This window comes from Salmo salar, chromosome ssa13, assembly GCF_905237065.1.
Source record: "Salmo salar chromosome ssa13, Ssal_v3.1, whole genome shotgun sequence".
NCBI classification, from domain to species: domain Eukaryota; kingdom Metazoa; phylum Chordata; class Actinopteri; order Salmoniformes; family Salmonidae; genus Salmo; species Salmo salar.
The window spans coordinates 102958814-103102992 of record NC_059454.1 but is presented as its reverse complement, the minus strand read 5'-3'; the positions used below and the strand labels follow the sequence as shown (position 1 = coordinate 103102992).

At 42.8% G+C, this 144179-nt stretch overlaps 1 protein-coding gene and 1 non-coding gene across 2 annotated transcripts; one reads left to right on the top strand and one right to left on the bottom strand.

The window, feature by feature from the left end:
• Nucleotides 1-45521: 45521 nt before the first annotated feature.
• LOC106568460 (zinc finger protein 462-like) lies at nucleotides 45522-121556 on the bottom strand. Its single transcript, XM_014138829.2, is given in 14 exon segments — nucleotides 45522-45895; nucleotides 52501-52630; nucleotides 52863-53064; nucleotides 54097-54320; nucleotides 54746-54882; nucleotides 55171-55429; nucleotides 63861-64061; nucleotides 67955-68073; nucleotides 68956-69217; nucleotides 69220-69334; nucleotides 72895-73032; nucleotides 73382-78708; nucleotides 78940-79196; nucleotides 121200-121556. Coding segments are annotated over 13 exon segments (7569 nt in total). The 5' UTR covers nucleotides 79166-79196; nucleotides 121200-121556; the 3' UTR covers nucleotides 45522-45666.
• Nucleotides 67491-67543, top strand: LOC123726251 (U7 small nuclear RNA). Its single transcript, XR_006758643.1, has one exon. It is a non-coding gene; the product is annotated as a U7 small nuclear RNA (small nuclear RNA).
• Nucleotides 121557-144179: the final 22623 nt, after the last annotated feature.

Here is a 144179-nt window from a genome sequence, read left to right as displayed (position 1 = left end):
AATACTTACAGATTGCACTTTATGTGCTGGTTTAAGTTCATTTGTATAAAACCAAACTGGTCAGGCTATATACATTTACAAAATAGCCTCCAATACCCTACTCAACAAACTGGATGCAGTCTATCACAGTGCCATCCGTCTTGTCACCAAAACCCCATATACTACCCACCACTGCGACCTGTACGCTCTCGTTGGCTGGCCTTCGCTTCATAATCGTCGCCAAACCCACTGGCTCCAGGTCATCTACAAGACCCTGCTAGGTAAAGTCCCCCCTTATCTCCGCTCACTGGTCACCATAGCAGCACCCACCTGTAGCATGCGCTCCAGCAGGTACATCTCTCTGGTCACCCCCAAAGCCAATTCCTCCTTTGGCTGTCTCTCTTTCCAGTTCTCTGCTGCCAATGACTGGAACGAACTACAAAAATCTCTAAAACTGGAAACACTTATCTCCCTCACTAGCTTTTAAGCACCAGCTGTCAGAGCAGCTCACAGATCACTACACCTGTACATAGCCCATCTATAATTTAGCCCAAACAACTACCTCTTCCCCTACTGTATTTATTTATTTTATTTTGCTCCTTTGCACCCCATTATCTCTATTTCTACTTTGCACTTTCTTCTACTACAAATCTACCATTCCAGTGTTTTACTTGCTATATTGTATTTACTTTGCCACCATGGACTTTTTTTGCCTTTACCTCCCTTATTTCACCTCATTTGCTCACATTGTACACAGACTTATTTTTCTACTGTATTATTGACTATATTTGTTTTACTCCATGGGTAACTCTGTGTTGTTGTATGTTGTTGAACTGCTTTGCTTTATCTTGGCCAGGTCGCAATTGTAAATGAGAACTTGTTCTCAACTTGCCTACCTGGTTAAATAAAGGTGAAATAAATAAAATAAAAATAAAATATACATTTTCCCAGATTGATGCAATCATTTTGTCCACGGAGGAAACATCCATTAAAGATGACAAACTACAATATGCTCACTTCTGTAACCACAAACAAACAAACCAAGGAACTATCAAACACCTCTTCAACTTGCAAGCAAGCAAAGATATCTGAAATGATGGCAGTGGGAGGAGCCAGGTGCGTCTCACAGGTAACCGTTGACAGGCTTGTCATTAATCTGATCTGTGAGGGCCAACAGCCATTCTCTGTGGTCATACAACCAGCTTTTAAAGAGTTGGTAACTACCCTGCATCCTCATTGCAAAGTCATCTCCAGACCTACTGTTAGTTCAAGAATACATGAAGCTGCCAATCACATGAAGAAGACAGTTATGGCATACCATGGCAAGGTAAATTATGTTGCCACCACCACTGAATGTTGGACAGCTCATCAAAGGAGTTACTTCGGGGTCACATGTCACTGGATAGATGAAGAAACTCTGGTGAGACATTCCGCTGCACTCGCAAGAGATTGAGAGGTTCCCACACATTTGATGTGCTTGCAGGTGCCCTCGATGACATCCATTGTGCATACAGGATCAGGGGGAAAGTGGTAAGAACCACAACAGACAGTGGATCAAACTTCATCAAAGCATTCAATGTTTTTGGTGAGCAGAGCCAGGCAGTCGAGTCAGCAGACCGAGACTCAGATGCTAAAGAGCCAGCAGAGCAGGTTGAATATCAAGACACCTATTCCATCCTGGAAAATGACAGTGGCCTAGAATATCAACTCCCTCAGCGATGATCAACGGTGTGAATGTCACCTACTGAACCTGATTGCAACAACAGATTCTGCCTTAGCAGAAACAAATAGTGATAGCTACAAAAGTTTGTCCAGGTTGTCTTTTGCCAAATGCCAAGCCATGTGGAATAAAACTGGGCGGTCAGCCTTAGCTGCTGAAGTTGTAGAGAATGAGTGCAAACTGCAGTTGATCCGTCCAAATGAAACACGTTGGAACTCAACTTACCTGGCTGTGGAGAGGATCACACATATCATACAAGAGAAGGGGGAGGATGCCATAAGAAATGTGTGTGTGAAGAATTAAAAGGGAAAATGTGAGTAGCAGTTCTTTGAATTAATGTAATGTTTTCCTATTACAGTAATATTTATTGTCCATGAAATGTTAGAATTCTAAGAGGTATTAAATTTACTTTACCTTTCAGGCTGAGCCCGGCAGAAATGTCCTTCTTGAATGTGTACTGCAAAGTGATGAAGCCTTTGGTGTCACCTTTGAACATTCTACAATCTGAGACCAACACGAAGTGTGGTGTCAGGAAAATAACCTCAACCTCACAACGTCAACAAAACAAAGGAGATGATCATGGACTTCAGGAAACAGCAGAGGGAGCACCCCCCTATCCACATCGACGGGACAGTAGTGGAGAAGGTGGAAAGTTTTAAGTTCCTCGGCGTACACATCACAAACAAACTGAAATGGTCCACCCACACAGACAGCGTGGCGCCTCTTCAACCTCAGGAGGCTGAAGAAATTTGGCTTGTCACCAAAAACACTCACAAACTTTTACAGATGCACAATCGAGAGCATCCTGTCGGGCTGTATCACCGCCTGGTACGGAAACTGCTCCGCCCATAACCGTAAGGCTCTCGAGAGGGTAGTGCGGTCTGCACACGCATCACCGGGGGCAAACTACCTGCTCTCCAGGACACCAACACTACCCGATGTCACAGGAAGGCCAAAAGGATCATCAAGGACAACAACCACCCGAGCCACTGCCTGTTCACCCCGCTATCACCCAGAAGGCGAGGTCAGTACAGGTGCATCAAAGCTGGGACCGAGAGACTGAAAAACAGCTTCTATCTCAAGGCCATCAGACTGTTAAACAGCCATCACTAACATTGAGTGGCTGCTGCCAACATACAGACTCATCTCTAGCCACTTTAATAATAAAAAATTGGATGTAATAAATGTATCACTAGTCACTTAAACAATGCCACTTTATATAATGTTTACATTACTCATCTCATATGTATATACTGTACTCTATACCATCTACTGCATCTTGCCTATGCCGTTCGGCCATCGCTCATCCATATATATTTATATGTACATATTCTTAATCATTCCTTTACACTTGTGTGTATAAGGTAGTTGTTGTGAAATTGTTAGTTTACTTGTTAGATATTACTGCACGGTCGGAACTAGAAGCACAAGCATTTCACTACACTCGCATTAACATCTGCTAACCATGTGTATGTGACCAATACGATTTGATTTGATTTGACACGCATATGGGGTGGCTGCTGCCAGTGATCTTCTTACTAAAAAAAAACTTCAAAGGCTGGAAGCATCTTGCCAAATGTGCCTACCACAGCTTATTGCTGCTGCAACCCTTCTGCCAAAGTTCAAGACGTCTTGGACTGACAAAGCTGATGTCATCACAGCTGGTATGATTTCTTTACTCCAAAAGGTTTTAACCTCATTGTCCATATGATGCTATATTTTGGTCTTTGAGTCTTTTCTTTAATAGTTTTTTGTGATGTTTTTATTTTTTTTCATTATTTAAGTTGCATTACAGGTGCTGGACAATAACATTTCCATATGACTAAACTCAGCAAAAAAAGAAACGCCCTCTTATTGTCAACTGCGTTTATTTTCAGCAAACTTAACGTGTAAATATTTGTACAAACATAACAAGATTCAACAACTGAGACATAAACTGAACAAGTTCCACAGACATGTGACTGACAGAAATAGAATAATGTGTCCCTGAACAAAGGGGGGGGGGGTCAAAATCAAAAGTAACATTCAGTATCTGGTGTGGCCACCAGCTGCATTAAGTACTGCAGTGCATCTCCTCATGGACTGCACCAGATTTGCCAGTTCTTGCTGTGAGATGTTACCCCACTCTTCCACCAAGGCACCTGTAAGTTCCTGGACATTTCTGTGGGGAATGGCCCTAGCCCTCACCCTCCGATCCAACAGGTCCCAGACGTGCTCAATGGGATTGAGATCCGGGCTCTTCGCTGGCCATGGCAGAACACTGACATTCCGGTCTTGCAGGAAATCACGCACAGAAGGAGCAGTATGGCTGGTGGCATTGACATACTGGGAGGGTCATGTTAGCATGAGCCTGCAGGAAGGGTACCACATGAGGGAGGAGGATGTCTTCCCTGTAACGCACAGCGTTGAGTTTGCCTGCAATAACAACAAGCTCAGTCTGATGATGCTGTGACACACCGCCCCAGTCCATGACGGACCCTCCACCTACAAATCGATCCCGCTCCAGAGTACAGGCCTCGATGTAACGCTCATTCCTTCGACGATAAACACGAATCCGACCATCACCCCTGGTGAGACAAAACCACAATTCGTCAGTGAAGAGCACTTTTTGCCAGTCCTGTCTGGTCCAGCGAAGGTGGGTTTGTGCCCATGGTCGACGTTGTTGTCGGTGATGTCTGGTGAGGACCTCTCTTACAACAGGCCTACAAGCCCTCAGTGCAGCCTCTCTCAGCCTATTGCGGACAGTCTGAGCAATGATGGAGGGATTGTGCGTTCCTGGTGTAACTTGGGCAGTTGTTATTGCCATCCTGAACCTGTCCCGCAGGTGTGATGTTCGGATGTACCGATCCTGTGCAGGTGTTGTTACACGTGGTCTGCCACTGCGAGGACGATCAGCTCTCCGTCCTATCTCCCTGTAGCGCTGTCTTAGGCGTCTCACAGTGTGGACATTGCAATTTATTTCCCTGGCCGCATCTGCAGTCCTCTTGCCTCCTTGCAGCATTCCTAACATGCTGACCAGACCGGACACGTCGCGTGCGCGAGCGTTGCAAAATAAATTTAGAAATCCATGTTATTCAATTGTTGCACCCACACTGCTCACGCGCGCCAACTAGCGTCTGCGTTGCCAAGGGCTAAAATAGAAGTCATTCCTATTTCTGACGCAGATCCCGCTGCAAGTCCTGCCTCTCCTATCTCCTCATTGGTTTATAGAAGCAGTTACCCACGTGCCATCTCCTCATTAGTTATACCCACGTGGGTGATTGAAAGACGAACTGTTTTGCCGGTCGTCGTGGTAATGCTATGAAAGTTTAGATGCCAATCACCATATAAGTTCAAAGATGAAAAAGCCTGGAAGGAGGAGAGATAACTAGAAATGATTCGGTTGACCGTTTTATGTGTGGATTAATTGTCGGAGTAGAGGACCTTGTGCATTTCAGGTAAAATAACAACTCAATGTTTATATCCCAGGACAAATTAGCTAGCAACAGCAAGCTAGCTAAATAGGACAAATTAGCTAGCATGTGCAAGCTAGCTAGCTAAATTGCCACACGTGTTTAATGCTTTTCGACCTGTCCCCAAATTAATGTAATTGGTTCAGAGTTTGTTTTGATATTTTAACCTGCGTGTCGTAATCGCGTTTGGTGTGGGGGACAAAATAAATGTATGCACGATGGCGCACGTGCGCAGCCGGTTTGGGTTCCGTGTAAGTAATGTTCACGCAGATGAGTAGGGACCCTGGGCATCTTTCTTTTGGAGTTTTTCAGAGTCAGTAGAAAGGCCTCTTTAGTGTCTTAAGTTATCATAACTGTGACTTTATTTGCCTGCCGTCTGTAAGCTGTTAGTGTCTTAATGACCGTTCCACGGTGCATGTTCATTAATTGTTGTGTGTTTCCAAGATGGCGTAGCAGTCAGACGTCTTTGTCCTGTCGTGTCCCTTGTATATATCTTTTTATATCTTTTTCTTCGCATATCTTTTGTAAATATTTTCCTAAACCTCAACTTCTAAATACTCTCCTGCAACCCACCTCACCCAATGTGGCGTGGATCAGTTTTTTTGTAAAGTATTTCTATTTACTTCGGATCTGGAATCCCTCAACTGAAGCTAGCCAGCTAACTAACTGCCATCAGTCAGCAAACCACTGCTAGCGGTCATCAGCTAACCTTTAGCTCGGAAAGCTCTCGCCAGTTCGTACAACGTGACTCAAACCAGAGGATAACGGATCTATTTTTCTCTCCATATCCCCGGATTCCTACCGCGAACTCTGAACCTTTTCATCTGGATCTTTGCAACTAGCTAACCGCAATCCCGGGTGACTACTCCTAGCTTGCGTTTCCATCCCGGAGCAAGCACCAATTAGCCTGAAGCTAGCCCGGCTAGGGCTCCTGGGCTACCACCGAAGCCCACTCCTGGGCTACAATATCCGGGCACCTTCTACTGCCGGTACGGGGCACGGACCCGATCCTCTACGACTGGAATACCGACATAATCTGCCCGAGGATTCCAACAGGCCCCTCAGGCGCGACGTCCGCTGAAGGCCCATTCTGCTAACCGCGGCCTGCTAGCTATCTAGAGCTACTTGGAACCCTGCTAATCCACGACTGGTCTATCGACGTCACGGCACGAGGAGGCAAAAACAGGCTTACCTCCATCGCGACGACCCCAAGGGTCCTTCTGCTAACTTGCTAGCCCCGGTCTGCTAACTGCTAGCTTGCTAGCACCGGGCTGCTAATTGCTAGCTTGCTAGCCCCGGTCTGCTAACTACTTGCTTGCTAACCCCGGTCTGCTAACTGCTAGCTTGTTAGCCCCGGCCTACTAACTGCTTGCTTGTTAGCCCCGGCTTGCTAACTGTCTGAATCGCTGTGTCCCCAGCCAGCCCAACCACTCACTGGACCCATATGATCACTTGGCTACGCATGCCCCTCTCTAATATCAATATGCCTTGTCCATTACTGTCCTGGTTAGTGATCACTGTCTTATTTCACTGTAGAGCCTCTAGCCCTGCTCAATATGCCTTAACCAACCATGTTGTTCCACCTCCTACATATGCGATGACATCACCTTTAAACATCTCTAGAGACTATATCTCTCTCATCATCACTCAATGCCCAGTTTTACCTCCAATGTACTCACATCCTACCTTACTTTTGTCTGTACACTATGCCTTGAATCTATGCTATCGTGCCCAGACACCTGCTCCTTTTACTCTCTGTTCCCGAACGTGCTAGACGGCCAGTTCGTAAAGCCTTTAGCCGTACCCTTATCCTACTTCTCCTCTGTTCCTCTGGTGATGTAGAGGCTAATCCAGGTCCTGCAGTGCCTAACTCCCACTCCCCAGGTGCTCTCATTTGTTGACTTCTGTAACGGTAAAAGCTTTGGTTTCATGCATGTTAACATTAGAAGCCTACTCCTTAAATTTGTTTTACTCACTGCTTTAGCACACTCTGCCAACCCGGATGTCTTAGCCGGGTTGGCATACCTAACTATAACATTTTCCGCCAAGATAGAACTGCCAAAGGGGGCAATGTTGCAATCTACTGCAAAGATAGCCTGCAGAGTTCTGTCTTACTATCCAGGTCTGTACCCAAACAATTCGAGCTTCTACTTCTAAAAATTCACCTTTCCAGAAACAAGTCTCTCACCGTTGCGGCTTGCTATAGTCCACCCTCTACCCCCAGCTGTGCCCTCGACACCATATGTGAATTGATTGCCCCCCATCTATCTTCTGAGCTCGTGCTACTAGGTGACCTAAACTGGGACATGCTTAACACCCCGGCCATCCTACAATCTAAGCTTGATGCCCTCAATCTCACACAAATTATCAATGAACCTACCAGGTACAACCCCAAATCCATAAACACGGGAACCCTCATAGATTCCATCCTAACTAACTCGCCCTCCAAATACACCTCTGCTGTTTTCAATCAAGATATCAGCGACCACTGCCTCATTGCCTGCATCCATAATGGTTCTGCGATCAAACGACCACCCCTCATCACTGTCAAACGCTCCCTAAAATACTTCTGCGAGCAGGCCTTTCTAATCAACCTGGCCAGGGTATCCTGGAATGACATTGACCTCATCCCGTCAGTAGAGGATGCCTGGTTATTCTTTAAAAGTGCCTTCCTTACTATCTTAAATAAGCATGCTCCATTCAAAAAATGTAGAACTAGGAATAGATATAGTCCTTGGTTCACTCCAGACCTGTCTGCCCTTGACCAGCACAAAAACATCCTGTGGCGTTCTGCATTAGCATCGAATAGCCCCCGTGATATGCAACTTTTCAGGGAAGTTAGGAACAAATATACACAGGCAGTTAGGAAAGCTAAGGCTAGCTTTTTCAAACAGAAATTTGCATTCTGTAGTACAAACTCAAGTTCTGGGACACTGTAAAATCCATGGAGAATAAGAGCACCTCCTCCCAGCTGCCCACTGCTCTGAGGCTAGGAAACACTGTTACCACCGATAAATTCACTATAATTGAGAATTTCAATAAGCATTTCTCTACGGCTGGCCATGCTTTCCACCTGGCTACCCCTACCTCAGTCAACTGCCCGGCACCCTCCACAGCAACCCACCCAAGCCCCCACCATTTCTCCTTCACCCAAATCCAGACAGCTGATGTTTTGAAAGAGCTGCAAAATCTGGACCCCTAGAAAATCAGCCGGGCTAGACAATCTGGACCCTCTCTTTCTAAAATTATCTGCCAAAATTGTTGCAACCCCTATTACTATTCTGTTCAACCTCTTTCGTATCGTCTGAGATTCCCAAAGATTGGACAGCTGCCGCGGTCATTCCCCTCTTCAAAGGGAGTGACAGTCTAGACCCAAACTGCTACAGACCTATATCTATCCTACCCTGTCTTTCTAAGGTCTTCGAAAGCCAAGTTAACAAACAGATTACCGACCATTTCGAATCCCACCGTACCTTCTCCGCTATGCAATCCGGTTTCAGAGCTGGTCATGGGTGCACCTCAGCCACGCTCAAGGTCCTAAACGACATCATAGCCGCCATCGATAAGAGACATTACTGTGCAGCCGTATTCATCGACCTGGCCAAGGCTTTCGACTCTGTCAATCACCACATTCTTATTGGCAGACTCGACAGCCTTGGTTTCACAAATGATTGCCTCTCCTGGTTTACCAACTACTTCTCTGATAGAGTTAGGTGTGTCAAATCGGAGGGCCTGTTGTCCGGACCTCTGGCAGTCTCTATGGGTGTGCCATAGGGTTCAATTCTTGGGCCGACTCTCTTCTCTGTATACATCAATGATGTCGCTCTTGCTGCTGGTGATTCTCTGATCCAACTCTACGCAGACGACACCATTCTGTATACTTCTGGCCCCTCTTTGGACACTGTGTTAACTAACCTCCAGACGAGCTTCAATGCCATACAACTCTCCTTCCGTGGCCTCCAACTGCTCTTAAATACAAGTAAAACTAAATGCATGCTATTCAATCGATCACTGCCCGCACCTGCTCGCCCGTCCAGCATCACTACTCTGGACGGCTCTGACTTAGAATACGTGGACAACTACAAATACCTAGGTGTCTGGTTAGACTAAACTCTCCTTCCAGACTCACATTAAGCATCTCCAATCCAAAATTAAATCTAGAATCGGCTTCCTATATCTCAACAAAGCATCCTTCACTCATGCTGCCAAACATACCCTCGTAAAACTGACCATCCTACCGATCTTCGACCTCTCCGATGTCATCTATAAAATAGCCTCCAACACTCTACTCAACAAATTGGATGCAGTCTATCACAGTGCCATCCGTTTTGTCACCAAAGCCCCATACACTACTCACCACTGCGACCTGTACGCTCTCGTTGGTTGGCCCTCGCTTCATACTCGTCACCAAACCCACTGGCTACAGGTTATCTACAAGTCTCTGCTAGGTAAAGCCCCGCCTTATCTCAGCTCACTGGTCACCATAGCAGCACCCACTCGTAGCACGCGCTCCAGCAGGTATATCTCACTGGTCACCCCCAAAGCCAATTCCTCCTTTGGTTGCCTTTCCTTCCAGTTCTCTGCTGCCCAGTGACTGGAACGAACTGCAAAAATCACTGAAGCTGGAGACCCATATCTCTCTCACTAGCTTGAAGCACCAGCTGTCAGAGCAGCTCACAGATCACTGCACCTGTACGTAGCCCATCTGTAAACAGCCCATCTATCTACCTCATCCCCATACTGTATTTGTTAATTTATCTTGCTCCTTTGCACCCCAGTATCTCTACTTGCATATTCATCTTCTGCACATCTACTATTCCAGTGTTTAATTGCTATATTGTAATTACTTTGCCACCATGGCCTATTTATTGCCTTAACTCCCTTATTTTACCTCATTTGCACTCACTGTATATAGACTTTTTGTTTTCTTTTTTCTACTATATTATTGGCTGTATGTTTTGTTTATTCCATGTGTAACTCTGTGTTGTTGTATGTGTCGAATTGCTCTGCTTTATCTTGGCCAGGTCGCAGTTGCAAATGAGAACTTGTTCTCAACTAGCCTACCTGGTTTAATAAAGGTGAAATAAATAAAATAAATAAAAAATATTTATGGTTCATTGAACAAGCATGGGAAACAGTGTTTAAACCCTTTACAATGAAGATCTGTGAAATTTTGATTTTTTACGAATTATTTTTGAAAGACAGGGTCCTGAAAAAGGGACTTTTCTTTTTTTTAGCTGAGTTTATGTTTGGGTACAGCCAGACGTGGACTCACCTCAACATTAGAGAATTTGTTAGGTATGAATGTATTTGAACAACTCAAATCAATCTCAGTATTTGAGAATAACAACTGTGGAAATCTGTGTTAGAGCTATTGCAATGCCAATAATGTGATTGTGTTGCCAGCCACATAGAGTTTGCTGAAGCACTGAATATGTGAATGTTGTGTTGTTTCTAATGTACATGCATGGTGTACCTGAAGAATCATCTTGACACAATCACACAGGACAAGACTGAGCATCTAAGGCAACATTCATCTGATGAAGAGGATTAGAAGGTACCGGGGGAAACGGTCAGAAGGTACAGGGGAGCTGGATTGCTATCTTGCTAGTCTATTGGACAAAATGGATTTACTTCATTTGTTTCCGTAAATAAAGAAGTTGTCCCTCAAACTCAACACAGACCTGCCTGCATCTGCCGCCTGTGAGTGTCTTTTTAGCTGTGCTGGACTACTCTTCACTGCTAAGCGAGCCTGGATAGACTCAATTAACTGTCACGCTGGTATAAAGGATTTTGGAGACAGGCGCAGGAATACACAATAGGGGTTTTTAATACACCCAAAACAAACACGTATACAAAACACTGGGCTGTACCCAAACAAAAGAGCGAGGGTAAACCTCGTTGAACGACACGGGACGATACCCGTAATACACAACATAAATTCAGCAAAAAAAGAAACATCCCTTTTTCAGGACCCTGTCTTTCAAAGATAATTTGTAAAAATCCAAATAACTTCACAGATCTTCATTGTAAAGGGTTTAAACACTGTTTCCATTGCTTGTTCAATGAACCATAAACAATTAATGAACATGCACCTGTGGAACGGTCGTTAAGACACTAACAGCTTACACATGGTAGGCAATTAAGGTCACAGTTATGAAAACTTAGGACACTAAAGAGGCCTTTCTACTGATTCTGAAAAACTCCAAAAGAAAGATGCCCAGGGTCCCTGCTCATCTGCGTGAACGTGCCTTAGGCATGCTGGAAGGAGGCATGAGGACTGCAGATGTGGCCAGAGCAATAAATTGCAATGTCCATACTGTGAGACACCTTAGACAGCGCTACAGGGTGACAGGACGACAGCTGATCGTCCTCGCAGTGGCAGACCACGTGTAACAACACCTACACAAGATCGGTACATCCGAACATCACACCTGTGGAACAGGTACAGGATGGCAACAACAACTGCCAGAGTTACACCTGCAACGCACAATCCCTCCATCAGTGCTCAGACTGTCCGCAATAGGCTGAGAGAGGCTGGACTGAGGGCTTGTAGGACTGTTGTAAGGCAGGTCCTCAACAGACATCACCGGCAACAACGTCACCTATGGGCACAAACCCACCATCGCTGGACCAGACAGGACTGGCAAGAAGTGCACTTCATTGACGAGTCGCGGTTTTGTCTCACCAGGGGTTATGGTCAGATTCGCGTTTATCGTCGAAGGAATGAGCGTTACACCGATGCCTGTACTCTGGAGCGGGATCGATTTGGAGGTGGATGGTCCATCATGGTCTGGGGCGGTGTGTCACAGCATCATTGTACTGAGCTTGTTGTCATTGCAGGCAATCTCAATGCTGACCGTTATAGGGAAGACATCCTCCTCCCTCATGTGGTACCCTTCCTGCAGGCTCATCCTGACATGACCCTCCAGCATGACAATGCCACCAGCTATACTGTTCCTTCTGTGCATGATTTCCTGCAAGACCCGAATATCAGTTCTGCCATGGCCAGCGAAGAGCCCGGATCTCAATCCCATTGAGCACGTCTGGGACCTGTTGGATCGGAGGGTGAGGGCAAGGGCCATTCTCCCCAGAAATGTCCAGGAACTTGCAGGTGCCTTGGTGGAAGAGTGGGGTAACATCTCACAGCAAGTACTGGCAAATCTGGTGCAGTCCATGAGGAGGAGATGCACTGCAGTACTTGATGCAGCTGGTGGCCACACCAGATACTGACTGTTACTTTTGATTTGGATCCCCCCTTTGTTCAGGGACACATTATTCCATTTCTGTTAGTCACATGTCTGTGGAACTTGTTCAGTTTATGTCTCAGTTGTTGAATCTTGTTTTGTTCATACAAATATTTACATGTTAAGTTTGCTGAAAATAATCGCAGTTGACAGTGAGAGGATGTTTCTTTTTTTGCTGAGTTTATATAACACGCAGCATAACAGCTGCACAAACACATAGGTACTCACACCACCAACGGACATGGGAACAGTGATCGACAAGACCATGGAAATCAAAGGGCACATACAGTTGAAGTCGGAAGTTTACATACACTTAAGTTGGAATCATTAAAACTTGTTTTTCAACCACTCCTCAAATTTCTTGTTAACAAACTATAGTTTTGGCAAGTCGGTTAGGACATCTACTTTGTGCATGACTCAAGTAATTTTTCCAAGAATTGTTTACAGACAGATTATTTCACTTATAATTCACTGTATCACAATTCCAGTGGTTCGGAAGTTTACATACACTAAGTTGACTGTGCCTTTAAACAGCTTGGAAAACTCCAGAAAATGATGTCATGGATTTAGATGTCATGGCTGTTCAAAGGATCGGACCAAGGGGCAGAGTGTTTGTAGTTCCACATCTTTATTAATCCGTGAAACGTAATGCAATACACCAAATACTTGAAATAACAAAACAACAAACCGTGACGCAGAGAGAAAACACACTACTCAAAATATACAACCCACAAAACCAAATGGCAAAACCCCTTACATAAATATGATCTCCAATTAGAGACAACGAGAACATGCTGCCTCTAATTGGAGATCATCCCAACAACCCCAACATAGAACTAGAAACCTAGAAAAACAACAGAAACACAAAACAAGAAAACCACCCAAAAACAACCCTGTCACGCCCTGACCACTCTACTATAGAAAATGACTGCTTACAAGGGTCAGGACGTGACAGTACACCCCCCCCCCCCAAAGGTGCAGACTCCAACTGCAAAAAAAAAAAAACACAAAATACAAATGGAGGGTAGGGAGGGTGACAAATGTCTATGGCGGCTCTAGTGCTAAACCCAGAACCTTACTATCCCTCCGATCCTCCAGCAACGGAGGTGGCTCCGGTTCAGGGCGTAACCCCCGTTCTGCCCGCAGATCCCTCCGCTTCTGTAACACCGGCCCGTTGATCGTTATCGGACGAATCGGACTGTAGATCATTACTGGAAGCTCTGTGCTGCAGACCACCGCTGGAGGTTCTGTGCTACAGGCCGCCACTGGAGGCTCCGGACTGGAGAGCGTCTCTGTAGGTTCCGGACCAGGGACCGTCGCTGCAGGCTCCGCGCCATGGATCATCACTACGTGTTCCGCGCCATGGATCATCACTACGTGTTCCGCGCCATGGATCATCACTACGTGTTCCGCGCCATGGATCATCACTACGTGTTCCGCGCCATGGATCATCACTACGTGTTCCGCGCCATGGATCATCACTACGTGTTCCGCGCCATGGATCGTCACTGGAGGCTTTGTGCCATGGATCATCCCTACAGGCTCCGGGCCATGGATCATCACTGGAGGCTTCGTGCCATGGATTATCACTGGAGGTTTCGGACCATTGATCATCACTGGAGGCTTCCTACGTGGAGCTGGAACCGGTCTCACAGGACTGGGGAGAAGCACAGGAGACTGGGTGCGCAGAGCAGGCACAGGGCACACTGGGCCGTGGAGGCGCACCGAAGGTCTGGAGCTCAGGGCTGGCACACCCCGCCCTGGCTGGCTGGTCACTGTAGCCCAGCAAGGGCGGGGTGCTGGTACAGGACGAACTGTGCTGCGCTGCGCTGGTGGGTGAACGGGGGGTACCGTGCGTAGAGCAGGCGCTGGATAACCTGGGCCGTAGAGACGCACTGGAGACCAGATACACTGAGCCGGCGCACTTCTTCCTGGCTGACGGCCAACTCTAGCACGGCAACGGTGAGGAGCTTGTACCGAGCGCACCGGGCTGTGAGTGCGCATGGGCGACACAGTGCGCATCACTGCATACCACGGTGCTTGTTCAGTCACTCGCTCCCCACGGTAAGCACAGGGAGTTGGCTCAGGTCCTAAAACCGCCTTAGCCAATCTACCCGTGTGCCCCCCCCCAATTTTGGGGGGGAGCTGCCTCTCGGGCCTCCATTGTTGCCTTGTCTGTCGATCTCGTCGCTGTGCCTCCCTCGCTGCCTCCACCTGTTCCCATGGGAGGCGATCCCTTCCGGCCTGGATCTCTTCCCACGTCCAGGATCCCTTGCCATCCAGGATATCCTCCCATGTCCAGTCCATCGGACGACGCTGCTTGGTCCTTTGGTGGTGGGTTGTTCTGTCAGGGCTTTTCAAAGGATCAGACCAAGGCGCAGCGTGTTTGTAGTTCTACATCTTTATTAATCTGTGAAACGTAATGCAATACACCAAATACTTGAAATAACAAAACAACAAACCGTGACTCAGAGAGAAAACACACTACTCAAAATATACAACCCACAAAACCAAATGGCAAAACCCCTTACATAAATATGATCTCCAATTAGAGACAACGAGAACCGGCTGCCTCTAATTGGAGATCATCCCAACAGCCCCAACATAGAACTAGAAACCTAGAAAAACAACATAGAAACAGAAAACAAGAAAACCACCCAAAAACACCCCCTGTCACGCCCTGAACACTCTACTATAGAAATCTTACAAGGGTCAGGACGTGACATTAGAAGCTTCTGATTGTCACGTCTTGACCAGCAGAGGGAGTAGTGGTGTAGTATTTTGGTCAGGACGTGGCAGAAGAAGTCTGTATGTGTTGTCTAGTATGTCTGTTTCTGTGTTAGTCTTGTGGCTCCTGATCAGGAACAGCTGGGGATTGTTGTTCCTGATTGGGAGTCATATATTTAGGAGGATGTTTGTCACTTGGGTTTGTGGGTGGTTGTGCTAACACTGCTAGTCTTTTTTGTTTGTAGTAAGCCTGTTAGCCTGTCGTGAGTTCCGTGTTTATTGTTTTCCTGTGTACACTTTGCTTTATTTATTATTCTTTACATTAAAAGATGAGTATCCACATTTTGCCTGCAGTTTGGTCCATTCAACACGGCTTCAACATTTATGACACTGATAGGCTAATTGACATCATTTCAGTCAATTGGAGGTGTACCTGTGGATGTATTTCAAGGCCTACCGTTAAATTCAGTGCCTCTTTGCTTGACATCATGGGAAAATCAAAAGAAATCAGCCAAGACAAGAACTCAGAAAAAAATTGTAGACCTTCACAAGTCTGGTTCATCCTTAGGAGCAATTTCCAAACGCCTAAATGTACCACGTTCATCTGTACAAACAATAGTACGAACGTATAAACACCATGGGACCATGCAGCCGTCATACCGCTCAGGAAGGATACGCATTCTGTCTCCTAGAGATGAACGTACTTTGGTGCGAAAAGTGCAAATCAATCCCAGAACAACAGCAAAGGACCCTGTGAAGATGCATGAGGAAACGGGTACAAAAGTATCTATATCCACAGTAAAATGAGACGACATAAACTGAAAGGCCGCTCAGCAAGGAAGAAGCCACTGCTCCAAAACCGCCATAAAAAAGCCAGACTACGGTTTGCAACTGCACATGGGGACAAAGATCGTACTTTTTGGAGAAATGTCCTCTGGTCTGATGAAACAGAAATAGAACTGTTTGGCCATAATGACCATCGTTATGTTTGGAGGAAAAAGGGGGAGGCTTGCAAGCCGAAGAACACCATCCCAACCGTGAAGCACGAGGGTGGCAGCATCATGTTGTGGGGGTGCTTTGCTGCAGGAGGGACTGGTGCACTTCACAAAATAGATGGCATCATGAGGTAGGAAAATTTGGTGGATATATTGAAGCAACAGCTCAAGACATCAGTCAGGAAGTTAAAGCTTGGTCGCAAAAGGGTCTTCCAAATGGACAATGACCCAAGCATACTTCCAAAGTTGTGGCAAAATGGCTTAAGGACAAAAAACTCAAGGTATTGGAGTGGCCATCACAAAGCCCTGACCTCAACCCTATAGAACATTTGTGGGCAGAACTGAAAAAGCTTGTGTGAGCAAGGAGGCCTACAAACCTGACTCAGTTACACCAGCTCTATCAGGAGGAATGGGCCAAAATTCACCCAACTTATTGTGGGAAGCTTGTATAAGGCTACCCGAAACATTTGACCCAAGTTAAACAATTTTAAAGGCACAGCTACCATATACTAATTGAGTGTATGTAAACTTCTGACCCACTGGGAATGTGATGAAAGAAATAAAAGCTGAAATAAATCATTCTATCTACTATTATTCTGACATTTCACATTCTTAAAATAAAGTGGTGATCCTAACTGACCTAAGACAGGGAATTGTTACTGAGATTAAATGTCAGGAATTGTGAAAAATTGAGTTTAAATGTATTTGGCTAAGGTGTATGTAAACTTCCGACTTCAACTGTTTACAGTACATGTTGAAGTGGCTGGGGCTCAAGCTGCATCCCTGTCTCACCCCACAGCCCTGTGTAAAGAAATGTGTGTTTTTTACCAATTTTAACTGCACACTTGTTGTTTGTGTAAATGGATTTTATAATGTCTTATGTTTTTCCCCCATCACCGCTTTCCATCAATTTGTATAGCAGACCCTCATGCCAAATTGAGTCAAAAGCTTTTTTGAAATCAACAAAGCATGAGATGACTTTGTTTTGTTTTGTTTGTTTGTCCGTTAGGGTGTACAAGTGAATATGTGTTCTGTTGTACGGTAAGTTGGTAAAAAGCCAATTTGACATTTGTTCAGTACATTGTTTTCACTGAGGAAATGTACGAGTCTGCTGTTAATGATAATGCAATGGAATTTTCCCAAGGCTGCTGTTGACGCATATCCCACGGTAGTTATTGGGGTCAAATTTGTCTCCACTTTTGTGGATTTGGGTGATCAGTCCTTGGTTCCAAATATTGGGGAAGAGTCAGAGCTGAGGATGATGTTCAAGAGTTTAAGTATTGTCAATTGTAATTTGTGGTCTGTATATTTTATAATTTCATTGAGGATACCATCAACATCACAGGCCTTTTTGGGTTGGAGGGTTTGTATTTTGTCCTGTAGCTCATTCAATGTAATTTGAGAATCCAGTGGGTTCTGGTAGTCTTTAATTGCGGATTCTAAGATTTGTAATTGATCACATATATGTTTTTGCTGTTTGTTATTTTAATAATAGAGCCAAAAAGATATGAGAAGTGGTTTATCCATACATCTCTGTTTTGATTCGTTAACGCCTGTTGTTTGTTTAGTGTGTTCCAAGTGGTTAGATTCTATGGATTCTTCAATGACATTGAGCTGATTTCTGACATTCTGTTCCTTCTTTTTCCGTAGTGTATTTCTGTATTGTTTTAGTGATTCACCAAAGTGAAGGTGTAGACTCAGGTTTTCTGGGTCTCTATATTTTTGGTTGGATAGGTTTCTCAATTTATTTCTTAGATTTTTGTGTTCTTGTATTCTTCATCAATCCATTTGTCATTGTTTTTAATTTTCTGATGTTGTCTGCTTCACATTTTTAGATTTGATAGGGAAGCTTAAAGGTCAAATATACTGTTAATATTTTCTTCTGCCCTCACTATTGCAATGAAATGTTTTGTCCAAAAGGGATAGGATTTGTTGCTGCCTATTGCATTGTTGTTGCTTTCCTTCCATCTATAGCATTTCTTAATATAGTGCAGTTCCTTTGGCTTTGATGCCTGTCGTGTCTTTGGGGTACCATTAACCTGTTAGGGCTAGGGGGCAGCATTTGCACGTCTGGATAAAAAAAATGTACCCGATTTAATCTGGTTACTAATCCTACCCAGTAACTAGAATATGCATATACTTATTATATATGGATAGAAAACACTCTAAAGTTTCTAAAACTGTTTGAATGGTGTCTGTGAGTATAACAGAACTCATTTGGCAGGCAAAACCCTGAGACATTTTCTGACAGGAAGTGGATACCTGATGTGTTGTATTGACTTTAAACCTATCCCATTGAAAAACACAAGGGCTGAGGAATATTTTGGCACTTCCTATTGCTTCCACTAGATGTCACCAGCCTTTACAAAGTGTTTTGAGTCTTCTGGAGGGAGATCTGACCGAACAAGAGCCATGGAACGATGATGTCCCATTAGACACCTGGCGTGCGAGTTCATGTTGGGTACCCTCGTTCCAATACGTTATAAAAGAGTATGCATTCGTCCACCTTGAATATTATTCATGTTCTGGTTAAAAAAGGCCCTAATGATTTATGCTATACAACGTTTGACATGTTTGAACGAACGGAAATATATTTTTTCCCCTCGTTCATGACGAGAAGTCCGGCTGGCTTAGATCATGTGCTAACAAGATGGAGATTTTTGGACATAAATGATGAGCTTTTTTGAACAAAACTACATTCGTTATGGACCTGTGATACCTGGAAGTGACATCTGATGAAGAGAATCAAAGGTAATGGATTATTTACATAGTATTTTCGATTTTAGATCTCCCCAACATGACGTCTAGTCTGTATCGCAACGCGTATTTTTCTGGGCGCAGTGCTCAGATTATTGCAAAGTGTGATTTCCCAGTAAGGTTATTTTTAAATCTGGCAAGTTGATTGCGTTCAAGAGATGTAAATCTATAATTCTTTAAATGACAATATAATATTTTACCAATGTTTTCTAATTTTAATTATTTAATTTGTGACGCTGACTTGACTGCCGGTTATTGGAGGGAAACGATTTCCTCAACATCAATGCCATAGTAAAACGCTGTTTTTGGATATAAATATGAACTTGATAGAACTAAAAATGCATGCATTGTCTAACATAATGTCCTAGGAGTGTCATCTGATGGAGATTGTAAAAGGTTAGTGCATCATTTTAGCTGGTTTTATGGTTTTGGTGACCCTGTCTTTGACTTGACAAAACATTACACACAACTCTTGTAAATGTACTGTCCTAACATACTCTAAATTTATGCTTTCGCCGTAAAACCTTTTTGAAATCGTAAAACGTGGTTAGATTAAGGAGATGTTTATCTTTCAAATGGTGTAAAATAGTTGTATTTTTGAAAAATTTGAATTTTGACATTTATTTGGATTCAAATTTGCTGCTCTTGAAATGCACCTGCTGTTGATGGAGTGCACCACGGGTGGCACGCTAGCGTCCCACCTAGCCCATAGAGGTTAAACTGAAGACATGTTTATCAATTAACTCCCTGTAATTATTATCACGCGATCAAACTGATTCATCGTTTAATTGTAATTAACTAGGAGATCGGGGCACCAAGGAAAATATTCAGATTACAAAGTTATAATTTTCCTAATATAACTTTCCTATATTATAACATTATATATTATATTCTATTATAGTATAGGCCGATTATCTTCTGGTTTAAATGGTGTATTTTACCTCGCGTCCAGTCTCATTCCAAACGTCGTAAATTGTTGTATCTGCACGAACCCAGCCTTTACTAAGAGTCATCCATACATCAATTGTCTTAAAATCATTTATTTACTAAACTAAGTAATTCACAGCAAGTATACAAACAGTAATTATCGTCACAAAGAATTGGTAGAGTAATGTGCCCTAGTGGGCTAACACAGGCATGGCTGGTGTCTTAGACAATGGGTCATAAACGGTCAGCTGAGGAGACACACAGAGTTCATTAATATTAACAATTGACATGCTAATCCTTTGCACATGAACGCTCACTCATTAGGGAACAATTGCAATCAATATATATTTACGCTCAGTGTGTCGTCGGGATCCTTGTTGGAGCGTCGTTCTGTTGGAGAGTTTTGTCTCTCTCTCTCTCTCTCTCTCTTTCTCTCTCTCTCTCTCTCTCTCTCTCTCGGTTAGAATGGATCTTTCAAAGCGACATTCATTAATGTCGTTATAGAATGGATGTTTCGTTGGTCTTCGCGTTCAATGATATAATTTGTAGCTGCAGACTATTAATTAATATCAAAGACTTGTTCTTATTCTGTCGGTATCAATAGTCTAAAAGTTAACCACGTGGTATGGTTCACTTTCAGTAGAGTACTTGGATGGTCAAACCTATTGACCAACTCACAATGGAGTGGAGACCTGGTCTGTTAGAAATGTAAATCAGGGTGGGTTTTATAGTGAACATAGAACAGGCTTGTCACATGATGCCTGGTCCTGTCTGTGTCCCTGGGGGCGTGCCGATGACTGAGTTAGGCTTGGTACAGAAATACAATTCTATCACATTAACATCAGTACATAGCATCTCAATGTATTACAAATAGCTTTATCCTTATTAATACATTTTATACAACCATGTGGATGCAAGTCTCAAGGCTGAGGCTATTATATAAACCGTTTTATGGTAATATGGCTATATTGTCTCTGAGAATCACAAAATTGTACCAAGCGGACCAGTTCGTAGCTGGATTCTTCACCAATCTTCCATACCTTCTCCAGAACACAAATGTCGCTTGGCTCCCCAATTCTGTGAGTTGGAAGAATTTCCTGTGTCTCTCTATGGGCCATGTGGCAAGAGATTCTCCTCTTAGAGTTTTACAACCCTTTCACACAGGGCCTGGGTGGGGGGAGGTAGGTTGGGGGATGGTGCAAGGGGGGAGGGGGTCAACTGTCCTCCCTGTACTCAAAGAGGCCAACGTCATGACATACCCCCCCCTGGTGGTTTGGATCTTGTTTATCCTGCAAGTTACAAATCAACATAAAATCATGACCACGTGATGTCCCGTTGGTAGATCATCGTTGCAGTCCCCTCTGGTGGTTGAACTGTTATAGGCTCTCTGGAAGCGGAGCAGTCCACCACAAGGATGAGCAGTTGATGTCCGGTTGGTGATCGCCGTTGCGGTCTCCTCTAGTGGTGTACCTTGGTAGGTTCCCTGGAAGCTGCAAAGTACCCCAGGAAGGGCCAGGGGATGTCCTGGTTGGTGATCGCCGTTCAGTCCCCCCCTCTGGTGGTTTACCTTGGTAGGCTCTCTGACAGCGGGCATGCCGCCACAAGGATAGGCCGTGGGTGTCCGGATTTGGGGTCGCCGTTCCGGACCCGTCGTCCAGACTGGAAGATCTGGGCAGTAACTTAGGCAGATGTTAACAACGCACACACACTCATGAAATATATATAATTACATTCATTCCCCAATGAGCGGCGTTGTGGCACTAAGTGATGGTTGTATGGGGACTTTGTTTATGGCTCTATCACTTCCTAAGTGTCAAAGGAACTGAACCGAAAAGGAATGAAAGCATAAACAAAACCAAAAATATACAAAATATAGTTCTCACAGAAAAAAAATCATCTAATTGGACTGTATTCTATATACGTCCAATGTTCTGGCAAAATGATTATGATGGCATTGTCTCTAATGCCATATCTAGGGTTTTTCCTACTTGGTGTGTTGGTTAGGCGCTATACTAAGTTGATAACTATATGATAAGTCTACAGCTGTAATACACTAGTTTTGGGCAGTCTACAGGGATGACCTATGGACTTCTGGGAAGAAAACTGGTGAGTGCTGTAGAGTCAAAGGCCTAGAAGTAAATGTTCAACTTTACTAAGGCTGGTATATTGCTTGGTCCCTTAAGTGGTCCTAGCATAAATCCTAATTGGATGTTCCGTTGTGCATGTGCGCATATGCTTACACAAGTGCGCATGTCAAGGGAAGAAAACCAAGTATCCGGGCAGATTACAACTTGTTCAGAATGAGTCTGACGTAGTCAGGTAATTTTCAGGTCAATGCCTTGAGGTCAGTCAGAATTGGTGTCAGGGGAGTCTGTAGTGGTTTTACTACCAGTCACTGTCTTCCACTATTGTAGTGGCGATAGGTATGAAGTCTATTTCATAGCTATGTTATCCACGGAGGAGCTAACCTCACGACGGAAGTACTCTTTAAGTATTGGACCAGTTATACGTGGTGTGATCATGGTTCATGACTTCTAATAATTTTCCTCCTGAATGGAGGGTCCTATTTATTAGTGACGTGTGTTAACCATTGGAAGAGTGCACTGGAGATTCCCCTCCACGTGTTGCACTCTGAGTGACTCCTATGTCGCTGTTGTCAATGGTAATTTGATTGGTTAAATCTCTAACCTTCTTACTGATTGTAGCTGGACTGACTGTTGCTAGTATTGGTACTGGTACTCAAGGGGACCAGTTATCCTACCGATTTATTCTGAAATATTATCTACCGGAACACATGATTGGAGCATATTACTAGTTGTATTGTAGTTGAACCTACACATGGCAAAGAATGGTTTATTGATGCCATTTGTTTTGGAGGTGGACAAGTCCACTGGACTTCCTTTACGACCAGTGTGGTACACCTCAGTACTATCTTAGATGTCTTCTAAGATAATCCCCGTCTAGGGGCCTGTCTGCTCCTCACTGTTCTCATAGGGGAGTTTACAACTAGATTTGATTTATGCTCTGGCGGCCTCGTACGGTGTTGTCCGTAGTCTTGACCCCCCCACCGGCCTCGATGAGGCTCATCATGGGTCTGGGCTACTATTCCCCCCCTTTGTGCCTCGGGACCCCCCCACCAGCGGGTGGTGTTGGTGTCCGATGCGCAAACGAGAAGATCGGACCCTACGATCGGACCCTCCTGGTGTTTGTGCTTCAAAACGCTCAGTGGCTGTCTTGGCCTGTCAGTCACCACCGCGTCCGCGTGTGGCAACCTCTTCATTACCTGCGAACTGAGACGAGGATATCGGTCTGTGATATCGCAAAGTGTTTCACCAGTGGGAGTCATCGGGTCAGTTGCTGGACTGACGCCATTAGTGTCATTGTAAGGGGTGACAGTCCCCAACAAAGCAGAAGGTGTATCATCGGAAACAGAGTATACTCTGCACATCAATGTTTTTCTTGCTGAGACGGCCACAGTACTTGCGGAAGTGTCCAAAGGGCAAGAGTTCATCTCAACTATCGTATTGCACGACTGCAAGGAGGAGGGAAGTTGCTTATTCACAGAGACAGCTGGCTCGAAATCATGAAAAGAATGGTCAATCAGATTGGATGATGGAATGTGTCGAGATATCGTAATATCTCCGTGGATCGGATTCTGTACCAAGAGGTTTCTAAACGTCTTTTTCCCAAGGGGTGCTTTCGACAGATACCCCTCGTGAAGGACTGTGTTGCAGCTAGCGTTAGGGGGAGACAGTGTGGTCAGTGGAGAAGGCACTGTGGCCTGTGACCATACCTGGTTGGTTTTCCAATCCATCAATGCGAGTAACCGATCCATCAAGTCTGCTCCAAGTAGCAGGGGTACAGTTTCGAGGCTGGTAACATACACAGGGTGAACAAGCGATACGTCCTGGAAGTGTAGTTTCAGCATGACTCTCAATGTGAGAGGCGAGGTAGTCTGAGTGACCCCTCGAAGTTTAGTGTCGCATCGTTCCACTTTTAACCAACGTTTAGTTGGCTTCAAAGCCCTTTTTAGATCATCAAACAATGTTTGAGAGATGAGAGATATTGTAGCACCCGAATCAATTAGCGCATGACAAGCTAAGCAGTCCTCCAGGACTGTTTCCAGGTATGGCCGTTTAGATTCGTGGTTAGTGGACATATTCCCCACAAAGTGGAGTGGTCGTTCGCAACGACGTGATGTGCCATGTCTGTTCAAGATGGAAGTAGATTGACTTTTCCGATTTTGAGTGGGCTTGGCTTTAACGAAGCGTTTTAACTTTTTCTTCGCAACTTTTGTATCAGAGTCTATAGACAAAGCCCGGGGGCTTGTTTCTTGATCAAGCGGGCCCTGGATAGGGTCTTGAATGAGAGCGGGAGAAATTTGAACTTTAACGTCCTTGCTATGGGTGTTAATTCCTGCGGACCTGGTGTCCGGTAATTCCCCGTCTAGTCCTTGTGACTTATCTTTTACCCTTTTCTCAAATTGTTCTCGCTTAAGTTCTTCCCGTAGTGGGACTTCTGGAGAACATTGGTCTACGTTTTGATCGTCCTTCAACCCTTTGTTACCCTTGTGCTCTGACATTTTTTGTAGGTTGGGTGCAGGAACTTAGCGAACGGGTCGATTGTAGCGGTAGTCATGTTGATGGCTATGTACTTTACAGTTATTTCGACCGCGGAGGTTATTGGAACCATGGTTTCGTGGTAGAAACTGTTGTGGTGCGTCATCTCTCGACGCTCCAATACCTGATAATGCACCCTCTAACTGGAGTGAGTGCTCCTGGTCAAACTTCAAAACCGAGTGGTCAGGGCTCTTAGCGTTGTGAACTTTTGATACCTCAAAAGCTGTGCTTGCAAGCTCTCTGAGTTGTAAGATAGGCAAGCCAACGTGGGCGGCAGGGCCCAAGTAGGTAATGAAGGTGGAATACATGTTTGACAGAAACATTTGTTTGAATGGTAACAGCTCTTCCATTCCTGTTTCAGTGAGTAGGCCAAAGTAAGCTGAACGAAGCCTATGATAGTAAGCTTGTTGGTGTTCGTTCCGAGCTTGTTTGACGGTGTTAGCCAGTGAGCTATCATGTTTGCGAGTCGCAGAACCACTGAATTCTAATTTCAAAGCTGTGGCAAGTTTAGCATAGTCATTTAGCACGTGTTGCTGTTGTAGACGAATGAACCTCGTCACATGTCTATTCGACGTTCGCTTCAACAGGTAAACCCTGTCAGAACCCGTAGCGTTCGGGTAGCCATCCAACGCGTCCTCTATGTCAGCTAGGAACGTCTCAGTATCGTTTGGCTGACCTGGAACGGGGTCAAAGGTGGGGAAATTCTTGACGAGTTTGTCAAGGTATTCCGCGCCAAGCGGGCGGAGAGGGTTGGCTTCATCCTGTGGAGAAATTGGGGCCGAAAGGCCAAGAGAAGAAGCCAAGCCTTGTTGTTGTTGACCAAGAGGCGCCATATTACTCAGTGCCGAAGGGCCAAGAGGAGAAGACTGAGGGACACATGAGGGAGGCAAGGTCTGAAACCTATTGTCTTCACTCCTGTGAGTACAGGGCTCCGGTTGCTTGGATGGGTAGTCGCGCTGTAGAGCGTGACCATTCTGGATTTCCTCCAGATGGTACCTAAGGGTGGAATTCTGCTGCATTGCAGAGTCCACTTGAGCGCTTAGAGTACTGATTTTGGACACGTGAGTGTCACACCTGCTCCTTTCGGTCTCAAACTTATCTGTCATGGTTTGCAGATAGAGGTCTTGAGTACGGAGCGAGAGATTCAGTGATGAGATTTCCTCTGCTTGCTTAGAAATCAATATTTCCATCCTCATCACCTTAATTCTCTCATCATTCATTTGGTCAGCGACTTCAATAAGTTCTGCTGATTTATCATCCAACTTTGTCACTGTGTTCATTAACTGATCGTCTTTGGTCTGCAGCGCTTTGAGGAGAACCGTGTTATTTTGAGTAACATTCAACAAAACAGCATGCATGTTGTCAAGTTGAGCGCTCCTGTTTGTAGATAACTCTTCAGATTTATCTAGTTTGGCGTGGACATCTTCGTATTTAGTTTTGGCTAAATCGAGTTGTTCCTGTAGCATATGATTTTGTTCCTGTAGAAAACGATTTTGTTGAAGAGCTTGTGCTTGTTCATCGTCATACGTTTTTGCAATTACATTTAATTGTTCAGTTTTCGAACGCAGTTCCATAGCTAGCAGAATTTTTCCCTTGTCTGCATTGGTCATTGATTTCCCGGTTCTCTCCACCTGTCCCTTTATGTCTACCGTTACCTGCTCGTGCTTCAGCTGTGCACTGCGGTATTGGACAGATGGCAATCTCGGATGGCAAGACATCAGAGCTAGACTGGAGAGAACCTTTACGAGGCCTGCGCCCGATGGTTGATTTTGGAAAACATTGTTGTCTGCTTTTCCACTAATGGCATAATTAGGGTTGTTATCGCTGCTGAGGTCAGAGATCAATCCATTTACGGGTGGAGGTTCACTAATTAGCGGGCGAGTGGGGACCACCCCCTCTGATAGCTTGCACATTATTAGAACATTTGAAAGGAAAAAATGTTTTTCCTAATTTTCCAAAATTTGGTTTTGGAATGTGGGGAGCTGCAAAGACGATTTTAATCTATTTATAGACGTTAATGAACCATCAGTACTGTACAGTACTGTGGAAGTTGGACGTGAATGAATTTGCAAAAGCAAATTGAATTAATCAATGCCAATGATTAGTCCTACCTGGGTAGGCTATCTGGGTATTAAACTTGAATTACCTGAGAGGTTGCTTCATCCAGGTTAATATGCAAAGTTTAAGTTCTCTCATTTAATTGGAAGAACCTAGAAAGGTATGTTCGACAATTTAACTTATTAAATTGAATGAGACGATAATCCATACAATCTCCATTGATTGGATATCATAAGTGTAAACCGTAGGTCAAATGTTGGGACCCTTCACCACTAGGGTACGCTCCTCCCTGGGGCTGAAGCCACATGGGATTCACTCCCGTCAGTAATGGGTTTTACTGAATGTGCTTTGCTAAAGCAGATTTGACTGATTAATCTATTTATGATATATCAAACCTGTATAGGCTATCTGGGAATTAACTTTGAATTACCTGAGAGGTTGCTTCATCAAGGTTAATATGCAAAGTTTAAGTTGTCTCATTTAGTTGGAAGAACCTAGAAAGGTATGTTCGACAATTTAACTAAATAAATTGAATGAGGCCATGATACCCAAGCAATTCAGATTGCGGGGTTATCATAACAGTAATGTAGTTTAAATGTTTAGGGTACATTCACCACTATACTTTCCCTTAAGGCCGAAGCCACATGGGATTCACTCACGTCAGTAATGGGTTTTACTGAATGTGCTTTGCTAAAGCAGATTTGACTGATTATTCTATTTATGATAAATCAAACCCGTATAGGCTATCTGGGAATTAACTTTCAATTAACCTGAGAGCATTGCTTCATCTAAGTTAAGTTTGGAAAAAGTTAATCATGTCTCATTGTAGACGCTCAATCAATTTTGGATATTATTTAAAAGATCCACTTGAAAAGGTAAATCTGGCAATTTCACTTGTTAGTTAAATTGAATGAGACGTCATATCCAGTCAATTGCGATTGTCTGGATATCTTACCGTGATCCACGCTTGGATTTCCCCTAGAGATGTACTGGCAATTCTTCACCACCAGGGTATAGAATGCTGGAATTAAACGGGAGTACAAAGGTCGGGACTTCCGTCGCGCTAGCAGAGGAATTTTAAACGTGGTACGGGGAGGGTAAAATGTTCCCTCTCTGTTAGCTTGCAGTAATGCTAAGCTCTTCCTAACTTTGTTCAGGAGTATCACTTCCAAGCACCAAAATAGGGTCCTTTCACTATGGAAAGGGTGGGTTTTCTAGTGACGTCTCACCTTACCCCATTCAGCATATTCTGCTAGCGTTTATGCTGACCGGAGCGACATGGTACTTAAATACAGATACGCATACGGTCTGCCCACACTGTCTTAGTGTCACCGGACAGTTAACTTCTAATTTCTAACCTTACTCTAGAAGTTAATATTGACCGACAGAAATAGTACCGTTTGGCCTAACGGACTAAATCTGGAATTTATCCCTCACTGCTATCGACTTACGACCGGAGCCACTCTAAATAGCTTCTCCCAATGGAAAATACACAATCACTTTGTTTAGATAGCAGGCTGTTTGTACAATTCTGTTTGCACAATTGATATATAGAATTTCACAGCAAAGTCCAATTCTATCTTAGATTCCTCGCACGTGGGCACCATAAATGTATTATCAAAATGACCCAACGTGCGTTTTAGTTGTAGAGTCCTCACACGGGGCACCATATATGTCGTGTCTTTGGGGTACCATTAAACTGAAGACATGTTTATCAATTAACTCCCTGTAATTATTATCAATCGATCAAACTGATTCATCGTTTAAACTCTATGGGCTATGTGGGACGCAAGCGTCCCACCCCTGGTACACCCAATCAACAACAGGTGAAATATCAAGACCGCCAAATTTGAAAACAATTAAAAGTCATAATTCAAATTTCTCAAACATACAACTGTCTTACACCCTTTGAAAGATAAACATCTCCTTAATCTAACCACGTTGTCCGATTTCAAAAAGGCTTTACGGCAAAAGCATAAAGTTAGATTATGTTAGGAGAGTACATTGACAATAGCTGTGTGTAATGTTTTGTCAATTCAAAGAAAGGCGTCACCAAAAGCAGAAAACCAGCTAAAATGATGCACTAACCTTTGACAATCTCCATCAGATGACACTCCTAGGACATTATGTTAGACAATGCATGCATTTTTTGTTCTATCAAGTTCATATTTATATCCAAAAACAGCGTTTTACTATGGCGTTGATGTTGAGGAAATCGTTTCCCTCCAATAACCGCCAGTCAAGCAGCACAACAAATTAAATAATTACTATTCGAAAACATTGGTAAAATATTATATTGTCATTCAAAGAATTATAGATTTACATCTCTTGAACGCAACCGGATTGCCAGATTTAAAAATAACCTTACTGGGAAATCACACTTTGCAATAATCTGAGCACTGCGCCCAGAAAAATACGCTTTGCGATACAGACTAACCGCCATGTTGGAGAGATCGAAAATACTATGTAAATAATCCATTACCTTTGATTCTCTTCATCAGATGTCACTTCCAGGAATCCCAGGTCCATAACGAATGTAGTTTTGTTCGAAAAAGCTCATAATTTATGTCCAAAAAGCTCCGTGTTGTTAGCACATGATCTATGCCAGCCGGACTTCTCGTCATGAACGAGGGGGAAAAAAATATTTACGTTCGTTCAAACATGTCAAACGTTGTATAGCATAAATCATTAGTGCCTTTTTTAACCAGAACATGAATAATATTCAAGGCGGACGTTTGCATTCTCTTTTAAAACGTTTTGGAACGAGAGTACCCAACATGAACTCGCGCGCAAGAGTCTAATCGGCCATCACCGTTCCAAGGCTCTTGTTCGTTCAGTTCTCACACTATAAGACTCAAAACACTTTCTAAAGACTGGTGACATCTAGTGGAAGCCATAGGAAGTGCTCAAAGATTAATAAGCCCCTGTGTGTTTCAATGGCATAGGCTTAAAGGTAATTCAACACATCAGGTATCCACTTCCTGTCAGAATTTGTCTCAGGGTTTTGACTGCCATATGAGTTCTGTTATACTTACAGACACCATTCAAACAGTTTTAGAAAATTCAGAGTGTTTTCTATCCAAACCTGAACAATAATATGCATATTCTAGCTTCTGAGTTGGTGTAGGAGGCAGTTAAAAATGGGCACATATTTTTTCAAAATTCTCAATACTGCCCCCTAGCCCCAAGAGGTAATTAAAACTAGGGATCGGGGCACCAGGAAAATATCAGCTTACAAAGTTATAATTTTCCTATATAATTTCTATATTATAACATTATATATTATATTTAATAGATAGGCCGATTATCTTCTGGTAGTTATTCCAAACGTGTATGAGAACAGCCTTAAAGAGTCATCCATAATAATGTTAAAATATTAATAAAAATAATTAAGAAAGTATAAAACAGTAATTATCGTCACAAAGAATTGGTAGAGTAATGTGCCCTAGTGGGCTAACACAGGCATGGCTGGTGTCTTAGACAATGGGTCTTAACCTCTTGGGGCTAGGTGGGACGCTAGCGTGCCACCCGTGGTGCACTCCATCAACAGCAGGTGCATTTCAAGAGCGGCAAATTTGAATCCAAATAAATGTCAAAATTCAAATTTTTCAAATATACAACTATTTTACACCATTTGAAAGATAAACATCTCCTTAATCTAACCACGTTTTACGATTTCAAAAAGGTTTTACAGCGAAAGCATAAATTTAGAGTATGTTAGGACAGTACATTTACAAGAGTTGTGTGTAATGTTTTGTCAAGTCAAAGACAGGGTCACCAAAACCATAAAACCAGCTAAAATGATGCACTAACCTTTTACAATCTCCATCAGATGACACTCCTAGGACATTATGTTAGACAATGCATGCATTTTTAGTTCTATCAAGTTCATATTTATATCCAAAAACAGCGTTTTACTATGGCATTGATGTTGAGGAAATCGTTTCCCTCCAATAACCGGCAGTCAAGTCAGCGTAACAAATTAAATAATTAAAATTAGAAAACATTGGTAAAATATTATATTGTCATTTAAAGAATTATAGATTTACATCTCTTGAACGCAATCAACTTGCCAGATTTAAAAATAACCTTACTGGGAAATCACACTTTGCAATAATCTGAGCACTGCGCCCAGAAAAATACGCGTTGCGATACAGACTAGACGTCATGTTGGGGAGATCTAAAATCGAAAATACTATGTAAATAATCCATTACCTTTGATTCTCTTCATCAGATGTCACTTCCAGGTATCACAGGTCCATAACGAATGTAGTTTTGTTCAAAAAAGCTCATCATTTATGTCCAAAAATCTCCGTCTCGTTAGCACATGATGTAAGCCAGCCGGACTTCTCGTCATGGACGAGGGGGAAAAAATATATTTCCGTTCGTTCAAACATGTCAAACGTTGTATAGCATAAATCATTAGGGCCTTTTTTAACCAGAACATGAATAATATTCAAGGTGGACGAATGCATACTCTTTTATAACGTATTGGAACGAGGGTACCCAACATGAACTAGCGCCCAGGTGTCTAATGGGACATCAACGTTCCATGGCTCTTGTTCGGTCAGATCTCCCTCCAGAAGACTCAAAACACTTTGTAAAGGCTGGTGACATCTAGTGGAAGCAATAGGAAGTGCCAAAATATTCCTAAACCCCTGTGTTTTTCAATGGGATAGGTTTAAAGTCAATACAACACATCAGGTATCCACTTCCTGTCAGAAAATGTCTCAGGGTTTTGCCTGCCAAATGAGTTCTGTTATACTCACAGACACCATTCAAACAGTTTTGGAAACTTTAGAGTGTTTTCTATCCATATATAATAAGTATATGCATATTCTAGTTACTGGGTAGGATTAGTAACCAGATTAAATCGGGTACATTTTTTTTATCCAGACGTGCAAATGCTGCCCCCTAGACCCAACAGGATAAACGGTCAGCTGAGGAGACACACAGAGTTCATTAATATTAACAATTGACATGCTAATCCTTTGCACATGAACGCTCACTCATTAGGGAACAATTGCAATCAATATATATTTACGCTCAGTGTGTCGTCGGGATCCTTGTTGGAGCGTCGTTCTGTTGGAGAGTTTTGTCTCTCTCTCTCTCTCTCGGTTAGAATGGATCTTTCAAAGCGTCATTCATTAATGTCGTTATAGAATGGATGTTTCGTTGGTCTTCGCGTTCAATGATATAATTTCTAGCTGCAGACTATTAATTAATATCAAAGACTTGTTCTTATTCTGTCGGTATCAATAGTCTAAAAGTTAACCACGTGGTATGGTTCACTTTCAGTAGAGTACTTGGATGGTCAAACCTATTGGCCAACTCGCAATGGAGTGGAGGCCTGGTCTGTTAGAAATGTAAATCAGGGTGGGTTTTATAGTGAACATAGAACAGGCTTGTCACATGACGCCTGGTCCTGTCTGTGTCCCTGGGGGCGTGCCGATGACTGAGTTAGGCTTGGTACAGAAATACAATTCTATCACATTAACATCAGTACATAGCATCTCAATGTATTACAAATAGCTTTATCCTTATTAATACATTTTATACAATCATGTGGATGCAAGTCTCAAGGCTGAGGCTATTATATAAACCGTTTTATGGTAATATGGCTATATTGTCTCTTCTGAGTATCACAAAATTGTACCAAGCGGACCAGTTCGTAGCTGGATTCTTCACCAATCTTCCATACCTTCTCCAGAACACAAATGTTGCTTGGCTCCCCAATTCTGTGAGTTGGAAGAATTTCCTGTGTCTCTCTATGGGCCATGTGGCAAGAGATTCTCCTCTTAGAGTTTTACAACCCTTTCACACAGGGCCTGGGTGGGGGGAGGTAGGTTGGGGGATGGTGCAAGGGGGAGGGGGTCAACTGTCCTCCCTGTACTCAAAGAGGCCAACGTCATGACATGCCTCATGATTGAGTATTGCTCTGTTCAGGTAGACTGTGATTTTGCTGTGATCTGATAAGGATGTCATTGGGCTGACTGTGATCGCTCTGAGTAACTCTAGGTTGAGGTCAGTGATAAAGTAATCCACAGTACTACTGCCAAGGGATGAGCTATAGGTGTACCTACCATAGGAGTCTCATCGAAGTCTACCATTGACTATGTACAGACCCAGTGTGTGACAGAGCTGCAGGAGTTGTGAACCATTTTTTGTTGGTTGTTTTGTCGTATTTGTGTCTAGGGAGGCATATTTGAGAGGGAATACTGTCACTTCCAGGTAGGTGTTTGTCCCCCAGTGTGCTGAGGTTGTCAGGTTCTTGTCCAGTTCTGGCATTCAGGTCGTCCCAGACTAGTACATGTCCCTGGGCCTGGAAATGGTTGATCTCCCCCTCTAGGATGGAGATGCTGTCATTGTTAAAGTATGGGAATTCTATTGGGGGGATATAGGTAGCACACATCAGATAATTTCCTTATTCATTTCTAGCCAGGTGTTTTGACTAATTGAATAGAGTGGGTTAGGTCTGCTCTATACCAAATTAACAAACACCCTGAGTCTCTTCCCTGTTTCACACCTGGTAGTTTGGTGGATGGGACAACCAGCTCTCTGTAACCTAGAGAGCAACCAGTGGGTCCATCTCCTCTATACCATGTTTCTTGTAGGATGAGAATGTCTGTATTTCCAATGTCTTTAGGCCAAAGGCAGATGACCTCAGACCTTGCATATTCCAGGATGAGATAGTAAAAGCTTTGTGTTCCATAGTGTCTAGTGTTGCTATTTGTGTGGTTTAGGCTCAGACCATTAGATGTGAGCAGAGCATGCTAAGCTTCTGGTGCATGCCTCTTAGGTCGCAGGATGGGGCTTGGGCAGGTGTATTAGTGGAGGTTGGACCTGTTGCTCTATTCAAGGCCTGGGCATGTGAGGCTGCCATGTTGAGGTCCTTGCTGCAGGGGCGGGGAACATGGGCGGGGGCAGAAGGGCAATAGGTCTGATCTGGGGGGGCCTATATAGGGTGTGGCCAGGGTCTCAGCTCACACACATTCTGTATTTTCCTTTCTCTCTCCCTCTCTCTCTCTCTGACACACACACACAAACACACACACACACACACACAGTTATGTTCTTCTATCCTTGTGGGGACCTAAAATGTATTTCTTTAACCCCTAACCCTATCCTTAACACTTACCATAACCCTTGCCTTTACCTTTACCATAACCCTAACTTAAAAAAAAACAACTACTAGACAGTATAGACCTACAAGGGACACAGTATAGACCTACTAGAGAGACAGTATAGACCTACTAGAGACTATAGACCTACTAGAGAGAAGTATAGACCTACTAGAGACACAGTATAGACCTACTAGAGACACAGTATAGACCTACTAGAGAGTATAGACCTACTAGAGAGACAGTATAGACCTACTAGAGAGTATAGACCTACTAGAGAGACAGTATAGACCTACTAGAGACACAGTATAGACCTACTAGAGAGTATAGACCTACTAGAGAGACAGTATAGACCTACTAGAGAGTATAGACCTACTAGAGAGACAGTATAGACCTACTAGAGACACAGTATATACCTACTAGAGAGTATAGACCTACTAGAGAGTATAGACCTACTAGAGACACAGTATAGACCTACTAGAGAGACAGTATAGACCTACTAGAGAGTATAGACCTACTAGAGAGTATAGACCTACTAGAGACACAGTATAGACCTACTAGAGACACAGTATAGACCTACTAGAGAGTATAGACCTACTAGAGAGACAGTATAGACCTACTAGAGAGACAGTATAGACCTACTAGAGACACAGTATAGACCTACTAGAGAGTATAGACCTACTAGAGAGACAGTATAGACCTACTAGAGACACAGTATAGACCTACTAGAGAGTATAGACCTATTAGAGACACAGTATAGACCTATTAGAGACACAGTATAGACCTATTAGAGACACAGTATAGACCTACTAGAGACACAGTATAGACCTACTAGAGACACAGTATAGACCTACTAGAGAGTATAGACCTACTAGAGACACAGTATAGACCTACTAGAGAGTATAGACCTACTAGAGAGACAATATAGACCTACTAGAGACACAGTATAGACTTACTAGAGAGTATAGACCTACTAGAGAGACAGTATAGACCTACTAGAGAGTATAGACCTACTAGAGAGACAGTATAGACCTACTAGAGAGACAGTATAGACCTACTAGAGAGACAGTATAGACCTACTAGAGAGACAGTATAGACCTACTAGAGACAGTATAGACCTACTAGAGAGTATAGACCTACTAGAGAATATAGACCTACTAGAGAGACAGTATAGACCTACTAGAGACTATAGACCTACTAGAGACACAGTATAGACCTACTAGAGAGACAATATAGACCTACTAGAGAGACGGTATAGACCTACTAGAGAGTATAGACCTACTAGAGACACAGTATAGACCTACTAGAGAGTATAGACCTACTAGAGAGACAGTATAGACCTACTAGAGTCACAGTATAGACCTACTAGAGAGACAGTATAGACCTACTAGAGACACAGTATAGACCTACTAGAGAGTATAGACCTACTAGAGAGTATAGACCTACTAGAGACAGTATAGACCTACTAAAGACAGTGTAGACCTACTAGAGAGTATAGACCTACTAGAGACAGAAAAATCTATCCCCTTTTTTCTCCCCAATTTCGTGATTACGATCTTGTCTCATTGCTGCAACAGCACAACGGGCTCGGGAGAGGCGAAGGTCGAGTCATGCATCCTCTGAAACATGACTCGCCAAACTGTGCTCCTTAACACCCGCCCGCTTAAACCGGAAGCCAGCTGCACCAATGTGTCGGAGGAAACACCTTTCAACTGACGACCAAAGTCAGCCTGCGTGCGCCCAGCCCACCACAAGGCGTCGTTAGAGCGTGATGAGCCAAGTAAAGCCCCCCCGGCCAAACCCTCCCCTAAACCGGACGATGCTGGGTCAATTGTGTGCCGGCCTATGGGACTCCTGGTCACGGGCGGTTGTGACACAGCCTGGGTTCGATCCCAGGCTGTTGTGACACCACAACACTTAGATGCAGTGCCTTAGGCATCCTGAGTGGTGCAGCGGTCTATCATAACCCTAACCTTAAACCAATTCTAACCCTAATTGTAACGGGGGAAATGTCCCCACGAGGGAAAATTTTTTCTTGTTTTACTATCCTTGGATAGAAGAACCCCCCCCCCCCCCACACACACACACACTCCCTCTTACTTCCTCTCTCTCCCCACTCCCCTGTTTCTTTCTGGTCCAGTCATTGGATAGCGGTGCCTTAAAGCATCAGGATTCCTTCTATCTCTCTCTGTCTGTCTCTAGGGGTCGTCAGTCTGCTGTCGGCCCCTCAGAAGTGGTGAGCTTCAGAGATTACTACTCCTGATCCCCCATGGCTTGGAGATATTTTTAAAGATGATGTTAGACCTGTGAAATACTAAGCTGAGAGTAAGACTTTGATTTGGATGTAGTAAGAAAAGAAACCCAACGCTTAAACGAGGTGGTGTGACGAGCGACTCATTGACGAATAACAGCTGTCTTTTAACACTACAAGTATATCATATTCTAAAATGCCAAAGGCTACTTTTTAATGAGTAATTGACAATTTATTATTATTATTATTATTATATATATTTTTTATACATAGGCCTACATTTCCCCACTGTTTCTGTGTCCCAAATGTATCCGCTGTCGATTATCATGTACACGACTAGCAGTCTTGTGTTCCTCTGGGATTGTGGTTTGGATCAGTTGAACTCAGTTCCACAGAGTTGATGAGCGAGATGTGAGTGAGTGAGAGAGAGAGAGAAGCCATGATCATGTAATGGGTGGAAGGGTGGAACACAGAGCTGCAGACCACTGGGATGTCGCCTCACTCCAGAGCTATTTCCTGTGGACAAGCTGTTTTGACAAATATGGGCTGCTCTGAGTGAAGACTCTCCATGGCAACCATCCAAGAGGACAGCCTACGTAGAGGATGGTAAAATCAAATGCATTTTGAGTAAAACTATGATAGATATTGACATCAACAAGAGGCAGAGCAGAAGTTGTCAACATGGGGTAGAGACTGGCATATGTAGTATTGGTATTTGGTTCATCAAAATATTAGAAGGGTTCAATGAAAATCCTGTATTTACAGTTGATATATACTTCAAAGTGCCCAAGACTTCACACTCATATCTGTTGATAAGGTCATGTCAGTTGATGTGATCAGGTTGCAGTAAAAAAATGTGACAGTGGTGTTTTCACCAAAGAAGAGTAGTAAACAATGGCTGTTTAATACAAACAGATAGTTCTAAGAACTCTCGCCTGCCCTAGAACAGCTCATCTTTCTGGTAGCTACAGTACTGGCTGTTGTCTTTGTCCTTTCTCTCTTCTCTGGCCACTCTCTCAGACAGATAAAGAGGGAGCCCCAGCCTGGCTTTGTACGTTGGTTTCAAAGCCTAAACGACTGTCTGTCACATTCTTTTATCTGAGACTGAGGTGAGAGATTCAGGCTTGCGTAACAAAATGGCACTTTATTCCCTACATAGTGCACTACTTTTGACCAGAGCACCTATGTACCCTGGCCAAAAGTAGTGCACTATATAGGGAATAGGGTGCCATTTTAGATGCATCCTCACTATGGCTTCTCCTGTCAACCTTCTCTTTGTCCTCTGCTGCCCAGGGGTGGCTGCATCCCTCCACTAACAGAAGATTGAAGATGCATAAAGACATTTGATCTAACAAAAGATTGCCACCGTCTCTGACAGACACATTCAAACAAGCCACATGTACTACCACAACTACAGCAAATAAAAGGTATTTTGGTATTATTATCCATGTCTCGGCAATCATCCAAAAACAATAATTACACTCAAAAATGATGAGAACTCATGAGGGTTGGGATGAGTAAATACTATGTAAATAATGAATGATCAGTGCAAGGAATTAAAATGTAATGGCTGGCATAGCCGTGATTGTGAAACACTTAAGTATTATTTTATCTCACTGAATCGCATCTGTTCTGCCCTTGAAAGCCAAGGATTCATGTTTGCAAATTGCTTTCCTGGGAGCTTGCTTACCTCATTATTTTTTATTTTACCTTTATTTGAATAGGCAAGTCAGTTAAGAACAAATTCTTATTTACAATGACGGCCTACCCCGGCCAAACCCTAACCCGGATGACGCTGGGGACTCCCTATGGGACATCCAATCATGGCCGGTTGTGATACAGCCTGGAATTGAACCAGGGTCTGTAGTGACGCCTCTAGCACTGAGATGCAGTGCCTTAGACAGCTGCACCACTCGGGAGCCCCTTAGAGCTTATTAATTTACAATTCATGACATCTGTCGTGATAAGCATACTAATAGATACGCCTGTACAAAGAGCTGTTTTGGGAGTGTCAATAACCTGAAACAATGGTATGGTGTCCTATTCAAAGTATTGGGTGGATTGACCTGTGATTTCTTGTGACAATGGAGAACATACTGATCCTGTGGTGTCAAGAGACACTAGATATATCTGATTGGAAACAACAGATGCACAAAGTGGATCTATGATCCATGACAACAAACACAATATACCGTTATCTGATAACTTTATTAACAAGTTAAAAAAAGACAATGAATTACAATATTTACAGAATATCCAGAGATCAAATGGAATACAATTGTAAACAATCATTCTAGGCCCACCTTTAGGAATCAGATTTTCACAGGAGAAAAGGCAAAATGGAGAATCTAAAGTAGTAAAACTATAGAGAACAGTCTGAAGAGAGGAGAGAAACATAATGAAGACAAACTATATATATATATATATATATATATATATATATATATTATATATATATATATATATATATATATATACATATATAAATACATATATATATACACATATATATATATACACATATATATACACATAATATATATATATACACATATATATATACACATACAAGTATCCAGTGTGTTATGACGAGCAGGGATTAAATTGGGAGGTGGGAGGAAGGGGTGTGACCAACAACCAACAGAGTCCCACCACCTCCAGGGTACAGTGAGACACTGTATACAGTGACAGTTCAATAGATTCATATGAAAAATTTACCAATTTTGGGGGACAGAGAGACAGGACAGTTTCATCACCTTACAAAATCCATATTTAACCCCTGGTTTTAAGTGGAGCGGCTGCCACTTTAAAAGCTTGTTTCCTCAAACAAACATTTCTCTAATGGGTTAATGTTTAAAAAGCTAGGCTAGTCCTTTAAAAGGAAAAGAGGACAAGGGGTAAAAGACTCAGCACCCCCCCCCCCACGTTGTTTTTAAGGTACAAAAAAATAAGCGATATTTCTTATCAACCAGACGTTGTACAACAGCTTGTTATTAACATTTTGATTTGGGAGTCTGAAAAACACTCCAAAGGTTTTTATTTTTAGATTTTTTGTTTTGTTTATTTGTTTAATTTGAGACCAACACCTAAAGGAAAAAGGTTAAAGTATCCTTTCTGAAACACCACAGTTTCAAACACTTAACAAGCAGTTTGTTTTCTCTATACACGGCTGCATGTCACATACGTACATGCAGGACACCCTATAGGGGAACTGGATTCTATCAGAGCCATATATACATTAATACTGTATTATATATATATATGTCTCTGGGTTCTTCCCCCTATGCAACAATGGTTCTTTACCCAGGAAAGACATTTGTAGCAAACATAGCCAGCTAAATATTTTGGTAGCAAGAAAACATATTTTTTTTCTGTCATTTTGATGGCTCAAATGAGTTATACCAATAACTGTCAATCACTTTGTATTGTATTGTTTTTTTTGTATTGGTTCCAACCAACCACTGTTGGAAAGAAAACATTTGTTTTGATGAAGCTTGAAATAATTGCTATTCATAATTCTAATAAGGCTTTGGGGTATTTGAGCAGCAACTTCTAACATATACAATCTCTGCCTTGTTTGTCAAAACAGCCTAGTCTAAAAAGAAGCATACAGAAGAGCAGGCTCTCCTAGTTATCTCCATAAACAATGATAGAATCATAGAATACAGCATAAATGCACTGGAGAACATTAGTTAAACACCCCAGTGTTCTACTTTCACATTGCTGGTCAGTCACATTTAAAATCCTTTTTCTTTAGCATACAAGTTGGTTGTCTTTCAAATGCTGTCACAATTCTCTATTGATGAGGTGAATTAGCTGCTTATGTCATGCATTATTCCCTCTATTTTCTTCTGACGTTGAAGATATATATAATATATATATATATATATATATATATATATATAATATCACCAGAGTACAGTGTAGCTCGCTATCGATAGAGAAAATAGCAAGGGAACTTAACCAATTAAGTCAAGCTGCTGGTTATCATGTTGTAGGAACACGGTTGTGTCAGTTCACTTTCAAATGTCAAAATCTCAACTGTCAGAAGTTGGACTATAGACAATAAATGCAGTTATAAAGAGTGGAAGTGATGGGAATGCCTAAGGCTGAAGGCATCACGTCATATTCAAGGGAACCATATTAGGTCAAAAGTCAAGTCAATATTCTAAAAGTTGGATATATACTATAGATAAATAAGGTGCAACTATTCCTCAAGGAATTATTCTACTTGATTAACACAATGCTAAAAAAAAAACTACTGTAAAGTAATCATTCGGGTCAAATCACAGAAATGTCCTACTGTGTTTTACAGCAAGTATGGATGGGTGGAGAGTGACAAGTTGAGAAGGCAGATCTAGGATCAGGTCCACAATGTCCATATAATCTTCTTCATTATGATCTAAAAGGCAAAACTGACCCTAGATCAGCACTCCTACTCAGAGACACAAGAATACAGGCACAGGTCAAGAAGAGTCATCTCTCATATACTGTGTCTCTCACATCATGAAACCGACGGCAGTGAGCTGCTCACAGTATATTTTCCTCCACAGTATATCTTCCTCCACAGTATATTGTCCTCCACTGTCCGTGTCCCCATAACGGGCTCGAACCAGTGACCATCCTCGTTGACAAAGTACCGACCGATTGAGCTATACAAAAGGATCCAATTGGATGGCTCCATCGACGACATTTCAAGCTAGCTGTGGAGTGACCTTACGGCACGTTCTTAACTCTGTTACAACGACAACACTAGATGATGGGAGTATTAGGATAAGGAAATGAGGATCTGGATGGTAGCAGTGAGGTTGAAGGTGGGTCAGGGATTAAATGGGGGTCAGTGAGCTGAATGTGTTACCCCATACAGTAGGAGGTTAAAGGGGGTGAGTTAAATGTGTTACCCCATACAGTAGGAGGTTAAATGGGGGTTGAGGTGGAGGGGGGTCAGGGAGCAGTAGCAGGTTAAAGGGGGATCAGGGAGCAGTAGGAGGTTAAAGGGGGATCAGGGAGCAGGAGGTTAAAGGGGGATCAGGGAGCAGTAGGAGGTTAAAGGGGGATCAGGGAGCAGTAGGAGGTTAAAGGGGGATCAGGGAGCAGTAGGAGGTTAAAGGGGGATCAGGGAGCAGTAGGAGGTTAAAGGGGGGATCAGGGAGCAGTAGGAGGTTAAAGGGGGATCAGGGAGCAGTAGGAGGTTAAAGGGGGATCAGGGAGCAGTAGGAGGTTAAAGGGTGATCAGGGAGCAGTAGGAGGTTAAAGGGGGATCAGGGAGCAGTAGGAGGTTAAAGGGGGATCAGGGAGCAGTAGAAGGTTAAAGGGGGATCAGGGAGCAGGAGGTTAAAGGGGGATCAGGGAGCAGTAGTATGTTAAAGGGGGATCAGGGAGCAGTAGGAGGTTAAAGGGGGATCAGGGAGCAGGAGGTTAAAGGGGGATCAGGGAGCAGTAGGAGGTTAAAGGGGGATCAGGGAGCAGGAGGTTAAAGGGGGATCAGGGAGCAGTAGTATGTTAAAGGGGGATCAGGGAGCAGTAGGAGGTTAAAAGTGGGGACATAGAGTAGGTTATATATCTTTAAAGAACCCCTCGTTTGGAACTTCCATGAGGTCAAAGGTGCTTTGATACATACAGTGCCTTCAGAAAGTATTCACACCTCTTGACTATTTCCCACATCTTGTTGTGTTACAGCCTGAATTTAAAATGGATTAAATGTAGATTTTTGTTTGTCAATTGCCGACACACAATACCGCATAATGTCAAAATGGAATTACAGTACTAGTCAAAAGTTTGGACACACCTACTCATTCAAGGGTTTTTCTTTATTTTTACTATTTTCTACATTGTAGAATAATAGTGAAGACATCAAAACTATGGAAATTACACATATGGAATCATGTAACCAAAAAAGTGTTAAACAATTCAAAATATATTTTATATTTGAGATTCTTCAAAGTAGCCACCATTTGCCTTGAAGACAGCTTTGCACACTCTTGGCATTCTCTCAACTAGCTTCATGAGGTAGTCACCTGGAATGCAATTCAATTAACAGGTGTGCCTTGTTAAAAGTGAATTTGTGGAATTTCATTCCTTAATGCGTTTGAACCAATCAGTTGTGTTGTGACAAGGTAGGGGTGGTATACAGAAGATATCCCATTTTGGTAAAAGGCCAAGTCCATATTATGGCAAGAACACCTCAAATAAGCAAAGAGAAATGAGAGTCCATCTTTACTTTAAGACATGAAGGTCAGTCATTTCAGAAAATTTCAAGAACTTTGAAAGTTTCTTCAAGTGCAGTCGCAAAAACCATCAAGCGCTATGATGAAACTGGCTCTCATGAGGACCGCCACAGGAATGGACCCAGAGTTACCCAGAGTTACCTCTGCTGCAGAAGATAAGTTCATTTGAGTTACCAGCCTCAGAAATTGCAGCCCAAATATATGCGCTTAGTGGGACTATCATTTGTTTTTCAACAGGACAATGACCCAAAACACACCTCCAAGATGTGTAATGGCTATTTGACCAAGAAGGAGAGTGATGGAGTGCTGCATCAGATGACGTGGCCTCCACAATCACCCGACCTCAACTCAATTGAGATGGTTTGAGATGAGTTGGACCACAGAGTGAAGTAAAAGCAGCCAACGAGTGCTCAGTATGTGTGGGAACTCCTTCAAGACTGTTGGAAAAGCATTCCAGGTGAAGCTGGTTGAGAGAATGCCAAGAGTGTGCAAAGCTGTCATCAATGCAAAGGGTGGCTTTGAAGAATCTAAAATATATTTTGATTTGATTAACAGTTTTCTGGTTACTACATGATTCCATATGTGTTATTTCCATAGTTTTGATGTCTTCACTGTTATTCTACAATGTAGAAAATAGTAAAATAAAGAAAAACCCTTGAATGAGTATGTGTGTTCAAACTTTTGTCTGGTACTGTATGTTTTTAGAAATTATTTGAAATTAATAAAAAATGTAAAGCTGAAATGTCTTGAGTCAACAACTATTCAACCCATTTGTTATGGCAAGCATAAATAGGTTCATGTTACATAAAACGTTGCATGGACTCACTCTGTGTGCAATAATAGTGATTCATAGTAATAAACATGATTTTTGAATGACTACCTCATCTATGTACCCCACACATACAATTATCTGTAAGGTCCCTCAGTTGAGCAGTGAATTTCAAACACAGATTCAACCAATGCCTCGCATAAAAGGGCACCCATTAGTAGATGGGTAAAAAAAAGCAGACATTGAATATCCCTTTGAGCATGGTGAAGTTATTAATTACACTAATTACACCCAGTCACTACAAAGATAGAAGCGTCCTTCCTAACTCAGTTGCCAGAGAGGAAGGAAATCGCTCAGGGATTTCACCATGAGGCCAATGGTGACTTTAAAACAGTTACAGTGTTTAATGGCTGTGATAGGAGAAAACTGAGGATGGATCAACAACATTGTAGTTACTCCACAATATTAACATAATTACAGAGGGCAAAGAAGGAAGCCTGTACAGAATAAAAATTATCCAAAACATGCATCCTGTTTGCAATAAGGCACTAAAGTAAAAAAGCAAAAAATGTGGCAAAACAATTACCTTTTTTGTCCTAAATACAAAGTGTTATGTTTGAGGCAAATCCAATACAACACATTACTGAGTACCACTCTCCATATTTTCAAGCATAGTGGTGGCTGCATCATGCTCTGGGTATGCTTGTAATCGTTAAGGACTGGGGAGTTTTTCAGGATAAAAAATAAATGGAATGGTGCTAAGCACAGGCAAAACCTTGTTCAGTCTGCATTCCACCAGATACTGGGAGATTAATTCACCTTTCAGCAGGACAATAACCTAAAACAAAAGGCCCCATCTAGACTGGAGTTTCTTACCGAGAAGTCTGTGAATGTTCCCGAGTGGCCGAGTTACAGTTTCGACTTAAATCTACCTAAAACTTTATGGAAAGACCTGAAAAGGGTTGTTTAGCAATGACCAACAACCAATTTGACAGAGCTTGAATGATTTTGAAAATAATAATGGGCAGATGTTGTACAATCCAGGTGTGCAAAGCTCTTAGAGACTTACCCAGAAAGACTGACAGCTGTACTCGCTGCCAAAGGTGCTTGCATCTACAACAAATTGACTCAGGGGTGTAAATACTTACGGAAATGAGATATTTCTGTATTTAATTTTCAATAAATGTGCAACAAAAAAAAATCTAAAAACATGTTTTCACTTTCTCATTATTGGGTATTGTGTGTAGATGGATGAGAAAAAATATATAATTAATACATTTTGAATTCAGGATGTAACACAACCAAATGTGGAATAAATCAAAGGGTATAAATACTTTCTGAAGGCACTGTATAGGCTTAAAAATGTAATTCTCCAATTTCAAACATGTTTTGGGGAAATGTCACCCACTCTTTCTTTAAACAAAATAAATATCTTAGTTCACTAGACGTGAACTAGGACTTAAGCTGTGGAAACTGACGATTTGACCTGAATGTATACTTTACAGTACCATTCACTATTGGTTACCAATATATTAACATCTATTCTATGGGACCAGTGACTAATTTTAAAGTTCAGCCATTTACATTTTTTGGGATGTAACACAAACGGTGATGTATATAAACCCTGGATTGCTGATGCTATGTATATTTTTTCAATGTTTATTTTTATGTTTAGCTCACATAATATAATAACAAAAATATGCATTAACATGTCTGTAATATACTGAACAAAAACATAAATGCAACATGTAAAGTGTTGGTCCCATGTTTCATGAACTGATATAAATGATATGTTCCAAATGCACAAAAGCTTCTTTTTCTCAGATTTTTTTTTACATCCGTTAGTGAGCATTTCTCCTTTGCCAAGATAAACCATCCACTTGACAGGTGTGGCATATCAAGAAGCTGATTAAACAGCATGATCATTACACAGGTGCACCTTGTACTGGGGACAATAAAAGGCCACTCTAAAATGTGCAGTGTTGTCACACAACACAATGCCACAGGTGTCTCAAGTTTTGAGGGAGCCTGCAATTGGCATGCTGACTGCAGGAATGTCCACCAGAGCTGTTGCCAGAGAATGTTATGTTCATTTCTCTACCATAAGACGCCTACAAGGTTATTTTATAGAATTTGGCAGTACGTCCAACCAGTCTCACAACCGCAGACCACGTGTAACCACGCCAGCCCAGGACCTCCACATCCGGCTTCTTTACCTGCGGGAGCATCTGAGACCAGCCAACTGGACAGCTAATGAAGCTGAGGAGTATTTCTGTCTGTAATAAAGACCTTTTGTTGTGAAAAACTAATTCTGATTGGCTGGGCCTGGCTCGCAAGTGGGGCCTAATTTATTTATTTAAAATGACTGATTTCCTTATATGAAGTGTAACTCAGTACAATCGTTGAAATTGTTGCATGTTGCATTTATATTTTTGTTCAGTATAGAATAAACGTGGCAAAAACAAATGTAGACTTTATAAATGCATTTCTATAGCTTCCAAAATATTTTTTTTCAACGGTGGGGGAGTTCCAAGATGGAGGTACGGCGGCTTCAAAACAGCGCTCCCTGTCAGTCATCTAGTGTATATATAAATCATTGAACACAACCTATTGTTTCCAATATGTTACACTTAAAAGCTAACAATGCTCCAAAAGGTGACAATTCCTTTGACTTTGTTTTTTATGTTTACATCTTTTTTTTTTTGCAGCCTATTTTTGATACCCAACCCAACATCAATATCCATACAACCTAATGTTATGGTCTCTAGCACAGTGACTACAATGTTAGGCCACAGTTCTCTTCTCTTCCATCTCTTCCTATAGGTCATTTTTGGTCTCAAGTATTTCTTTGTCTTCCTCATTCTGATTTTTACTACTCTGTGATAGGTCAGAGGCATATCCTCTCTCCACCTCCATGCCGTTGCTGGATAGGTCCATCCCTCTATCGGTCATTGTCACGTCATCCAACGAGCCAATAAGCAGCTGAGCTGAGGTGTCTATTGCTGGAGTGGTGCTAGTGTCTGTTGTTCTGCTGTTGGTAACAGTCCTGCATGGGGATGAGAGGGTGAAAGGTCAGTGTCCATCACCATAGGAACATACTGGGGGAAAACATGCCGAAGGAAGAGGCTGAGAGGGAGGGAAAGAAGTAGGAATGGAGAGAGAGATGGGACAGGGAAAGGAGAAGAGAGGGATGCAAGATCCCAGTAAACACAATTACGTTGAAAATATGTCTTTTAGACATCTAGTTGCTGAATCAAAGTTGAAAATATGTATTTTCCGGACGTTGAAAATACATATTCAACAGGGCATTGAAATTGGGTGCATTTCAGGTGCGGAATGAAAGGTGAAAATACATATTCTACAGGGCATTGAAAAGACTTCAATTACAGACATTGAAAATATGTTAATAACAGATGTTGAATACTTATTTTTTCAGTCATTGATTCTATGGCCAACTTTCATATGCATATACACTACCGTTCAAACATTTGGGGTCACTTAGAAATGTCCTTGTTTTTGAAAGAAAAGCACCTTTTTTGTCCATGAAATTAACATCAAATTGATCTGAAATACAGTGTAGACATTGTTAATGTTGTAAATGACTATTGTAGCTGTAAACGGCTGATTTGTAATGGAATATATACATAGGCGTACAGAGCCCATTATAAGCAACCATCACTCCTGTGTTCCAATGGTAATCCAAGTTTATCATTTTTAAAAGGCTAATTGATCATTAGAAAACCCTTTTGCAATTATGTTAGCACAGCTGAAAACTGTTGTTCTGTTTAAAGAAGCAATAAAACAAACCTTCTTTAGACTAGTTGAGTATCTGGAGCATCAGCAAGCTCAAAATGGCCAGAAACAAAGAACTTTCTTCTGAAACTCATCAGTCTATTCTTGTTCTGAGAAATTAAGGCTATTCCATGTGAAAAATTGCCAAGAAACTGAAGATCTCGTACAACGCTGTGTACTACTCCCTTCACAGAACAGCACAAACTGTCTCTAACCAGAATAGAAAGAGGATTGGGAGGTCCCGGTGCACAACTGAGCAAGAGGACAAGTACGTTAGTGTCTAGTTTGAGAAACAGGCAGCTTCATTAAATATTACCCGCAAAACACCAGTCTCAAAGTCAAGAGTGAAGAGGCAACGCCGGGATTTTTGCTTTTCTTTCAAAAACAAGGACATTTCTAAGTGACCCCAAACGTTTGAACGGTAGTGTACATTCTCAATGAAATATGCATTATATCACAACATTTTTCAAGCCTCTTTATTATATGAAAAAGGAACTCAAGATTGCAACAGAATATTTATTCTGTCACATGGACTTATTTATGTGAGCTTTTTCAAAAGCTTTAAAATGTGCTATTCTTGCTATGACTGTGATATTTTGTGGTTTATCTACTTAAGTTGAATGCACTGACTGTAAGTCGCTCTGGATAAGAGCGTCTGCTGAATGACCAAAATGTAAATGTAAAAACAAACACTTGCAAAGCATGCCGGGTATTATTCCCCGCCCCGCCCCAAACAAGTACATATTTGGTCGGTATGGACCAGATCCAAATCTGAACAAATCATAGACGTCTATGCTATGTTTCATCAATTTGAACATCGCTGTACAGTACAGCACAGTTTAGCACAGTAGAGCACAGTACAGTATGGTACAGTACAGTAAACTTTAATTCAGAAGAGTACAGTACAGTAGAGTTTAATTCGATAGAGTAGAGTACATTAAGAGTAAAGTAGGGTACAATACAGTAGAGAGGGTGGGGTAAGCTGAACCAAAGGGGTAAGTTGAGTAACCCTTGTTTCTAGGAAACCATACATAAAATGAATAAGGTCATCCTTTCATTTAGTCTGTGAAGGAAGAAACCACATGGAAAAAGTGGTAAGCAAGTTGCGTAAAAGAAAAAAAGGTTTTATGATGCTTGTATCTAAACCAAATTAGATAATGTAAAGATTGTTCTATACATCAGTTGGGATCTCTATAAGCTTCAATATAAGGTCATAAAACTGGCATGAAAGTGCTTCATTGTACCTGTGTGGGCTAATAGTCAAAATATTTGCCTTGGGGTAAGTTGAGCCAATGGCCATGGGGTAAGTTGAGCCAATGGCCATGGGGTAAGTTGAGCCAAATGGTTGAGCCAATGGCAAGTTGAGCAAATTCAAGTGTTTTCTTCCCAAGCGTAATGCAAGGCATTATCACTGGGATATATTGGCCAATGTTGTGTTTACAAAAGTACAAGTGTAAGTACAAGTACAAGTGTTTGTTATTTGTTCAAAGATGCTTAAAATGATTAAAACACCAGAAAAGTGATTGTGTTGAATTGTGTTTGGGAAAAAATATAGACATTGTTTTAACCTGTTATGGATAGGGGGCAGTATTTTCACGGCCGGATAAAAAACGTACCCGATTTAATCTGATTATTACTCCTGCCCAGAAACTAGAATATGCATATCATTATTAGCTTTGGATAGAACACACTCCCAACTTTCTAAAACTGTTTGAATGGTGTCTGTGAGTATAACAGAACTCATTTGGCAGGCCAAAACCTGAGAAGATTCTGTACAGGAAGTACCCTGTATGACCATTTCTTGGCCTTCTTGATCATCTCTATCCAAAACAGGGGATCTCTGCTGTTACGTGACACTTCCTACGGCTCCCATAGGCTCTCAGAAGGCGGCAAAAAGCTGAATGGTGGCTTTGCAGGCCCTGGCTGAAAAACATTAGCGCATTTTGATAGTGGTCGATCAGAGAACAGAGACCTGAGGCGCGTGCACGAGGCGACCCCATGTTTTTATTCTTTCGTCTTTGAACAAAAACAACGACTCCCGGTCGGAATATTATCGCTTTTTTACGAGAAAAATAGCATAAAAATTGATTTTAAACAGCGGTTGACATGCTTCGAAGTACGCTAATGTAATATTTAGACATTTTTTGTCACGAAACGCGTCGGGCGCGTAACCCTTCGTCACCCTTGGATAGTGTCTTGAACGCACGAACAAAACGCCGCTATTTGGATATAACTATGGATTATTTTGAACCAAACCAACATTTGTTATTGAAGTAGAAGCCCTGGGAGTGCATTCTGACGAAGAACAGTAAAGGTAATCACATTTTTCTTATAGTAAATCTGAGTTTGGTGAGGGTCAAACTTGGTGGGTGTCAAAATAGCTAGCCTGTGATGGCGTGCTATCTACTCAGAATATTGCAAAATGTGCTTTCACCGAAAAGCTATTTTAAAATCGGACACCTCGATTGCATAAAGGAGTTCTGTATCTATAATTCTTAAAATAATTGTTATGTTTTTTGTGAACGTTTATCGTGAGTAATTTAGTAAATTCACCGGAAGTGTTCGGTGGGAATGCTAGTTCTGAACGTCACATGCTAATGTAAAAAGCTGTTTTTTGATATAAATATGAACTTGATTGAACAAAACATGCATGTAGAGGAGTTCTGTATCTATAATTCTATATAATCTATAATAACATAATGTCCTAGGCGTGTCATCTGATGAAGATCATCAAAGGTTAGTGCTGCATTTAGCTGTGGTTTTGTTTTTTGTGACATTATATGCTAGCTTGAAAAATGGGTGTCTGATTATTTCTGGCTGGGTACTCTGCTGACATAATCTAATGTTTTGCTTTCGCTGTAAAGCCTTTTTGAAATCGGACAGTGTGGTTAGATAAAGGAGAGTCTTGTCTTTAAAATGGTGTAAAATAGTCATATGTTTGAAAAATTTAAGTTTTTGGATTTTTGAGGAATTTGTATTTCGCGCCACGCCTATCATTGGATATTGGAGCAGGTGTTCCGCTAGCGGAACGTCTAGATGTAAGATTAACAAGGTAGTGGTAATATTTCATTCAGTACATAAATGAGTAGGCGCCTTAACTTACCCTGTCCTGCGACTCAACTTAACCCATACCCCTTTTTTTTTTTACAAACTATGTTCTCAAAACAGTAATGTTTACAACATCCTGAAATATGTGTAGATATCTTTATTAGAAAGAATACTATATTTCCCTTGATGAAGTGATGCTGAATGTAAAAAATGGCTCAACCTACCCCACTCTCCCCTTCACTCTATTGTACTGTACTATACTATACTTTTCTGTACTGTACTGTGTACTGTATTGTACTATACTTTTCTATACTGTACTGTGTACTGTACTAAGCTGTGCCATACTGTACTGTACTTTACGCTGCTGTGCTCTACTGTACTGTGTACTGCACTGTAATGTACTGTACTCTGCTGTGCTCTACTGTACTGTGTACTGTATTGTACTGTACTCTGCTGTGCTCTACTGTACTGTGTACTGTAATGTACTGTACTCTGCTGTGCTCTACTCTGCTGTGCTCTACTGTACTGTGTACTGTACTGTAATGTACTGTACTCTGCTGTGCTCTACTGTACTGTGTACTGTACTGTGTGCTGTGCTCTACTGTACTGTGTACTGTACTCTGCTGTGCTCTACTGTACTGTATACTGTACTCTGCTGTGCTCTACTGTACTGTGTACTGTACTCTGCTGTGCTCTACTGTACTGTGTACTGCACTATATTTTTCTTTACTGTACTGTGTACCTAATGCTAGGTAAAGCTCCGCCTTATCTCAGCTCACTGGTCACCATAGCAGCACCCACTCGTAGCACGCGCTCCAGCAGGTATATCTCACTGGTCACCCCCAAAGCCAATTCCTCCTTTGGTCGTCTTTCCTTCCAGTTCTCTGCTGCCCAATGACTGGAACGAACTGCAAAAATCACTGAAGCTGGAGATTCCCATCTCCCTCACTAGCTTTAAGCACCAGCTGTCAGAGCAGCTCACAGATCACCGCACCTGTACATAGCCCATCTGTAAACAGCCCATCTATCTACCTCATCCCCACACTGTATATATTTATTTATCTTGCTCCTTTGCACCCCTGTATCTCTACTTGCACATTCATCTTCTGCACATCTTCCATTCCAGTGTTTAATTGCTATATTGTAATTACTTCGCCACCATGGCCTATTTATTGCCTTACGTCATTTGCACTCACTGTATATAGACTTTTTGTTTTCTTTTGTTCTACTGTATTATTGACTGTATGTTTGTTTTACTCCATGTGTAACTCTGTGTTGTTGTATGTGTCGAATTGCTATGCTTTATCTTGGCCAGGTCACAGTTGTAAATGAGAACTTGTTCTCAACTAGCCTACCTGGTTTAATAAAGGTGAAAAATCAAGAAAGAAAAAAAAGTACTGTACTAAGCTGTGCCATACTGTACTGTATTGTACTCTGCTGTGCTCTACTGTACTGTATTGTACTCTACTCTGCTGTGCTCTACTGTGTACTGTACTGTGTTGTACTATACTCTGCTGTGCTCTACTGTACTGTGTACTGTACTGTATTGTACTGTACTCTACTGTGCTTTACTGTATTGTACGCCACTGTGCTTTACTGTACTGTGAACTGTACTGGACTCTGCTGTGCTCTACTGTACTGTGTACTGCACTCTATTGTACTCTACTCTGCTGTACTCTACTGTACTATACTGTACTATATTGTACTGTACGCTGCTGTACTGTACTCTGCTGTGCTCTACTGTACACTGTACTGTACTGTACTCTGCTGTGCTATACTGTACTACATTTACATTTACATTTAAGTCATTTAGCAGACGCTCTTATCCAGAGCGACTTACAAAATGGTGCATTCACCTTATGATATCCAGTGGAACAACCACTTTACAATAGTGCATCTAAATCTTTTAAGGGGGGGGTTAGAAGGATTACTTTATCCTATCCTAGGTATTCCTTAAAGAGGTGGGGTTTCAGGTGTCTCCGGAAGGTGGTGATTGACTCCGCTGTCCTGGCGTCGTGAGGGAGCTTGTTCCACCATTGGGGTGCCAGAGAAGCGAACACTGTGTAATGTACTCTGCTGTGCTCTACTGTACTGTGTACTGTACTCTACTGTACTGTGTACTGTACTGTAATGTAATGTACTGTACTCTACTCTGCTGTACTCTACTGTACTGTGTAATGTACTCTGCTGTGCTCTACTGTACTATATTGTACTGTACTCTGCTGTGCTCTACTGTACTGTGTACTGCAATGTATTGTACTCTACTCTGCTGTACTCTACTGTACTGTGTACTGTACTATATTGTACTGTACTCTGCTGTGCTCTACTGTACTGTGTACTGTACTCTACTCTACTGTGTACTGTACTATATTGTACTCTGCTGTGCTCTACTGTACTGTGTACTGTACTCTACTGTGTACTGTACTATATTGTACTGTACTCTGCTGTATTGTACTGTACTCTGCTGTGCTTTACTCTACTATATTGTACTGTACTCTCCAAACTTATGAAACATAGATGTCTATGATTGCTTTTTTGGTCAGGACCAAATCTGAACCAATTATAGACGTCTACGTTTGGGCCAAATAAAGGCCAGACCGGACCAGCTCTGAATCAAACATAGACGCCTATGATTGGTTCAGATTTGGTCTGGTCCGGACTAAAAATCTACATCCTTGGACATTAAAATCAAGGCCAGGCCAGACTGCACCAAAAAAAGACGTTGCTGTCGGTAAATGCTTAGCTGGGGGGGAGGGGGGCACAGAACTAAATACTAATATAAGATATTATCATGTATCTCTATGGACTCACATTCCGTGTCGGAGGACGTGGCGTTCCCACTCTATGTTGTTGGTGAAGCAACGACCACAGAACTCACAGGGGAAACGCTTCTCAGCGGAGGCAGACACACTGCTGCTGCTAGGGGAAACCACAGGGACATCTGGGAGACAGACAGCGATCAGCACGATGAGGGGTTAATATCAGACATACAGCAAAGACAGATATAACATGCCCCCAGTCAAATCACATTACTGATCAGTGACAGGGCCAGTAACAGGGTTGTGTTCATTAGGGCACATGTAACAAAACGTTTTGAAACAGTCCCTCCCTGATTCAGTCAGTTTTCTTCTGTTTTGGTGCCTGATGAACACAGCTCAAAGATTCTTGTTTACCTTTAGGAAAAGGCTTTTCTGCCACTCCCCCTTCCTCTTCCTCCTCTAGCTCTTCATCTCTACTCTCCTCTATCATCTCTTCTTCCATGACCGTTCCATCCTCCTCTCTCTCCTCTTCCTCCTCGGCGCTACCACGAATCTCCTTTAAAGCATCCAGCTGATCCAGATTGACCCGCCCCATCGACTCAAAGTTACGGATCACCTGATCAACAAGAGAAAGACAGAGGTATCATCAGTATGTTCTTACTGCTGTCAAGTTGTTGTTTACTTGTCTCCTCGTAAAACCCAGAAAAATGTCCCCTCTGGGAGGAATTCAGCTTATTGGATTGACTTTATTACAATTAAATGTGACGTTTTTTGTTGTTGCATCTATTCATGTTTAACGATACTGTATAACACCATGATTCAACATGAAGCACAATTTCTATAATTGACGAGCACTACAAACCATGATTGATAGGTATCATGTCAGAAAATAATGATATAATTGGCTTTTAAACAATGAGTTGACGGAACAGAAGCTTCTTAGTCTTTCCTTGAAAAACAGCTAGCGTCGCTCTGAGCCCTTTCAATGTCCCTTCAAACTCATGAAAGGCCACCTGCACTCGTTCAGCATCTCATGCATTATCTCCATTTAGGGACTATGGGAAATGAAACCTATTCTTTGTGATATGCACTCAGAATAGATAGCAGGATGTATATGTGTGGGATGTGAATCATCTTGCTTGGTTTACTTTGTGTAACTTCAGATCCTTTTTACCGATAAGCACATTTTATGTGATGGAGGTATAATAAATTCTATGATAAAGTACTGAAATAACTCAGAACTTATTAGTCACTGATATAAAATGCACTGAGACCTCTTGATGCCAAAACAGAATTGTATACAAGCACGATCTTGTATACGATGGCACGATCTTGTGATTTTCTCAGGATAACATCCTTAGAGAACTGCCTATTTTAAAAAGTAAGTAGTTAATTTTGGATTTTTTAAAGATTGATGCGTAGGCTACCCCAAAGTTTAAAAAAGATAAACAGGAAGAGCATGTGTCGAGGCAGGGCATGCTGAGAGTTGAAGTTCAGACCACATCGTGGAGGGGTGTGTGCTACAGAGTGAAAACAATACTATAGTATAATATCAACACACTTCCCATATTGACAGGATGAAGTCCCTTGCATATGTGCCAGCCAGACAGGCTGCATGATGGGAGTTGTAGTTCTGAGTCTGACTTACCTTGTGCTGGTCTCGGAGGTGTTCCTCCAGCTGGTAGCGCTGCCTGCTGTCGTAGTAACACAGCTGGCACTGATAGGGTTTCATCTCGTTATGCTTGGTGATGTGCAGCTGCAGGCTCTGGTCGCTGGAGCAGGTGAAGGTGCACTTGTGGCAGCGAAACACCACACCCGCCAGGTGGCGAGACAGCTTGGAGCGGGACACCTCCAGGGGTACCACGCGCTCCTCTGTGGGGGTGAGGGAGAGGGGGGAGAGAGAAAGAAAGAGATAATGACTACTGTGTAAACATCATAACACTTACAACTGTGAAGTCATATCTTAGCACAGGAGGATGGTGGGACCTGGAGAGGATGGGCTCCTGGTAATGACTGGGGCGGAATCAGTGGAATGCTATCAAATACATTAACCACATAGTTTCCATGTGTTTGATGCCATTCCATTTGCTCCATTCCAGCCATTATTATGAGCCGTCCTGTATCTTAGTAAGTGTAGCTAATCACTTTGGTTTTGCGACAATACAGTGTAATGTCCCGGGACTCCGAGACTAGTACAGCTGTGACTTTAAGCTCAATAAGATCATAACACCTGGCACTAAGAGCTATTTCCCCCTGAATTGTCTTATTAATATTTGAGCAGATAAACTATGGCTTACCCCTGTGCAGGACGATGTGGTCGATCATACTGCTCTTGTATTTGGTGTGGTAGAGACAGAGTGGACAGCGCAGGTCTTTGTGACCCTCCTCAAGAACCACAGTGTGTCCTGCTTCCACATGCATGGTGAATGCTGACCTGACAGGAACCGAACAGATGCAGTGAGGCCCAACGGACAGAAGAAAACAACCAGCACAATCAGTTGCCAAGCAACCATCATAAAACTCCCCCCAAAAGAAGAAAAATAAGACAATTTGTCTTTCCTTGATTCCTCATGTCCACTCTCCTCTCCATTTTGTCAACATGTATTTGAGAGGGTTCCGAGGCAAGGGACCTTGGATGCTCTCCTCCAATGCGGTTTAAGGAGTAAAGAGGACGTGAGGAGGAAAGACAAATTTGTTGTCACAGTATCATTCATTTGCTTACTTGGAGCAGGTGAAGAAGGAGCAGTCCTTGCACTTGAACAGCTTCTTCCCTCCGTGTCTGTCTCTGTAGTGGCGGCGCAGGCTCTGCATGTACCCCGAACTGAACTCACAGAACTCACAGGTCAGGATGCCATCCGGACGCGTGTCGGAGGTCGCGCCCTGGCCCGGGGCGGTGGGAGAGGTCACATGACTACGAGACGCTAGCTGATAGTGACTGAGCTGCTGCCGTACGTCCGCCGTCTCATGCAGGTACCCAGCGTCTAGAGTGCAGGAAGACACAGTGGGGGCTGAGTGTGTATATCGTATAATACACTACCATTCAGCAGACACTTTTATCCAAAATGACTCACAGCACAGTTACAGTACAATTAGTGATTTTATTTGTGTGTGATCCCTCCGGGAATTGAACCCACAATCTTGGCATTGCTAGTTTAACGCTAATGCAAACTAAGCCACACAGGATCACATGGATAAAAATCATGAAGAAATACTGCCTTACAGTAACTTCCTTTTTTATACTGTAGTAATCATCGACTAGTTATTAACAGAGAAAACAGCCTGTCAGGAACTCAAACAGGCTGTAAGGATTCACCCAAAGAGCTATAAAAGTAAACATTGCTTCAGAATCTGAATGGATCTGGAATGTGTTGGGTTTTACCTCTAGAATGCCAAAGGAACCCGGAATGGAAATCAAACCCACCACGGCTCTACACACTAAGAATGGGTTCCTCAAGGGTTCTTTGGGAAGAGTGATGGTTCTATGTGGAACCATAATGACTCAAAGAACACTTTGCGCCCTTCAATGGTTCCTTACAGTTCACAAAAGGGTTCTTTGCTCTTTTAGTGCTAATTAAAATGCAGGGAAAGTGGCTCAATATAATATTTTGGTGCATGGTTTACGCACAGCTCTTTTTGTGCAACCATGAGTGAGAGTGTCATTCCAGTGTATCTAATCTGTTGCGTTATGCCATAACATGTTATACATGACAGGTGCCAGTAACCGTGTTTTGTGAAAGAATCAAGTAAGGCCTTGTGTCAATTGAGAACTGTTGACTAAATCAGTGGTTCTCAATTCTCTCCTCAGCGACCCCCAGCTGTTACAGAGCTAGTACAGCTGATTCAACTTGTCAATTAACACAATAATGACACCCATGACATTTTAACAATATGGCTAACCAGAATAAAAAACCCTGTATGATTCTTCAAAATGATCAATAAAGAACCTTTGAGATTGAGGAACTCTCCATAAAGGTTCTGTAAATAACTATTAAAAAGTGTTCTGTGTTCTATATAGGTGCTATAGTGGCAAGAAAAAGTATGTGAACCCTTTGGAATTACCTGGACTTCTGCATCAACTGGTCATACAATTTGATCTGATCTTCATCTAAGTCACAACAATAGACAAACACAGTCTGCCTAAACTAATAACACACAAACAATAATACGTTTTCATGTCTTTATTGAACACACAGTGTAAACATTCACAGTGCAGGGTGTGAACCCTTGGATTTAATAACTGGTTGACCCTCCTTTGGCAGCAATAACCTCAACCAAACGTTTTCTGTAGTTGAGGATCAGACCTGCACAACGGTCAGGAGGAATTTTGGACCATTCCTCTTTACAAAACTATTTCAGTTCAGCAATATTCTTGGGATGTCTGGTGTGAACCACTCTCAAGGTCATGCCACAGCATCTCAATTGGGTTGAGGTCAGGACTCTGACTGGGCCACTCCAGAAGGCGTATTTTCTTCTGTTGAAGCCATTCTGTTGTTGATTTACTTCTGTGTTTTGGGTCGTTGTCCTGTTGCATCACCCAACATCTGTTGAGCTTTAGATTGGTGGACAGATAGCCTTAAATTCTCCTGCAAAATGTGTTGATAAACTTGGGAATTCATTTTTCCGTCGATGATAGCAAGCTGTCCAGGCCCTGAGGCAGCAAAGCAGCTCCAAACCATGACGCTCCCTCCACCATACTTTACAGTTGGGATGAGGTTTTGATGTTGTTGTGCTGTGCCTTTTTTTCTCCAAACATAGTGTTGTGTGTTCCTTCCAAACAACTCAACTGTAGTTTCATCTGTCCACAGAATATTTTGCCAGTAGCGCTGTGGAACATCCAATGCTCTTTTGTGAACTTCTGACGTGAACACCATTCTTGTTTAGTGTTTTACGGATCGTAGACTCGTCAACAGAGATGTTAGCATGGTCTAGAGAGTTCTGTAAGTCTTTAGCTGACACTCTAGGATTCTAGGACTGCTCTTGCAGTCATCTTTGCAGGACGGCCACTCCTAGGGAGTGTAGCAACAGTGCTGAACTTTCTCCATTTATAGACAATTTGTCTTATCGTGGACTGATGAACATCAAGGCTTTTAGAGATACTTTTGTAACCCTATCCAGCTTTATGCAAGTCAACAATTGGGTCTTCTGAGATCTCTTTTGTTCGGGGCATGGTTCACATCAGGCAATGCTTCTTGTGAATAGCAAACTCAAATGAGTGTTTTTTATAGGGCAGGGCAGCTCTAACCAACATCCCCAATCTCATCTCAATGATTATACTCCAGGTTAGCTGACTCCTGACTCCAATTACGTTTTGGAGAAGTCATTAGCCTAGGGGTTCACATACTATTTCCAACCTACACTGTGAATGTTTAAATGATGTATTCAATATTGACAAGAAAAATACAATAATTTGTGTGTTATTAGTTTAAGCAGACTGTGTTTGTCTGTTGTTGTGACTTTGATGAATATCAGATCTAATTTTATGACCAATTTATGCAGAAATCCAGATAATTCCAAAGGGTTCACATACTTTTTCTTGCCACTGTATATAGAACTTTTTAATAATAGTTCTTTATAGAACCTTAGGAAAGGGTTCCATTTAGAACCTCATGAGCATGTTTCTTTACAGAATCTTCAAAAAAGGTTCTATATAGCACCAAAAAGGGATCCTCTGTGGTAACAAGCCAAATAACCCTTATTTGGCACTATACAGAACCATTTGTTTTAGTGTGTACTGTAACATCCCAGAACTGTGCATGTGATTGCCACCACAACCACGGTGGATGTCTGCATGTGAAAAATGCCTCATTCAGCACAGTAGCAAGACGAAGCCAGTGAATATGTAGATGAGATGGCAGGTACAGTCAAATCCTTTGAGAAAGTAGTAATCTGTCTTCTTAAATGGTAGTAACAGAAGCCAATAGTTCTGCCCAAGAGCTGTTGAACCGTGCTGAACCACTGTGAAGCAGGAAGGAAGCAGTAGACTCCTTGGGGACTTTAGGAGATCAGCCAAGTGAAATATTTTTACACTAGTATCATGACGACCACAGATATTCAACAGTCAATAACTTTCATAGGAAAACCCTGAACCTAACTACAAGACAGCACAAACACTAGTTGTAAAAATCTACTAGTTGTAACGTTTAGAACTGCTAAGGTTCTGCTCCGTTCCCCCTCAATGGTCTGCTGTAGCCTACGGTGACATGGCAGTTGCATTCCACAGTGCTTCTCTGCTCTCGGTGTTCCACTTCCACCTAGAGGGAAAATTCCATTGTGCCCGCAGCTAGATGACACCTGCCAAGAACATTCTAGAACAGAGCGGGGCGGTTGGTTGGAGGGCCAGGCACCTGACAAGCTAGTTTAACACCTTCTGGAACCAGTCATGGGCACAAAAAGAAAGGTGGATTCTGTTTGATCAGGTCTAACAATGTGAATCCTGGGATTTCAGAGGGAGACCATATGTTAGCTCCTATCCCAGTGTTTCCCCTAGCGGTGAGAAGGGCTGCCCTGCTGAGTTCTGATGCTCTCCAGCCTTGAAATGAATGAGGCTTGTACTGGTTGTAATTGAAAATGTGTATTTGTGTCAACAGTACCCAACCCCAAATATTGTCTTTGTAGTATTATTGTTCTGTATACACTGCTCAAAAAAATAAAGGGAACACTTAAACAACAAAATGTAACTCCAAGTCAATCACACTTTTGTGAAATCAAACTGTCCACTTACGAAGCAACACTGATTGACAATACATTTCACATGCTGTTGTGCAAATGGAATAGACAACAGGTGGAAATTATAGGTCATTAGCAAGACACCCCCAATAAAGGAGTGGTTCTGCAGGTGGTGACCACAGACCACTTCTCAGTTCCTATGCTTCCTGGCTGATGTTTTGGTCACTTTTGAATGCTGGCGGTGCTTTCACTCTAGTGGTAGCATGAGACGGAGTCTACAACCCACACAAGTGGCTCAGGTAGTGCAGCTCATCCAGGATGGCACATCAATGCGAGCTGTGGCAAGGTTTGCTGTGTCTGTCAGCGTAGTATCCAGAGCATGGAGGCGCTACCAGGAGACAGGCCAGTACATCAGGAGACGTGGAGGAGGCCGTAGGAGGGCAACAACCCAGCAGCAGGACCGCTACCGCCGCCTTTGTGCAAGGAGGAGCAGAAGGAGCACTGCCAGAGCCCTGCAAAATGACCTCCAGCAGGCCAGAAATGTGCATGTGTCTCCTCAAACGGTCAGAAACAGACTCCATGAGGGTGGTATGAGGGCCCGACGTCCACAGGTGGGGGTTGTGCTTACAGCCCAACACCGTGCAGGACGTTTGGCATTTGCCAGAGAACACCAAGATTGGCAAATTTGCCACTGGCGCCCTGTGCACTTCACAGATGAAAGCAGGTTCACACTGAGCACCTGACAAACGTGACAGAGTCTGGAGACGCCGTGGAGAACGTTCTGCTGCCTGCAACATCCTCCAGCATGACCGGTTTGGCGGTGGGTCAGTCATGGTGTGGGGTGGCATTTCTTTGGGGGGCCGCACAGCCCTCCATGTGCTTGCCAGAGGTAGCCTGACTGCCATTAGGTACAGAGATGAGATCCTCAGACCCCTTGTGAGACCATATGCTGGTGCGGTTGGCCCTGGGTTCCTCCTAATGCAAGACAATGCTAGAACTCATGTGGCTGGAGTGTGTCAGCAGTTCCTGCAAGAGGAAGGCATTGATGCTATGGACTGGCCCGCCCGTTCCCCAGACCTGAATCCAATTGAGCACATCTGGGACATCATGTCTTGCTCCATCCACCAACACCACGTTGCACCACAGACTGTCCAGGAGTTGGCGGATGCTTTAGTCCAGGTCTGGGAGGAGATCCCTCAGGAGACCATCCGCCACCTCATCAGGAGCATGCCCAGGCATTGTAGGGAGGTCATACAGGCACGTGGAGGCCACACACACTACTGAGACTCATTTTGACTTGTTTTAAGGACATTACATCAAAGTTGGATCAGCCTGTAGTGTGGTTTTCCACTTTAATTTTGAGTGTGACTCCAAATCCAGACCTCCATGGGTTGATAAATTGGATTTCCATTGATTATTTTTGTGTGATTTTGTTGTCAGCACATTCAACTATGTAAAGAAAAAAGTATTTAATAAGATTATTTCATTCATTCAGATCTAGGATGTGTTATTTTAGTGTTCCCTTTATTTTTTGGGGCAGTGTATATTGTGTTTGTTTAGGATTTTACTATTTGATGTTAACTGTGTTGTACATTTGTGTACAATTCAGTCCATGATTGCAATAAACCAATGAAACCTATTAATACTACTACTTGGGGCCTTTTGTAAAGGGTGTTTTCACACTTGGTCCTTTTCAGACAATGTTTGTGAATTCAGTGCGGTTCGCTTAATTTTTTGTGCAGTGTGAACATTCCTACAGAACTCAGACCCCTCAAAAGAGCCCCCGAAGTGAACCAAACTGAGACCATCTCGAGAGGTGGTCTGAGTTCGGCTAGCTTGAATTCCACAGTCCTGTTCCCTTTTTTTGTGAGCAATGTGAACACAAAGCTGGCCAGGTTCTCCTGTCATTATTCCAGAACCACGCACTAGACTACTGCAACACCGTTTCCCCGGACATAACCCCTCACATTAGTGGCACAAAAGAAACGTATGCTCTTTTTGGATATTGATTAGAGATTGTCAAGGATGCAAAGAAATTCCAAAATATGTGTAGAGTTTTGTACTGACACAATGTTCAGATTATTTGTTTTCAATATGTGATCTACAGTATAGGCTAAGAGAGCTTCATAAGCTGTTCGTTCCATTCGATTACAGGCTCAAAATGGCCAGAAACAAATAACTTATTTCTGAAACTTGTCAGTCTATTCCTGTTCTGAGAAATGAAGGCTATTCCTTGCGAGAAATTGCCAAGAAACTGAAGATCTTGTACAACGCTGTGTACTACTCCCTTCACAGAACAGTGCAATCGCGCTCTAACCAGAATAGAAAGAGGAGTGGGAGGCCCCGGTGCACAACTGAGCAAGAAGACAAGTACATTAGTGTCTAGTTTGAGAAACAGATGCCTCACAAGTCCTCAAATGGCAGCTTCATTAAATAGTACCCGCAAAACATCAATCTCAACGTCAACAGTGAAGAGGTGACTCCGGGATGCTGGCCTTCTAGGCAGAGTTCCTCTGTCCAGTGTCTGTATTCTAGGCAGTTGCAAAGAAAAAGCCATCCTCCACCAAACTTTACAGTTGGCACTACACACTGGGGCAGGTAGCGTTCTCTAGGCATCCACCAAACCCAGATTCGTCCGTCATACTGCCACTCCTGTGGTGGGCCGGACGCATACACGCTCACGCGGTCAACAGTTGTACGGTGTTTCCTTCGACACATTGGTGCGGCTGGCTTCTGGGTTAAGCGAGCAGTGTGTTAAGAAGCAGTGCGGCTTGGCAGAGTCGTTGTTTCGGAGGATGCATGGCTCTTGACCTTCGCCTCTCCTCATTCATAGGGGAGTGTTCTTCCGTTTTTTTTTTTTTTTTACCCCAGAGTTCACTTTAAACAGGACTGAGATCATTTATTTTAAAAGAGGAGTTCTCCTGTACAGTGCCTTGCAAAAGTATTCACCACCTTGGCGCTTTTCCTATTTTGTTGCATTACAACCTGTAATTTAAATGGATTTTTATTTGGATTTCATGTAATGGACATACACAAAATAGTCCAAATTGGTGAAGTGAAATGAACAAAAATGACTTGTTAAAAAAATTCTAAAGAATGTCAAACTGAAAAGTGGTGGGTGCATATATATTCACCCCTTTGCTATGAAGCTCCTAAATAAGATATTGTGCAACCAATTACCTTCAGAAGTCACATAATTAGTTAAATAAAGTCCACCTGTGTGCAATCTAAGTGTCACATGATCTGTCACATGATCTCAGTATATATACACTTCTTCTGAAAGAGTCTGTAACACCACTAAGCAAAGGGCACCACCAAACAAGCGGCACTATGAAGACCCAGGAGCTTTCCAAACAGGTCAGGGACAAAGTTATGGAGAAGTATTGATCAGGGTTGGGTTCTAAAAAAAATATCCTAAACTTTGAACATACCAAGAAGCACCACATTATAAAAAATGGAAAGAATATGGCACCACAACAAACCTGCCAAGAGAGGGCCGTCCACCAAAACTCATGGACCAGGCAAGGAGGGCATTAATCAGAGAGGCAACAAAGAGACCAAAGATAACCCTGAAGGAGCTGCAAAGCTCCACAGCGGAGATTGGAGTATCTGTCCATCGGACCACTTTAAGCCATACATTCCACAGAGCTGGGCTTTACAGAAGAGTGACCAGAAAAAAAGCCATTGCTTAAAGGAAAAAATAAGCAAACACGTTTGGTGTTCGCCAAAAGGCATGTGGGAGTCTCCCCAAACATATGGAAGAAGGTACTCTGGTCAGATGAGACTAAAATTGAGCTTTTTGGCCATCAAGGAAAACGCTATGTCTGGCGCAAACCAAACACCTCTCATTACCCGAGAACACCATCCCCACAGTGAATCATGGTGGTGGCAGCATCATGCTGTGGGGATGTTTTTCATTGGCAGGGACTGGGAAACTGGTCAGAATTGAAAGAATGAAGGATGGTGCTAAATACAGGGAAATTATTGAGGGAAACCTCTTTCAGTCTTCAGAGATTTGAGACTGGGACGGAGGTTCACCTTCCAGCAGGACAACGACCCTAAGCATACTGCTAAAGCAACACTCGAGTGGTTTAAGGGGAAACATTTAAATGTCTTGGAATGGCCTAGGTCAAAGCCCAGACTCAATCCAATTGAGAATCTGTGGTATGACTTAAAGATTGCTGTACACCAGCGGAACCCATCCAACTTGAAGGAGCTGGAGCAGTTTTGCCTTGAAGAATGGGCAAAAATCCCAGTGGCTAGATGTGCCAAGCTTATAGAGACATACTCCAAGAGACTTGCAGCTGTAATTAAAAAAAGGTGGCTCTACAAAGTATTGACTTTGGGGGGGATGATTAGTTATGCACGCTCAAGTTTTCTGTTTTTTTGTGTTATTTCTTGTTTGTTTCACAAGAAAAAATATTTTGCGGCTTCAAAGTGGTAGGCATGTTGTGTAAATCAAATGATACAAACCCCCCAAAAATCCATTTTAATTCCAGGTTGTAAGGCAACAAACTAGGAAAAATTCCAAGGGGGTGAATACTTTCGCAAGCCAGTCTATATATGAAAACACCCTAAAATAAACGGCATATCAGCGAATAAATTAGGGCTCATTTGAATAAGATATGTTAATCGCAATTACCTTCCTGGTTAATTTTTTAAAATAAAATATCAAACTAAAAACAATCTACGATCAATAAAAGTCTCCCATCTCAGTCTGCTTGGTAATACAGATGGAGCTCTTACCGTCAAGGTGAGAGGTCAGGGGTGTCTGGTGGGGGTCTGAGCCCAGCCTGAGGGGCCTGGTCTGGGGGCCCTGGGTGGTAGCGCCAGCACGAAGCCTGGGGAGGGTCAGGGCCTCCCCATGGTCCCTCAGAGAGTGCTCCTTCAGCTGGCTGATAGTCATTGAGGAGAAGGGGCAGGACAAGCACTTATAGGTGTTCTCGCCTGTAAAATAGTAATAATAATAATAATAATAGCAAGTAAAGTAACCCAGAGTCAGAATGGCTCATAATAAAACATGGGTTTTATGTAACCGTTAGAGATTCTCAAGGACCCAAAGACACCTGTATGTGTCAAGAATAAATAAAGATCATATCAATATTTCATTAATCTTTTACAGTTTGATGATAATATAGCACTAAATATAATTTTATTAAAGCCCAAGTCACAGTAAAAAAACGACTAAAAAGAAAAATACTATGATAGTGTAAAATAAATTACTCTCTCTCTTTGGCATAGTAGCAGAAATGTTGGTCAGAGAGAGACTCTTTTGAGAGCGGCTTTGTCCAACTTAGTATGGAGTCGAACATGCCAGTCAGTTTTCAGACTCCGAGTCGCTCAAGACACGACAATCTGCCGCTCGTCTGACAATTTTCTTTTTTTGACACTTTTTATGATGAGAACCCCGACTCCATTCAAGGGCAAATCGATTGGCTTGATACTATATTGTAAGGCCAAAAGCTTTCAGCTAGACTGACAGAGCCAGTGCCTTTGGCAGCCAACGGATCTGAAAAGAGGGGTGCTGACACTCATTTTCTACTGCTCTACCCTTCAATGACTTTTGCACCTTATCGAGAGAACCAGCATTCACATGCCACAAGCTATGGATTCCACCGCATACACATGATCCATTACCAAAGCAGCAATCCAAACCCAATCTTTTTCAACTGTCCCGTAATCTGGTTTTAATATCCATTCTAGAATGCTCTTCCAACAAATCAGAAAGTAGTTTTCAACAATGCTGTGGTATAATATACTGTATACAACAGAAGAAGTTTGGGAAAAGAAACACCACCAATAGACTATGTTAGAACACTTTCAACATGTAATCACATGTTAAATGGCTCTGGTTTAGAGTCGATTATCTGAAGCAATTGTTGATTGTTGTTGACTCATCTTTCTGTGTTCTTTTCCAATCATAACTGAGACAACATTCATGACTTGTTTTTAGATGGTTCTTCTATGTACTCGCATTGTCATTTATGATGATTGGCTATCATATCTATTCCTCTGTTCTGGCGTTGGTTCACTGGCTGCATCAGTGCAGTCTATAGGAGTAAATATCCAACAACATCACACACAGAGCATATCCGCAGCCACTTGTACGACAGATATTCACTGCACTCAATGACAGGCTGACTTTAAGATATTCCCATAGGAGACATCTGAGAGACTACTGATATTAGTGTTGATTTAGTATCCTCGAACAGCTCTGGTAAAGTCATACATTCAGACTAGGCCACAGCCCCAATACACAGCTGGGGACAATAACAACCCACTAGCTTGATCCTAGATCAGTTTGTGTTGTTTAGCCAGCTCCTATTAAGTCATGTTTGGCAGCCTGAACAGATCTGGGACCAGCAGGCTAATAACATACCATGTTACAGTACACGTGGGTTGCGTCTGAATCCTATTCACCAGAGCCCTGTAAACGTAGTGCACTACCCACATGAAAAAATACTACAGTTTACTATACTGCCCTACCAAGTAAAAGAGCAATAACTACTCATTGAGTGTAACTGGGAAAAATGGCTTTAAAGTTTAATTGTCTAACCAAATGAGTTGGCAGATCACTGAAAATGTGGTTATCTGTTGTCTTACTATAAGGTCATTTTTTAATTCATATTGACTCTGACCTCTGACATTACCTTTGACCCTAGACTGCAGTTACTGCCTTCTTGCTCGTTACACCCACTGGATACGTTTCCATTATGATTTTTGTATTTTTTATTTTTCATATAGTTTGATACTTGTATCAGCAAAGAAGAATCAATAATACCAAGGTAAACCGTACACACTGCAGATTGGTGATACCAAGGTAAAATACCAAGGTAAAATACCAAGGTAAACCGTACACACTGCAGATTGGTGATACCAAGGTAAAATACCAAGGTAAAATACCAAGGTAAACCGTACACACTGCAGATTGGTGATACCAAGGTAAAATACCAAGATAAACCGTACACACTGCAGATTGGTGATACCAAGGTAAAATACCAAGATAAACCGTACACACTGCAGATTGGTGATACCAAGGTAAAATACCAAGGTAAACCGTACACACTGCAGATTGGTGATACCAAGGTAAAATACCAAGGTAAAATACCAAGGTAAACCGTACACACTGCAGATTGGTGATACCAAGGTAAAATACCAAGGTAAACCGTACACACTGCAGATTGGTGTACGACCAAGGTAAAATACCAAGATAAACCGTACACACTGCAGATTGGTGATACCAAGGTAAAATACCAAGATAAACCGTACACACTGCAGATTGGTGATACCAAGGTAAAATACCAAGGTAAAATACCAAGGTAAACCGTACACACTGCAGATTGGTGATACCAAGGTAAAATACCAAGATAAACCGTACACACTGCAGATTGGTGACACCAAGGTAAAATACCAAGGTAAACCGTACATACTGCAGATTGGTGATACCAAGGTAAAATACCAAGATAAACCGTACACACTGCAGATTGGTGACACCAAGGTAAAATACCAAGGTAAAAAACCAAGGTAAACCGTACACACTGCAGATTGGTGATACCAAGGTAAAATACCAAGGTAAACCGTACACACTGCAGATTGGTGATACCAAGGTAAAATACCAAGGTAAAATACCAAGATAAACCGTACACACTGCAGATTGGTGATACCAAGGTAAAATACCAAGGTAAAATACCAAGGTAAACCGTACACACTGCAGATTGGTGATACCAAGGTAAAATACCAAGGTAAACCGTACACACTGCAGATTGGTGATACCAAGGTAAAATACCAAGGTAAAATACCAAGGTAAACCGTACACACTGCAGATTGGTGATACCAAGGTAAAATACCAAGGTAAACCGTACACACTGCAGATTGGTGACACCAAGGTAAAATACCAAGGTAAACCGTACATACTGCAGATTGGTGATACCAAGGTAAAATACCAAGGTAAAATACCAAGATAAACCGTACACACTGCAGATTGGTGATACCAAGGTAAAATACCAAGGTAAAATACCAAGGTAAAATACCAAGGTAAACCGTACACACTGCAGATTGGTGATACCAAGGTAAAATACCAAGGTAAAATACCAAGGTAAACTGTAGTATCCCTTGATCATGTGCAGTACTTACTATAGAATGTTGTAGTATACTGTAGAATACTATAGTAAATACTACAGTATTATAAAAAAAACACTGCAGTAAATACTACAGTAATGTCCGCAAAAACATTTCATAATTTGTGCCACCCATGAGTGAAAAACCTACATGCCAAGTGAAGACCATACAACGTGTTCCCTACAGGTGATAGAAAAGAGCAGAAGCCCTGAATTATCCTTTCAGATCCCAGTTACATACCTACCTACAGGTTATGGAAAATGTGCTCTTTTAGTATTTCTCCAGTAGGTTTCCTAAAGGAGAAAGCCTCCATTTCCGTGTCAAAGATAATTCAACAAAAACACTAAAGTAAATACTACAGTAATGTCCGCAAAAACACTACAGTAAATACTACAGTATAGTACAGTCCACAAAAACGCTACATTAATTATTATAGTATATACTACAGTTTTCTTTTACTACAGTATTTATACTATAGTCAACTGTAAATACTACAGTATAATACAGTATTCTACAGTAAATACTACAGTATAATACAGCATTCACTGTAGTGTTCTTGCAGACTTTTGTCTGCAAAAACAATATTTACACCATAGTATACTATAGTATTTTCTTTACGTGGGTGTATAGGGAATAGAGTTCTATTTCGGACCACCCATGAACACTGTCTGTTTCAGGTAGTTGTATAGAGCTCCGTGAGGTGTGTTGTGGTTGTTTTCTACCTGCGTGTGCTTTGTGTAGGTGACTCTTCAGGCGACTCAGGTAGGCAGACTTAAAGGGACAGAGCTTGCATCTGAAAGGCTTGTGGTGCCCATGGTGGGACTGCACGTGTCTGTCCAGACTGAAGAGATGGAGACAGAGAGGAAGTAGGAGGAAGAGGGTTAGAGAGAGAGAGAGAGGAGACAGACAGAGAAGGAGACAAAGAGAGATATAGAGAAAGAAATGTCTTCACACATGTTCCAACACATCACAACAGAATGCTTTCAGGGAAGCAGAGGGAATCTGTTTTCATATAACTTCCTTTTTCAAAACCACAATTTCCAATGACTATTGAGCAGAGGCCGTAGGGGAAAACATCTACCACAGTCCCTGTATCCCTAGTGTATCGCTTTGTGTCTGACTGCAAACCACATAGAACATATCTGGGGAATATTAGTGTGTTTTCATCCAAGCCTCTTGGGTGGCATGGGAACGCATTTCCTTTCTGGGTCAGGGCACATGCAGTACAGTGGGATTACACAATGGAGCTCAACAAAGATGAAGTCTTTCAGCTTTGGATAAGAAGACAAATTAAAATCAAAATGTCTGCCATGCCTGCAGCGTCTCACTGGAGTGGACTGGAGTGAGCTTTGGAGGCAATGTGTGTTCCAGCTAACCTGGTGCCTGATCTGTTTGTGCTCTTTCCTGTCAATCACAAACAGACTGGCACTTAGGCTCCATTCCATCCAGAGAGAATGTTGAAATAAAGCACAGCTAAGGAGACAGGTGCAGTAGAGTAAACGCCATACAGAACACAGCCACACACACCAAGACATTAGAGGACTCTATTCATCGAAACAGCAACACACTCAATCTTAAACAATTCAGAGGGCCTACAAAATTGAACTCCAAATCCCAGAATGCCTCTGATATATACATGTACTGTATGCCCTTTGTGTGTGTTTGACAAGCAGTGAACCAATCATTTATATTATCTCTTTAAGTCTATATTATGTCCTCTTACTTGTGTCTGAAGGGGGAGACGAACTGGCAATACTGGCAGCTGTACTTGTCCTCTCTGGTGAACATGGCCATGGCCGAGTGGCTCCTCTCGTGGGACCTCAGCCCCTGCATGGACATGAAGACGCGGTCGCACTGAGCGCACGGGTGTCCCCCAACAAGCCTCTCCTTCACCTGCTGGCCGACGGGCGCCACCACCCCAACTTCCATCTCCGTCGTTTCTATGGCAACAGCCTCCCCGGCGACCACCGCGCTGTGGCGACCATCGTCATGTCCTTGGGGGATGTCTCCATGATGGAGTTGTCGGTCACCTCTTCCACCTCTCCGTTGGTGATGCTGTTCTCTCCCGGGATGGTGGACAATGGTACATCTGTGACTTCCTGCTGAGGTGAAGGACAGAGGGAGAACAGCATTATAGCAGCTATATTTATTTATAATTTCCATATGCTTTGGCAGTTAACACGTCGTCCTGACTAATGTACTCCAAACTGTTGCCATTGTACCAAACTAACCTTGCTTTAGGCTTTGGCTCACTGGGATAACACAGTCTCGTGGTGCGTAGAGAACTTGAGATTGAACCTAGTCAGTCACACCATCATGGCCGAATATGTTATTTGATTTCTGAATTTAATTGAAAACAATATTGCTAGCTGTGATTGAACTTAAATTGGAATAACCTCCCTACAGGCATGGACATACTGTAGAGCAGGGATAGCCAACCAGATTCAGCCGCGGCCCTTTTCCTGTCGGAGTGGATGGTCAGGGGGTAGGAACGTAATCAGAATCATTTCTACACTGCAAATTGACCGCAGCTAAGCCCAAAAATATATTGTATTTGAAAAGAACAATTATTTCCTACCTTGACTACATTGGATACACGATCGCATAAGTCTCTTTTTTTATTTGTGGAAATACTTGAGAACATATTTCCTAAATTAAACTCATTTCTTGCTGAATTCCTGGTCTTTTTTCACCAATTGTTTTTTGTTGTTGTTTTTTTATAAAAACTTTGCAAACCAAAAACAATCACTTGCAGGCCGGTTTTGGCCCGCGGGCTTGTCGTTGCCTAACCCTGCTGTAGTGAACAGTAAATTAGACATACCGTAGAGGACAGTAAATTAGACATACCGTAGAGAACAGTAAATTAGACATACCGTAGAGATACAGTAAATTAGACATACCGTAGAGATCAGTAAATTAGACATACCGTAGAGAACAGTAAATTAGACATACCGTAGAGATCAGTAAATTAGACATACCGTAGAGATCAGTAAATTAGACATACCGTAGAGAACAGTAAATTAGACATACCGTAGAGAACAGTAAATTAGACATACCGTAGAGATACAGTAAATTAGACATACCGTATAGAACAGCAAATTAAACATACCGTAGAGATCAGTAAATTAGACATACCGTAGAGATACAGTAAATTAGACATACCGTAGAGGTCAGTAAATTAGACATACCGTAGAGATACAGTAAATTAGACATACCGTAGAGAACAGTAAATTAGACATACCGTAGAGATACAGTAAATTAGACATACCGTAGAGAACAGTAAATTAGACATACCGTAGAGATACAGTAAATTAGACATACCGTAGAGAACAGTAAATTAGACATACCGTAGAGAACAGTAAATTAGACATACCGTAGAGAACAGTAAATTAGACATACCGTAGAGAACAGTAAATTAGACATACCGTAGAGATCAGTAAATTAGACATACCGTAGAGATACAGTAAATTAGACATACCGTAGAGAACAGTAAATTAGACATACCGTAGAGATCAGTAAATTAGACATACCGTAGAGAACAGTAAATTAGACATACCGTAGAGATACAGTAAATTAGACATACCGTAGAGATACAGTAAATTAGACATACCGTAGAGATACAGTAAATTAGACATACCGTAGAGAACAGTAAATTGGACATACCGTAGAGAACAGTAAATTGGACATACCGTAGAGAACAGTAAATTAGACATACTGTAGAGATACAGTAAATTAGAAAATGGTTTAGGAGTAAAAGTAGGGCTTTAAGACACTGATTGGTTTTTCTAGTCAACGTTTAAAACGCCTTGTGAAAGTAGAGCCAATTCCCAAGGTCTACATAATGAACTACTAAATTCTTACTACTGCTGTTACCACTAACACTAACCAGGTATTCTGTGTGGTTTCTTTAATCTGACAGTTGGTGATGGTTAAAGTAGGATCTGTTTTTTAACAGACCTTCCTCATTAATAGTCAAAGAGAACTAACTTTGCCCTCCTGTGACTGTAGTTGATTATGTGGACATTAACCTTGAAGACGCCCCGACAGAGACCAGGCGACCAGAGACCAGGCGACCAGAGACCAGAGACATGGCAAGTCCATGTAGTCCCTCCCTGTTTCAGTCCGTTTTCCGTTGTTTGTTGCCTAATGAATAAGACCACGGCCTGCTCTGGTCTGCATATCCCACTTCCTTGATCTGGGAAAGGCAGCACAAAGTGTTTTCTGTCCTGTGCCCCTCGCAAACTCTCCCTCCTCTCTCTCTCTCGCTCTCTCACACAGACATGACGGCCAACAGACAACCAACCTGGCTTTTTATGGCCTACAGGAAGCTCACTATTTCTGCTCAAGGACCTGACCCCGCACTTCATAGGACCATAAATAAGATGGGCGTCCGCAGAGCTAGCCAGTCTTGCACCGTCAGCCTATTCTCACCCACCCTCTGGGAGAGCTAGGGGACAGGCCAGGGCCAATGTAAATGGCAAAAGATCTAGTACAAATTAGTACAGAAACATGTAATAGCCTAAATGTTCATATGAAACAAATATGCAGTGTAAATATTTGCTATAAGCTGTATTTCTCTGACTGACTTGCTCTTCATATTCAAAATATTTCCACCACACTTTTAGTTGGGGGCAAATTTCCAGAGTGGTTTTGTTTTGTTTTCTAGTCCTAATAGTCGGTGCCATCATGGAGATGGCTTCTCTCGCTCTCTTTCTGACAGGACTTCAGCCATTCCATCTTCCGTATACAGTATTACAGCGGCCTGGAGTGGCCTCCCTGGAGTGGCATGGCCCGCAGAATCAACCAGGCATTAATTTGGCTTCCGTTTTGGGTGAGGCTTTAAATCTTCAGGCCTGTCCTCCCTTTGCCAAGTCCCTGGCAAGCTCAGTGGAATACTAATGTCCAAGCGGTTATCCGCTGCACTCAAAGTTATGGCTTCTTTTTCCCCTGCCTGCCCTGTCACGAGAGGGAGGGACTACCTCACTTGTTTTCTCCAGGGGAAGTTGACAGACTGTCTACCCAGGTGCCTGCCTGCCCTGCAACGAGAGGGAGGGACTACCACACTTGTTTTCTCCAGGGGAAGTTGACAGACTGTCTACCCATCGGCCTCCGTTGCAATAAACAAAACTGAAAACAGAACCCTGCTGCCCCCTAAAAACAGACCTCAGCAGTGTGGGGGTCTCTGAGGGCTAGGAGTCACAAGTCATGACGGACTCTGAACCAAAGAGAACGGGGAACACAGTGGCTTTTAGAGATACGTTTTTGGGGAATTTTAAATATTTAAAAAGCAGCTTCAGAAGTAACCTTTCAGTTTCAGCTGAGATCATTTTTTAATGAGAGGTAAAGAGCTAAAATGTGTTATGGGATGAAAACACATATAATAATAAATCCTACTTCTATTTGTAAGAATGTATTTAACCATCTTAATTCACGTACATTAATAATATGCATATAAAGCATTTACATTTATATAAGCAATGAACCAACTAACTCTACAGTCTAAATGGACTAGTGACTGAATACTGATGAAAACCCCCTATACTTAGAGCTGCAGCTGCAGGTAGAAGGCATTATGATGCAGTTATAATCCACTGTAAGACTTGTCAAGAGTATGTGTGACACCCGTATGTTACCAAACCCTTGGCTATGTGATCATCATTACCTTGACATGGCCCTCCTTGACCTCCCCGTACTGGACGTGTTTCCTCAGGTGGTTACAGATGGCTCTGAGAGTGGGGTGGACCTCCACACAGAAGTTACACCTGTAGCCGATTGGAGCTTTGTCAGCATTGTTCACCAGCTAAAAGAAAGGGAAAACGGGTGGGGGAGGAGTGGTCAGTCAAAATTGTAAACAAGTTGCTTTTCACAAGACTAGTTGCAATGATATTTTCTATTGCTGATTAAATTTCTTAAAATAATACTTAAACATTTCATATTCGTTATTCAATACTATGGGTAACATTGCTATTTTAGCCATTACATTTTAGACTAAGAGTGAAATGCTTACTTACGGGTCCTTTTCCAACAATGCAGAGTTAAGATAAACGCTCCCTATAGTCTTGCTTATTATGCCTGTCTCATTCGACTCTGAGCACATCTAGTATTTTACTGAGATGATAAATAATTTGTCCTTGAACTCTACAACTCACCTTCTCAGTCTTTGTCTCTGGTGGCTCAGATGCCTTCTGCTTGCTAAGGAGCTGTCTCCTCCTCTCCTGCCTCATCGCCCGCTTCTGGAACTCCTCGTTATGGTTCATCAGGTGAGTGCTGAGGAGAGGAAGGCCCAGGAATTTCAGCTCACAGTGGGCACACTGATAGAGCTCTGTCTCCGTCCCATCCTCCGTAAGGCTGGGGTGGATGACGAAGTCCCGCTTCAGGTCCTTGCCACTGTGATGGTCGTTGTAGTGCATGGAGAGCAGATCGACCGTGCTGAAGGATAGCTGGAAGCATTTTAGACACTTGAACGGCAGCCATTCGGCAACCTCTCCCTCTGGCTCGGGCTTCGGTTCAACCTCCACCACTTTGTTCACCTCTTCGATAGGTTCGGGTTCTTTGGCATAGAGTACAGTGAAGTAGCGTCCAAGCTTGCTGGAGTGTTGCCGTTTGGGGAAGACTCCTGGATGGCGTTTGATGTAGTGGGAGACTATGCTCTTCCTGCTGAAGGCCTGGAAAGCACAGAGCGAACACTTTCTCCTCTCCACGGCCAACCGTAACTCCTCGGTCAGCTCTGACCCTTCCGCCTCCGACGCCAAGGGCACCACCACTTTACTGGGCTTCTCCGTCAACGTCTTGGAGGCTGCCAGGCAATGTGTGTAGTAGGCATCAATGTCATGACGCTTCTGATAGTGAGCCGCCAGGCCTTTGCGAATGGGATTGGTGTACGAACAGAGAGCACACTTGAAGACATTGTTCTTGCCTTCCGGCTGAGCTCTGACATTGTTGTGTTTGATGCGGTAGTGTCGAGCTATGCCTTTTCTGGTCGAGCAGAAGTACTTGCAGAGCTGACACCTAAACACAGCATGGGCCTCTCCTTTGTTGATGGGGAACTGGGTGAGAGCGAGTTCGAATTCGCTGACCTCTTGTACCTCTGACGATAGACTCGTGGCACTGCATTCAGCCACCGGCTCATCTTTCACTGTGGAATATTGCATGTGGGGAGTCTTGAACATATCTGAAGCTGGCTGATTGTGATATTTCTCGTAGTGAATTTTCAGTTTCTCCAATGTCCCATGAGTGTAAGGACACATTTTGCACCTGTACGCACCATAGCCCTGTCTTTGGGTTTTGCACTTGTCATCCACTTCAGTTATATCTTTAACCTGCTCTATATCGTCTGAGAAGTCCTCCGCGGTGACCTTCACCAACGGATGCCTCTTCTGGTAATGAGTGAGAACTCCATGGATGCGTGAGTTCACATACGGACAGTGGCGGCACTTGTAAACCGAACTTGGATTGATATCAGCTTCCTGTGCGAAGTCAGCCGCCTTGACTTTCATGCCTGGGTGTTTCTTGCCATAGTGTGTTAGAAGTCCATGTAGGCTGTTATACTCAGACAGACATACAGTGCACTGGTACGGGCTGTTTGAGATAGAGCTGCTTGTGTGGGAGAGCCTGGGATGGTGTTGGAGGTGTTCTTGAGGTGGCGTAGGGATATCCAGTGGGCCTTCATCGTGCTCAGTCGGAAGAAAAATAAATGGTGGTCCTTTAGCCATCGACGGGTGGAGTGTCGCTTGGGACCTTTGACCTTTGATGATGTCCAGTAGCACAGACTCATCCCCTTTGACAGCCCAGGGGTGGACAGCTTGGTAGTGGTTGGTGATATCCCAGATGGAACAAGCCTCGAAGGCACAATCTCTGCATTGGTAGTGCTTAGTGTCCCCAGTGTTCCCTCCCGGCTGGGAGGCAGTAGTATCAGGCCCTGCCCACAGCTTGCTGGCCATGTATGTGTAGTCAACGTTGTGCTCTGGGTGGCGTCTTTGGTAATGCAAGAGCAGCCCGTTGGGTTCTCCGTGGGAGTAGATGCACCACTCACAGTGGTAACCAGCCTCCAGGATGCCGTCTTGGTACGCCCAGTGTAAAATTGTCATGGCTGTGGCCTTCACAGTAGGATGATCCTTCTTCAGGTGCTTCTTCAAGGCATACACGTATGGAGATGTATAAGAGCAGTGCCTGCACTTCAATGAGCGAAGGGTTTCGGAGGACGTTTCTATCTCAGCAGGAGCAGCAGGAGCAATGGCAGAGGCTGCAGTGCCTGACTGGCCCATCTGAGCTCGCTCTCGTTGACTGCGGACCACTGCAGTGTGCCGGCGTACAAGGTCAGCATTCGACTTTGCGTCCCTGTGCTTCTTTTGGTAGTGAATCAGCACTCCTTTTACAGTGCGGTTCCCATAGTCACAGTGCTGACAGAAGAAGAGCATCTCTGCTTCTCCCTTCTCTGTGCCAACCCTACCGTGGGAATTACTGGATCCATCGAATCCGTTGTTGTTGAACTGTTTGAGGAACTGCTTTGGAGGTGCAATCTGTAGCTCATCCATTAGTTTCATCAACCCAGGGGTGGGAGTGGCATGCTTGATGTATTTCGCTGTCACTTTTATTTCTGCATGTCTCTTTTGATAATGGACAAGAACACCCACAACAGAGCGGTTGCTGTAAACACAATGTTTACAGTAGTAGATCTCCTCATCCGTACCAAATGGCATTGTGGCGCTGGATGACTTCACAGGGGTGGGTATGTTGACATTGTAGGAAGAGCTGCCTGCTGACAGTGGCCTATCAACAGTGATAACCCTCATAGTTTTCTGAATGCGGAAATACGAGGCCTTCTGCTCTGGGTGCTTCTTCTGATAGTGAACTAGAACAGAGTGCATGTTAGGGCTAGCAAAGGAGCATACTTCACAGTCATACACCACAACGTTACCACCCTCTTTCAGGGCTTCCGTCTCTGCAGTTGTATCTTGCGTCTTTGCAACATTTTTGTGGGCAGGACTGGATGAGGACTTGGGCGTGGAAGTGGAAGAGCTACAGGTGAAACTCTTGGGACCGGAGTTTAATATTTCTCTCAGAGTTTGAGATTCTGCACCCTTGTGTTGCTGTTCCACCACGTAACTCGAGAAGATCATAGCATTGTTTATTTTCACTTCAGGGTGCATTCTTTGGTAATGGGGCATCAAGCTCCTGACGTTTGGACTTGTGTACGAACAGAAGCGGCACATGTACACCAGATCTGGCTGGTTGAAGTTCAGCACATTGCTGGCTTCTGGGTGGTGATCCATATAGTGATCGTGAAGATCGTTGAAGTTGGTGTATTCGATGAAGCACTCCAGGCAACGGAAGACGGCGCTCTGATCCTCGGGGTCGAGGATGTATCTAAAGCTGAACTTGATATAAGGGTGCATTCTCTGGTAGTGGGTGCTCACACTGCGGGCTGACTTGTTGTGGTAGTCACAGTGCTTGCAATAGAAGCGTGCGACCCCAGAGACCTCTGAATAGTCCAGGTTCTCATGGAAAGAAGTGTCCCGGCTGTCTTGGCTGCTCTGGTCCTGGAGATCAGCTTTAGGATCAGCAGAGTCGTTGTCCTCATCGTCAGAGAGTGTCAGCGCAATGGGAATGTTTCTTAGCTTTGACGTAAGGGTTCTTTTTCTTTTCCCCACCCGGCCTTCGTAAAGCTTGTTGTAAACGTAGCCATGATTTTTACTATCGCTGTCATTCTCCTCCTTGTCTCTGCCCGCATCTTCATCAATGTTGAGCTCTCCTTCCTCTTCATCATCAATTTCTTCCAGATTAATCACCAGATCCTCCTGTTGTTGACTGATCTTGCTCTGAAGGTTGTTGGCGATTTCATCAATCCTAGTTCTCTTTTTGACTGGAGACAGATCCAAAGGTAGGTCGTTGATGGACTTTCTTGCTGTTTTCCCGGTTAAGTGCTTTTTGGATCCAAGTCCAAGAATCGAAGTCTGGGTTTTTTGTACGAAGCTCTGAGAATTGGAGAGCGTTTCTAATTCAGAGTCCTGCTGCTCATTTGCTGACTCCTCCAGAACGACAGCTTGCATTTCGTCACAGTAGGAGTGTTTGTGTTGCTGGTGAACCCTCAGACCTTTCAGGGTGGTGGTCGAGAAGCTACAAAGTGTACAGCGGTGAGGGTTCTGCTGATTAAGGTCATTTAGCACACTGTTTAGCTTTTTCCCATTGACTTTGGAAGGAGCAACATTTCCTCCGTTCACTGGTTCTGGAGTCTCGTTCTGAGGACCTGGGCTTTCACTGGTCAAGTCCATGGTGTCCCAGTCTGAGGAGTGGCTTTGCTTGTGCGTGCCTAACTTGAGAGGGCTGGTGCAGATGAAGGGGCACACATCACACTTGTACACTGTAGTCTTACCAGACAGGTGTATGTTCTCGATGTGACGGGAGATGCTTCTGCGATGCATGGTGAGGAAAGAGCAGAAGGGACACTGGAACCTGTTCATGTACCTTCTGAACGGTATCCCTTTAGTCTCCAGCATCTTGTTATCCTCCTCAGACAGAAGCTGCTTAGCAGAATCACCGGCTGACAACGGGTCGGTGTATTTGGGGTCATCCTCGTCACCCAGTTCATCGTCGTCTTCTTCAGAGCTGCTCCTAGGGTCATCCAGCATGCCTGAATCCATCTCTATGGCAGAGTTGGAGACATCAGACATCACGAAGGTGGACCTTTCAGACAAAATGGAGGATCCTGTGCTGTTGGGCGCTACCGATTGGATCTGTGAATACTGATAGGGTGATATCCCAGAGGCGGTCTTGCTGAACTTGAAAACTGAGCAGTTGGCTACTGAGGAGCCTTCATTAACACTCTGGTCATTGGAAACCATATTGGAGTTAGGAGGGCTTCTTGGGGAAGAGGGGGAATCCGATTTAGAAGAGCCTGCACTTCCCTCTCCTTCTCCACCTGGGTGGATGGTTGAGATCCTTTTCGCCATGTTGCTGTTTTTCATCATGTTATCACACCATTCCCCACGAAGAGCCTGGTTCCTCCTGGACTTCCCCAGAGGTTTAACCATGGACTCCAAGATGCCACGTTCCACCACATCCTCTTCTAGTTCCTCACTGGGTTCCTCAGACGACAATGCCTCAGATTCTTCAACAGCCTCAGACTGAGATTCTGGGGGGTCCAGATTAAGTTTGCCTTTATGATACATCTTTTGGTGTTTCAGGATCCTGGCTTTGCGTGGAGACTTGTATGTACAATACTGGCAGGAGAACACTTTCCCAAGACTATCATGGATAAGGATGTTGTAGTTGGACTGTTTGGATGCCTGGGATGCTGGTGAGCTCCCACCACTTAGTGTGGCTCCATGTACCTTCTTGGTGTGTTTACTCAAGAGAGATTTGGATCTAAAGTAACGGACACAGATCTTACACTGGAATAACTGGTTTGCTGACTGGTTTGCTGACTTGTTGTATGGTATTTGGTTCGAGATGGAAAAGTCTGTTTCGAAGCAGTGGCCTGTGGGAAAGAAAGAATAGCAAAAGAGACCAGTGTAAAACTTGAATCAATCTTTCCTTTAATAATTATATGCATCTTTATATAAATATATAAAATATGTACGTATAAGACCTATAAATATGTAAAGTATAAGACATACCTATACATATATCTATATCATTCATAATAATGATGACAATCAAAATCATAATCATTTGTCCATACACAACACAGTCGATGGAGTGCCCTTACTTGTTTCAGTTTGGGGAGATTCATTCTGCTCATCCTCCTCCTCCCCCTCTGTCTGGCTGGGGGAGTTAAGAGAGTCTGACCTGGACTGGCAGGGACTCCCGCCCCCCTCTCCATCTCCGACGTCCGTGGGCTGCAGGAAGGCTGTGTGGACATCCTGGATGTGAGCCTTGAGGTCGTCATATGACTCAGCACGGAAGTCACAGCCATCGCACTGTAGCACCTCCATCGCTGAGGACTCCCTGGAAAATCAGGGAAACCTGGCGAGGAAAAACACAAGAGAAGAGAATGGGTGAGTAGGGAAAGAAATTAAAGTGACATGTCACATTTAGGCCACATGGGTGGAAACACAAAAGTATTTAGGCCTAGACCCGGTGTAGGCTAAAACCCTGGTATAGAAATGAGTCTAGGCTAAAACCCTGGGATAGAAATGCAACAGTAGAGATATCTTAGAGAAGGCAAGACAAGAGAATTGGTCAGTTTCTGCCTCGGTCTCACACGACAACATTAGAGACATCTACAGACGGCTGGATTCTTCTGCTCTGACATCACCGCAGCGCATACTAAGAAGATCTGTTGTTGTTGTTGCTGCATGGTTCCAAGAACAATGGGCAATCTGAGGAGGGATTACTGAGTTGATTTGTTCCATTTTTATTACCTTGGGATAAACTACAGCTGGAGAGCAGCGCCATCAGGATGCGTCCCAAATAGTACTCTATTCCTGATATGGCGCACTACATTTGACCAGGGCCCTATGTGCGGTGGTCAAAAGTAGAGCGCTAAAAAAGGGACTAGGGTACTATTTGGGACGCATAACCGTCAGACTGCATCCCAATATTTACATCACACACACACAGACAATTCCCTCAGATTGCATCAAGTCCCTCCCAAAAAAGACTTAAATCAATCCACACAGAGAGAAAGATAAAGCTTTGTGTCCGCAGTGCTATTCTGTTCCATGATGAAACACACAACTGATGTAACTGATAATGGTCAGTGCTATCCGGGGTCCTTGGGACATCCCTACCCTAATCCTTAACCCCAACCCTAACATTAATCCTTACCTTAAACATTTTCAACGTCAACTTAAACGGGGTAGAGACGTCCCAAGGTTCACGGATAGCGCGGACCAACTGATAACAACCTGTCACCACCGACCTCGACATTCTAACCAACCAATGGTATTGCTTGTTGGTCAAACTGACTTGCTGCAAATAAATACACCGATATGCCATCCATTTACATTTCTCTGTTTCAAATAGACAGTTTTCAATGTAGACCAATGCCACATAGACACACACTGGTGTGTATTGTTATGATACAAACATAAATCCCAAACTTGTGGACAGACTAGTCCCAAGTGGAACAAAGTATTACACAGTGTGACAAAAAACACACAATTCCAAATGGTAACCCGCTTCCCATTCTAAAATATGTTTCCAAAACGATGGACGTTAAACTAATACATACATTGGTAAAATAGCACAGGACAGTTCTTAGACCATCACAAAAGACAGGCAATCTTAATTAGCCATCTCTGTCTACAGTCAGTGTCAGTTAAAAAGGAAAAAACACATTTCAAAGCATTAATGAAACGGAGAGAGTGAAACAGGACTGGGGCATAAAATGGCTGTTTATGTGGCAGTTATGACAGCTATTTCATCAAAAGGGTGTTGGCCTCTCGTCCACACTTCTTTGTGTGGTGACACACAGAGACACACGGCATTACCTTGAAATGTAACTCATTAACATTCAAACTCGTCACAGCGTGATGTGCACTCTCTTTTTTTATTCTTTTTAGATATATTTTATTGGATTTTAACACTTTCTAAATAAAGGCTGAACTAAAACACCAAGCCTAATTCTGCAGAAAGCAGAACAGGCAATATTTAATACATTTGCCACAGGTCATCTGCGCTGTGCATTGGTCTAGACCAAGGACATGAATATTTGCATGTATTCAAAGAGGATTATTGCTTCACTCTGTTAGCACAGTTTAGTCCAGTGAAATATGCATTGTTTTGTATAATCCTTTGGCCTTGGCAGAACGATCATAACATAGCATTCTGGGGGTTATTTACTGGTAAGATGTCTATAGAGTTTGACCATCCCTTATGGAAATAGTCTATACAACCAGCACTAGTTCTTATTCAAATATACACTGTTCAGAAAAGTAGAAGGTAGGAAGAAGCACTAAAAAGCTGTTGACTTTAGAAAGCCTGTGTTATTCAACTCCCTGGCTTTATCTTACATCCACCAGCATTCCTGTCCTAGGAGGAGCTTTTGCAATACCACCACAAGGCCTATATATCCTGTTTATGTGAAGCTCCTGCACCTGTGGCAAAATGGTGGCCAGTAAATGTCAATTTGAGTTTGAGCACACACTCTTCCTTTACCTGGTCCTGTAAACGTACACCATAACATACACCATACGTACACCATATGAGCAGTGTAACCCGTTGCAGAGCTCCAATAACACAGTGACTTCTCCTCTCCTACGGCTAACTGTGGTAGAAGGGGACATTATTTTCAGTCATCTGTCCATTTGTATTAGTATTGTAGCTTATGTTTGGCTGCAGGGTCAGCAGACCTCTGGTATGAAACCATAACAGTTAACGTCCGTCCAGTAACCAACCAATCTCCACTGGAACAGCCCCTGCAGCCTGCCAGTGGGTCCCCGAGAAGACAGTTCCTGCTCCCTCATTGTTGTCCAGGGTCAGGTTGCCACCCTGATCTGTGGCAGCTCTCTCGTCGGAACTTGGAACATGGAATACAAAACAAAGATGCATTCTAATGCCAGGATCCTTGACATGGATATCAAGAACGTTCCTGCGACTATCTCCCCAGGTGTCAGTTTAGTGACTCCATGCCAGCCACACCAAGTTAATGGACGGTATTTGTAATGCTTTTATCTGCTCTGTCGGCGCTCTGACAGTCAGGCACTGAGCTGTGCAGCAGATCCTTTGAGCTTCAAGGGCAGCCATTTTAGGAGCCAGCCAGCTATGTGTGCTTAGGTGTTCAGCCAGTGCTCTCACTGCACAACATGGCCCCACGGATCAGATCCTCCTCACAGAGGCTGCATCCCAAATGGCTCCCTATTCCCTATATACTGCACTACGTTTGACCAGATCCCTATGGGGCCCTGGTCAAAATAGGGCTCTGGTCAAACGATAGGGCTCTGGTCAAGCGTAGTGGACTATATAGAGAATAGGGTGCTATTTGTGACGGGTCCTGAGACAGCCCAGACAGTCACTTGAGAGCTGCTGACAGAAATCTATCTGCCAGATGTACTGTGCCTCAAGTCCTTCAGCCTGCCTCGCCTGCAATGTAGCTCAGCAAAACCACCTCGCACTTGCTAGCCTTCCTGACTTAGCTCTTTCATTCATTGGTGACAATACATTTATTGGGGACCAAAAAAATGACAGTAAAAAATAACCAAATAATTAATTAAGAGGGTCAGGCCTTTGGAATGACACCACACCAGCTTCTTTAAAACAAATTGGGAAGAGAGAAAATATTTTGAAATTGCCAACTAAGCCCCACAGGGTCTTAACATGCAAAACATGCCTGAACTTCCTTTTTTTCAGAGCCCACAGAAACATCTGCAGTCTTTGGCTTGAAGAGCCAGAGAAGAGGGGTGGAGAGGAGTGAGGAAGAGAGGGGAGGACGAGAGGAGAGGAAGAGAGGAGTGAGGAAAGAGGGGAGGAAGATCGGGAAAACAGGCTAGCATGACCCAGCCACCTGACTCTGCTCCCCAGATTCCAAAGTCTACTGACATTTGTTAATCACCAACCAGTCTCTCTGCATCGGCCAGGCTGCCAGCAGTCACACCCTCTCCTCAAACTGGGCCCGGCCTGGAGGCAGCAGCTGCCCTGTCTGAAAGAGCGCCTTTGAATAAGCCAGCATTAAGCTGATTAAGAGTACAGAGGTTTTGTCCTTAACCGTTGGCCGGTCTGGTCTCCACCATCTCATGCAGTATACAGGAGAGGCAGGCAATGGAAGCCGCAGATTAAATTATGTGGCCACATTTAACTGATAACACACTACAGAAACATGTTAGGGAGGTGTAGAGATCCTCAATTATTAATCCTGGATTGATTGACAACATTATTGATCTCTCTTGTGTTGTGTCATCTCCCATGGACATCAATCTATTGTTGTCAATGAGAGATGACACAACACAAGAGAGATCAATAAATTATTATTTCATATTTGAAAAGGTTTATAAAAAACAAACATACAACCACATTTTGACAGAAACCAGCTCTCTGACACTTCATCTAGAAGCTCTCTGACACTTCATCTAGAAGATCTCTGACACTTCATCTAGAAGATCTCTGACACTTCATCTAGAAGCTCTCTGACACTTCACCTAGAAGCTCTCTGACACTTCATCTAGAAGATCTCTGACACTTCATCTAGAAGCTCTCTGCCACAGCTCTCTGTCACTTCATGTAGAAGATCTCTCCCAGAAATCTCTGACACTTCATCTAGACGCTCTCTGACACTTCATCTAGAAGCTCTCTGACACTTCATCTAGAAGCTCTCTGACACTTCATCTAGAAGCTCTCTGACACTTCATCTAGAAGATCTCTGACACTTCATCTAGAAGCTCTCTGACACTTCATCTAGAAGCTCTCTGACACTTCATCTAGAAGCTCTCTGACACTTCATCTAGAAGCTCTCTGACACTTCATCTAGAAGCTCTCTGACACTTCATCTAGAAGCTCTCTGCCACAGCTCTCTGTCACTTCATGTAGAAGATCTCTCCCAGAAATCTCTGACACTTCATCTAGACGCTCTCTGACACTTCATCTAGAAGATCTCTGACACTTCATCTAGAAGCTCTCTGACACTTCATCTAGAAGCTCTCTGACACTTCATCTAGAAGCTCTCTGACACTTCATCTAGAAGCTCTCTGACACTTCATCTAGAAGCTCTCTGACACTTCATCTAGAAGATCTCTGACACTTCATCTGGAAGATATCTGACACTTCATCTAGAAGATCTCTGTCACTTCATCTAGAAGCTCTATGTCACTTCATCTAGAAGCTCTCTTCCACAGCTCTCTGACATTTCCTCTAGAAGCTCTCTGACACTTCATCTAGAAAATATCTGACACTTCATCTAGAAGATATCTGACACTTCATCTAGAAGATCTGACACTTCATCTAGAAGATCTGACACTTCATCTAGAAGCTCTCTGACACTTCATCTAGAAGCTCTCTGACACTTCCTCTAGAAGCTCTGACACTATCTAGAAACTCTGACACTTCATCTAGAAGATCTGACACTTCATCTAGAAGCTCTCTGACACTTCATCTAGAAGATCTCTGACACTTCCTCTAGAAGATCTCTGACACTTCCTCTAGAAGCTCTCTCCCACAAATCTCTGACACTTCATCTAGAAGATCTCTCCCACAGCTCTCTGTCACTTCATCTAAATGCTCTCTGTCACTTCATATAGAAGCTCTCTTCCACAGCTTTCTGACACTTCCTCTAGCAGCTCTCTCCCACAGCTGTCACTTCATCTAGGATATCTGTCACTTCCTCTAGAAGCTCTCTCCCACAGCTGTCACTTGTATCTATGTCAACACTGTACAGATCCAGATTCTTCAGAACTTCATATGGGTTCATTTGTTAAGGTAATTGTCATATATTCAAAATATGACTTTCAGAATGAATATGGTACAATGAAGACTAGGCAATGTCAACACAAAACAAGATTTAGACTTTGAGCTTCAAGCTTATTACTTCAGACCTTATGGGTCAAATATTTATATGTTCAACCCATGGCTTTCAGAATGAACATGGAACAAACAAGACTACCACTAGACAGCTTCAGACTTCAGACCTTATGGGTCAACATGTTCTCCTTTCATATATCTGAACCAGAATGAATATGTTACAAGCAAGAGTCTGCCACCTATACAATTGCCTCATGGGTCAATGGAATTAAGTGGAATATTAATATTGTCTGTATATGCATAGTTTTTTCAAAGGCCAAACCCACCATTGGTGTGCGTGGCCAAATAGCTATTTTTTCATGTCATATAACCATAGCACCGGTTCTAATCTTAGTGCCAATACAGTTTATCAAATGCCAGGCGGTGCTATCGTCAGATGACATGAAAATAGAGGTTTTTGGCCACGCACACCAATGGTGGGTTTGGCCTTCAAAATAACAATGCATATGCAGAAAATACTTCCACCACCATATTTTACAGTAGGGATGATCTTTGATATTATGGGGCTATTTTGCTTCCAATGGTCCTGGGGCCCTTGTTAACCTGTTGGGGCTAGGGGGCAGTATTTTCACGGCTGGATAAAAAAACGTACCCGATTTAATCTGGTTACTAATCCTACCCAGTAACTAGAATATGCATATACTTATTATATATGGATAGAAAACACCCTAAAGTTTCTAAAACTGTTTGAATGGTGTCTGTGAGTATAACAGAACTCATTTGGCAGGCAAAACCCTGAGACATTTTCTGACAGGAAGTGGATACCTGATGTGTTGAATTACCTTTAAGCCTATGCCATTGAAACACACAGGGGTTGATTAATGTTTTGGCACTTCCTATTGCTTCCACTAGATGTCACCAGCCTTTACAAAGTGTTTTGAGTCTTTTACTGTGAGATCTGACCGAACAAGAGCCATGGAACGGTGATGGCCGATTAGACTCTGGCGCGAGTTCATGTTGGGTACCCTCGTTCCAATACGTTATAAAAGAGAATGCATTCGTCCACCTTGATTATTATTCATGTTCTGGTTAAAAAGGCACTAATGATTTATGCTATACAACGTTTGACATGTTTGAACGAACGTAAATATATTTTTTCCCCTCGTTCATGACGAGAAGTCCGGCTGGCTTAGATCATGTGCTAACAACACGGAGCTTTTTGGATATAAATGATGAGCTTTTTTGAACAAAACTACATTCGTTATGGACCTGGGATTCCTGGAAGTGACATCTGATGAAGAGAATCAAAGGTAATGGATTATTTACATAGTATTTTCGATTTTAGATCTCTCCAACATGGCCGTTTGTCTGTATAGCAAAGCATATTTTTCTGGGCGCAGTGCTCAGATTATTGCAAAGTGTGATTTCCCAGTAAGGTTATTTTTAAATCTGGCAAGTTGATTGCGTTCAAGAGATGTAAATCTATAATTCTTTAAATGACAATATAATATTTTACCAATGTTTTCTAATTTTAATTATTTAATTTGTGGTGCTGACTTGACTGCCGGTTATTGGAGGGAAACGATTTCCTCAACATCAATGCCATAGTAAAACGCTGTTTTTGGATATAAATATGAACTTGATAGAACTAAAAATGCATGCATTGTCTAACATAATGTCCTAGGAGTGTCATCTGATGGAGATTGTAAAAGGTTAGTGCATCATTTTAGCTGGTTTTATGGTTTTGGTGACCCTGTCTTTGAATTGACAAAACATTACACACAGCTATTGTCAATGTACTCTCCTAACATAATCTAACTTTATGCTTTCGCCGTAAAACCTTTTTGAAATCGGACAACGTGGTTAGATTAAGGAGATGTTTATCTTTCAAAGGGTGTAAGATAGTTGTATGTTTGAAAAATTAGAATTTTGACATTTATTTGGTTTCAAATTTGCCGCTCTTGAAATGCACCTGCTGTTGATAGGGTGCACCACGGGTGGCACGCTAGCGTCCCACATAGCCCCAAGAAGTTAAGGTCAACTGCATCATGAATTTGACCAAGTACCAGGCCATTTTTGCCAAAAACCTGGTTGCCTCTACCAGGAGGATGAAACTTGGCCGCAAGTGGATCTTCCAGCAAGACAATTACCTCAAGCACACATAAAAATCCACCAGGGCTGTCCACGACTAAAGAAATCTTTTATTTTGACCCATCGATTGGTCAAAATTGCAAAATTTGTATTTTTCTATATATAGACACACAATGTGTTTTAATCAAATCAACTATATACACTGAGCTTGTCTGATGCTTTAAGCACACTGTTTGATTACATAATTAAGACACACAAATGACTCAAGAGTGAATCAAAGATCTAGATAACCAGAAGAAAAAACCTGTTCCCGACCCTCCTCCTGCAGTTGGCAGTAATAGGCTACACCAAGGGTCAACAGTCTTTTTCATGTGGAGTGCCAACTTACAATTAATATTACCATTTCTACTGATCTGCGTGCCAGTTATGATTTTCATATGCACATTGTCATGGAGCAGTTTCAATTAAATTATAATAAAGTATTTTTGTTCTATTGCCAACTAGGTAAAAAATTGCCTACATAAAGCCATCAAATAAAAAAATATCAGGAAAAAGAATTATTAAAATACATATTCAATAAAATCACAGTGGCTACGCATGGAAGTTTGTTCATGTTCTTCATTCATCTCGCTACTCCACCTGTCTACAATGAACTTGAAACATTGTATCAACTATCAACTGGTCCAGCCCACAGCTAGCTAGAAAACTTGCAACATTGTATCAACTATTCTGGGAACTCAGAGTTTCCGGAGCCAGTGAGCTCCAGACAAACACAGTTGTATTTGTGCAAGGGCTAAGAAGTAATCAGGTATTTTATGAAGTTTCCACTGGATCAGAGTATGCAATTTTTCCCTTTCACGCTGAGGCTCAGTGGTTATTTGTAAGTCGCTCTGGATAAGAGCGTCTGCTAAATGACTAAAATGTAAAAATGTAAAATGTTATCGAAAGGGAGAGACCCGGAAAATGTTTTAAAAACACTGAGGAACAGACTTTGTTTACATGCTGTTTGAAGTGAAGAAAACACACAGCTCATTAGTGGTGGTGAGTTAAGACAATCAGAAATACTATCAGACATCCCCAAACGGGCGGCTTCCGGTGACGCAAGTTAAGAAATGGCTGTCTAGTTTTTCGTACTGCACATCGGTTGGGTATTTCCCCTCCTAAATTCAAGTATTTACTCAGAGCATTATAATAACTTAAGCAAAATGGAAAAGGGGAAAATAGGAAAAGGTTGCGGAGCTACAACAACAGCCCGTAACAAGACAGCAGAAGATATAATCGTCGATGAACCTGAGATGGCTAATACTAGCACAAATAAGATAGCAGCAGCAAAAGAACCCTCATTTCGTGAGGTGAAAAAGGAGGAATTGCACGAGGTGCTCACAGGCTTACGAGGGGAACTTCGAGAAGATCTAAGAAAGTAACTAAATGAATTCAAGAAAGAAATTAACCTGTTAGGGCTAGGGGGCAGTATTGACACGGCTGGATAAAAAACATACCCGATTTAATCTGGTTACCACTCCTACCCAGTAACTAGAATATGCATATACTTATTACATATGGATAGAAAACACCCTAAAGTTTCTAAAACTGTTTGAATGGTGTCTGTGAGTATAACAGAACTCAAATGGCAGGTCAAAACCTGAGAGATTCCTTTACAGGAAGTGGCCTGTCTGACCATTTCTTGAACTTCTTTTCCATCTCTATCTTTTACTAAGGATCTCTGCTCTAACGTGACACTTCCTACGTCGTTCATAGGCGCTCAGAGCCCGGGAAAAACCTGAATGTCGTCATCTCAGCCCCAGGCTGAAACACATTATCGCCTTTCTCAAGTGGCCGATCAAGGGACTCTGGGCTTAGGCGCGTGACCCGACCGCCCCCGCCTTTGTGATTTTTTCCTCTGTTTGCCGAAAAGGAGATTCCCTGTCGGAATATTATCGCTTTTCTACGAGAAAAATGGCGTAAAAATTGATTTTAAACAGCGGTTGACATGCTTCGAAGTACGGTAATGGAATATTTAGAATTTTTTTGTCACGAATTGCGCCATGCACGCGACCCTTCTTTACCATTTCGGATAGTGTCTGGAACGCACGAACAAAACGCCGCTATTCGGATATAACGATGGATTATTTTGGACCAAACCAACATTTGTTATTGAAGTAGCAGTCCTGGGAGTGCATTCTGACGAAGACAACAAAAGGTAATCAAACTTTTATAATAGTAAATATGATTATGGTGAGTGCTAAACTTGCCGGGTGTCTAAATAGCTAGCCCGTGATGCCTGGGCTATGTACTTAGAATATTGCAAAATGTGCTTTCACCAAAAAGCTATTTTAAAATCGGACATATCGAGTGCATAGAGGAGGTCTGTATCTATAATTCTTAAAATAATTGTTATGCTTTTTGTGAACGTTTATCGTGAGTAATTTAGTCAAATGTTAGCGAATTCCCCGGAAGTTTGTGCTAGTTCTGAACGTCACATGCTAATGTAAAAAGCTGTTTTTTGATATAAATATGAACTTGATTGAACAAAACATGCATGTATTGTATAACATAATGTCCTAGGGTTGTCATCTGATGAAGATCATCAAAGGTGAGTGCTGCATTTAGCTGTCTTCTGGGTTTTTGTGACATTATATGCTAGCTTGAAAAATGGGTGTCTGATTATTTCTGGCTTGGTACTCTGCTGACATAATCTAATGTTTTGCTTTCGTTGTAAAGCCTTTTTGAAATCGGACAGTGTGGTTAGATTAACGAGAGTCTTGTCTTTAAATAGCTGTAAAATAGTCATATGTTTGAGAAATTGAAGTAATAGGATTTTTAAGGTTTTGAAAATCGCGCCACAGGCTTCAAGTGGCTGTTACGTAGGTGGGACGAATTCGTCCCGCCTAGCCCAGAGAGGTTAACCGGAAACTTGAAGAAAACAAATTAGAACTTCACAGCATATCTACGAGAATGGGGGACGCAGAACAGCGCATTGGGGAAACGGACACATGGAACTCCGCAGTCAAGGAAATACTTGAACAGTCACTGAAAAACCAACACGCACTACGGGCAAAAGTGACAGAACTCAAAGGTTTCTCACGTCGAAACAACATTAGACTTTATAACGTAGTAGAGAGCGCAGAAAAAGACTCTATGCCCAAATTCGTAGAGGTTCTATTCAAAGACATACTTGAAGACGACACTGACCTGGGAATTGAGAGAGCACACCGAGCTCTGGCCCCAAAACCCCCCACCAAGATCCATAGTAGTACGGTTCCTAAAATTCTCAGTCAAAGAGAAAGTCTTACATGCAACCTGGAAAAAGTCTGTTAGCTTCCAAGGCCAACGAGTGTTCTTTGATCATGACTACGCGGGAGAGATACTGAAAAAAAGGAAAGAATACACCCTCATTAAGAAAGCACTTAAAGAGAAGGGTATACGCTTCCAAACAACATTCCCGGCAAAAATGCGGGTATTTCTGGAAAATGGCCCGGTTACATACGAGCATGCAGACGAGGCGGCTGAGGATCTGAAGTCGAGAGGCATCCCAGTGGAGTATACCGCCAGGAGAAAGGCGACATCACCGGCAGAAAGACTCGAGCAGGCTCTCCCATGGATCGTTATCGACAAGCAGAGCCATGGAGAAAGAGGGAAACCACCTCGGCGAGAGGACGTTCACATCCGAGAGAGACTCAGGCATTTCCAACAGGAAGATGGAAGACACTGAACCAGATTTAACAGAATGAATAGTTACTGCGAGCTGTTAAGACATTGGGTTGTTACGGTTGACATTACAATAGGTTAAATATCTCCCCTATTTCCCCCCAATGCTGAACAAGATGAGCAGCCAAACGTATGTGTTCTTTATGAACACACTAAGTAGAGTCACGTTAATAACATATATATTAACTAAGGATTAATGACACATTGACAACGGGGTGACAGAAGGACATGTCAAGGGGAGGATTCAGGATATGCACGCATGACCGTTATAGTTTCACTTGTAATTAACCGATGTGTATAAGCGACGAAACAGGCGCCCTTATTATTTTCGTTTCCAACAGGTCTAGTTTGTGACTACGTCACGCATTTTCATATCTGAGCGAGGGGCCCCTCCTGCGGACAGGCTCATCCCCTCAAACCCCAGAGGCAGGAGACAGTCCTCTGACATGGGAGTCCAAATACCTAAGTATTTTCCCACTTTACTTTATTATGGTTCTTGATTTTTCGTTCATTTTTAGGCTCAAGATAAGCAGGCAGATATGGTGCACAGGTTTTTTTATTTATATCGATGCATCATCGGGAATTTAAGGTCATAAGTCTCAATGTAAACGGACTGGGGAGTGCCATCAAGAGAAGTAAGGTAATAGCAAAGATGAAACGGGAGAGAGTTGACATACTATTCTGGCAGGAAACTCACTTATCCACACCTGAACACGAGAAACTCAAGAAAATGGGATATAGGAATACTTTTTTTTCTCCTTACAAAACGGGTAGAAGGGGAGTTGCAATCTTGATCCCAAATTCAGTTAATTTTGAGTTTATATCAGAAATAAAAGACAAGGAGGGTAGACTTATACTTGTTAAATGTAAACTGGATAACAAGGAAGTTACATTATTTAATGTATACACACCCCCAGGGAGTGACATGGTCTTCTACAGGAAGGTGTTTGATTGAATTACCCCAGAAACCTGACACTCTTATCTGTGGAGGGGATTTTAACACTATTTTAAACTCAAAATTGGACAGCACAAATAAAAATAGGAACATGAGTCTAGTTGCTAAAAAGATCAATAGGATATTGCAGGATCTAGGAGTGCTCGATGTATGGCGTGAAACCCACAAGACAGAATATACTTTTTACTCAGCCCGCCACACTGAACACTCCAGGTTAGACTATTTTTACATGTACAGTGCAGATAGACACAGGCTTAAGGATTGTAGGATGGACAGAGCGACTTATCAGATCGTAATGGAGTTTACCTTACTCTACATCTTGATAGCAAACTAAGAAATACTCTATGGAGACTTAATACAAGCATGCTGAATGATCCAGCATTCAAGGAATGAATAAAGACAGAATTGAACATCTATCTGGAGAATAATGATAACGAGGAAGTATCTCCTGCTACATTGTGGGATGCAGATAAGGCGGTTATTAGAGGAAAGATCATAGCCACATCATCTCTCAAGAAAAAGATTAAAGCACAGAAACTGCTGACATTACAGGAAACACTAAGAAACTTAGAACGATCTCATAGTCAATACAAAGATCCTCTTCTATTACGAGAGATTCAAAAGGTAAAACAGGAAATTGACCAGATTTATAGAGAAGTAGAGAAAAAGCTCAGGTTCCTGAAACAACGATATTATGAAGCAGGCTCAAAGGCAACCAAATTACTAGCATGGAGACTCAGGAAACAACAAGCACAGAATACCGTTTTCAAAATAAAAGACCCCAAAACAAAGAAGATCACATGCAAATTAGATGAAATACAGAATGCATTTGAATCATATTACACATCTGTACAAGGAACCAGAGAAGGCAGATGCACAGACAATAGAGCATTTTTTGAACTCACTTGATCTCCCCTCAATTGGGACAGAGCAAAATGATAGACTAACTTTAGAAATATCCACCGAAGAAATTAATAAAGCAATATCTCAACTAAAAGTAAACAAGTCTCCAGGCACTGATGGCTTCCCTTCAGAATGATTCAAGACCTTCAGAGAACAACTAACACCTCTACTTAAGGGCCTGATGGCTTCCCTTCAGAATGGTTCAAGACCTTCAGAGAACAACTAACACCTCTACTTAAGGGCCTGATGGCTTCCCTTCAGAATGGTTCAAGACCTTCAGAGAACAACTAACACCTCTACTTAACCTGTTAGGGCTAGGGGGCAGTATTGACACGGCTGGATAAAAAACGTACCCGATTTAATCTGGTTACTACTCCTGCCCAGTAACTAGAATATGCATATAAGTATTGGCTTTGGATAGAAAACACCCTAAAGTTTCTAAAACTGTTCGAATGGTGTCTGTGAGTATAACAGAACTCCTATGGCAGGCCAAAACCTGAGAAGATTTCAAGCAGGAAGTGGCCTGTCTGAGAAGTAGTGTTTCATCTTGGCTCTTTTTATTGAAGACTCAGGATCTGTGCAATAACGTGACACTTCCTACGTCGTCCATAGGGTCTCAGAGCCCGGGAAAACGTTGAACGATATCGAGGCAGGCTCTGGCTGAAACACTTTATCGCTTTTGGCAAGTGGCCACTCAGAGTACTATGGGTTTAGGCGCGTGCCCGCTTCGACCGAATGGTTTCTTTTCCTTTGTCTGTTTATCTAAACGCAGATTCCCGGTCGGAATATTATCGCTTTTTTATGAGAAAAATGGCATAAAAATTGATTTTAAACAGCGGTTGACATGCTTCAAAGTACGGTAATGGAATATTTAGAATTCTTTTGTCACGAATTGCGCCATGCTCGTCACCCTTATTTAGCCTTTAGGATAGTGTCTAGAACGCACGAACAAAACGCCGCTGTTTGGAAATAACGATGGATTATTTTGGACCAAACCAACATTTGTTATTGAAGTAGAAGTCCTGGGAGTGCATTCTGACGAAGACAACAAAGCTAAGAACATTTTTCTTATAGTAAATCTGACTTTGATGAGTGCTAAACCTGCTGGGTGTCTAAATAGCTAGCCCTGTGATGCCGGGCTATCTACTGAGAATATTGCAAAATGTGCTTTCACCGAAAAGCTATTTTAAAATCGGACATATCGAGTGCATAGAGGAGTTCTGTATCTATAATTCTTAAAATAATTGTTATGCTTTTTGTGAACGTTTATCGTGAGTAATTTTGTAAATTCACCGGCAGTGTTCGGTGGGAATGCTAGTCACATGCTAGTCACATGCTAATGTAAAAAGCTGGTTTTTGATATAAATATGAACTTGGTTGAACAAAACATGCATGTATTGTATAACATAATGTCCTAGGGTTGTCATCTGATGAAGATCAAAGGTTGGTGCTACATTTAGCTGTGGTTTGGGTTTATGTGACATTATATGCTAGCTTGAAAAATGGGTGTCTGATTATTTCTGGCTCGGTACTCTGCTGACATAATCTAATGTTTTGCTTTCGTTGTAAAGCCTTTTTGAAATCGGACAGTGTGGTTAGATTAACGAGAGTCTTATCTTTAAAATGGTGTAAAATAGTCATATTTTTGAAAAATTGAAGTAATAGCATATCTAAGGATTTGAATAACGCGCCACAGGATTCAACTGGCTGTTGAGTAGGTGGGACGCTAGCCCATAGAGGTTAAGGGCCTGTTTTAACTGGACTCTGCGGGAGGGGGGTCTCGCACCATCATGGAGAGAGGCCATCATATCTGTAATCCCAAAAGAGGGTAAAGATAAGAAGGAATGAAGTTCATATAGACCTATCACAATTCTTAACACAGATTATAAACTATATGCATCAATAATAGCCAAAAGAATGGAGAACATAATCCCAGAATTGATTGACGGAGATCAAACTGGTTTCATACAAAATAGGCAGACACAGGACAATATAAGGAGAACACTACATGTCATGGACCACATTACTCAGAATAAGACAAGTGCAATATTAATCAGTCTAGATGCAGAAAAAGCATTTGATTCAGTGGGCTGGGATTATCTATTCCAAGTTATGGAAAGATTTGGTTTCAACAAAGAAGTGATACAGTGCATCAAAACACTGTATTCATGTCCGACTGCTAGAATAAAGATAAATGGACATTTGTCACGAACGATAAAATTAGAGCGAGGGGCAAGACAAGGCTGTAATATTTCACCCACGCGCTTCTCCTCGTACCTCGAACCATTAGCACAGGCAATAAGACAGGACCCAACTTAGAGGGAATAACAATAAGACAGGACCCAACCTTAGAGGGAATAACAATAAGACAGACCCAACCTTAGAGGGAATAACAATAAGACAGGACCCAACCTTAGAGGGAATAACAATAAGACAAGGAATAAAGAAAAAGAAGGACAACCTTAGAGGGAATAACAATAAGGGGCAGTGAACATAAGATATGCATGTATGCTGATGACGTTCTGTTATTCCTTAAAGACCCAGGCTCAAGTGGACCTAGATTGATGGATGTTTTACAAACATTTGGAACATATGTGCTTAACGTACACAAGACCCAAGCCCTAGTATATAATTATACCCCACAGGAAGAGCTGAAGAGTAGGTATAACTTCGACTGGATCTCTTCATCCATTAAATATCTTGGAGTATATCTACCAAAACATACACCCAAACTTTATTGCATGAATTACGATCACATCAACAAGAAAATATATGATGACCTAGACAGGTGGAATTCACTTCCCTTAGATCCTAGTAGTAGAATTGAAACAATCAAAATGAACATCCTGCAGAGGTTACTGTACTTGTTCCAATCACTGCCCATAGAAATCCCGCTTAAACAGTTTAGAGATAAATGGATATCAAGGTTTATCTGGAACAGTAAGAGACCAAGAATTAGATATACAACATAGAGGTCAACCGATTAATCAGAATGGTCGATTAATTAGGGCCGATTTCAAGTTTTCATAACAATCGGTAATCGGTATTTTTGGCCACCGATTTGCCTTTTTTTTTCTTTTTAAACCTTTATTTAACTAGGCAAGTCAGTTAAAGAACACATTCTTATTTACAATGACAGCCTAGGAACGGTGGGTTAACTGCCTGTTCAGGGGCAGAACGACAGATTTTTACCTTGTCAGCTTGGGGATGCAACCTTACGTTAACTAGCCCAACGCTCTAACCACCTGCTTTACGTTGCCAAGGTAAGTTGCTAGCTAGCATTAAACTTATCTTATAAAAAAACAGTCAATCAATCATAAACACTAGTCAACTACACATGGTTGATGATATTACTAGTTTATCTAGCCTGTCCTGCTTTGCATATAATCGATGTGGTGCGCATTCGCGAAAAAGGACTTTCTTTGCTCCGACGTGTACCAACCATATAAACATCAATGTCTTTCTTAAAATCAATACACAAGTATATATTTTTAAACCTGCATATTTAGTTAATATTGCCTGCTAACATGAATTTCTTTTAACTAGGGAAAATGTGTCACTTCTCTTGCAAACAGAGTCAGGGTATATGCAGCAGTTTGGGCCACCTGGCTCGTGGCGCACTGTGTGAAGACTATTTCTTCCTAACAAAGACAGCAGACTTCGCCAAACGGGGATGATTTAACAAAAGCGCATTTGCGAAAAAAAGCACAATCGTTGCACGACTGTACCTAACCATAAACATCAATGCCTTTCTTAAAATCAATACACAGAAGTATATATTTTTAAACCTGCATATTTAGCTAAAAGAAATCCAGGTTAACAGGCAATATTAACCAGGTGAAATTGTGTCAGTTCTCTTGCGTTCGTTGCACGCAGAATCAGGGTATACAGAATCTGGCTCGTTGCGAACTAATTTGCCTGAATTTTAAGGAACTATGAAATAACATTGTAGGTTGTGCGATGTAACAGGAATATTTAGACTTATGGATACCACCCGTTAGATAAAATACGGAACGGTTCCGTATGTCACTGAAAGAATAATGTTTTCGAGATGATAGGTCTTCCGATTTGGTCAAATCTAAGACCTAAGGTTTATTATATTATAGTGAAGTCTATGATTTTATATTTGATAGAGCAGTCTGACTGAGCGGTGGTAAGCAGCAGCAGGCTCATAATAGTCAAAGGTATATGGTTTAGAGAGAAATAGTCGACGCGTCATAATTCCTGTAATAACTTGCGGCTGAACTTGAAAGGGGTTCCTTCATTATTTTACCGTTCATGTCTTCCATAGAGAATGTCTTGATCTACTTCAAATAAGGTCTGTGTTTTGTGCTTAAACCGCCTGGGCGTTTTGATACCCGTGTAAATCTCACTAAGTAACGTTTGTCAACATATTTTCATAAATCCACTCTACAAAAATGTTTATCTTCGCTTATATTGATCAGAGTTATATCCTATGGATATCTACACAGTTATAAAATTGGCAAGGTGGTGTAAGCCTAAACCAAACACAGACCTTATTTTAAGTTAATCTAAAAATATCCTATGGAATAAATGAAGGAACCGCTTTTCAGATTTTGCTAGAAGGTGTCATGGGAATTATGACTCGCACTTTGGTAGTCAATTCTTACCATGCCCATTATTAAAATAGGATTTCCTGCATATAGAAATTACAGTTTTTGTTTTCAGCATTCATCACAGGTATCTTAAACTCTATTTTTATTATTCAAACAGTTGAGAGTATTTGTCTCCTAAGCAGACTCTTCAGTATCGTTGTCACTTCAGAGCTGTGTGTGTGTGTGTGTATATATACTGCTCAAAAAAATAAAGGGAACACTTAAACAACACATTCTAGATCTGAATGAAAGAAATAATCTTATTAAATACTTTTTTCTTTACATAGTTGAATGTGCTGACAACAAAATCACACAAAAATAATCACTAGAAATCCAATTTATCAACCCATGGAGGTCTGGATTTGGAGTCTGTGGTGCAACGTGGCGTTGGTGGATGGAGCGAGACATGATGTCCCAGATGTGCTCAATTGGATTCAGGTCTGGGGAACGGGCGGGGAACGGACGGGCCTTCGTCTTGCAGGAACTGCTGACACACTCCAGCCACATGAGTTCTAGCATTGTCTTGCATTAGGAGGAACCCAGGGCCAACCGCACCAGCATATGGTCTCACAAAGGGGTCTGAGGATCTCATCTCTGTACCTAATGGCAGTCAGGCTACCTCTGGCGAGCACATGGAGGGCTGTGCGGCCCCCCAAAGAAATGCCACCCCACACCATGACTGACCCACCGCCAAACCGGTCATGCTGGAGGATGTTGCAGGCAGAAGAACGTTCTCCACGGCGTCTCCAGACTCTGTCACGTTTGTCAGGTGCTCAGTGTGAACCTGCTTTCATCTGTGAAGTGCACAGGGCGCCAGTGGCAAATTTGCCAATCTTGGTGTTCTCTGGCAAATGCCAAACGTCCTGCACGGTGTTGGGCTGTAAGCACAACCCCCACCTGTGGACGTCGGGCCCTCATACCACCCTCATGGAGTCTGTTTCTGACCGTTTGAGGAGACACATGCACATTTCTGGCCTGCAGGAGGTCATTTTGCAGGGCTCTGGCAGTGCTCCTTCTGCTCCTCCTTGCACAAAGGCGGAGGTAGCGGTCCTGCTGCTGGGTTGTTGCCCTCCTACGGCCTCCTCCACGTCTCCTGATGTACTGGCCTGTCTCCTGGTAGCGCCTCCATGCTCTGGATACTACGCTGACAGACACAGCAAACCTTCTTGCCACAGCTCGCATTGATGTGCCATCCTGGATGAGCTGCACTACCTGAGCCACTTGTGTGGGTTGTAGACTCCGTCTCATGCTACCACTAGAGTGAAAGCACCGCCAGCATTCAAAAGTGACCAAAACATCAGCCAGAAAGCATAGGAACTGAGAAGTGGTCTGTGGTCCCCACCTGCAGAACCACTCCTTTATTGGGGGTGTCTTGCTAATTGCCTATAATTTCCACCTGTTGTCTATTCCATTTGCACAAAGGCATGTGAAATTTATTGTCAATCAGTGTTGCTTCCTAAGTGGACAGTTTGATTTCACAGAAGTGTGATTGACTTGGAGTTACATTGTGTTGTTTAAGTGTTCCCTTTATTTTTTGGAGCAGTGTATATACATTAAAAATAATACTAATAATCGGCCGATTAATCGGCGGCAGCTTTTTTTGGCCCTCCAATAATCGGTATCGGCGTTGAAAAATCATAATCAGTCGACCTCTAATTCAACATTACAATTACCAAAAAACTGTGGGGGTATGGCCTAACCAAACCTCAAAAAATTATTATGTGTCAGCCCAATTGAGACCTCTGGTGTGTTGGTGAAATTCAGAATACGAATCCAAATGGAAAGACATCGAGACAACTTTTACAGAGACACCCATACAGTCAGTTTTGGGAAACAAGGACATGGTAATAGAAATATACAGTAGACAAAATCAGTGGATTAATTTCTCTCTGAAGACATGGTTTAGGGTAGTTAAGCAAAATAATTTAGACAGAGAGGTCAAACTGCTGAGTTGGCCCGCATACGACCCCAGCTTCATCCCTGCAACTCAGGACAGCAGATTTAAACAATGGACGCAGAAAGGCATTACATCATTCAGTACAATTATAAGGAATGGGGATCTAGATAACTTCCAGGACCTAAGTAAAAAACATGGCTTGGATAAACAAGATTTTTACAGGTACCTACAAGTTCGACACTATTTCTTAAGGGAGATCGACACTATTTCTTAAGGGAGATAAAAGTGACTAACCCTCGAGCACCTCCAGAACTAATCCAAGTATTCACTAACGCATACAACTTGGGGAGTAACAAAAAAACGATCTCAAATCTCTACTTGGGTATTCAATCCTCAAAGAAACATTTTACAAACTATATTAAACAGAAATGGGAGGAGGAACTTAACATTGAAATAACTGATGAAACATGGTTGAACATATTAGAGACTCAACAAAGCTCCACCAACTCAAGGTCATGGAGAGAATTCTGTTGGAAGAATGTTGTATGTTTCTTCATAACACCTAAACTGAAATCAAAACGAGACTGGCTCCCTACATCCTTGTTGGAGAGAATGCGGCCTATCGAGGGTTGATCACTCTCATATCTTTTGGACTTGCCCCGCAATCAAAACCTACTGGGGAGACATTGGAAAAATAATGGGATTTGACATAGAACAAACATTCATTTCTTTGTACTTGGGTGAAATACTTGATAACTTACACAATAGAGAAAAGTACCTCTTGAAGGTCCTACTGGCAGCCAGTAAAAAGGCTGTCACTGGGAAATGGCTACAAAAAGACCCTCCCACAGTGACACAATGGATAGACATTGTAAAAAAAAATACACCACATGGAGCGTATGACCTTTGCTTTAAGAACACAAGAGGAGAGAGGTCAGGAATACTGGGAAAATGGGTTTCGTACTTGGAGAAGGTCTAATTCAAAGATGTCAATGTAACTAAAATGATGAAGGTATGACGTGCACTGTAACTGACAGATCTTTTTTGTTGTTCTTTTATTTTACTTTATTTGTACTTTGTGTTCATACAATTTTTAAAAAACGATATAAAAAAAAAGACATCACCAAACGGGGAGGCCTACTTCTATGCGTAATTACCTTGCTAATGCCTGTCTTAGAGTGATGGACTGACATCCCCGCTGCTCGACAAAAAAAATCTCAGTCGACCAACAGCCTATCGACCAAACAATCGCCCAGTCGACTAAAATGGGGTCAGCCCTAAAATCCACAAAGAAATTGTTAATTGACCACAAAATCATTTTGAAGTGGCCATCTCATTCTCTGGAGCTGAACCCCATTGAAAACCTGTGGTTTGAATTGAAAAGGGCAGTCCATAAGCTCAGATGAAGGATATCAAAGATGTGAAAAGATTCTGTATGGAAAAATGGTCTCCAATCTCATATAACATTTTAGAAAAGGGCTCAATGTCATTAACCTCTCAATGGGAGGGTGCTGGAGAAATGAAAACAGGGGATCCAATCATTTTTACCCCTATCTTCCCGGCCTTCTTGTTCGCTCTGTGTTCACCGCAAAAGCCTGAAACTAGTGGAAGCCTTAGGAAGTGCAAAATGAACCCTAAGTCACTGTGTGTTAGGCAATGACTTGAAAAGACTACAAGCATCAGATTTCCCACTTACTGGTTGGATTTTTCTCAGGTTTTTGCCTGCCATATGAGTTCTGTTATACTCACAGACATCATTCAAACAGTTTTAGAAACTTCAGAGTGTTTTCTATCCAAATCTACTAATAATATGCAAATATTTGACTCGGGGCCCGAGTATTAGGCAGTTTACTCTGGGCATGTTTTTCATCCGAAATCAAAAATACTGCCCCCTATACCTTGACAGGTTAAGTGTACAGTTTCATCTCCAGCTGCAAGGAGATGAAGCTTTGACATGATGATACAACTTGCTATAAAGGGACAATTCCGCCACTTTATAACCAGTTATTATGCTGTTAGTATATATGCAGTACTATAAGATTTGATACGCATTTTGATCTTTTATTGTTTTTGTTAGTCATACTGCACAATTCCTTGTTTTTGTCATTTTGAAGCTTCTGTATTGCCCTCGTCTACAGCATACTACAATTCCCATGGTGCATTTCGTCTCCCATGATGCAATGCTACGTCTAGGTTAGCCTGCAGTTAGCTTAGCTTAGAATGTAATTTTGAATAAGTTTCATGTCATTGACCACGTTCCCATCCACAGTTTTTATGCGAGGAAAGTCATATAGTATTAAAAAAAATCACGACAGCTGTGTAATTTTATAAATGCCGACAGATCATTTGTTTGTTTGACATGGTGAGATATTATCTGTAAAATTAATTATGCAGGAAACGCCGGTGGAAACGCCTTTATGTGCAGATATTGATATAATAACCAATATATCAAAGTAAATTTGGAGTCACGCGATGATATAGTGTGTGACCCTCCAACTACAACTCAGGAAACCACACAGTGCACAATGCTGCTTCCAATAAATATCGAGGGTCTTAATCTGGTGACATGGTGATCGATGCGTGACTGCCGTTTGACAAATCCAAAAACTCTGTCTCTGATCCATAATAATCTCATGTAGATAGCCAACCTGCACAGCCTACCCACATTGTATATAGGAGATGTGGACTAGGTCACAGGTGCCAAGACCAGAGTAGACACATTTCCTATCTAACGCAAAACAAATCGGTAGAGTTGAAAATGCGATGGAAACACATTGAACTTTATTCGGTACGTGAAAACGTAAGCGATAAAGTCCATTTTGTGTGCACTACGTCATCACACATTGATTTTGATCTGAAACAAGTCTGTTTGGTGGAAACATACCACCGCTGGGAAAATGTGCATATTAAAAATGCTTTATTAAAAAATACAAAATAAACTTATGTTAGGTTGTGTTGAAATGGTCAAACTGTATTGAACCACACCCTAATCCATAATCTCCTATGGACGTAAATACATGGCGTTTGGTCCTCCCACTACGAGTCGGAAAAACATGCAAGTTATTAGGCTACTGTTTTATAATACATGTAAAAACAGGCCAGCACAGCCTTTATGACAATAATATAAATGATCGTTAGGTAGGCCTAGTGATGAGGTAAGAGAGGGAAGAGAAGAGGGTTATGCATCACTGTGCCTTGATATAAAAGAAAGGCCCAACGGGCACCAGTCTGTTAGCCAATCGGCTGCACTGTGTTGTATTTCTGGCTGTGGCATGGGATGCCATTTTTCACACTTGACCCCTCACATTCTTGATATAATTACAATCACATTCTCAGTGCATTATTTATGTTGAACGGACCAGACTATCAGACCCAGGGCTGCTCCTGTTTCTAAATTGCACACCTTCTTCTGAGGAGAGAAGCTCCTAAATCACATATCACCTTAGCTAGCATTGGTATGTCTGTGCTGAGTATGGCATAGGCCTGTTACCTAAAAAGGATCTCCAAATGCATGCTTTGCTAGTTATTTTGGTTCAAAATGGGACTGGTGCCCCCCACTGTGCACACAAAGGTTATGCAAGCAACCAAAATAACTAACTAATCTCTAGTTCAAACTGAACGTTTTGGCTATACTACATACATAGTATCTTCTCACGAAAACGTCTTTAGCATCAGAACGTTCTCCGTTTTGCTCTACGACCCCACAAGCCCCACGGGATTCATCTGCACTCAGTAGCACCGACGTGCCAACTTCTGTCTGTAGCATCCAAACCGTTTGGGCTACAAACTAATACGATCTTATGGAAAGGAGATACTCTCTTTTGCTCTATGACCCCACGGTAACCCGGTACCTGTTAAAACATTTTTATGGAAGTTCAGTGCCTTCAGAAAGTATTCACACCACTTGACTTTTTCTGCATTTTGTTGTGTTACAGCCTGAATTTAAAATTGATTAAATTCAGATGTTCTTTCACTACACACAATACCCCATAATGTTAAAGTGGAATTTTGTTTGAAAAGCTGAAATGTATTGGGTGTGGATACCATGGAAACGTGTGGGTCTGCGCAAGTGTGATGTCATTAATGTTTTGCCAATGTATGTATATATATTTAAAAAATATGAGGAAATCCAAAGCATGTTTGACAAGCCTGGTGTCTCAGATCTGTTTATGCTGTCTTGTTGCATGTTTGACTAGCCTGGTGTCTCAGATCTGTTTATGCTGTCTTGTTGCATGTTTGACTAGCCTGGTGTCTCAGATCTGTTTATGCTGTCTTGTTGCATGTTTGACTAGCCTGGTGTCTCAGATCTGTTTATGCTGTCTTGTTGCATGTTTGACTAGCCTGGTGTCTCAGATCTGTTTATGCTGTCTTGCCGGACTCCTATAGCCGTTGTCATAGCCAAACATTGGAACCAGGATAATATTTGACCCCTCTCTGAACTTCCTTTTCATTAGGCTGTGACTTATCCTTTCATGACTGTTTCCTCTCCATCTATGGGAGACACTGACAGTTAACATCACACAACAATTCTCCAAAGGTAAGAACTTCACAAACAACCTTGCACAGGGCCTTTGTTTTCCAGTGTATGAAGTTACATCATAAACAACCTGCACTGCGTTTTCCGTTAGATGTTACTTATGTAGGCAAGCTATACATAAAACTCCAGTGCCCAGTGCCCCACACCGCAAAACCCAGGCCCAGTGCCCCACGCCGCAAAACCCAGGCCCAGTGCCCCACGCCGCAAAACCCAGGCCCAGTGCCCCACGCCGCAAAACCCAGGCCCAGTGCCCCACGCCGCAAAACCCAGGCCCAGTGCCCCACGCCGCAAAACCCAGGCCCAGTGCCCCACGCCGCAAAACCCAGGCCCAGTGCCCCACAATCCAAAACACAGGCCCAGTGCCCCACGCCGCAAAACCCAGGCCCAGTGCCCCACAATCCAAAACACAGGCCCAGTGCCCCACGCCGCAAAACCCAGGCCCAGTGCCCCACAATCCAAAACCCAGGCCCAGTGCCCCACAATCCAAAACCCAGGCCCAGTGCCCCACAATCCAAAACCCAGGCCCAGTGCCCCACAATCCAAAACCCAGGCCCAGTGCCCCACAATCCAAAACACAGGCCCAGTGCCCCACAATCCAAAACCCAGGCCCAGTGCCCCACGCCGCAAAACACAGACCCAGTGCCCCACAATCCAAAACACAGGCCCAGTGCCCCACAATTCAAAACCCAGGCCCAGTGCCCCACAATCCAAAACCCAGGCCCAGTGCCCCACAATCCAAAACCCAGGCCCAGTGCCCCACAATCCAAAACACAGGCCCAGTGCCCCACAATCCAAAACCCAGGCCCAGTGCCCCACAATCCAAAACACAGGCCCAGTGCCCCACAATCCAAAACCCAGGCCCAGTGCCCCATAATCCAAAACCCAGGCCCAGTGCCCCATAATCCAAAACCCCGGCCCAGTGCACCACGCCGCAAAACCCAGGCCCAGTGCCCCACAATCCAAAACACAGGCCCAGTGCCCCACAATCCAAAACACAGGCCCAGTGCCCCACAATCCAAAACACAGGCCCAGTGCCCCACATCCCAAAATACAGGCCCAGTGCCCCACACTGTAGTAGCCTAGCTACAATTAAACTGTTACTCATACTGTATAATTAATATGTGTGCATACTAATACTAAATCCATACTAATACAACATTTATACTAATCTTAAACCCATACCGATGCTAAATCCATACCGATACTAAACCCATACCGATGCTAAATCCATACTAATACTAAACCCATACCGATACTAAACCCCTACTAATACTAAACCCATACCGATGCTAAATCCCTACCAATACTAAACCCATACCGATGCTAAATCCATACTAATACTAAACCCATACCGATACTAAACCCCTACTAATACTAAACCCATACCGATACTAAACCCCTACTAATACTAAACCCATACCGATACTAAACCCCTACTAATACTAAACCCATACCGATGCTAAATCCATACCGATACTAAACCCCTACTAATACTAAACCCATACCGATGCTAAATCCATACAAATACTAAACCCATACCGATGCTAAATCCATACCGATACTAAACCCCTACTAATACTAAACCCATACCGATGCTAAATCCATACAAATACTAAACCCATACCGATGCTAAATCCATACAAATACTAAACCCATAGCGATGCTAAATCCATACCAATACTAAACCCATACCGATACTAAACCCCTACTAATACTAAACCCATACCGATGCTAAATCCATACAAATACTAAATCCATACCGATACTAAACCCCTACTAATACTAAACCCATACCGATGCTAAATCCATACAAATACTAAACCCATACCGATGCTAAATCCATACCGATACTAAACCCCTACTAATACTAAACCCATACCGATGCTAAATCCATACAAATACTAAACCCATACAGATGCTAAATCCATACCGATACTAAACCCCTACTAATACTAAACCCATACCGATGCTAAATCCATACAAATACTAAACCCATACCGATGCTAAATCCATACCGATACTAAACCCCTACTAATACTAAACCCATACCGATGCTAAATCCATACCAATACTAAACCCATACCGATGCTAAATCCATACCAATACTAAACCCCTACTAATACTAAACCCATACCGATGCTAAATCCATACAAATACTAAACCCATACCAATGCTAAACCCCTACTAATACTAAACCCATACCGATGCTAAATCCATACCGATACTAAACCCCTACTAATACTAAACCCATACGATACTAAACCCCTACTAATACTAAACCCATACCGATACTAAACCCCTACTAATACTAAACCCATACCGATACTAAACCCCTACTAATACTAAACCCATACCGATACTAAACCCCTACTAATACTAAACCCATACCGATACTAAACCCCTACTAATACTAAACCCATACCGATGCTAAATCCATACTAATACTATACTAATACTAACGCCATACTAATACTAAACCCCTACTGATACTAAACCCCTACTAATACTAAACCCACACTAAGTCTATTCTGGGATTGTTGAGAAGTAGACTGTTTTGAACAGGGTTTAATATTTATTTCCATGGACCATCAATTTGTAATAGTTCCTATTATGCAATTGTTTCTAGTCACCAACAGATAGCAGTATATCACCACAACCTCTAACCAACTAACTTACTATTCATCACTACCTTACAAGTTCTACTCAATAATACGTGTTTCACTACTTATTTACTATATACATGTCAGGACTGATGATGTTGACCGATTTCCTTATTTAATTTTTATTTTATTTAACTAGGCAAGTAAGTTAAGAACAAATTCTTATTTACAATGACGGCCTAGGAACAGTGGGTTAACTGCCTTGTTCAGGGGCAGAACGACAGATTTGTACCTTGTCAGCTCGGGGATTCGATCTAGCAACCTTTCGGTTACTGCCCAACGCTCTAACCACTAGGCTACCTGCTGGCCTGCCACCCCTTATATGAACTGTAATTCAGTAAATCTTTGTAATTGTTGCATGTTGCGTTTATATTTTTGTTCAATGTACATAATAAACTCAGCAAAAAAAGAAACGTCCTCTCACTGTCAACTGCGTTTATTTTCAGCAAACTTAACATGTGTAAATATTTGTATGAACATAACAAGATTCAACAACTGAGACATAAACTGAACAAGTTCCACAGACATGTGACTAACAGAAAGGGAATAATGTGTCCCTGAACAAAAAGGGGGGGTCAAAATCAAAAGTAACAGTCAGTATCTGGTGTGGCCTGCAGTGCATCTCCTCCTCATGGACTGCACCAGATGTGCCAGTTCTTGCTGTGAGATGTTACCCCACTCTTCCACCAAGGCACCTGCAAGTTCCCAGCCATTTCTGGGGGGAATGGCCCTAGCCCTCACCCTCCGATCCAACAGGTTCCAGACGTGCTCAATGGGATTGAGATCTGGGCTCTTCGCTGGCCATGGCAGAACACTGACATTCCTGTCTTGCATGAAATCAGCCATACTGCTCGTTTTGCGCGTGGTGGCATTGTCATGCTGGAGGGCCATGTCAGGATGAGCCTGCAGGAAGGGTACCACATGAGGGAGGAGGATGTCTTCCCTGTAACGGACAGCATTGAGATTGCCTGCAATGACAACAAGCCCAGTCCGATGATTCTGTGACACACCGCCCCAGACCATGACGGACCATCCACCTCCAAATCGATCCCGCTCCAGAGTACAGGCCTCGGTGTAACGCTCATTCCTTCGACGATAAACGCGAATCCGACCATCACCCCTGGTGAGACAAATCCGTGACTCGTCAGTGAAGAGCACTTTTTGCCAGTCCTGTCTGGTCCAGCGACGGTGGGTTTGTGCCCATAGGTGACGTTGTTGCCGGTGATGTCTGGTGAGGACCTGCCTTACAACAGGGCTACAAGCCCTCAGTCCAGCCTCTCTCAGCCTATTGCGGACAGTCTGAGCACTGATGGAGGGATTGTGCTTTCCTGGTGTAACTCGGGCAGTTGTTGTTGCCATCCTGTACCTGTCCTGCAGGTGTGATGTTCGGATGTACTGATCCTGTGCAGGTGTTGTTGCACGTGGTCTGCCACTGCGAGGACGATCAGCTGTCTGTCCTGTCTCCCTGTAGTGCTGTCTTAGGCGTCTCACAGTACGGACATGGCAATTTATTGCCCTGGCCACATCTGCAGTCCTCATGCCTCCTTGCAGCATGCCTAAGGCACTTCACGCCGATGAGCAGGGACCCTGGGAATCTTTCTTTTGGTGTTTTTCAGAGTCAGTAGAAAGGCCTCTTTAGTGTCCTAAGTTTTCATAACTGTGACCTTAATTGCCTACCGTCTCTAAGCTGTTTGTGTCTTAACGACCGTTCCACAGGTGCATGTTCATTAATTGTTTATGGTTCATTGAACAAGCATGGGAAACAGTGATTAAACCCTTTACAATGAAGATATGTGAAGTTATTTGGATTTTTACGAATTATCTTTGAAAGACAGGGTCCTGAAAAAGGGACGTTTCTTTTTTGCCCTACACTACTATAGAAAATGACATTTTACTAGGGTCAGGACCTGACATGAATTCTGACAAAGGCCCTTACTTGACTCTAAAATGTTGTATTCTATACCCATTTGAAGATAAACAAGTTATTAATGTGTTTGATAAGATTAAAGACTCTCTCAGGGGATCCAATTTAAATTTTAGGGGACCCCACATGGGTCCCGGATCCCAAGATTGGGAACCACTGTACTAACTTCTCTCCCTGCTTGCTTAAATTTTTCCTCTCTCTCTCTCTCTCTCTCTGTGTATCTCCTTTGCCTCCTTCATTGCAGCCTGACCAGCCACTATCTCACTGCTCTCTATAAAGAAAAGGTATTTTGTTATGAGAACTTATAGTTGCCCATCTTTTGACTATCGCTAGCTTAATTTCAGTCAACTGCTCCTGCTGAGATCAAGCTCCGTTCAACATTAGCTTCTAACTTCATCCTTTTAGCCATTGAGTTATAGCTAGCTACCTGGCTAACAGCCAGAGCCCTTGAGTTACCTAGCTAGCTAGACATCTGACTGAAATATCTATTTACCAGTTCTACACTAATTCTCAGAGAGTCAGCGGTTGGGTTGTTTGGGGGATGTCTGTTTCACGGCAGAGAGATGATAAAATAATTCCAACTGTCAGCGGTGTCTCTACTACTTGCCACTGATCTGGGCTGAGCTAGTTCGTTTCACCTCTCGGCCTATGTCGTGTGCGGAATTTCCCGTTGGACAGAGTGGTGAGTGAATGCGCTGCTAACAAGGCAAATCTAGGGGGAGCATGCGAACATAACGAGCATTCACGATTCCACTCGTTCGCAGAGGTAGGCACGATTATAACTCAGATCAAGAAGCCTTCTGAGCGTTGATCAACGTTGGGAATGCAATAATAAGTGGATAAACGATAATCAACAAAAATAAAAAGGTGAGTAAATGCTATTTCACAAATAAAAAGCTGTGTAAACAGCTTTTACGTGTGTTTACCCTCCACTACATCCCTGGTTGGATCTGGAAAAACCGATTCATAAATGTCAATATCCTGCCAGGCAGAATTGAATCTACATTTGTCTGGCATTTTAGCTATCGATGTGACGTTTGGCGCGCGCCTAATCAGTCAGTTCTGTACCTACCTGGCTGAGTGGCAGTGTGGGTTGAATGAGCAAGCCGCCTGGAAAACAGAGCGCGAAACACGTGAGGACATCTGCTTTGCAAGACCAATACATTTCTACTATTTTTCATATTAACATATGTGATCATTTTCTGTTCTCTCATTTTAATTCAAGTACTTATAAAGTACCAACTTGAGAAAATATCTGATTTTCAAGGTATTCCAGTACTTGAATTTCAGAGTTCCAAATTCAAGTACTTTAAGCACCTCAAGCAACTTGTGCGAACCCTGTTTGAAACAAAATACTTACCTGAAGAAGAAAAAAAACATAATACACACAAATTGTTCTCCTATATCCATTTATCAATATTCCACATTTCTACACATTTCCGGAGATTAGCCAGTACACGGTTCACAACGGTGAGGAAAACAATTACTGTTTATTCTATTCCCTCTGTTCTACTCACTCATCATCATAAGAGGGCAAAACTTCCTTAAAGGATTTGATCATGTGTCTCTGCTCATTTGAGGAAGTGTCTGAAAACACACAGACATGAAGCATTGATTCCACCAGGCTGATCGATGAGGCAGCCAGCCCTATTATTATGTTCAAAACAGGGGAAATATTCAGTAGAAAAAGCACCATGTCGTTCAACATATATCAACTAGTGTGTGTCCAAAATGGCACCCTATTCCCTATGTAGGGCACTAAACTGACCAGTAGTGCCCTATAGGGAATAGTGTGCCATTACAGACACAGCACTGCTGGTATCATGGGCCATATGAGGTGACATCAGCCAGACTTAGTCATCTCCCAGTGAATCTCTCTCTGCTCGGTGGGGCAGCTGCTAGTCATGGTGGAGGTGACATCAACCAGACTTAGTCATCTCCCAGTGAATCTCTCTCTGCCCGGAGGGGCAGCTGCTAGTCATGGTGGAGGTGACATCAACCAGACTTAGTCATCTCCCAGTGAATCTCTCTCTGCCCGGAGGGGCAGCTGCTAGTCATGGTGGAGGTGACATCAACCAGACTTAGTCATCTCCCAGTGAATCTCTCTCTGCCCGGAGGGGCAGCTGCTAGTCATGGTGGAGGTGACATCAACCCAGGCTCATAGTTTTGAGTATGAGATGTCTCCTCTAGCCCGAACCGTCGTGACATAAGTTAACCATTAACCAGTTAACCATTTAGTGATGAATCTATTAAAAGGACTTCATCTAGCTCATGTTAAAACCACAGTTTGGCTGGATGATGAATCAATCAACCACTATGGATAGATCGGGATCATAATAATTCTATATTTTACAACATTTTCTAAATTAGTTGCAAAATGTTTTCTTATTATGACACCTTGGCTTGAAACATTACTAAATTAGACGATTGTATATTACAGTAATCATCTCCACCACTACCACCACCACCACCACAATGGCTTTTCTTTTAGATGTAATGTGTTCCAGGAAGCATATGGCATATGGAGCTGAACTAGGTCAACCATTAACGAACTAACACGAAGCTTCTCAGACAGAGAACACCCAACTGAAGCCCCGCTTCTAATCTACACGGGTAGATATTTCACTGTTGGACTGACCTTAGCTAATGTATGAATGGGCCCTGGTTAATAAGGGTGCACTATAAAGGGAATAGGGCTCCATTTCACATACACCTATGTTTATGGAGCAACAGCTCTCCGTCCCCAGAAATATTTATCTTCAATCTTCTTGTTCAACAACATTTGAATGGATCTTGGAGTAATAACAAACAAATCAATTCACCGCCAGTCAGCCTCAGATGACAGATGGTTGGTTACCTGACGTCACCCGAGCTAGCTAACGCTCAGCTAGCATTATTACTTAATATCGCCACATCGCTTTCTTCTTCTTTACGGGGCCAGCCAAGCCTACTGCCTGCCTGCCGACCAAACCATTTCCCATTTTGTCTTTCCATCAAAGCCATCAAAGAGCACATCATGGCACAGTACAACCTTGCTCCGAGGATAGCGTAGCCTTTGTCTCTTATAGAAAGCTTCTATTGTTGCTCCACTGATTCTAAAAAGGGTGGTTGTGACAGAGCACTCAAGAGCAATGGCCCCTCTTGCACAAGCAGGAGACAATGGCCCCTCTTGCACAAGCAGGAGATAATGGCCCCTCTTGCACAAGCAGGAGACAATGGAACTGCAGATCAAGAAGAATGTTCTCCTATAGCTGTCCCTCTAATGTCATCTAGCAAGCTGGGTATTTCCTGATGGTAGAAAGCATCACAGACATGGCTGATACGATCTAATCATATACAATGTGCTAGTTTAATATTCTGCTAACATTAACATTTCCTGAAGCAAACGTACAGTTGGTTTTAAAAAGAAAGGAGGACCAAGGCACTCTTCAAATAATGAAATGGCCTTCGTCAAGGAGTACCGTATGCAGGAGGTTACATTCAATAACAAACATTTCTGGATTAATCAAAAGTGAAGCCATTATCATTTCACCATCTGACTGTGTGACCTTCAAACCTTCAAACCGAAAGGAAAAGCAATCAACAAAAGCGACAAAACATAGCATATTAAATCCTTAAAACCCTGTAGGTTTGGTTTGAAGGCAGCTAAGCTAGATAAGTCTCAGCACTCTGGATCCTTCTTGCCATGCATGGCCATGGTTCACTGTCTAATCAGAATATTGCTCAACCTGCTTTAACAGAGTCACCTCACTTGGCTGGCTGCTCCCTCTGGCCTGACAGAATTATCTTCTGCATCATAGAGAGACCAGCAGAGCAGAGATTGGGTGAACAGAGCTAGCTACGCAGAGACAGAGAGAGAGGACTCCATTTCATAGAGCACCCACTGCAGAGCAAAACAGAGAGAACAGGGAAGTATCAGTGGCTCAGTGGCATTGGACGGTCATCCACCATTTTGTGATCCTCAAGGTCTGCATGGGCAACCCAGTCCCCCTCCCTGCCCTGCCTGCCTTTACCCTGCTATCTTGTTACACAGATGGGACTGTTTAGCTAGGAGCACAGACCTGGACCAGTTTCTTTTCTCGTTTTCTGCTGTCATAGCTGCCAGAGAAAGGAGAAGTGAAATGTTCTCTCTGCTCGGTGGTTGCCTTGTCACCACAAGGTCTTCTTCAGAAGATAGGTAGACAGAAGAGATTTGAGGATCACAGTTCAGCCACCACCAAATATGGAACTTAATCTCTCTTTGAGATAGCAGTCATGCTGTAGGTTAACCAAGGTTTCCAGAGAAGGCCGTGAGAAGGTTTTACTGATAACACGATGAAACACAAACATACATTTGCAGTGCTTTCAGATGTAGGTAATTGTTTTTTTTCCTGATAAAACCATACAACTCAGGATTTTAGGCTCACAGCAATAAGGTTCATTAAATATGCCATCCCCAAAAAGTATTAAGTGCACAAACCAATTGCAAGCCATCAGCACAATTATTTAAAAAATGTTATTATTTAAAAAAATATGAAATAACAAACTCGGTGGAGGTACTTCTCACTTGGTTTCTCTGCCCTTTGGGTTGGAGTATTCTCCATGGTCTGAGCTGATACATGTACCTGAGCAACTTCTCCAATGACGCAAACCTCACTTCACTTTGATATTGCTCCTGCTCAAAACACCTGGTCCTGCTCAAAACACCTGGTCCTGCTCAAAACAACATTCGGAATACATACAGGCACAGGTAAGCACCGTCAATGTGTCACTGTGTGAAATTATACAGCCTATTTTGTTAAAATGTCACTAATGTAATTTAACCCGAGGCCATATCACAGTTTTATATTTTTACATTTTAGTAATTTAGCAGACGCTCTTATCCAGTGTGACTTACAGTAGTGAGTGCATACATTTTCATACTTTTTCATACTGCATCACAGTGCTTGGCTTGGCATCGTGTCAAGAGTTTCATCATCATTTTTATTAACACACTTACTGGCTACATTAGTTGCTAGAAATGTATTAATAGTAAAGGAAATCTGTGTAGTATTGCAATTGCCTCAAGAAGCAATCATTAAGTGACCATTCATCAATCATTCATCAGTCATTCAGCGATCATTCATTGACCATTCAGCAATCATTCATTGACCATTCAGCAATCATTCAGCGACCATTCAGCGACCATTCAGCGACCATTCATCATTCATTCATCATCAGAGGCATGGCCAATATGAAACAAAAATAATATCCACCTCCCACACTAACAGTTAAACCAGCACATAATTAAACAGTCATCTCACACTATTGACATTTCCATTATCTTACCCAGCTGACTGCTGCTCGCTATTCACAAGGCAGTGGAAATAATCATAATAATGACTAATCCAGAGATCTCAGTCAAAAATCGATCAAAATGGTCTGATTGTCGGAAGTTCTCTCAAGGTCAATTACAAAGCCAAAAGGTTTGCATAAATACAAACAAGTTGAACCACATTTACTATGTGCCCATTAAGAAATTCTTGAGTTCTTTACTACTAGTAAACACGGTAATGATACCTTAAATAAATTAGGTTCTTAGATGTAGTGACCAGTGGATAGGAAAGCCACAAGCCCAGAACGTCTGTTTGAAGCAAAACTCAAGCAAACCCAAACTCAAAACTCAAGCAAAACACAAGCTGTGGCTCTGTTTTCAAAATGTCTTGGATTGTATTTCCCAAAGGGAATGTGCTGGGTCACGGATGAATACGTAGAGTTAAAGAAAGAAAACTGAAGAAGGATGTCCAAGGACATTCTTGGAGAATAACCAGGAAGTGTTTTTCCACAAAGACAATTAGGCCAACTTCAGCAAACCATGATGCATTTAGCATTCCACTACACAACCAAGCAATCCATAACCCATCTCTGTTTGACTTTGGCACCATTTCCCAAAGTTAGGCCAACATAGCCGACCTGCCAATGCTATGTGTCCAATTCAAAATAGATTTGAGGCACATGGATTTCTCCCCTGAGAGGTCACACATTGCAGGCCTACAGAAAGCATGACTATTATTGGTCACTGATGACAGAAACCCACATAGGTGTGAAACAAAGGCTGTGAATAGGTTGTAACAAGGTTGTAACAGGATTAGCCTACTACAAGATTACTACAAGATTACATCAGTTCTCTCTTTCCACACATTGGGGTTTGTCCACTACGTTCAGAGCTTTCATCTCCAGAATCAAACCATTTAATGGTTCTTCTACCTTGCTTCAGTGATGGTCATCATAGTGGGTGTCCTCTATTGTTAGACCTAAGGTCAAAGCTCAGTAAATAATGTGTCCTAATCTTTTTCTCTTCATACTTTGAATATATTCTGCTCAATTTAAAGATAAATGAGGGGATGACTGATCTTAAAACATTTTTGCTCTTTATGAGGTGTAAGCAAAATTTCTCATAGTGACGTTCTTTGTGGACGTCTTCCAAAACATTCAGCATTACCGTCGTCTTCCTTTACCTGACATAGCAGATACCAGTTACAGGGTGAAGGTGAGGTTACAAGCTGGTAGGTCTTGAAGTGAACAAAGCAAGACAGTGGACATAGATACAGATCCTACTGGTGGAAACGGGAAAGCCTAACAGAAGTATTACTTTCTAGATGTGAAATTTTGGAACAGTTTTGAAACTGTTTCCGCTGTATGCTAGTCTCTCCTACTTGTATAGGAGAAGTATCTTAAGGTCCCTCTTCAGGTGAGCCAAACCACCCTCTTGAAGAGCAACACAAGACCCATTAATATTAACTTACCAGCGAGACCTCCTTCCCAACTCCTTAAATATTTAATCGGCCTTGGACAGCTTCATTGCTCTGTAGGCTGAGGCCAGTGGATCCCCTTTACAAGACCACTCCTGTTCCCTCTCAAAGAGGGCCTTGTCCCCTGCCACTAGACTGCCTCACAAACTGGCGTCTCCAAAGAATTCAGAATTTTTCCACCGCAGCTCAGCTCGACTCGGCTGACAGAGTTGGTTTACTGTGTCTCGTTTGAGAAACTTATGAAGGATTGTGGATGAGACTGATCAGACTTGCTAACCTATGGGAAAGCTGGTGGCTACTGGCTAAGCCTATAGCAGTCTGATTAAATATGGTTTACTAGATATCTTGAAAACAACATAAAGGCACATAGAGATTCTTCAATTCAGTTCAAAATAGTCCTAGATGTCCACAGACTGCATGCATGTGCAATGATGCCCCATGTCTCATGATCGACACTGTGTCTGGTTTTTTTTAAAATGTTGTTTATTTTTTTTATTTAACCTTTATTGAACTAGGCAAGTCAGTTTTGAACAAATTCTTAACTTTGTGTGCCTCATCGCTTCAAAATATATAAATGTAAGTGCACCCTGTCACATACTGAGCAGTAAAAAGAAATCCCATCAGTATATAGTGTAAGATGTTTCTACAGATCGAACAAGGAAGCTCCTTACACAGGCTGACCTTACTAGGGATGTACCTCTGGTACTAACATCTTATGTAATATAAAGTAAATATTATAAAATATTAAAAAACAGTTAAGTAACCTTATTTCATATCCCCTTCCAAAGTTGTTATACAGAGAGAGAAGATGCCATTTGCACTGAAGTGAACCATGACAACAGTAACCAGAATGTCACTTCCACAAGAAAATCACTTCCTTTAACAGTTTAATTTATTCTACCATGATCTGTGCTCTTGTACTTAAATACCAAGAAGAGCTATAATGTGGGTTAGGTTTGATTTACATGCAAGCTAATCAGAAAGCAGGTAAGATGGTAGCTGTGTTTTGCGGTGGCAATTTTTTTAACATTTTTTTTAAATCGCTCAAAATATCCAATATTGACAGAAAGGGGGCCATTCTGAAATAGGGCCATAGCATGAACTACTAAAAGAAAGTGTGTTCACCGTTGCAGTAGGCTAGGCCCTACATCTTATGAGCCAATGCATCATGTCAAGAAAGCACTCACTGGACCATTTCAATTGGCTTTTGTGTCTCTCTCTCCCGTCCCTGCTACGGCCCCAGGTATCTACACTAGAGTGCATCACTCTGCCACTCTGCCTGAGCTCCATTTCATTCTTCCTATATGTCCAAACCGTCACTGAACTAAGAGGTCACATTCATTCTGTTGTTTAATTCTTCCCCTTTTCTTCAGAAGACTGAAATACCTCGCTAAAATCCTGTTATGAAATGTTTATAAAAGTATCTCTTATGATTATAAGAACTTGACTAATGTTCACAAAAGTAAATCCCTTACAACAGAATGGGGATAAAACGTCAAATTATATATAAAATTGTATTTGTCACATTCGTCGACTACAACAAAGTGTAGTTGTTGTCGGCGCATGTGAAATGCTTACTTATGAGCCCTTACCTAAAAAATGCAGAGTTAAAAAGTAAGAAAAATGTGCAAAAGATGTAAAAGGTAATAGTAACACAATAAAATACCAATAACGAGACTATAGACATAGAGTAGCGGTATCGAATCAGTGTGCAGGGGTACGAGGTAGTTGAAGAAATTGAGATGATATGTACATGTAGTTAGGAGTCAAAGTGACTCGGCAATCAGGATAGATAATAAACAGAGTAGCAGCACCGTATGTGAAGAGCGTGAAAGTGTGTCTATGTGTGGCGTGCCTGTGTGTGATGTCAATATTCATGTTTGTGTGTGTAAGCGTATGTAGTGTTTCTATGTGTGTGTTGGGGTGTCAGTGTAGTATGTGTGAGGGTAGAGTCCAGTGAGTGTGCATAGAGCCGGTGCATAGAGCCAGTGCATAGCATAGAGCCGGTGCAAATACAAAGGGGTCAATGCAAATAGTCAGGGTAGCCATGGTAGTTGTCCTGGCACCACACTGCCAGTTCTCCGACCTCCTCTCTATAGTCGTGCACGACCATGCAGTCGTGGGTGAACAGGGAGTACAGGAGGGGACTAAGCACGCACCCCTGAGGGTCCCGTGTTGAGGGTCAGCGTGGCGGATGTGTTGTTGCCTACCCTCACCACCTGGGGGCATCCTGTCAGGAAGTCCAGGATCCAGTTGCAGAGGGAGGTGTTCATGGTGTTGGGCACTATGGTGTTGAACACTGAGCTGTAGTCAATGTACAGCATTCTCACATAGGTTTTCCTTTTGTCCAGGTGGGAAAGGGCAGTGTGGAAGGAGCAGTATGCAAATTGCAGTGGGTCTGGATGATGGTGTTGATGTGATCCATGATCAGCGTTTCAAAGCCTTTCATGGCTACAGATGTGAGTGCTACGGGTTTAGACAGGTTACCTTGCCGTTCTTGGGCATAAGGACTGTGGTGGTCTGCTTGAAACATGCAGGTATTACAGACTGGGTCAGGGAGAGGTTGCATGCTCTGAGTATGCGTCCTGGTAATCCATCTGTTAACCTGAATGTTAACCTGTTTAAAAGGTGTTAGTCACATCGGCTACAGAGAGCGTGATCACACAGTCATCAGGAACAACTGGTGCTCTTGTGCATGGTTAAGTGTTGCTAGCCTCGAAGCAAACATAGAAAGCATTTAGCTTGTCTGGTAGTCTCGCATCACTGGGCAGTTTGCGGCTTTGCGGCTTTGTAATCCGTGATAGTTTGCAATCCCTGCCACATCAGCGTCAGAGCCAATGTAGTAGGAATCGATTTTAGTCTGGTATTGACGCTTAGCCTGTTTGATGGTTCGGAGGGCATAGCGGGATTTCTTATAAGTGTCCGGATTAGTGTCCCGCTCCTTGAAAGTGGCAACTCTAGCCTTTAGCTCAATTCAAATGTTGCCTGTAATCCATGGCTTCTGGTGGAGATACGTACGGTCACTGTGGGGACGATGTCGTCGATGCACTTATTAATGAAGCCAGTGACTGATGCGGTAAACTCTTCAATGTCTTTGGATGCATCCCTGAACATATTGGAGTCTGTACTAGTGAAACAGTCCTGTAGTTTAACATCTGCTTCATTGGACCACTTCCGTATTAAGCGCATCTCTGGTACTTCCTGTTTGCGTTTTTGCTTGTATGCAGGAATCAGGAGGATAGAGTTATGGTCAGATTTGGCAAATGGAGGGCGAGGGAGAGCCTTGTATGTGTCTCTGTGTGTGGAGTAAAGGTGGTCTAGGTTCATATCAATAGTGTGGAGTAAAGGTGGTCTAGGTTCATATCAATAGTGTGGAGTAAAGGTGGTCTAGGTTCATATCAATAGTGTGGAGTAAAGGTGGTCTAGGTTCATATCAATAGTGTGGAGTAAAGGTGGTCTAGGTTCATATCAATAGTGTGGAGTAAAGGTGGTCTAGGTTCATATCAATAGTGTGGAGTAAAGGTGGTCTAGGTTCATATCAATAGTGTGGAGTAAAGGTGGTCTAGGTTCATATCAATAGCGTGGAGTAAAGGTGGTCTAGGTTCATATCAATAGCGTGGAGTAAAGGTGGTCTAGGTTCATATCAATAGTGTGGAGTAAAGGTGGTCTAGGTTCATATCAATAGCGTGGATTAAAGGTGGTCTAGGTTCATATCAATAGTGTGGAGTAAAGGTGGTCTAGGTTCATATCAATAGCGTGGAGTAAAGGTGGTCTAGGTTCATATCAATAGCGTGGAGTAAAGGTGGTCTAGGTTCATATCAATAGTGTGGAGTAAAGGTGGTCTAGGTTCATATCAATAGCGTGGAGTAAAGGTGGTCTAGGTTCATATCAATAGCGTGGAGTAAAGGTGGTCTAGGTTCATATCAATAGCGTGGATTAAAGGTGGTCTAGGTTCATATCAATAGCGTGGAGTAAAGGTGGTCTAGGTTCATATCAATAGTTGTATAGGAGTAAAAGTCGCCTTGTTTAATTTGGAAAGACTTTGAGGTGCTTTCGGTGGCTTAATCCTTCCTACAGCAGGGAAGGATTAAGTAATAGCCTAATGCATTGTCGGTAAGTACAATGAGGAAGTAGACTAAATATTTTGGCATTAATGCTGAAGAAAAACAAAACTACTTTGATAAGGAAATGCACTTTAACCCCCAGAGTGTCAACACAACTTCTGGAGGTCTTGGACAATCCATCAGAATTAGGTTACTGTGTAATGCTGGAGATCTGCTAACTTCATCCAGATTGGTTGAGACTAAAAATAGCCTAGACATGAGGTTCACAGAGATGTTCTATCAGTGATCCATTGTGATCATAGCATAATATGTAGGCTATAATGCAGCTAACTTGGGTCGGAAGTATCCTTCTTCAAGGTGGAAGCTATTTGCATTGTACAGGAATGACTGATCTGTAAAAGATCAAGACTACAGCATGAAGTCTTGCAAGAACACAACTTCCCAGCAAATACCAAAATGTGCCCTGCTCTGAAGCCATCTAGCCTACATATTTTCAGTCCAAACATCCCAGCTAGCTCCTCCTTCAGAACCTGTTTCCCTTGACATGTGAGACTGAGACTAGCGCCACCATTTTGATTGCCTCCTAGCCCACAGCCCACAGTTGTCACAGAGTGTATAGTTCAGTCTCCTTGTCAGCAAGATTTCACCGTGGCCACAGTGAGTGAGTCTGCAGGAGAGTAAGGCACACATTGCCTTCTCTTGACTGAGTGAATGACATACGGTACACACCAGTTAAACTGAGGTTGAGAACTACATGTACTGTACATGCTGAGAACATAAGTACATAAATAACAAATCGATTAACAAACAACTATTCAAACTCTAAATCTCAAAACAATGTGTAATAAAACATGTAAATTGTTCATTTTACTTTTTGGATAGCTCTGTCTATCTAATTTACTGTAGCCTAAATTGACGAATAGCCATATGGCATAGCCTGCATGGTGAAACGGTTGAAGTGTAGCAAACTGCTTTTGAAAGTTGTCTACTTTACTCTCAAGAACTTTGTAAGACTGCACTCCTCTGTGTGTGTGTGTGTGTGTGTGTGTGTGTGTGTGTGTGTGTGTGTGTGTGTGTGTGTGTGTGTGTGTGTGTGTGTGTGTGTGTGTGTGTGGTGTGTGTGTGTGTGTACACTGTTTGGGGAACACCACTTTGTAGAGCATGAACAACCTGCAGCTACAACCACTACATTATTAAACATTAAAATTCCCATCTCATCCATGTGTGTCTGAGACTGTCCTCCTCTCACCAGCACATTGACAGCTCCAAACCATCACAGACTAGACCTACCACTGGGACCCATAATAACACTCCTAAAGTACCCTACATTTACCCCTAAACTCAATGGCAATAATAGAACAGGTGGAAAGGAAATTAATCAAATGAATCCAAAATAGAATATAAACTTCACCTTGACTTGTTCTCATAAATCACTATAAATAAAACTAACAATACTTGGAGATATCCATAAAGACTTCCAGACTATAGCTACATTAACCCTGTAACAACCCAAAATTGGCTGCTGTACAGGAGAAGAAAGTCAACCTTTGTTCTTCCGTGAAGGCTCCTGTCTGACTCCAGGCTCTCCTCTGAGACTCATCTGCCTTCCTCCATTTTATGGTGAAGCCCCAATGACATACCTGACTTCAGAGCCTTGGCTGACAGCATAACATCCAAAACAGTTCTGCTTACAGCGCCACATCAGACTCAGAATACATTTAAAAAAGAAGTCAAACTGATCATACTGATATTTCATCCATGAAACTCGTAGCTAGATAGTTCCAATCATATGGAGAACCATATTAAATCCACATCAGATTAGATTGTAATTGAAGGAATAAACCATCGGCAGCATAACATAGTGGACATGGAGTGTCTGGACATGTACCAGCGGCTATGCCAGCCAGACTGTCGCTAATGGAGGCTGGGCTCTCTCTTTCTGCTCTGGCTGGGAGTGGGAGAGGGGGTAGAGCAGTCCGTGCAATGGCTTCTCCTTGGAGCAATCGCACAACACAGCCGGGGGACCGACAGCTAAATCTCCTGACTCTTCCCGACCTAGCGCAACTCACAGCCTCGGCTTTCTTATTTCCTCCTTATCCAGTTTGACAAGAACACGAAAGATAGATAGCGAGATAGCTACACGAATGGAAGGTTGGTAGAATATTGGTAGAAGAAGCTAGTTGACTTTGACTACCATGGTTTCCAGCGCCAGCCAGTTCGAGCGGTCGTTTGTCCACCCGTTTATTCACGCTCGCCCAGGCTGGCTCAAGCAAGTCACCACGTCTGGTGCTACACTAACTAAGAAAGGAGATAAGCTCTTTCCAGGTCATTCACGAGGCGCTCTCTCTGTCTCCAAATTATTCCATCTATCAAACAACGACGTACTCGTGAACCATGAACCCAAGCGAGCAGTGATCTTGAACAAACTGGTACATTTTATTATAAACTCACAGTTACGTCTTCTTCTGGTGGAGAAGCGATCTTCTACATAAAAGTTGTCCTGTATTTCATGCGTTCGCCCGGTCTAATGGATGAACGCCATGTTTCCTGCTTCTCCTTTGCTGCAGCTGCAGATGACCTGAGATCCGCCTGTCTCTGAATAATGAGCAACCACAGAGACAAGGAAGACAATCTGCAAAGCAGGCAACACAAAGAAGTTTTGGAGACTAGCAAGCACCAGAGGGTGCACAAGAGTTTGCGATGAGACGACAGGAAAGGAACAGCAGCAGGATGATGGTCAACGTGTGTATCCTCTGAGCAACTCATCACAACGTGTGTATCCTCTGAGCAACTCGTCACAACGTTTGTATATTCTGAGCAACTCGTCACAACGCGTGTATCCTCTGAGCAACTCATCCTTCACCGAGTCAAATTAAACCCCAGTCTCAGGCAGCCATGAATGGGCGTCGTTATCAGCTAGAGAGGGAATCTAGTGCATGAATATAGAAGTTATATCCATATGCACACGTCATGAGGGTTATCAACAGTTCACAGACTGAAACTGGGTAATGATGCTGGATATTGTATCCCACATCCAACCTGACAGACAGACAGACAGATTAGCCAAACAGACATACTAGATTAGACAGACAGACAGACAGACAGACAGACAGACAGACAGACTAGATTAGATTAGATTAGGCAGACAGACAGACAAGCAGGGAGAATTGAAGAGACTATAATAGAACAATGTAGTGTAGAATAGAATAGCATATTGGCTTCCCCACCACCCTTGTCTCCCATTGTGTAATAAAGTACATGTGCATGTGTTATAAACAGATTCAGGACACATTTTTAAAAAATCACAGTAGCTTAAATATGACTAATAAAGTCCATGATGATCCCCTTGGCTGCTGTAGTCAATGTTGCTCTACCATCAAGATGCTAACGAAGGGGAAGCAAGTAGGATATCCTGTTTTCATCCTGTATTGGTGGAGTGAGAGTGAGAGAGAGAAGAATGAACTACCTCTCAAAATAGAAGGAACGTAACAGAGTTAAACTTTCCTGATGAGTTAGAATATCATGTTCGAAATTCTGCCAGAGCCCTCCAAGACTATTATAAATGTCCAGGTAGCCTATAGTGTAGCAAGCTGTTTAGCAATGTAATTAACACCCACAACAATTGTCTAGACTCATTTTCTACTTTTGTGTTTTCATTACTGTGTAATTATTCTTCGAAGTACATTGTAATAAGTATTGTATTTACTTGTTTTTACCGTGCATAAAATAGAGTTATGTTGGTTATGATAATCATTTTATGATGGATAATTGTGAGACTTTCTGGACACAGAAATACTACATTAATGAATTATGCTTTGTCTGAAATGTTTTCATGTCATTCATGAATTATAAACAACTTTGGTTATAGAAGTGGGGGGGACATAACTTTTTTATATATATATATATATATATATATATATATATATATATATATATATATATATATATATATATTTAGCCTGTCAGATAAACACTGCAAACAGCCTACCCAACCTCCTGGAGGTGTCCGCATGGTCCTTAAGCACATCGTTGCCTCGTTTTGTATCACATTCCAATGATAAAACTAAGGGGAACAAAAAATGCAATTTCAGAATGTGCGGGGACATGTCCCCAGTGAAAGTGTTAAATCCACTTCAAATAGTGTAGATGAAGGGGAGGAGACATGTTAAAGAAGAATTTTGAAGCCTTGAGACAATTGAGACATGGATTGTGTATTTGCGCCATTCAGAGGGTGTGGGCAAGACAAAAAATGTAAGTGCCTTTCAACAGGGTATGGTAGTAGGTGCCAGGCGCACCGGTTTGGATCAAGAACTGCAACGCTGCTGGGTTTTTCACGCTCAACAGTTTCTCATATGTATCACAAATGGTGCACCACCCAAAGGACATCCAGCCAACTTGACAACTGTGGGAAGCATTGGAATAAGAATTTGTTCTTAACTGACCAGTTAAATAAAGGTTAAATAAAAATAAAATATAAAAAATTGGAGACAACAAGGGCCAGCATCCCTGTGGAACGCTTTGAAATCCTTGTAGAGTCCGTGCCCCGACGAATTGAGATTGTTTTGAGGGCAAAAGGCGGGATGTGGTTCATTTTAAAACACTTCTGCGTCAGCAAAGGATATTCATGAGAATCCTCGCCGAGAGGAGGCTATCGAGGAGTGGAGGACACTTCATAATTCGCCAACTAACAAATTGATACTCTCCTTGACGCTTGACCACTTTTTGGTTTCCAGGTCAAGGAGGAAAGGAGGACAGAGGAGTCGAGGAGAGGACGGACTTTTGCCAAATTGTGAATCTCCCAGAGGGAGCAGGTGTGTCAGGAAATGGGAGGATCCATCTTGACTCCATCTTGGTCAGAAATGAGGGGACTCGATTAATGCCCCAGGCATGCCCTGGGTGAACTGGGTTAGCGTTGACTGCATTTGATTTGGAGCCGGGTGCCCCGTTCTGGCCATAAGAGGCTTTTCCAGCAAGACAATAACCCCAAGCACTAATAAAAATCCACAATGAAATGGTTATTGACCACAAAATCAACATTTTGCAATGGCCGTCTCAGTCTCCAGACTTGACCCCATTGAAAACCTGTGGTTTGAATTGAAGAAGGCAGTCCATAAGAGCAGACGAAGGAAATCAAGGATCTGGATAGATTTAGTATGGAGGAATGGTCTGAGACAGGGATCATCAACTAGATTCAGCTGGGGACTATTTTTTTTCTTGAGTGGATGGTCAGGAGGCCGGAACATAATTATAAATATTTTGTTGGCTGTAAATTGACAGCAAGAAGACCAAACAGATATAGCATTTGACTAAAACATAATCATTTCAAATCGTGCTTAAATTTGTATACGATCATGTGTCTCTCTATTATTGTCACGCCCTGACCATAGAGATCCTTATTGATCTCTATGTTTGGTTAGGTCAGGGTGTGACTCGGGTGGGAAAATCTATGTTTTCTGTTTCTTTGTTTTTGGGCCGAGTGTGGTTCCCAATCAGAGGCAGCTGTCTATCGTTGTCTCTGATTGGGAATCATACTTAGGCAGCCTGTTTTATTCCTGTGTTTGTGGGAGGTTGTTTTCTGTTTAGCATCTGTTGCCTGACAGAACTGTGCGTTTTCGTTTTTCACCTTTTGTTATTTTGTTTGAGTGTGTTGTGATAGTAAAGAATCAGGAGCGCTTACCACGCTGCGCTTTGGTCCACTTCTCCATCTAACGACGACTGTTACAGAACCTCCCACCAAAAACGGACCAAGCAGCGTGGCCAGGATAGGTGGACATGGGAGGACATCCTGGATGGCAAAGGATCCTGGACGTGGGAGGAGATCCAGGCCGGATGGGATCGCCTCCCATGGGAACAGGTGGAAGCAGCGAGGGAGGAACGGCGACGAGATCGGGAGTCATGGCAACTCGGGAAGCCCGAGAGGCAACTCGGGGAGATTGACGGAGTCAGGGTTAAGACCTGAGCCAACTCCCCGTGCTTACCGTGGGGAGCGTGTGACCAGTCAGGCACCGTGTTATGCGGTGATGTGCACCGTTTCGCCGGTGCGCATTCACAGCCTGGTGCGCTCGTTGCCGGCTCCCCGCACTTGCTGGGCTAAAGTGAGCATCCAGCCAGGACGGGTTGTGCCAGCACTACGCTCCAGACCTCCAGTGCACCTCCACGGCCCAGGATATTCTGCGCCAGCTCTACGCACTGTGTCGCCAGTGCGCTTTCACAGCCCAGTTCGTCCTGTGCCAGTGGCCCGCACTTACCGGGCTAAAGTAAGCATCCACCCAGGACGGGTTGTGCCAGCCCTACGCTCCAGACCTCCAGTGCGCCTCCACGGCCCAGTATATCCTGTGCCAGCTCCGCGCACCCGGTCTTCAGTGCGTCTCCCCAGTCCGGTAAGACCTGTTCCGGCTCCACGTACGAAGCCTCCAGTGATGATCCATGGTCCGAAGCCTCCAGTGATGATCCATGGCACGAAGCCTCCAGTGATGATCCATGGCCCGGAGCCTCCAGTGATAATCCATGGCACGAAGCCTCCAGTGATGATCCATGGCCCGGAGCCTGTAGGGATGATCCATGGCACGAAGCCTCCAGTGATGATCCATGGCCCGGAGCCTGTAGGGATGATCCATGGCCCGGAGCCTCCAGTGATAATCCATGGCACGAAGCCTCCAGTGATGATCCATGGCCCGGAGCCTGTAGGGATGATCCATGGCACGAAGCCTCCAGTGATAATCCATGGCCCGGACCCTCCAGTGTTGATCCATGGCGCGGAGCCTGTAGCGACGATCCATGGCGCGGAGCCTGCAGCGACGGTCTCCAGTACGAAGCCTCCAGCGACGGTCGGCAGTCCGGAGCCTCCAGCGACGGTTGGCAGTTCAGAGCCTCCAGCGTGGGTTCCCAGTCCAGAGCCCCCGGCGATGATCTACGGTACGGTTCCTCCGGCAACGATCAAGGGTCCGGAGCCTCCGGCGACGATCCACGGTCCGGTTCCACAAAAGTGGGGGGAGCCCCAAGCGGAGGGGGATCTGCATCCCACCAAGAGGAGATGCCCACCCCCCTATAGGTTCAGGTTTGCGGCCGGAGTCCGCACCTTTGGGGGGGGGTACTGTCACACCCTGACCTTAGAGATCCTTATTATTCTCTATGTTTGGTTAGGTCAGGGTGTGACTCGGGTGGGAAAATCTATGTTTTCTGTTTCTTTGTTTTTGGGCCGAGTGTGGTTCCCAATCAGAGGCAGCTGTCTATCGTTGTCTCTGATTGGGAATCATACTTAGGCAGCCTGTTTTCTTCCTGTGTTTGTGGGAGGTTGTTTTCTGTTTAGCATCTGTTGCCTGACAGAACTGTGCGTTTTCGTTTTTCGCCTTTTGTTATTTTGTTTGAGTGTGTTGTGATAGCAAAGAATCAGGAGCACTTACCACGCTGCGCTTTGGTCCACTTCTCCATCTAACGACGACCGTTACAATTATGTGTGAGAATACTTGGGAACAGATTTCCAAAATTAAAAGCTGATTTCCTGGTGCTTTTATTATAGCTAACAATGAAAAGAAAAAATATAATATACAGTACATATATATATTGTTGTTCAGAATACTTGGGGGGCCAAATAAACCACCAGTTGGGGAACCTTCCTCTCCCAATGTCTTCTCCAAGCTCATAAAACATTTTAGAGAAAGGCACCGTGTCGTTATGCTCGGGAGGGTGCTAGACTGCGAGGCGATGCTAGAGTATTGAAAACAGACGTGACAATAATTGTTATCAATATATCTTTTTAGAGATGTTTTGTATTAATTTTTAAACAAAATACCTTTCTCTGAGCAATTGTATTAGTATAAAATTATAAACATTTCAATTTTTTTGGTGCATACAATATAGCTCAGTATTTGTGTTATTGGTTTTATAGAGCTTTCTTTTGCTCATCTTCATCAAGGGTGCTAATAATTATTGACCTGAATGTATATGTCTATATAACTACAGTACATCTCTATAACTATACTGAAGTGGTGAATGAAACTTCATCAGATGACTGATGGGATCACAGATATGACTAGTACATAATGTATCATCACACACACACAGACACACACACACACACACACACACACACACACACACACACACACACACACACACACACACACACACACACACACACACACACACACACAGAGAGACAGACGGGATAACAGATATGACTAGTACATACTCTATCATCTCACACAGACACACACACAGACACGCACGCACGCACGCACGCACACACACACACACACACACACACACACACACACACACACACAGAGAGACAGACGGGATAACAGATATGACTAGTACATACTGTATCATCACACACACACACACACACACACACACACACACACACACACACACACACACACACACACACACACACACACACACACACACACACACACACAGAGACAGATGGGATAACAGATATGACTAGTACATACTCTATCATCTCACACACACACACACACACACACACACACACACACACACACACACACACACATTCACACAGACGGGATAACAGATATGACTACATACATACTGTAGTATCACACATACACTAAATATACATGGTATGTGGACACCCCTTCAAATGAGTGGTTTTCGGCTATTTCAGCCACATCCGTTGCTGACAGGTGTATAAAATCGAGCACACAGCTATGCAATCCCCATAGACAAACATTGGCAGTAGAATGGCCTTACTGAAGAGCTCAGTGACTTTCAACGTGGCACCGTCACGGGATGCCACCTTTCCAACAAGTCAGTTCGTCAAATTTCTGCCCTGCTAGAGCTGCCCCAGTCAACTGTAAGTGCTGTTATTGTGAGGTGGAAACCTCTAGGAGCAACAACGGCTTGGCCGCGAAGTGGTAGGACGCACAAGCTCACAGAACGGGACCGTCGAGTGCTGAAGCGCATAAGAATCATCTGTCCTTGTTTGCAACACTCACTACGAGTTCCAAACTGCCTCTGGATGCAACGTCAGCACAAGAACTGTTCGTCAGGAGCTTCATGAAATAGGTTTACATGGCCAAGCAGCTGCACAGAAGCCTAAGATCACCATGCGCAATGCCATTGGACTCTGGGGCAGTGGAAATGCGTTCTCTGGAGTGGTGAATCACGCTTCACCCTCTGGCAGTCCAACGGATAAATCTGGGTTTGGTAGATGCCAGGAGAACGCTACCTGCCTGAATGTATAGTGCCAATTGTAAAGTTTGGTGGAGGAGGAATAATGGTCTGGGGCTGTTATTCCTGGTTCGAGCAAGTCCCGAACGATACAACATTCTAGGCGATTCTAGCCTTTTCCTGTTTCAGCAAGACAATGTTCCATACAGAAATGGTTTGTCGAGATTGGTGTGGAATAACTTGACTGGCCTGCACAGAGCCCTGACCTCAACCCCATCGAACTCCTTTGTGATGAATTGGAACACTGACTGCGAGCCAGACCGAATCCCCCAGCATCAGTGCCCGACCTCACTAATGCTCTTGTGGCTGAATGGAAGCAAGTCTCCGCAGCAATGTTCCAACATCTATTGGAAAGCCTTCCCAGAAGAGTGGATGCTGTTATAGCAGCAAAGTGGGGACCAATTCCATATTAATGCCATGATTTTGGAATGAGATGTTCGGCTAGCAGGTGTCCACATCCTTTTGGTCATGTAGTGTACAGTAACAATTCATCCCTACTAACATGATGACGTGTGTAGCTCTGTGAACGTCCTGTAGCCTACGCAGTAGGCCGGGAATCCATATGGTCAAAAGCACTGATGAGGGTTCCAAGATTGTTGTTGTTGTGAAAGTGAGTAATCCTAATTTGGCAACCTCCTCACCAATTTTGAGCACTCCTCTGTGACTTTAGTTATTTTTCTTCTTCACATTTACCACAGAGAAGATTACAGAGATCCACAAGCCTTGTTGTAGGCCTAAGATAGCCTTTGCTGGAGTGTAGGAATGTGTTCCGAAATGTAAGGAGATCCTTGTAAAAGACACAGCCGCGGCCAGGGTTGAGAGTTGGTTGTGATTCCCAGGGGTGCTGGAAAGGTGGCTGGGTCTATCACGCTGATACGACATATGGCTGCTGAGGAAAATCTGGTTAATGTGGGCGGAGTCCCAAATGGTAACCCATTTCAAATACAGTGCACTACTTTTGACCAGGGCTCATAGGGTAGTGCACTGTCTATGAGGGATAGGCTGCTATTTGGGATGTAACTCAGGACAGACTGCAACCGGGAAACACCAACCGTTTCCACGTCCCCTCTGTGCCTCAGTGCCAGGCCTTCCTCCAGCGCAGGCAGCTAAAAACAGACAGGCGGACGTCACAGATTCACATGGTTCCACTGTGGGAGGGTGGGAGGTCAAATCAAAATCAAATCAAACGCTATTGGTCGCGTACACATATTTAGCAGATGTTATTGTAGGTGTAGTGAAATGCTTGGGTTCCTAGCTCCAACAGTGTAGTAATATCTAACAATTCACAACAATACACACAGATCTAAAAGTAAAAGAATGGAATTAAGAAATATATAAATATTAGGATGACCAATGTCGGAGTCCAGAGAATAAATATATATATGTGATGGGATGTATGGACATTATAGACATTATGGTCAGTATGTGGATAGAATATTTAGTATATCTGTAGAATACGTAGGATAGAATAGTATATAGAGAACAATAGTTGAATAGGATGGTCTTGACTAGAATACAGTATATACATTTGAAATGAGTAAAACAGTATTTAAACATTATTCAAGTGACCAGTGTTCCATTATTAAAGTGATCAGTGATTCCATATCTGTGTACATTGGGCAGCAGCGTCTAAGGTGCAGAGTTGAGTAACCAACCATGGGAGGGGAGAGGGGAGGAGAGGGTGAGGCACAGAGGAGAGGGGAGGAGAGGGTGAGGCACAGAGGAGAGGGGAGGAGAGGGTGAGGCACAGAGGAGAGGGGAGGAGAGGGTGAGGCACAGAGGAGAGGGGAGGAGAGGGTGAGGCACAGAGGAGAGGGGAGGAGAGGGGGAGGCACAGAGGAGAGGGGAGGAGAGGGTGAGGCACAGAGGAGAGGGGAGGAGAGGGTGAGGCACAGAGGAGAGGGGAGGAGAGGGTGAGGCACAGAGGAGAGGGGAGGAGAGGGTGAGGCACAGAGGAGAGGGGAGGAGAGGGTGAGGCACAGAGGAGAGGGGAGGAGAGGGTGAGGCACAGAGGAGAGGGGAGGAGAGGGTGAGGCACAGAGGAGAGGGGAGGCACAGATTCAAGATGACCTAGAGCTTTATGGATCCATATTCAGACGGTCCTCTTTGTAGATATAAATGGTCAATACTGGATCATAGTTGTACATGCATTATTGACCGGGATGATTGGATTCACAATTGTGATTAGACAGATTGATTAAATGAGTGAATCTTATTAAAATAAATACTATGGGTGTACACAACTTATGTGGTGTGCCAGTAACCATCTTATGTTTGTAGTTGGTATTAGTACACAGGAAATACTTAATATATTAGCAATTCAACAAGCTCAGCTTACATTGTTCACCATTCAAGGAGCTACGTTCTTTAGCTGTCTGTCTGTCATTATCTCAGGACCTGTTCCGTCACATCCACATCTCAAAGTCTGATTTCTTCTCTCAGGTTCAAGCTGATGTCAAGGGGTGAGGTGCTGTGTCTAGGGTTCAATGAACTGTTACCCAAAAAACATTGGGGCTGTTAAGACAGACAGACAAACAGACAGACACCAGAATGAAAGCAGTTTGTTCAAAATGTGTGCAAAACATTGACAGTGTCTGCAAGGTTCTTGGTCTTGTCTGAGAAAGCTTAGAGAGCGATTTGTTGAGTTTGTCAAAGGCTCTAGTCGTTTATTGGGTTTCGAGTCTTCAGAAAGTAATTTTCAAGTCAAATTGTTACCCAAATCAAAACTAGAGGAAGTGCTTTGGGGACACGTAGACATGAATACAAAAAAGCAACCATGAACTGAACAATGGCCGTGCCTGCTGTGTAATTTTAATGCAATTTTGAAATATTTTAAGTGAGAAAAAAAACATTACTTTTCAAGGGAAGCACTAGACTACCGAGGGTAATTTTAAACAGAAAATATTATAATATAAATTTAGATAAATGCAGGCTCGAAGCATACGTGATAAGGCCTCAACACGGTGCCCTAATTATTTCTCTGCAAACATAAAGAATACATTGTTTTTGCAATCACACTCTGTTTTCAGGACATTGCTCAAAGATGAGAAAAAAAGAAGAAACCCTCACACTTCTGTTGATAGTATCACTGATATTTAATAAGCTTTACGTATCGGCCTCAAGGCCTTCGTCAGAGCTTTACGTCTCGGCCTCAAGGCCTTCGTCAGAGCTTTACGTCTCGGCCTCAAGGCCTTCGTCAGAGCTTTACGTATCGGCCTCAAGGCCTTCGTCAGAGCTTTACGTATCGGCCTCAAGGCCTTCGTCAGAGCTTTACGTATCGGCCTCAAGGCCTTCGTCAGAGCTTTACGTATCGGCCTCAAGGCCTTCGTCAGAGCTTTACGCATCGGCCTCAAGGCCTTCGTCAGAGCTTTACATATCGGCCTCAAGGCCTTGGTCAGAGCTTTACGTATCGGCCTCAAGGCCTTGGTCAGAGCTTTACATATCGGCCTCAAGGCCTTCGTCAGAGCTTTACGTATCGGCCTCAAGGCCTTCGTCAGAGCTTTACGTCTCGGCCTCAAGGCCTTCGTCAGAGCTTTACGTATCGGCCTCAAGGCCTTCGTCAGAGCTTTACGTATCGGCCTCAAGGCCTTCGTCAGAGCTTTACGTCTCGGCCTCAAGGCCTTCGTCAGAGCTTTACGTCTCGGCCTCAAGGCCTTTGTCAGAGCTTTACGTATCGGCCTCAAGGCCTTCGTCAGAGCTTTACGTCTCTCTATCCTCTCTCTATCCTCTTTCTCAGATCCTGCCTTTTCTGATGCCACGCAGAATGCATCTGCCACGCAGAGGAGGCTGGTGGGATGAGCTATAGGAGGATGGGCTCATTGTAATGGCAGTTGGTTGTTGATCATTGCTAGACAATCCATTTTCAAGTCTTGCCATAGATTTTCAAGACGATTTAAGTCAAAACTGTAACTAGGCCACTCAGGAACATTCAATGTTGTCTTGCTAAGCAGCTCTAGTGTATAGTTGGCCTTGTGTTTTTGGTTATTGTCCTGCTGAAAGGTGCATTTTTGTAAGATCAAAATAAATGGTAGAGCTAAGCACAGGCCAAATCCTTCAGGAAAACCTGGTTCATTCTGCTTTCCAACAGAAACTGAGAGACAAATTCACAAAATCTATGGCAAGACCTGAAAATTGCTCTCTAGCAATAATCAACAACCAACTTGATAGAGTTGTGCAATATTGTACAATCCAGGTGTCCAAAGCTCTTAGAGATTTACCCAGAAAGACTCACAGCTGTTATCGCTGCCAAAGATGTTTCTAACATGTTTGATTTACTCAGGTGTGTGAATAAATTCGATATTTGTGTATTTCCTTTTCAAGAAATGTGCAAACATTTCTAAAACCATATTTGCGCTTTGTCATTATGGGGTACTGTGTGTACATGGGTGAGAAAAATTCAATTTTAATTTCAGGCTATAACACAACAAAATGTGGAATAAGTCAAGGGGTATGAATATTTTCTGAAAGCACTGTATATGTTACCTTTAGAAGTGTCCAAATCAACTGAAAGTATCTACAAAAATGGATTTGCAGTGACACAAGTCGAAAGGAAGGCTACAGCTAAATGATTTCCTTTTACTGTTCGCTATTCACAAATTATTATTTTGATTCCCATGGTTCGATTCCCAATGGCGAAGCACATCACTCAGTTACTCAAAAGTAATTGTTTGAAAATAATTGATTCATATAAAATGAAATGAATCCCTATTTTATATAATGTTCAACTATTTTCAGAAATGTGGAGAGGGCAATCCGTTATGTGTTAAATACAATTTGTATGGCCTAAACAAGATGAATAGGAGAGCTTTTTGAGCTGTGTGTCTCATGTCTTGACTGTTCTTTCATGCGCAATGACCCACCAGCCTCTGCGCTGCCTATCAGCTGTTCTTCTATGTTCTTGTGGAGTTATATTGAAAATTGGTACAGATTTGAAAGATTTTATATGTGATATGTTTCAAGTTTTAAGTTTGAATGTCATGTGCACAAATACAGTGAAATGCCTTTCTTTTTTTCTTTATTGAATATCCGAAACGTACAATATACTTGCAGTGAAGCCGCTCAACAACTACATCACACCAGTCATCCAACAGATTCCCATTCAGAGCGACACACAGAAGCATCCAGGGTCAATGGCCTGCTCAAGGGCACGTTGACAAATCTACCACCAGGCCAAAAAACGTGAATCCGAACACTCCAAGAAATGCCTTTCTTGCAAGCTCTTAACCTAACAATGCAGTAATCAATAAATCAAATCTAATCAAATTTTATTGGTCACATACACATATTTAGCAGATGTTATTGCGGGTGTAGCGAAATGCTTGTAACAGTGTAATACTAAAAATAACATAAGGTAAAGTAAGTAAGCTATATACAGGGTCAGTCAGTTCCAGTACCATATTTACAATGTGCCGGAATAGATGGAGATATTGTGACGACCCTCCTGTTTGCTTTGGCACCCTTCAACACCCTGCATTATTACATTTATGCATGCAAACACTCACTTACAGTACTGATTACACACACCATTGTTAATTACTTAGTTTACTTTAGTTAATAAATATATATTTTGATACTCCTTGTCTCCACGTTGTCTCCCTTTTGTTGCGAACTCTGAGCCGGTTTGTAACAAGTGGGGGCTCATCCAGGATTTTGAACGGATTGTGTTTAGGAGAAAACGTGGAGGTAATGTTAAATTCTGTAGGTGCTTTGTTTGTATATTTTGTTAGTTTGAGTTTGGTGCTCAGTACTGGTTGCCTTTGTTTGTGTGCTGTGTTGGAGAGAGTTCATTGGTTAGTTTCCAGGCCCCTGCCCAGCCTGGAAATGCTTGTTCTACTCGCTGTTGGGACATTGGTCTGAGGAGGTGAGTACAATCAGCTGTGTACCTCAGTGGGAGATTTGGGTAGGGTAGTGAAACTTACTACCCGGAACTATAGTCTTTTTCCCCTGATAGGCTTAGTGACGTGTTTCATTTTGGAATACGTTGGGCATGGTTAATGTTTATTATTTTTGTGTGGTGTCTGTGGACTCGGCAGTTGTCTCGGGGTCACATCCGTGGCTTGGTGGAATCTGCCAGCGTGCTGGGGGGTTTATTTCCTTGCCAGCGGGCTACAGTGCATAATTACCCACCACAAATCCGCACGAAGACGAGGGTTGAGTCATTGTAGGTTTTGGGGAAGCTCCTTATCTCTTTCTGTGGTGCCAGGTAATTGTCATTTCTCTTGTTGTGGTCTGGTGTGCTCAGCAGAGGGGTTGAGTGAGTTTTCTTTTCTCTCTGACTATGGTGTCAAATGGAGACGAGTTCATTCGGTTTCCATCAGAGGAACTGATAGAATTATGTACTAAAGAACAGCTGTTGAAGGTTGCTGAACACTACAAGGTTGAAATTAGTGATAAATGTCTAAAATTCTATTAGGTTAATATTGAAGGCCAATCTGATGGAGAGTGGTATAATTGAAGTTACCACTGGGGCAGCCTCTGCTGAGGACTCGCCATCTCCTCGATATGTTACAATGACCGCTCCATCGGTTAGTCCTAGTGGTCATCTTTTTGAACAACAAAAATAACTACTTCTGTTACAGCTAGAGCACGATCGTGAGAAGCTAGAGCATGATCGTGTAAAGTATGAAAAGGAATTGGAATTTAAACAGGATATGGAATGTGCTAAAATCAAGCTGCAACAAAAGCGACTAGAGTTGGTTAGGGAAGGAAAGCTCTCAGGGGAGAGTTTGCTCTGGGAAGGTGACCCAGATTTACCTAGGGATCGTTCCTCTTTTGGTCGTGCCCTGGACACATTTGACATTATTGGGAATTTACGGTTGTTGCCTCAGTTTAATGAAAAGGACCCTGAGACATTATTTTTGTTGTTTGAGCGTGTTGCTGACGCTAGGAGTTGGCCTGATTCTGACCGCACTTTAATGTTGCAGTGTGTGCTGACTGGTAAAGCGCAGGAAGCATATTCAGCTCTTAGTGTAGCCGACAGTGTCAGTTATGATAAGGTTAAAACGGCGGTGTTACAGATTTACGAATTGGTTCCTGAGGCTTACCGCCAACGATTTAGAACTTTAAAAAGGGACGATAAGCAGACTCATGTTGAGTTTGCGCGAGAATTATCTTCACAGTTTAATCGCTGGTGTTCCGCCTCTGCAGTTATGACTTTCCAAGGGCTATGTGAGCTGATTATGTTAGAGCAATTTAAGGACACAATCCCTGATCGTATAGCGACGTACAATATTCGAACGAAAAGTAGACTGTCGCTGAAGCTGCGGTTTTGGCGGACGAATATGTTTTGACTCACAAGTGTTTTTGCAGAACCCCGTATTCGGAGTGAGTGAGGGTGTTCGGAGAGATTTGGGCCTCGCTCACCGAGATACTTTGGTTCACGAGCAGAGTTTTATTCGACTAGGGTTGAGCCTGACTCCCGTGGTAAAGCTGACTTTGGTCAAGAGTCATTACTGTCAAGGCTCAGGTCATTGGAAAAACAAATGTCTGGTTCTCAGGTCTAGGGGTAAATTTAGTATGTGTGCTAACGTTAAATCTAGGCCTACGGCGTTAGCTGCGCCTGTTCCACATCAGTTCACTGCCGACACATTGTCTCATGCCCAGGGGCATGTGAAAGTCCATATTGATCCAGACTATTTACCTTTCATTACGGAGGGTTTTGTGTCTATGTTAGGAAGTAAGAACCTAGTGCCAGTGAAGATCCTAAGAGACACAGGTGCCTCTGAATCGTTTGTGTTGGAATCTGTGTTACCCTTCTCTGCTGAGACTGATTCAGGGAATAGTGTTCTAATTAGGGGAATAGGGTTGAACACTCTGTCAGTTCCATTACATAAACTGATGTTGGATTGTGGACTGGTGAAAGGTGAGGTTGTTGTGGGGGTGCATCCTTTGTTGCCTATTGAGGGTATCGACGTTATCCTTGGGAATAACTTGGCTGGTGAGCGTGTGTGGCCTGTCGTGTTTTCATCTCTAGTGGTTTCCACTAAACCGTCAATTGTAGGGATTCCTGATGAGAGTGTGCAGAGTTCCCTAGCGGTGTTCTCTGCGTGTGCAGTGACGCGGTCTATGAGCCATGGTGACCTGGTCCCTGCTCCGGTAAATGAGAATACCACAAAGACGTCTGTCACTGTTATCCCGTTATCTGTACCCCGCTCCGATCTAATCGATGCACAACGGACTGACCCCACATTAGAAGAGTTGCGTGACCAAATTGTGCCCGTGGAACAGTTGGGAGATGTCGCACATGGTTATTTTCTCCAAGAGGATGTCCTTATGAGAAAGTGGGTGTCTCATGGTAGTTGTTTTCTGGGGGAGGCGATTAGCCAGGTTGTGGTACCAGTTAAGCTTCGTGAGTTGGTTTTGACAACTTCTCACAACGACGTTGCTGGACAAATGGGTGTGAGGAAAACCTACAATCGCATATTAAGACATTTCTTTTGGCCTAGATTGAAGAGAGATGTTTCTGATTTCATCAAAACTTGTCACACCTGTCAATTAACTGGTAAACCTAATCAAGCTATTAAGCCGGTACCACTGTTTCCTATTCCTGTACTCAGCCAACCTTTTGAGTACCTGATTATTGATTGTGTTGGTCCTCTGCCTCGTTCTAAAAAGGGTAGTAATTATTTGTTGACTGTGATGTGTCAGACCACTAGGTTGCCTGCTGCCTATCCTCTCCGGTCTATCACCACTAAGTCTGTGCTAAAAGCTTTGACTCAGTTTCTCTCACTGTTTGGAATCCCTAAGGTCATTCAGAGTGATCAGGGATCTAATTTCACGTCTAATCTGTTTGGTCAGGTTCTCCAACAGCTCCATATTAAACACAATTTGTCTAGCGCCTATCACGTGCAAAGTCAAGGAGCACTGGAACGTTTCCATCGAACACTTAAGTCTCTGAGAGCTTATTGTACTGAGATGGATAAGGATTGGGAGGAGGGGTTGCCTTGGTTACTGTTAGCCGCTAGGGAGGTTTCACAGGAGAGCACGGGTTTCAGTCCAAATGACCTTGTGTTTGGACATGGGGTGCTTGGACTTTTATCTGTTCTCCAGGATGATTGGAAGTCTCCCGAGCCTCCTCAGTCCCTGTTATCGTATGTGTGTGATTTCCGGCGACGCTTGTACGCCGCTGGTGGAATGGCTAAAGAGAAGCTATCATCTTCACAGGACAGGATGAAGGGCATATTTGATCGTTGAACTGAGCCTCGTCACTTTAGTCCAGGTGACCAGGTTCTTGCTCTGCTGCCAATTGTTGGTTCTCCTTTTCAAGCCAAGTTTCAAGGTCCATATACAGTGGTGCGCCAGTACACTGAGCAGAATTACCTAGTTGCCACTCCAGAACGGAGAAAAGCACACCAACTGTGCCATGTAGATTTGTTAAAACCCTATTATACACGTTCCTCTGTGACTGAACAGTGGGAGTCTACAGAGGACGGTAAACCTGTTCGTTTGGCTGATACCGTTACTTCCCTTGGTTCTTGTAATGCTAGGTCTGTGCATGAGGAGGAAGATGTTCCTGGTCCTGATGATTGCATACTGCAGGGTAGATTGAAAAATTCAGAGACACTGGATATTTTGGACAGCCTTACTCATCTACCTGTTGATGGTCGGAAAGAGATGGTTGGTCTGATTCGGAAAATTCCAGGTTTGTTTTCTGATACACCTACACGTACAAACTTGATAGAGCATGATATTGACATTGGAGATGCTGACCCCATTCGTCAGCGGTTCTATAGAGTTTCTGCAGAGAAACTGCGTTGTCTGGATGCTGAGGTCAGGTACATGCTGGAGAGTAAGAGAGCAGAGCCTTCTTTCTCCAGTTGGGCCTCTCCCTGTATCTTGGTCAGTAAACCGGATGGAATAAACAGATTTTGTACGGACTACCGTAAGGTAAACGGTGTCACTAAGCCAGATTCATTTCCTCTTCCTCGGATGGAGGACTGCGTAGATCAAGTCGGAGCAGCTAAGTTTGTGAGCAAATTTGACCTGTTAAAGGGCTATTGGCAGGTGCCACTGACGAGTAGGGCATGTGAAATCTCTGCCTTTATTACACCCTCTGGTCTGTACTCGTATTCGGTTATGAGTTTCGTGACTATGAATCGTTGAGAAGTGACTATGAATCGTTGGGAGATGTTCTTTTCGTTGGAGCTGGTAGCTGACGGTCCCTTGTGTGCCCTGTTCCTGAATGTTATTAGACTGACCATTGTTTGGTTTTGTCATGATCCATCTTTCCTGTCTGTCCCTCCTGGTCTTATGTTCTTCTCTCCTTACACTTGCTTCCTGTGCGTAAATGTTGCTGAGGTGTGGGGAGGAGGAGATTGGCTGGGGCAAAGGGAGGTGTGAACACGTAACCCCTCATCAATTTGGGACGCAGAGGCTGGTACGTTGTTCCGGGGGCCTTGTTGGTCTCCGGTTTTATGGGGGGGGGTCGTCAGCTACATGGGAAACACCTGGGCTCGGTTGTGTCCCAGGATAAAGAGACCTCTTCCACATTGATTGGGGAGACTCGCTCCATGCAGACACCTTGTTGTTTTTGGTTGTGGTAGTTTTGTGGCTTTTTAATTGTTTGCTTTGGCACCCTTCAACACCCTGCATTATTACATTTATGCATGCAAACACTCACTTACACTACTGATTACACACACCATTGTTAATTACTTAGTTTACTTTAGTTAATAAATATATATTTTGATACTCCTTGTCTCCACGTTGTGTCCCTTTTGTTGTGAACTCTGAGCCGGTTCGTAACAATATGCATAGGGGTAAGGTGACTAGGCATCAGGATGAATGACAAACAGAGTAGTAGCAGCTTGCTTGTAGAGTCAGTATAAATGTATGTTCATATTATGCGTGTGTGTGAAAATGGAGTGAGTGTTTGTGTGTGTGCTGGAGTGTCAGTGTGCGTGAGTGTGTGGGGCCCTGTGAGTGTCTAGGGCCCTGTGAGTGTGCAGAGACAGTGGACAAATAAAAGGGGGAGATGGTGCTTTCGTGCCTTCACAGCTGTGTGTGTGTGTGGACCATTTGAAGTCCTTAGTGATTTGGACACAGAGGAGACTGAAGCTCTTGACCCGCTCCACTGCAGCTACGTCGATGTGGATCCCAGGAATCTAAGTTCAATTACGAGCTTGTAGGGGCAATGGTGCTGAACACTGATCTCTAGTCAATGAACAGCATTCTCACATAGGTATTCCTCTAATCTAGGTGGGTGAGGGCAGTGTGGAGTGCAATTGAGGTTGTGTCTATGGATGTGTTGGGGCGGTATGCAAATTGGAGTGGGTCTAGGGTGTCTGGGATGGTGGAGTGAATGTGTGTGATACCCAGCCTCTCAAAGCACCTCATGATTCCAGATGTGAGAGCTACAGTGTGGTAGTCACTGTGGCATGAAGCCTTAGAGTTCTTGGGAGCAGGAATGATGGTAGTCATCTTAAAACCAGCATGATTGCTAGTTAACTTACTGCAGATCTGGACAAATGATGCACCTACTATCATTGTCACTATGTATAGAGGGCAGGATAGCATGCAGAAAAGTGTAGTGCAGAAGCGAAGTACCAAAACACCTTGAAAGGGGAGGAGCATGCAAGCAGATGAGAAAATGTAGCTTTAAGTAAGAAATGATATACAGTAGTAAAACATGCAAAATGGAGAACGTAAACCAAGGAAAATATGTGACCGAAATATTTTTTCTTACATTGGATAAAAGTAGACACTCAGAGCTAGAAAATTGTACACTACAATTGAGGAACAATGGGAAAGTAATTCTGCTTTGAAAGTTGATAAACTTTTAACCTCACTTTTGAGAAAAATGGCCCTTGAATGTTTTGGTAAACGATCTGGAGAGCTCTTTGTCTACACCCATTCAGCATCGCTCACACCCTCTTAAGCCCCACCCATCTCTTTAAGGATTCACATGTGAGGCCATGTACTAAACAATCAAAGATTTCAAGACTAAAGGCTAGTTTATGCTTCCAGTGTGTTCTTAATTCAATCTGGAGGGCCAGAGTCCGCTCTGGGCGTTCATAAACTCAGAGCATTGTTAGATTGTCCATTCGTAAATTCAGAACGTTTCAGCCTCGGCATTCAGAGCGGACACATTGGACACTGGCCGAGGAGTAGGTTTGATTTTGAGCGTTCTGACCTTACAACAGCAGTCAAGCACTGCAGCTAACTGGCTAACTTGCTAGCTACTTCCAGACACAAATGAGAGCAGAGTTGCTTAGGCTGTTTTTATGTGACCCCATCGCGGCCGGCTGAGACACAGCCTGGGATCGAACCCAGGTCTGTAGTGATTCCTCTGGCACTGTAATGCAGTACCTTAGACCGCTGCGCCAATTACACTTTTTTTTGCAGACATTAACTGACACTGGCTATATTCAACGGGTGTTGAGAGTTTATAAATTCTTCAGTTAATCTGCGCTCTGGCACACTCAGACGAGAGTGCTCTGAAATCGGAGAAGATAGCCAGAGCGAATTTACCAGCTACGTCTATCGACAGTTGTCGCAGTGACATCATGAATATTCCATTGAAATGGTTACTTGCAAAGTGGAGTCTTTTGTTTAGACATGTAGCTAGCTAAACAATTAACCATAAATCAAATAAAAGCAAATTACATTTTATTGGTCACTTACATGTGTTTAGCAGATGTTATTGTGGATGTAGCAAAATGCTCCTGTTTCTAGCTCCGACACTGCAGTAATATCTAACAAGTAATATCTAACAATTTCACAACATACACACAAATCTAAGTAAAGGAATGTAATTAAGAATATATAAATATATGGACATGCAATGTCAGTGGCATAGACTAAGATACAGTAAGAATAGAATTATATAATCCCAACTCATAACGTTACTACCCTGCATGAATCTGCAGGTAGCTAACCAACCAGGTTCAATGTTAGCTAGCTAACATTAGGCTATAACTAGCAACGCAAATGGCTCTGAGATACGAATAATATTACTACCCAGATCATACACATAATGTTAGCTAGCGAGCCAGCCAGCTAATGTTAGCTAGCTAGTTTACTGTACACTTTAACTAAAAAATGAAAATGAATATCTGACAAAATTAGAAATGTTTAATATCTGAAAATGTAGCTAGCTAGACTATCTTACCCATACACATGAATGGACGCTTCTCCCTCTGTCACGGATGCCATGGTTGCCCTTAGTTTAAAGATGTAATCCGGAGACAGGTGTTTTATACAACAGCATATTTGCAATCAAACACCAGAATCCCCTATCATACTCTAATTCCACCAGGCATTCCACAAAACTCTGTCCTGCAGAAACTGGAGAGCAAAACTTTTGCAGTTCTACTACGTGATATCTTTAAAAAAAAGCAGCGTGAGAAAGGATTACCTACACATACTGAGCAGCTCATGTTATAGACAGAAGCGTGCTACATGGCAGACCATTCCGAACTCATCTCCCAGCATGTCCAGCCCACCCATTATCTCAGCCAATCATGGCTAGCGGAAGGTTCTTGCCTTTTCCGTGGCTAAACCAACTGGGCTCGAAATTTAACCATTTTATTTGTATTTACAGAAGATTCACATGTTCCAGAAGGCATTCGTTCAAATGGCATTACGTTCAAATGGTTCTCCTGTGAAGTAGTGATATGCAACATAGGCCTAGTTTCCTGAAACAAGTCACATATACACTATAAAAAAATCACACAACCCTTCCCAAAAATTCAGTTAGACAACCCTCCCCTATTTTGGACCAGCCTCCCTACCCCAGTAAATTTCGAAACTGTCCCTAATTAGACTGACGCACTGGTGCTCTTAAAGACTTGTGCTCTTAGAGACTTATGGGATTAGAATAGATAACTCTTCTCTTGCCCTCAACAGATCTATGATCCTAGTCTGGGTTATAGGACAATGGCAAATATAGCCTACAGTACCAGGACAATATTATAATCTACATATCGAAATCAATATTTGACCCATTTGATTATGTTAAACTTAGTATTGTAATCCAAATGTCACATAATGTTACCTAATGATGACCAGAAGACATCACATATTTTGTGGCTGTACTTTTTGTTGCATTTTAATCATTTCACTATACTGTATAATTAATGTTTATATGGATATGTCAATGGTCTATGGTTTTGAGGTACAGAGATGACATATCCATGACACACATATTTCACAGTTAGACAGTGTAGATCATTATTCTCCCACCAGTGACTGGGTCAATATTGCCAGTCGATTGGGAGAAATGGATGGTTCTAGAGTGATGTGATGAATATTAATGATTCCAAAGAACAAAATGATCTCCTCATATTCTGTCTCCAGCCAAAATGGAACCAAATTTAGCAACTGTCTAGATGATCTCAGAGAATGTAGAAATGTTGGGCAATTTGGACTAGTATGGTTTGATATTATACATTGCACCATGCTGCATCCCTCCCACATCGACACTGTAAGCCCAGGAGATGGTTCCTGAGTCCCATCTCCAGGTCCATCTTGTGTGGTAGGATAAACTAGCCTGGTCCCAGATCTGTGTGGTAGGATAAACTAGGCTGGTCCCAGATCTGTGTGGTAGGATAAACTAGCCTGGTCCCAGATCTGTGTGGTAGGATAAACTAGGCTGGTCCCAGATCTGTGTGGTAGGATAAACTAGCCTGGTCCCAGATCTGTGTGGTAGGATAAACTAGCCTGGTCCCAGATCTGTGTGGTAGGATAAACTAGCCTGGTCCCAGATCTGTGTGGTAGGATAAACTAGGCTGGTCCCAGATCTGTGTGGTAGGATAAACTAGCCTGGTCCCAGATCTGTGTGGTAGGATAAACTAGCCTGGTCTTAGATCTATGTGGTAGGATAAACGTGATCCTTCAGGGAGATAGAGGTCCCAGGTGAGAGGATGAGAGAAGATGAGCAAAGACCACCAATCAGTGAACAACCAACCGATCGTATAGTACAGTGGACACCGCCTGTGCCATGCGCTCTGAGGATTAAAAACAGCTGCATCCACTGCTTCCCCTGCTCTATTGACGGATGGATAAAGCCTTGGACTTTACCTTATTGAAATAGGAGAAAGTGCCTTGGGAGCCATGAAATCCATAGACCCTGCTTAAATGGGTTTGTAAGAGGCTTCTGCCGAGAGGACAATGATTGCGTCCCAAATGGCACCATATTCCCTATATAGTGCACTACTTTTGACCAGGACCCATGGCCTATATAGTGAACTATCTTTTACCAAGGCCCATGAATAGGGTGCAATTTGAGATGCAGAACCATGGCTGAGAGAGAGCACATTAAACACAGCTAGCTCCTCCCTGGCAGCAGATTCCAGGACCAGGGCAGATTCTTCAGAGAAGGAAGACTAAAATAATGATAGCTCGTGGCCTCGTGTGATAGACGGTGTGAGTGAGACATTTGCTCCATTGGTCTGCTCCAGGGGGACCCTGTCAACAATAAAATTGCCATTCTCCTCTCTCATTCTTCTTCACTTCTTCTTTTTATTTCTTCTTCTTCTTTTTCTTCTACCTCTTTCTCTGTCTTTCTCTCTTTTTCTCTCTCTCACTGTCTTTCACTCTCAATTCAATTCTATTCAAAGGGCTTTATTGGCATGGGAAACATGTGTTTACATTGCCAAAGCAAATGGAATAGACAATAAACAAAAGGGAAATAAACAAGGGAAATAAACAATCAGTAAACATTACACTCACAAAAGTTTTCAAAGCATTGTTATATTATTGGCTATGTACAGTGTTGTAACGAGGTACACTTTCTCTCTCTCTCTCTCTTTCTTACCCCCCCTCCCCTCGCACCACCACCAAGCATATTTCACAGTCAATAGGTGAGTGGGTTTGGTGTGTTTTGTTCTAATTTCATAGTTGTGTTTGTTGTTGTGTGGTCTCTCAACACGCTTGTTTCTTTGGATTAATCGTTCATTAACCTACACTTATTACCAGGAGCAATATAATAGGCTTTAACAAGATGCTGATTGATGGGGTTGCTGTGCCCTTAGGAAACATGTAAAACGCCATTAGAACGTGTTGCCACAATTGAATGTGGTCTAATCATAACCAGACAATCAGACCATGAATAATATGACAGTAATAACTTTATTTTACTGTATGTTTTTTTGTATTTAACACTTATTAAACCAGGTAGTGTACCTCTTCCTCAAAGTAGACCTGACCAAGAAGGGAAGTTCAATAGAAAATGACAGTGAAGACAGTATGTTCTAAAACTACAGAACATTCCAGAACATCCCAGAACATTCC